Source organism: Peromyscus eremicus, chromosome 1 (genome assembly GCF_949786415.1).
Source record: "Peromyscus eremicus chromosome 1, PerEre_H2_v1, whole genome shotgun sequence".
Taxonomy (NCBI): domain Eukaryota; kingdom Metazoa; phylum Chordata; class Mammalia; order Rodentia; family Cricetidae; genus Peromyscus; species Peromyscus eremicus.
This window is the reverse complement of record NC_081416.1, coordinates 156611349-156754823: the sequence shown is the minus strand read 5'-3', so window position 1 is coordinate 156754823 and position 143475 is coordinate 156611349. Positions and strand designations below refer to the sequence as shown.

At 44.3% G+C, this 143475-nt stretch overlaps 4 protein-coding genes, 1 non-coding gene and 3 pseudogenes across 6 annotated transcripts; 5 read left to right on the top strand and 3 right to left on the bottom strand.

Moving 5' to 3' along the window:
- The first annotated feature begins 1664 nt into the window (after nt 1-1664).
- On the top strand, nt 1665-3086 carry LOC131921169 (histo-blood group ABO system transferase 1-like). Its single transcript, XM_059275864.1, has 2 exons — nt 1665-1843; nt 1934-3086. The coding sequence occupies exon 2, from the start codon at nt 1989-1991 to the stop codon at nt 3063-3065; it is 1077 nt and encodes a 358-aa protein (XP_059131847.1). The 5' UTR covers nt 1665-1843; nt 1934-1988; the 3' UTR covers nt 3066-3086.
- Nucleotides 3087-15453: 12367 nt separating this feature from the next.
- Nucleotides 15454-18655, bottom strand: LOC131921137 (histo-blood group ABO system transferase-like). Its single transcript, XM_059275812.1, has 2 exons — nt 17233-18655; nt 15454-15628 (listed from the first exon to the last, which is right to left on the bottom strand). The coding sequence occupies exons 1-2, from the start codon at nt 18350-18352 to the stop codon at nt 15588-15590; spliced, it is 1161 nt and encodes a 386-aa protein (XP_059131795.1). The 5' UTR covers nt 18353-18655; the 3' UTR covers nt 15454-15587.
- A 15580-nt stretch (nt 18656-34235) lies between these two features.
- LOC131923140 (WD repeat-containing protein 87-like) lies at nt 34236-76448 on the top strand. Its single transcript, XM_059278102.1, has 9 exons — nt 34236-34577; nt 36637-36759; nt 40328-40495; nt 41030-42434; nt 42651-42755; nt 43569-43893; nt 68197-68468; nt 68962-74148; nt 75880-76448. The coding sequence occupies exons 2-9, from the start codon at nt 36652-36654 to the stop codon at nt 76446-76448; spliced, it is 8139 nt and encodes a 2712-aa protein (XP_059134085.1). The 5' UTR covers nt 34236-34577; nt 36637-36651.
- LOC131902840 (U6 spliceosomal RNA) lies at nt 39843-39949 on the top strand. Its single transcript, XR_009377125.1, has one exon. It is a non-coding gene; the product is annotated as a U6 spliceosomal RNA (small nuclear RNA).
- Nucleotides 76449-89368: 12920 nt separating the features above from the next.
- On the top strand, nt 89369-104391 carry Znf599 (zinc finger protein 599). Of its 2 annotated transcripts, none has more exons than XM_059275307.1 (4): nt 89369-89603; nt 99152-99278; nt 100972-101067; nt 102301-104391. In XM_059275307.1, exons 1-4 carry the CDS (start codon nt 89586-89588, stop codon nt 103890-103892), a joined length of 1833 nt encoding a protein of 610 aa, XP_059131290.1. In that variant the 5' UTR covers nt 89369-89585; the 3' UTR covers nt 103893-104391. The 2 variants fall into 2 exon arrangements, with proteins under 2 accessions (XP_059131290.1, XP_059131283.1); XM_059275300.1 differs by lacking the exon at nt 89369-89603 and adding an exon at nt 98435-98566.
- An 11594-nt stretch (nt 104392-115985) lies between these two features.
- Nucleotides 115986-117488, bottom strand: LOC131902386 (alpha-enolase-like; annotated as a pseudogene).
- Nucleotides 117489-118707: 1219 nt separating this feature from the next.
- LOC131923077 (OTU domain-containing protein 5-like) lies at nt 118708-120428 on the top strand (annotated as a pseudogene).
- A 5484-nt stretch (nt 120429-125912) lies between these two features.
- Nucleotides 125913-130850, bottom strand: LOC131922978 (ubiquitin-conjugating enzyme E2 L3-like; annotated as a pseudogene).
- Nucleotides 130851-143475: the final 12625 nt, after the last annotated feature.

The window sequence follows — 143475 nt, the reverse complement described above, 5'->3', positions numbered from 1 at the left end:
AGGGCATCAGATTTCATTACAGATGATTATAAACTACCATGTGGTTGCTGGGAATTGAACTCAGGACCTTTGGAAGAATAGCCAGTGCTCTTAACCTCTGAGCCATCTCTCCAGCTCCCTCAGGCTGCTTTCTTACAGAACCCAGAACCAACAGGCAGGGATGGAACCATCCACCACGGGCTGGACCCTCCCCCATCAATCACTAATTAAGAAAATGCTTGCCTACAGGCTTGCCTGCAGCCAAATCTTATGGAGACAATTTCTCAATTGAGGTTCCCTCCACGCAGATGACTTTAGGCTGTGTCGAGCTGACATAGAACTACCCCACACAAGTGGGTGCTGTCTGAGAGTCAGCTGAAACAGAAGCCTAAGACACATTTAAAAGACTGCTTGTCAGGGGGCTGGAGCACAGGTCAGTCAGTAACGTGCTTGCCTTGCAATCAATAGTACCCGGGTTCTAGGCCCAGTACCTCTTTTAAAAAGCCTGGCTTGATGACATGCACTTGAAATACCAGTACGGGGGAGGCAGAGGCAGGAGAATTCTCAGAGCTTACTGACCGGCCAGTCAAGCCTAATTGTTGAGCTCTGGGCCAATGACAGACCTTGTTACAAAGGAGGTGGATGACATTCCTGACACTAACACCTGAAATTTTCCTCTCACTCCCGCACATGCACACATCTACAGGCACAAGCATGCCACACATGCACACACAAAGACATGTATTAAGCAAAATAATTTGCCTGGAAAATGTCCTGTTTTGTTGATGATGTTGTTGTTTTCTATCAACTTGACACAAGTTAGAGTCATCTGGGAAGAGAGGACCTCAACTGAGAAAATGCCTCCATCTCACATTGGCCTGTAGGCGAGTCTGTGGGGCATTTTCTTGTTTGAGAATCGATGTGGGAGGGCCCAGCCCACCGTGGGTGGTGCCATCCCTATGACAGGTGGTCCTGAGCGTGTAAGAAAAGCAGCTCAACAGGCCCCGGGGAACAAACCAGCTAGCAGCAGTTCTCAACGGCCTCTGCTTCAGTCCCTGAGCTCCTGCCCTGGCTTCCCCGACGATGCGCTGCATGTAACCTATAGCCCAATTAAACCTTTCTCCCCATGTTGGTTTTGGTCATGGTCATTATCTCAGCAATAGAAAGTCAACCAAGACATCAAATAACCTCCCAAAAGATGCATATGTGAGGAGGTAGATCAGGGGTTCCAGAGCTCACGGATGAACTGGTTTCTGCTTTCCAGCTGGGCCTGTCAACAAAGTCTAGTCAGCCATCTTCCTGGGGCTTTCTTTCATCCGTGCTGGGAGGGTCCCACAGCACTCATGCCTAGGCTTCTATGTGGCATCAAAATAATATAACAGAATTTGGCAGTCTAACCCTAAACACAGTGTATGGTTTCCTGCCTCCTGAGTAGACCCTTGGGAGTGTCGAATATCTCCTTGGGGACTAAAGGAAAGTGACCTTTGACCTGGAGATTTCCTGCTTCTTGGACTGGGGTTTCTAGGTCAGGATTCTCAAATGATGACTGGTGTCAGCGAAGGTTTCAGGCTGGGAAAGGTGAAGGGCAGGCAGGCTAGGGCACAGGCTTTCTGACCCCCAGGTGGTCCTGCCTGACTTGCTTTCATCACAATACGTCCCCTTCATCTGCTCAGCATCCACATCACCCTGGTTCAGGAGCCAGGCCTGGCTTCTGCATTCTGGCTCTGAAGATCCACTTGCCTGTTGACTGGGTTCCCCTGAGCAATTTTTTTAGCAGAACCTCAAACAAAAGCTGAATTTAACAACTTGTGTAACATCTCTGGAACTGTCCTCCACTGGGATACCCTGGACACCCTGCTTTCCGGTACCTCTTGTACAGTGATGGGGACTCAGGAGGAGTGGGGGGAGGCATGGGTGTTCCATGATCCATGCATTTCACCCCATCTCTTGGCAGGGGCAGGTAGCTGAGAGCCTTGACAGATCCAGCCTACATCTATCGGACGTGGACCATGGCCTGGCCATTGTGGACATTGTCTAGGCAATACTTCTCATTTCACCAAGCGACTTTTCTTCTAATTGCTCTTCTCTTGGCCATCTTTGGTTATGGCTACTGGTACCAGAGGAGCCAGATTCACAAGGGTGAACTAATCAAGGCAGACGTGGCTGATAGAAAACAGTATAGACTGCAAGATAAGTCATTGTCAAAATTGATATATACCCAGCCAAGTCTGCTTATACCCACTAGGAGAGATGTCCTTGTGTTGACCAGTTGGCTCGCCCCGGTTGTGTGGGAAGGGACTTTCAACATCGACATCTTAAATGAGCAGTTCCAACTCCGGAATGCTACCATTGGATTGACCGTGTTTGCTTTAAAAAACTACAAGGAGTACTTGGAGCAGTTCCTGCGGTCTGCGGAGACATTCTTCATGGTAGGACACAAGGTGAACTACTACATCTTCACCGACCAACCTCACACTGTCCCTCAGATCCCTCTCCACGATGGAAGAAAAGTGGTTACTCTCCAGATCCCGAGTTTTGAACGCCCGCAGGACATTTCCATGCAGCGCATGGAGTTCATCAGCACCTATTCCAAGCAGCGTTTTCACAAGGAGGTGGCTTATCTGGTGTGTTCTGATGTGGATGTCACCTTCCAGCACAAGGTGGGTGTGGAGATTCTCTCTCCCTTGTTCGCCACCCTTCACCTGCACTTCTTCATGGCTGGTCGGGAGACATTCCACTATGAACGCAGGCCTAAGTCACAAGCTTATATTCCAAAGGACGAGGGGGACTTTTATTACACAGGGTCCTTATTTGGGGGATCAGTGGCAGAGATATATAGGCTCACTGCAGCCTGTCACCAGATGATCATAACAGATAAAACCAATAACATTGAGGCACTGTGTCTCGGCGAGAGTCACCTGAACAAGTACCTGCTTTACCACAAACCCACCAAGATCCTTTCTTCAGAGTACATGTTCAATAAGAAGATCGCTACTGAGAGGTGGGTGAATGAACACTTCGATTTGTTCCACTTCTTCAAGCGCATTAAAATTTTGGACTTGCCCCCATTACATGCAGACACATAATAAAGATATTGTCAGAAACTATTCAGAGAGAGATGATGACTGCTGTGCCCTAGTCACCCTCTTAGTATGCTCCCTCTCTCTCTTTTTAAAGATTTATTTTATGTGTATGAGAGCCTGAATGTAGGTACACGCACCACATGTGTGTAGTGTCCACAGAGACCAGAAGAGGGCGTCTGACCCCATGGAACCGGAGTTAAGGATGTCTGCAAGCAACCATGTGAGTGCTGGGGACCAAACTTTGCTTTTCTGCAGGGACAGTGAATGGTCTTGACCACCAAGCCATCTCTCCAGCCCCTGCGCCCTCAGCATGCCCTCTTCACTTAAAATCAGTTTGAGCCAGGCAGTGGTGGCGCACACCTTTAATCCCAGCACCTGGGAGGCAGAGACAGGTGGATCACTGTGAGTTCGAGGCCACCCTGGTCTACAGGGAGAGTTCCAAGACAGCGAGGACTGTTTTACACACACACACACACACACACACACACACACACACACACACACACACGCACACACACACACACACACGCACATGCACACTTAGGGAGGCCAGCGTCCAAGCTCAGGTACAAGTTTTTGTCCTGCTGTTGTAGGATGTTAGTTAAAGGTGTGTTATGATCTTTTATGCTGTGGAACATTTGTTTAATGATGCAAAGATGTGTTGCATTCTTTTATGTTGCATTCGTTTAACTGTGAAGCTGTGTTACTGTGACTGTCTAAAATACTGGATTGGTCTAATAAAGAGCTGAATGGCCAATAGAGAGGCAGGAGAAAGGATAGGCGGGGCTGGCAGGCAGAGAGGATAAATAGAAGGAGAAATCTCAGAGAGAAAAATGAAGGAACGAGAGAGGGGAGGACATCAGGGGCCAGCCACCCAGCTACACAACCAGCAACGGATTCAGAAAGAAAGAAATACAGAGATAAGAAAAAGGTAAAAGCTCGCCGGGTGGTGGTGGCGCACGCCTTTAATCCCTCGGGAGGCAGAGCCAGGCGGATCTCTGTGAGTTCGAGGCCGGCCTGGGCTACCAAGTGAGTTCCAGGAAAGGCACAAAGCTACACAGAGAAACCCTGTCTCGAAAAACCAAAAAAAAAAAAAAAAAAAAAAAAAAAAAAGGGTAAAAGCTCAAAGGCAAAAGGCAGACACGCTAATTCAGGTTAAGAAAAGTTGGCAAGAAACAAGCCAAGCTAAGGCCAGGCATTCATAAGTAATAATAAGACTCTGTGTGTGGTTTATTTGGGAGCTAGGTGGTGGACCCCCAAAAGAACAAGGAGTGAGAAAAAAGCCAACAACACCCTGCTGTCACTGAGCTACTCCAAACACCCTGAAGGCAGATGACATGTGTAGTCTCAGCTTGACATAACATAGCAGACATTGGAGATGAAATTGTTCAGGGATTAGGGAAAAAGTCTCCTGGACACAGATTCTTGGCTCCTTTGCTCTGTGTTGTACCTTGTGCCTCCCCTCTTGAACAAACGAGCACACTTTTATTTTTAGATTCTTTCTAAAGTGGAAAGATCATTACCATCGTGTGGAGGAGCATGATGTCAAAGGAAGCTTTCTAGTCCTTGGCTGCCTCTCTATCCCCATGCAGCTATCTACCAAAAGTGACACCGGTCTCCCTGTTACCTTCTGCCAGCCTATGCCTATCCCTTACAGCTCACTGTCAATGTTGTGATTTAGCCATTTCCTGTCAGTAAGGAAATCATACTTGTAGCAAATAGGAAGTTCGTATTGACATGAAAGTCTGTGTCTTATAGTTAAAAATGGTTTTTAATGGGATAGTAAATGTGCCTCAGTCAGTAAAACGCTACACTGATATGAGGACCTGAGTCACAGCACTCACATAAAAACAAGTGTATAGGCAGCCATATTGTTGAGGTTTCATGGGTACAACTTCCTGTCATAGATAGAAGAATACATTCTCGAAGCAGACGTCCTGGTCTTCTGGCTCTTAGAGTTTTCTGCCTCCTTTTCTGTGATGTTCTCTGGGTGTTAAGTGTTGTTTTATACATGTATCAAACCACCACCACACCACCACCACCACCACCACCACCACCACCACCACCACCTCCACCATCATCACCACCACCACCACCTCCACCATCATCATCACCACCACCACCTCCATCACCTCCATCACCACCATCACCATCACCACCACCACCACCACCACCACCACCACCACCACCACCACCACCACCACCATCACCACCGCCACCTCCATCACCCCCTTCACCCCTGCACCATGGTTAATTATCCAATCTCTATCTGCTGTAAAAAGAAACTGCTTTAATGAAAGGAGACAGCTGCTCTTAGCAGTGGGTATGAAGTTGGGTATTTAGAGTGCAGTTGGGAATGTCACTGGCCTAGGACAGTGGCAGTAGTAGGGTCCCCTCTAGGTTCCATGACCTCACTGTCCAGGCATGAATTCCCATGTTACGGGTGGGCTTTGAGTCCAATTGGACAGCCGTCAGCTGCCACCAAGATACAAGTGCCACTATTGCATCTTCGGGGGTGTCTTTCCAGGACAGTCACCGTGTGGCTCATCGGTGTCCCAACTGGATGGGACTATTGATTGCTTTGTTCCCTTGTAGCTCGCACAGTATCTTCTGGTGCTATGAAAGCGAGTCCTCAGGGAGGAGGACTAGGTCTGATCTAGGTTGATTCCTCCAAGTCCTGAGTCTGCCGTGCATGGTGTCTTCAGCAACAGGAACTCACCTTCAAATTCTGGGAGGAAGCCAGTGGCAATGGCAATGTCTGGGGAGTTACCACCTGACAACTCAAAAGGGAGTTTCCCATGCCTGGTAGTGGGGTTTTGCTAGATAGTCTCTGCTCTTGGAGGGGAGCATCGTCAGCCCATGTCATGCAACTTTCTTTAAACCCTATACATATGTACACTCACACACCTATATATTATATGCAATTTTAGGCAAACACAGAGTAATGTTCCCTGTGGCTTTTTCAAACAGATTTGGTGATATTTATTTCTCTTCCCTCCCTCTCCCTCACCCCCACATCTAAAGCACCCCCTTGTTTTCACACTTCCCCTTCCACAGCACCCATGTCCTGCTATCCCCCTCCCCAGAGATCCTCCCTGCCCCACACCATAGTCCTGTTTTTGCTTAGGAAAAATCTTACAAGGCCCCACCCCTAGATGAAATTGTACAGGCAAATAATGACTCCTGAGAGGGGGTGACGCAGTCTTCCCCAGGGATGAACCCCCACATTGGTTGTCCAACACCAAGTGACCATCCCTAAAAGCAAATACGTATAAGCAACACTAAATGTACACAGCAGGTTGTCTTTATATATTGATTCATTTATATATATGTGTGTGTGTGTGTGTGTGTGTGTGTGTGTGTGTGTGTGTGTGTGTGTAGCAATAACAAAGTAGAGGAGGTCATGAATTACAGAGGGAGAGGGACATGGGAGGAGGAGTGCTGTAAACACAATATACATATATGGAATCTGCATGTTCTAACATGACAGCAGAGGGAACAGACGGCCAGCCCAGTCTAGCTGAATCTGTGAGGTCCAGGCTCAGTAAGAGACCCTGTCTATAAAACTAAAGAAGATTGCTAGGGAAAAACACACACGTGTGTGCACACACACACACACTCACACACACTCACACACATGCATGTATTCTAGTCAGGTATTATGTGCCTTTTTCTAGGGAGCTATAAAGAAACATCTGTGCACCCCAGGTAAGAGGGTGAGCCCCTGAAAACCAAAGAAATGATTCTGTCCAAATTCAGCTTGGCGAGCCAATGAGTGGAAATGGCTCACTCTTAGGCAGCTGTACCACCAGGAGGCCCCCCGGATGACTTATAAGCAGCACCCTAAGACGTCCCATCTGGCCAGTCGTTCACCTCCGAGAGAGCAGCAACTGCTAGGATGGGGAGGGGAGTGGCCCCAAGAGGGTCTCCTGAATCTCACCCTTCTCCTCCTCCCCCAACAAGGGAACACGCAACGGTCCCATCTCATGAGGGTATTGGGGGGTCTTCACAGCTGCTCCACGGCAAGATGGTAATGGCAAGTGCAACCTGGAGGAGACAGCTTCTCCAGGTCGGTGTGTCTGAGGTGTTGTGTTGGTTTAAAAGAAAACAGGCCCCGAAGGGAGCGGCAGTATGAGGAGGTGTGGCCTTGTTGGGATAGGTGTGGTCCTGTTGCAGGAAGTGTGTCACTGTGGAGGCAGGCTTTGAGGTCTCATATATACTAAAACCACGCCCAGTGAGATAAGATCACTTCCTGTTGCCTGTGAGTCAAGATGTAGAACTCTCAGCTCCTTCTCCAGCACCATGTCTGCCTGCATTCTGCCTTGCTTCCCATCATGACAATAATGGACTGAACCTCTGAACTGTGAGCCAGCCCAGTTAAATGCTTTCCTTTATATGAGTTGCCGTGGTCATGGTGTCTCTTTACAGCAATAGAAACCCTAACTTGGACAGGTAGGTGGTCCAGCTGTTGACAAGAACAGAGGTCTCTCCAGCGCAGTGTGGAGCTGGTACCTCCCATGGGTGTGCCCCAGCTGGATGGACTGGACATAATCTGACAGCCAAGAGAAATGGGTTATCTCTCCTTCACTCGTCTTCTCTCGGTGATGCTGAATCCTGTAGTAACAGATGTACCTTCAGCCGGGCGGGCTCGAGGCAGTGTGCGTAGGAGGAGGGTGACTGCGCGCCTCCCAGTCCTCGTTACTGACCTCCACTTGGAGCCAGTGAGTGACTGGCTGGCAGGAACTCAGGTCTAAGTTTCCCTTGGCATGGAGCTGTGTTTCTGGGTGTTCCCTTCACATCCTTCGCGAAAGTTGGGTGCATCCAATCTGGTCCTAGGACTTACTCCAAGTAGACACAATAGCCACCCATATGTCACTTACCCAAATGTATTTAGCCACTCCCCCTGACTGATGGCTCTTTCACTGATAGTTGCCATTTATACTATTCAAGCACCTCCTCTCCTCTGTACAGTCCCTTTTCTGTGCGCTCCTAGGACCTTCAGCTCTCTCTCTTTTAAGCAAGAATAGCCAGGATGTGGAGATTTGTTGGACAGGCCAAGACACATGGAGGTGACTGCTTAGGTAGCACAGGAGAACAGTCACTCTTTACTTCTCCTGAGTGCTGTACATCTCTCAGGTGCATGCACGCTGTGCCATCTTTCATTTGTGACACCAAAGGAAAGAGAAGGACGTCCCCATCCACACACACTGGCCAGATAAGCACAGAGCTCGCTCACACAGGTGATGCAAACTGTGAGACAGAGTGCATGGATCAGTATGGGACCCCCTGGGATCAGGATTGAGGGGCCATTCAGATGCAGCAGGGAGACCTTCACCAGAAGCAGGGACCTAGGGACACTAGGAACCCAGTGGACGAGGAAGAAAATGAATGGAGGAGAGAGTGAAAGAGCTGTCCCAGAGGGGTGGTTTATGTGTTGTCTGCTTCCGAGGGTGTGGTAAGGTGCCAGAGGACCCTTCCTAGTCCCCAGTCTAGTACATTCTTCTGAAGGACTCTTTCAACTTGTGTTTGGTTAGAAAAGGTGTGCCAGAGAAGGGAGAGATGGAGAGAAAGGGCATCCAAGAGCAAAGAGTGAGAGCTCAGCAGCTCAGCCTCAGGATTGTCTAATGCTTATGATCCTTCGCTCTTTGTAGGAGGGTGGCACTTGGGGACAGTTCAAGACGGCAGATTCCAGGAGAGCCTGCATAACTATCACTCCCATCCCCCATCATCAGGCCCACACACTCCTCAGCACCTAAACTCAGTGCCAGTGACTCTCTGGGCCTTCTGTCCTGGGGTCATCAGAGGTCAGAGCCAGGGTTGAGGCAAGGCTCATAGGAGGTCAGGGTAGGAGAGATGAGGATTGGGGCAACGGGCCAATTCTGGGTACCACCATTACTGCTACCCAGGCAGCTGGTATGGCTGCAGCCAATGAGGCAGTGTGCTCTGGGGTCAGGGGAATGGACCAAGCTGCATGAGTTGATGTTCCCTTTTTGCCAGCACAAAGAATGCCATTTAACCACATACTGTTGGTGGTGGTTTTTATTTTACTCTTTTGGCTCTTTGCTATTTGAGGACATGCCATCCAGCTCCCAAATAAACACATACACGGAGGCTTATTATTTCTTCCTTCCTTCCTTCCTTCCTTCCTTCCTTCCTTCCTTCCTTTCTTTCTTCTTTTTTTAAAAAGACTTATTTATTATGTATACAGTGTTCTGCCTGCAGGCCAGAAGAGGGTACCAGATCTCATTACAGATGGTTGGGAACCACCATGTGATTGCTGGGAATTGAACTCAAGACCTCTGTAAGAATAGCCAATGCTTTTAACCACTGAGCCATCTCTCCAGCCCCACTTATTCTTTCTTATAAAAGCCCAGCCTTAGCTTGGCTTGTTTCTTGCCAGCTTTTAACTTAAATTATCCTGCCTGCCTTTTGTCTCTGGGCTGTTATTTTTCTCTATTCTGTATGCCTTTCTTTATTTCTTACTCCGTGGCTTGCTGTGTAGCTGGGTGGCTGGCCCCTGGAGTCTTCCTTTCCTCCTTCTCTTGCTCCTTGATCTTTTCTTCCCAGATTTCTCCTTCTATTTCTTCTCTCTGCCTGCCAGCCCTGCATATCCTTCCCCCTGCCTAGCTATTGGCCATTCAGCTCTTTATTAGATCAATCAGGTGTTTTAGACAAAGTAACACAGCTTCACAGACTTAAACAAAAGCAACATAAAAGACTGCAACACATCTTTGTATCATTAAATGAATGTTCCACAGCATAAATGAATGTAACACACCTTAAACTAATACTCCACAATAACATACACTCCCCTTCCTACTTGGTGGCTCAGCACTGTCACACATAGGTCCCTCTAGAACTCCCTGAGCCTACAGTATCTTCTTCATGGCTGCCTTAGAAAGGCATGAGTTCCGAGCCTGCCTGGCCAGGTTGTGAAGGATTCTGGGTAAGGGAACTTGGTACACTGATCTACCTGGATACCATGCTCCCTAACACCACAGCTGGGCAAGTGCTTTATCATCGCTTCCTTTAGCAAGTTCAAATAATTATAAAGAGCATTTAAGACTTAGAAACTTGCTTGGGTCACCTGTGTGGCAGTGGCAGAAGCTAGGATTCCATAGTTTATACATTCACCACCTGACCGGCCGGGGTGGGGGTGGGAGGTGTCCTTTCTCCTCATGCACGTCCCCTTTTAAGATTTGTTACCTGGACATGGTGGTTCACGCCTTTGATCCCAGCACTCTGGGAGGGTAGAAGCTGGTGGATCTCTGTGAGTTTGATACCAGCCTGATCTAATAGTGAGTTCCAGGACAGCCAGGGATACATAGTGAGACTCGGCCTAAAAAAAAAAAAAAGTAATATTTTTGTTATAGTTCAAGTATTTGGCATTACAGCACACAGCTAGTGAGTATGCACACACTGCTGCCTTATCAGTTAATACAGGTCAGAGTGTACCAAACACCAGCATGAACACCATGCATTTCTCTGCAGAGTGAACCTTGTAGCGACCATGCAACTGTCTATGAGCTATCTTCTCCCAGGTACCAAACAGGACACCATATCTGTACTGCGTGCACCCCATTTTAGAAACATGTGCCCTCATGGGCCCCAGAATCCCTTGTAATAATAATAGACTCACTTTCAGGCTCCTAACTGAAGTGGACAATTTGACTGTCTGAAGAGTTTCCTCTTTACATTACTTACACTTGGAACTTTCTAACCCAGAAACTGCCTTGTGGCAGGAATAAACAGGTCTGTCCTAGTTAGGGTTTCTATTTTTGTGAAGAGATGCCATGACCATCTCTTCATGCCATGCATCTCATAAAAGAAGGCATTTAGTTGGGGCTTGCTTATATTCAGAGGTTTAGTCCATTATCGTCATGGTGGAAAGCATGGCAGTATGCAGGTAGACATGGTTCTGGAGAGGTAGCTAAGAGTTCTACATTTCAGCAGGCAGCAGGAAGAGAGAGGGAGAGTCACTGGGCCTGGCTTGAACTTCTGTTATTTTGTCTTTTTTTTTTTCTTTAGAGCTGAGGACTGAACCTAGGGTCTTGCGCTTGCTAGGCAAGCGCTCTACCACTGAGCTAAATCCCCAACCCCGGCTTGAACTTTTGAAACCTCAAAGCCAACCCCCAGTGACATATGTCCCCCAACAAGGCCACATCTATTTCAACAAGACCACACCTCCTAATAGTGCCACTCCCTATGAGCCTATGGGGTCCATTTTCATTCAAACTACCACATTCCACTCTCTAGCCCCATAGGCTTGTAGCCATATCATAAGGCAAAACACATTTAGTTCATCTTCAGAAGTCCCCACAGTCTATCACAGTCTCAACACTTAAAGTCCTAAGTTCAAAGTCTCTTCTGAGACTCATGGGACTCTTAACTATACCCGCCCTGTAAAATCAAAATGAAAGAGCAGATCACAGATCACATATTCCCAATATATAGTGGCACAGTTATACACTACCATTCCAAAAGGGAGGAAAGGGAGCATAGTGAGGAAATACTGGACTAAACAAGACGTAAAACCAGGTGGGCAAACTCCAAACTCTGCATCTCCATGTCTACTGTCAAAGTGCTCTTCAGATCTCCAACTTCTTTCAGCTTTGTTGACTGTAACACACTTCTCTTGGGCTGCTTCCACTCCTGTTAGCAGCTCTTATTGACAGGTATCCCACAGCTCTGACATCTCCAGCATCATGGACTCTCCAAAGCAATCTAGGCTTCACCTTCACAGCTTCATGCAATGACCTCTCTAGGTCTCTATGCAAGGAAACCTCTGACATATGCCTGGCCTCAGCAGCTTTTCTTAGTCAAGGAGGAAGATTCCACAGCCCCTTTCTTCTATCCTTGACTCCAGAGCCACATGGCTAAAGCTGCCAAGTTCTTCTTGCTGATTATATCTTCACCAGCTTTCTCTTTTCAGTGGTCTCCTTCACTGCCTAAGCCTGGCTGTTCTGGAACTCACTCTGTAGACCAGGCGGGCTTCAAACTCAGAGATCCTGCTTGCCTCTGCCTCTGGAGTTGTGGGATTAAAGGTGGGCACCACTGCCACCTGGCCCTAAGCTTTTCTTTAATATCTTTTCTCAAGTTGGAAGTTTAGCTAGGTGGGATCTTACCCTGTGGTCACCACTACCTTAATCCCATTTTGCATCAGGCTTTTCTTTAAACTTTTTACCAGAGCCCCTTTTCTCCTTGAACTGTACACTTTGTATTTTTCCCTGCTCAGCTTGATGCTTTTTTCATTATATAGCTTCATAAAACTAGCCACTAATAACACAGGACACAGTCAATACTAAGCTGTTTTGAAATCTCCTCTGCCAATACTGTTAATCCCTAAACTCTTCAATTTAGCCTCAGGCAGACTTTTCAGACAAGGGCAGAAAGCAGCCACATTCTTTGCCAAAATATCACAAGACTGGTGTCTAGGCAACTTAATAACATTCTTCTCCTCTGAACCTTCTTGAGCCAGGCCCCCCACAGTTCAAATCACCCTCAGCATCACTGTCTTCCATGCACCTACTAGTATGACACATTAGGCCACACTTAAAGCATTTCACTGCTTTCCTAATCCAAAATCCTAAAGTCCATATTCCTCCAAACAAAAGCATGGTCGGGCCTATCACAACAATGCTCCACTCCTAGTACCAACTTCTGTCTTAGTTAGGGTTTCTATTGCTGTGAAGAGACACCATGAGCATGGCAGCTCTCAATAAGACAGCATTTGATCAGCTTGCTTACATTCAGAGGTTTAGTCCATTGTCATCATGACAGAAAGTATAGCCACACAGAGGCAGATATGGTGCTGGAGAAGGAGCTGAGAGTTCTACATCTTGACAGGCAGCAGGAAGACAGACACCAAGCCTGGCTTGAGCATTTGAAACCTCAAAGCCCACCCCCAGTGACACGCCTCCTCCAACAAGACCACACCTCCTAATCCTTCCTAAACAGTTCCCCAACTAGGGACTAAGCATTCAAACATATGAATTATGGGAGCCATTCTCATTCAAACCACCATGGGTTTTTCTTTTCTCATGGGTTAGTTGGCATTTCCTAAAATGCTAATGGCTTTTTATGTATACTTTCATGAAGGGTATTCATCTACAAGTATGTTTATTATTGGCCTGAGGTAACTCTGGGCTCACTGAGACAGCTAAGAGGAAAGCTTCCTCCTCTCCACCCACTGAAAGAATTTAACACTGGTAAAATATTGTTCTAATGTGCTTGAAAGAATTGGCTGGATTTAGTTTCCACCATGGAAGGCTATTCTTTAACTGTTGAGACTGTAGTGATGTTCTTGCTGATTCCTGATATTATTTGGTATTTCCCCTTTTAATTTTTTTCTTCCTTTTGTTTGAGACGCTCTCACTATGTAGACTAGGCTAGCCTCGGATTTGAAGGGAGCTCTCTGCCTCCGCCTCTTTGTTGCACTTAAGTCATGTGTCACCAGGATTCATCCATTTAAATTTCTTCTACTTTTCCTCTTCCTCCTCCTTCTTCCTTCTTCTTTTGAGATAGGGTTTCACTATATAGCCCTGGCTAGTCTGGAACTTGCTGCGTAGATCAGGCTGGCTTTGAACTCACATGGATCCACCTGCCTTTGCCTCCCAAGTACTGGGATTAAAGGTGTGCACTTCCTTGCTCAGCTTCCCTTTTACTTTCTTGATGAAACTTACTACAGTTTTATCTGTATCATTAGCCTAGGATACTCAGGCTGCACAGGGACAATGGGATAACAGTCCCAGCTACCTTCTTCCAGTCCTTTCCTTGATCTCATCCATGGTGGACCCTTGTGATATGGTCACCTCCCAAATGCTCCAGCTCCTAATACTGATGCATTAGAGGTGACTTTGAATGGAAAGTCTCAAGGAGACATGAAACATTTAAACCCTGGCAAGAGAAAGCCTAACCCAGTTCCTCCCTTTCAACCACATCCTACTGGAAGGTAGTTATCTGCCTTGCATGTTTTGGAGCATGCCTTAGAGGGATCAAGCCTTTCCCCCTAGACCGTGTACTCTGCCAGAGTGAATCAGTTGCTGGAGTTCTACTCTTGTTGCTGAGTAAGCTTTAGCCCTACGCCCCCTCCTCCACCTTTGCAGAAGCAGCCATGACACAGAGCTATGCAGACGGGTCAGCCTCCTCCTCAGGAAGTACAGAAAATGGCAAATGCCACCAGTAGATAGATGGGTCTAGAGATAAGCCCTCCTAGGCCATCTCCAGAACCCCCTGAATTGCTGGGATGGCCTTCAGAGAAATAAAAGCCCTTTCCCTGCCTGTGGCCATCCACATTATTTTTATGTTTGGGGGTTGGTTAAAGCCTGAAGTTTTATACATACGCTTTGGGCTAGATGTGTTGCTAAGTGGATAAAGGGCTTGCTTAACACGTGGCCCTGGGTTTGAGCCTCAGCTCAACATAAAACTGCCATGGTGGCATCTACCTGAATAATCAGCACTAGGGAGGTGGAGATAGGAGGATCAGAAGTTCAAAGTCATCCTCAGCCACATTGCAAGTTTGAGGCCAGCCTGAGCTACAGAAGACCCTGTCTCCTAGAAATAATCTTTAAAAACCCACTTTATGGAATTGGGGGGATGGTTTAATGGTTAAATGGTTTAATGGCTGCTCTTGCAGAGGACCCAGCACCCACATGGCAGCTCACAATCATCTTAACTCCTGTTCCAGGGAATCTGATTCCCTATTCTGATCTCACAGGCACCCAGCATGCAAAAGGCACATAGACACACATGCAGGAAAAACATACACACACAGAAAATAAATAAATTAAAAAAATAAAGATTAAAATGCAGAAGCCTCCTTTACAAATGAGTAAACAGCGCCGGACAGATGAACTGTCTGGCCAGTTTCAGCATGGTCTCTAGTTTCACTCATTTCCCTGCAAATGAGAGAACTTTCTTCTTCACGGTTGTGCAGAAGTCTAGTGTGTGTGTGTGCCACATCTGATCAATTTATAAACCAGACTCAGAAAGACAAATACTGAATGTTTTCACTCCTGTGTAGAACCTTGCTATTATAAGCACACACCACACACACACACACACACACACACACACACACACACCACGAATGTAGAAAGACTCAAGGAGATGACTAGGCCCTGGAGAGTGGTGCCAGAAGCAGGCAAGAACAGGAAAATGTTGTCAAAATATGTGATGTTATTGAATGTAAATGCCATGCGACTACTGCGTATATCACTACGTATATCGTATTATGTTACTTTATGCATAGTGGCAGGGCTGAGGAGTATTCTGGCTCTGACTTGGGTCCTCACGCTCAGTGCAACCACACATGTTACTTTTCACCGTCCCCCATGATCCCCCAGAAGGCATCCATTCTCTACACAACATACAGACCCTGGATACCAAGGGCTGAGCTATGGCTGCTTTATTAGAGTCGCTGTGATAAAGACTGGGTTTTAGCTATAGTTTTAAAAACACAACAAAACAGGAAGAAGCATCAGTTGCAAAGATTCATCTCCATCAACAGTTTAGTTTCAAACAGACTCAACATAGAAGTTTATCGAGCTTGTTACCCTCATGGTACCCTGAAAGACAGTAAGATGAGCATTAGTTCAGATCTGAAATACCCCATCTTACCCCCACCTTACCCCATCCCAACAAAGCATGTGTGTTGCAGGCTTGGTCTCCAAAGCTGCAATCATCAAAGGGTGGGACTTTGGGGAAATGACTGGATCTTGAAGGTCTTGATGCTAGTGATCGATTCACAAGAGAATGGACTGTTAGAGGATGGTGTAGACATTAGGAAGCAGGGCCTAGTGGGAGAAAGTAGGTCATTGGGGAGGAAGTTCCCTTGAAGGTAATTCTGTCTCCATAGCCTTGCCCCCTCTCTTGGTCTTTGCTTCCTGCTGGCTAGTGTTTGAGAGGCTCTCCTTCACCATGTGCCACTGGCCTGAAGCGACAAGGCCAAATCATGCTGGAAATCATCTTCATTCACTCACGGATCATGGAGAGGCTGAGAACGGGGAGTACGAGCCATCGGCAGGCAGGCTCACTGCTGTCAGTGAACACGGGCCAGTGTTCGAGATGGACAGAAGCCAGGCATGAGGAAAGAGGGTCCTGATCTGGCAAGACATCTGAGTAAACATTCAAGGGAATTCTTCTACTGTCACAGAGGATTTGAAGAGGGCTGAGCAGTGATGGCGCACGCCTTTGATCCCAGCACTCAGGAGGCAGAGGCAGGCGGATCTCTGTGAGTTCCAGGTCAGCCTGGTCTACAGAGCGAGATCCAGGACAGCCAGAGCTGTTACACAGAGAAACCCTGTCTTGGAAAAACAAAACAAACAAACAAAAAAAGAATTTGAAGAGGAAGTTATTTGGCTTAAAGCTAACCTTTGGCGAAAGACCAAAGCAGGCCCTGTGTGATGCTGCCGTGGGAGTCAGGCGACAGGTAACTGAGAGCCTCCTTCCTCCTGGAAAAGGTGCTGTCTATGACACTTGCTCCCCAGGACAAGAGGCTACCAACCAGCCTCATTCAACCTGAAGGGGTGCTAACTAAGAGGAGACCACGTGGGACTAACCTAAGAAATCAGCCCACCTAAATGTGTGCTGGAGGTGGGGGTACCTTGTGTCTGAAAAAGTTGGGGTTGAGGGTGGTGTCACAGTCAGCTTCAGCTGTCAATTTGAGACACCCCAGAGTCATCTAAGGAAGAGGGGAACCTCACCTGAGGAATTATCTCCATCAGATTGTCCTGTGGGGCATTTCCTTGACTGATAATTGATGGGGAGGACCCAGCCCACTGTGGGTGGTGTCTCCTGGATAAGTAGTCCTAGGCTATATGAGAAAGAAAGTTGAACAAGACAATGGGAGCAGTCTAGCAAGCTGTGCTCCTCCATGGCCTCTGCTCGAGTTCCTGCCTCCAAGTTCCTGCCTGAGCGCCTGCCCTGGCTTCCCTCAGTGGTGGAGTATTATAACATGTAAGCTGAAATAAACCCTTTCACCCCAACTGGGTTTTGGTCAGTGTTTTATCACAGCAACAGAACACTAACTAGGTCAGGTGGGGCGAGGGTGCAACTATCCCTGAGCATTTCTTTCCAACCAATTGGAAATGTGAAGCCTGTGCCCATAGTAGTAAAAACTGGTTCTGATCTCAGGCAGCATGTTAGAAGACTGAAGGTTTCTGTCACTGACCCTGTCTGGGATCTCTCAGGAAGTCTTGGGTAGCATCACTCCAGGGATATTTGCTGACTCTTACAAGTATTTCCCCATTTGGCAACATTTCTTGAAAACTCTGTCTATTCAGAAGTTCCTTATCCCACATGTACTCAGGAGAGAGGACCTTGGTGGGCTTGTTGTAAAGGAGATACTTGTTCAAGTAGCTTTCATCATGCTGTAAGACCTGGATGTGATCGGCTTGGTCCATCGTCATCGCCTGGTAACAAAACTTGGTGAGCCTGGAAACCTCTAGGACCTTTCCCCCAAAGAAGGCCCCGGAGTAGTAAAAGTCTCCCTCGTCCTTAGAAATGTAGGCCTGTGAGCGAGGCTGCCTTTCGTAGGCCAACAATTCCCTTGGTAATCCAAAGAACTGTTGATGCAGTGTGCCGAACAAGGAAGACAGGATCTCCACGCCCACGCTGTGGCAGAAAATTATGTTCACATACGCACAGACCAGGTAATCCACCTCCTTTGCAAAGCGCCTCTGGGAAAAATAGCTGATCACCTGCATTCTGTAGATGTATGTGTTCAGGGGGTGGGCAGAGCCCTGGGCTTCCAGAATTACCATCTGCCTTCCCTTATGGAGCTTCAGGACTGGCACACTAGCTGGCTGATCAGTGAAAATGTAGTACTTCACCCTGTGTCCCTGCATGAAGTATGTCTCAGCGGTCTCCAGGAACATGTTAAGGAAGCCTACATACTCTCCAGTGGCAAACACAACTAACCCAATGGAGACATTCTGGAGCCGGAATTGCTGGTTCAGGATTTCAATTTGGAAAGTCCCGTCCCACACAATGGGAGCCAGCCAAGGAGTCTGCATGACTACGTTTTCACTACTGGGCACTAGTAGTCTTGACTGATAATACCACATCCTGGACACATTCACTATTTTCAGGTGGTCCACCTCTCTAACCGTTATGCTGTCCTTGGCTAGAATGTATTTTGGCTTCTGTTTTCCCAGGATCAGGAAAGCATAGGCAAAAAAGGCCAGGGTGAGGGCAAGCAGGAAAACAAAGGTCACAGAAAGAAGTGAGTGATATTTTGATCTCTCAGATTTTGGCAACAGATGAGTCACAGATGTTGGTGTCTCCTCCATGACTTGTTCTGGGTTGGATGGGCCAAAGCCAAGGTTCTGAGATATCCAAGTCCCCAACAACGCTGCCTACTCATCCAGTAGCCCTCCAAAGTCCCCAAGACTGACCCAAGTGCCAGGTGCCATGTGGTTCAAATGGAGGAAGTCTGGAAATCCCGACAGAACTCCAACGAAGTCAGTTTCTCTTTACAGTGTTTTCAAAGCAGCAGTACCACAGGATTCAGTTACTGGAGAAGAAAGGGCAGCAGGTAGGACTGAACTCAGGATACTTGAACACGCTCAGGAGACCAGCTCAAAGGACATCACTAAGCAGGCCAAGAGGAGAGATTATGATGAAACCAGGGCAGGGCAGACACCACCAGAAGTGACCTGGCACTCAAGACACCCATACTTCACCCTGCCCTTGACAATACCTACTTGTGAAACTATTAGCAGAAACCAGTTCCCTGGAAAACCCACAGCGTTGAGACCAGACCATCTCTAACATCACATCTAGGTGGGCTGATGGGGCCCTCACTTGGGAGGACCCATTGGGTAGACATGGTAGAGGGGGTGACATAGGCCTCAATGTTTGTTTTTCCTATTCTCCTAAAGTCAACTGGAAGCCACTGAGGATTTGTTTTGAGGTAGCAGGCTTTATACTATTGGAGCTGGGATGCTAACTTTCATCAGCATTATCTTGTTCAATCATCACCCCAAGTGAATGCAGCCCTGCTGGAAAACCTCTCATTGAAAGGTCTGGGCTTGGTACTGGTTTCAACCTTGAACAAAGTAAAAAACAAAACAAAACAAAACAAACCACCAACCAAGAGATTCCAAATTCTATGGGCAACTCCTTAATCCCAGTTTACCTTCTATCTCAATGATAAAGATCATGACAAAAAGCAACTTGGGGAGGAAAGGGTGTATTTCACCTTACAGATGGCTCACAGTCTATCATGGAAGAAAGTCAGGGCAGGAGCTGGTGCAGAGACCATGGAAGAACAATACGTTATGGCTTGCTCAGCCTGCTTTCTTTCTTTCTTTCCTTCCTCCCTTCCTTTCTTTCTTTTTTCTTTTTTTGGTTTTTTGAGACAGGGTTTCTCTGTGTAGTTTTGGAGCCTGTCCTGGATCTCGCTTTGTAGACCAAGCTGGCCTTGAACTCACAGAGATCTGCCTGGCTCTGACTCTCAGTGCTGGGATTAAAGGCATGCACCACCACTACCTGGCCCAACAGAAAGTATTTTAAAACAAGATGAATTTTAGTAAATATGAAGTTCAGATAGCTCAGTGAATGGAGCTGACAAATAATTCTATTTCTAGAATTATGGCCAAAGACTAATAGTATATCATTCTTCTACAAACCATCTAAGATGATGAACAAAACAGCTGAGTGTTGTGACTTACATCTGTATTCCAAGTACCTGAGAGGCTGAGACAAGACGAATATTGGGAGTTTGGGGCCAGCCTGGGCATCAGCCACACCATCATTCCCAGTCATACTGTTGTGGGGTATTCAGCAAAGAAGACTGTAGAGTCTTTTTCTGTCCCTTCAGCCAGCTCCCAAATCAGGACACAGAGACTTGGCCAGTAGCTTAGGCTTGTTTCTAACTAGCTCTTATAATTTAAATTAACCCATATCTTTTAATCTACATTCTTTTGTTTGTTTGTTTGTTTTTTGTTTTTCAAGACAGAGTTTCTCTGTGTAGCTTTGCACTTTTCCTGGAACTCGCTTTGTAGACCAGGCTGGCCTCGAACTCACAGAGATCTGCCTGCCTCTGCCTCCCAAGTGCTGGGATTAAAGGCGTGTGCCACCACCGCCCAGCTTAATCTACATTCTTTTATGTGGCTCTGTTACCTTTACTTTGTAATGCCCATGCTGCTTGCTCTGGGTCCCCTGGTGACTCCTCCCTTCTTCCCAGCATCCTCTGTGCCTGGAAATCCTACCTAGCTATTGACTGTTCAGCTTTTTATTAAACCAACCAGAATGGCATGTCTTCACAGTACACAAAAGATTATTCCACAAGAGAAGATTGCTCAGACATGGGTTTAAGCCACTAGAAAGTCTTTATTAGTTGGCCAGCGACTACACTGGGTACTTGAGATGAGCACCAGAGGAGCCCTGAGCCCTTCCTAGGGTGAGCTTTTGAGTACAAAAGCCATGTCCTGACTTGACATACTTCAGTCAACAAGACCAGTTAGTCAGAAGCAGAACTACAGAAGCCAGAAAGCAAGGTTAGTGTATTTAGAGACTTTCCTAGAACTATGGCCTTTGATGGATTAGGTCTCTGTTTTCATGTTGGCCGGTGGTGCTGTCTATGTGCTGAGTTTTACAGTTTGAATGGCACTTCCATCATGGAGTCAGCTGTGCTAAGGTCTTTGGACCTGTTACATTCCCCTTTGGTCTTAGTGGATGAGTTAAATCATGGACTCATCCTGCTCTGCAGAGATGTAGTTGGTCCTAAGGACACTTAATTTTACCGAACTGATACATAATTGGCCATATAGTTTAAGATGCAGGGCCTGCTGTTAATCCAATTAGAATGAGAATTAAAAGTCCAGTCACTGCTGATATCAGATCCCCGCCCCCCCCATCATGACAAGATTTAAAAAAATTACTCTTGATCAATTATCATAGAAACAACAGTTTTTTTTCTTCTTCAAAGTCATACATAGTTTCCTTTATCTCATGAGAAGTAAGTCTAAGCCTCTCTGATTTTATAGGATCATTTTTTTAATTTTATAATTTAATTTAATTTTACATATCAATAGGATCATTTCTGCAAGGGAATCTGTTGTTCTAATACCTCGAGGTCCTGGTCAACCCATCTACTCAGTTTGGGAAGCATGAGAAGAGGCACATTTAGTCAAACCATGAGTACACGCCCACCAAGTAGTCTCAGGGGCCCAGTGATATCGTTATCCACATGAATTAACCCACAAGGCAGAACAGCTGGTATCAGAATAGGGGGAAGTGTGTAGGTCAAAGGTTTTGGGTATTAGACAAGTTTCAGCCCCTTGTAAGTCCTCTAACATAGATTTGGGCTGTCCCCAGTGACAGTGAGTTTTGTCAGTCAATGGGCTGACAGTCTGGTTAGTTCCTATCCTATGTGGTACAGGGGCCAGGTGTGTCTAAGCATAACCAGCAATCCTGGCCAATTTCTGACTGGGAATAATTAACTCTATCCCCAGGGTCCCTTCCCTTTCAGGCATAGAGTCTGATTCTCCAGGTTTTTCCTGTTTCCCAAAGGCTAGAATATTAAAGGAATTTTTCAGGAAGGCTCAGTTTTATTTATTATTATTATTATTGTTTTTTTTGTTTTTGTTTTTTTTTTTTGGTTTTTTGAGACAGGGTTTCTCTGTAGCTTTGGAGCCTGTCCTAGACTAGCTCTGTAGACCAGGCTAGCCTCGAACTCACAGAGATCCTCCGCCTGGCTCTGCCTCCCGAGTGTTGAGATTAAAGGCATGTGCCGCTGCCGCTGCCGCCACCGCCACCACCACCACCACCTGGTGGTTGTTTTTGTTCTTTTGAGACTGGGTTTCTCTGTGTAACAGCCTTTGCTGTCCTGGAACTTGTTTTGTAGACCAGGCTGGCCTTGAACTCACAAAGATATACCTGCCTCTGACTCTCGAGTGCTGAGATTAAAGGCATGTGCCACCATGCCGAGCTAAGCCTCAGTTTTATAAACCCTCAGTTTTTACAATGGAAGCTCCCTTGTTCCTGACATCTAGGGGCCCAGCCACAAGGCATGCAGAGAATTGTAAACTCTGTATTCCCATCTCAAAAGATAAACTCCCACATCTTTTCTTTTTCCAATAAAACCAGACACTTAAAGTGGGCATTAGTAAGTAAAGGTCAAGATGGAATATAGGTTGCTGGTCTGAGCTGATACCTTCCCTGTATCTGTCTTCCCCAGTTCCCAGGTCCAGGCCTGAGGGCTGTGGGGGTTGGACCATAACCCAGTCTTCATATCGATCACAAGTTTCAGGAGAGGTTAGAGGGGCAGGGAGTGGAAGGGCCTGGGGGCCTCAATGAGACCTTAATTGCAATGAGTCTGTAGTCTGGAGACAGTCCATTTGGCAGCATCCATGACTTTCATTTATTTGACCTGCACGTGATAGGTCCATGGTGTAGTGCCAGACCTTCACAGCCATAGAAGTGGAGAGAATCACCACGAGTCCTTTTCAAGTTGGTTCCAGTGCCTTTGGCTACCTGCTTGACCCAGACAGTATCACTGGACTGGAACAAGGAGAAACTGGGTCTCTCAGTTTCGTGAATAGTCTGTATGTAGGACTGAAGGGTCTGTAGTGACTTGAGAAAGGATTGGTTTCTCTGTAGCTTTGGAGTCTGTCCTGGAACTCGCTCTGTAGACCAGGCTGGCCTCGAACTCACAGAGATCCACTTGTCTCTGCCTCCTGCCTGGCTCAAAGGAAATCTTTTCCGTACCTGTTGTGGGATATTTTGTTTATGTTCTGACAAATAAAGCTTGTCTGGAGATCAGAGGGTGGAGTTAGCCACTAGTTAACCATAGAGGCCAAGCGATGATGGCTCACACCTTTAGTCCCAGTGCTTGGGAAGCTCACACCTTTAGTCCCAGCGCTTGGGAGGCTCACACCTTTAGTCCCAGCACTTGGGAAGCTCACACCTTTAGTCCCAGCGCTCGGGAAGCTCACACCTTTAGTCCCAGCGCTTGGGAGGCTCACACCTTTAGTCCCAGCGCTTGGGAGGCTCACACCTTTAGTCCCAGCGCTTGGGAAGCTCACACCTTTAGTCCCAGCACTTGGGAGGCTCACACCTTTAGTCCCAGCACTTGGGAAGCTCACACCTTTAATTCCAGCACTTGGGAGGCTCACACCTTTAGTCCCAGCGCTTGGGAGGCTCACACCTTTAGTCCCAGCGCTTGGGAGGCTCACACCTTTAGTCCCAGCACTTGGGAAGCTCACACCTTTAATTCCAGCACTTGGGAGGCTCACACCTTTAGTCCCAGCACTTGGGAGGCTCACACCTTTAGTCCCAGCGCTTGGGAGGCTCACACCTTTAGTCCCAGCACTTGGGAGGCTCACACCTTTAGTCCCAGCGCTTGGGAAGCTCACACCTTTAATTCCAGCACAATCAGGAGGTGGAGACAGGAATATAAGGTGGGTGGAGACAGGATCTCGGCCCCCCTTTCCGTCTGAGGATTCATAGAGGTAAGAAGTCTCTAGTGGCTGCTGCTCTGCTTCTCTGATCTTTCAGGTTATTACCCAGATTTTTGACTCTTGGTTTTTATTGATAAGACTAATTAGGATCATACTGTATCTATCTTTAATCCTTTAAAAAGGACCTAACAAAGGTTGTTTAAAGTCTCCTTGGTCGGTGTTGGACAGAAGGGAGAATCCATTCTGTCCAGGCTGCATTGTCTGACAGTGATCCCTGTGTCCAGCCCGCAGGTGTTTTTTGTTTTGTTTTGCTTTGCTTTTTTAAGAGAATGGTGGGTTTTATGGATCATTGGTTAAAAGAATGACATAAATCATGAAAGAGAAAGGAGTGGAACTTTCTCTTTTCTTTCAGACACAGCCCAGGAGAACTTTCCCCCTTCCCTGGGGCTGCTTAGAGCAGGCAGGGAGTGGAGGGAATGCTCACCTGGAGGACTATTTCCCTCTCCCTGTGTGTGCTCAGCTCAGATGGGAGGGGCCCTGGATGAGAGGCCCGGCCCCTCCCTGCCTCCTCACTGGGACCAACCCTGACCCTGAGCAGGAGTCAAGCAACTAAAATGCAAAACAAGCAAACGCTCCTGCTCCTGGTTTTCCTTCCCCTCTCTGTGACCTGGCAGAGCCAAAAGGATTTGGGTCCCCCAACGGGAGTTGGGTACAATTCTTAAGCTGGGGGTTCTCACACCAGAGAAAGCCACTGATCAATACAAAGAAACAAAACTTACAGAAACACATAGAAAGACACAGACACACACACACACAGACAGTACAGACAACCAGGGGTGGCCACCACACAGTCTTATACCTGAACAGACAGAGGGATCCAGTGACATCTCACATGGAGCCCCGACGCTGGATCAGGTGCCGTGTCTGACCTCTCCTAAGTGCTCCAACACAAGGTGCCTTAACCAGATTTACCCCTGGAGGTGACCAGATGACTTTATACTTTGTTTCCTTTTGGGGTGAAGTTGTCAGGCCGCTCTGAAGCTTTAGGCAACATCTGATCAAAGGGGCCCTGGGGATCTGGAACATGTCAGGTTGTGCACCCCTACCAGTTCCCTGATCGCTGCACCTTGCTCCAAGGATCTTTGCTCCAAGGGGTTCTGAGACCCCACCACCACACCATGTCTTGAGTCTGGTCTCTGGGATCCTGGTGGGACCTCCAGAAATGTTGAGGGTTATCCACCAGAGAAGACTGCTTGGACATGGGTTTAAGCCAATAGAAAGTCTTTATTTGCTGGCTGGAGACTACACTGGGTGTTGGGGATCCCAGTGTAGCACTGAGCCTTCTTCAGTATGAGCTTTTAAGCACCAAAACCATATCCTGGGTTGACATACTTCAGTAAACAAAAACAGTTAGCCAGAAACAGAACTACAGAAGCTAAAAGGCAAGGTTAGTACATTTAGAGACTTACAGAACTGTGGACTTTGATGGATTAAGTTTTTGTTTTCATTTTTGCCAGGTGATGCTGGCTACATGCTGAGTTTTACAACCTGAATGGCACTTCCATCATGGAGTCAGTTATGCTAAGGTCTGGGGCCCTGTTACAATAGGAAAACACTAAACCATCTTCTGTATCCATGTATGTGTCTATTCTCAAAATTGCACATACAGGGTCTCATATATGTGACCCTCTAGAACCTTCTTCTTTCACATAGTGTAAGTTTTCCAAACTCACCCATACTGTAGCATTTATCAATGCTAGAGGTGGAATGAGGGCAGCAAAGACACTATGTCAACAACCAGGGGGAGAAATCCAAATGTTGCTGCCTACTGTGTCTTGGTAATGGGGTTGCCAAGGAAAGCCAAGCACGGTTAAAACATTTTTAACTGTTGATATAAAAACATGATTTATGTTCCAAAGGGAATTAGAGATCATTTATTTTGAGCCAAATAAACGCCATGGCCCGGGAACATGGATTTGGGTTTCCCTGAATTACATGTTTCATGTGGAAGCAGTTACATAAACCTTTATAGTCACAGAACAAAGACGGCTATAAAACAATGCAATTACCCAATACATTGTAGGGAGAAGCAGGTATGTGAGGAACTGCAAAGCAGAGGAAACTCTGCTATAGGTTTCAGTTGCAATGTGTGGTGGTTTTAATAGGTATGACCCCCATGGACTCACGTGCTTGAATGCTTGGCCTACAGGAAGTGGCACTATTAGAAGTGTGACCTTGTTGGAAGAAGTGTGTTACTCTAGGGGTGGGCTTGAGGTCTCATATGCTCAAGCCATGCCCAGTGCGGGACACAATTCACTTTCTGTTGCCTTCGGATGAAGATGTAAAACTCTCAGCTACCTCTCCAGCACCATGTCTGCCTGCACGCGGCCAAGCTTTTCACCATGACAATAATGGACTAAACCTCTGAACTGTAAGCCAGCCCCAATGAAATGTTTTCCTTTATAAGAGTTGCTGTGGTCATGGTGTCTCTTCACAGAAATAGAAACTCTAAGACACTATGTGCTGGCATTCTTAGCTTTGGACTTGTGGAAGATAGTGATCTGTTGAGTTAATACACTCTAAAGGGTTTATCTGGCAGTCAAAAGGGAAGTAAAAAATGGGTGAAAAATGACTGTGAAGTGGTCTAAAGATAGGGGCTAGGAGATGGCTCAGTAGTTAAGAGTGCCCTGCTCTCCCAAAGGATCTGGGTTCAGTTCTCACCACACAAATCAGATCGCTCACAACTAACTGTAACACCAGCTCCTGAGAATCTAACACATTCTTCTAGCTGGCTGCCAGCACCCACATAGCAGATGTACACACAAATATTTAAAATCTTTCTGTTAAAGTAGATTAAGTTAAATGTGGTGGGTGGCACATGCCTTCAATCCCAGTACTCAGGAGGCAGAAGCAGACAGATCTCTATGAGTTACAGACCAACCAGGGATACTTAGTGAGACCCTGTCTTAAAAATAAATAAATAAATAAATAATAAATAAATAAATAAATAAATAAATAAATAAATAAATAAATAAATGGACTGAAAGTAGCCCAAGGCAATTTTGGCTTTTGACCCACAACATTTCATCTCTCTTCAATTACAGAAGCTCTAGCCAATCAATCTACAGAATCTTCAATATGGGTGTGGCTTTCCCAGGATGCTTCAGTTTGGTTTCCCTGGTTGGTCGAGAATCACATTTTGTGCATGCAGAGGCTCATTTCCCACAGCACTAGGAAGATCTACTTTTAGGGCTTGATACTGGTGAGAGTCAGGGGGATATGCCTATACTACCAGAACTTGTGAGGTGCAGAGTCAGGTCATCCTCAGCTTCAGTCAGTTCCAGACCAGCCTGGGCTATATGGAATTTTATACATGCATTACATATCATATATATTACTTATATGTAATTATTTTATACATATATATGAACGAATAAATGAATGAGTAGATAAGAAAGTAAGTCTTCAGGAGAGAGAAATTGTTGTTAAAGCCATAATTATGAAGTCCTTCAATCAGATTACTATAGTAGGCCCAGATTGCCTTGAATTTATAGCCATCCTCTTGCCTCTGCCTCCCAAATGTTGGGATTGCAGGTGTGCTCTGTCATACCCAGTGAAATATGAGTTATTAAGGTATATAGACTCTTACGTTAGAAATTCCATGTGCTGAGCATGGTGGTGAACACCTTTAATGCCAGCACTTGGGAGGCAGAGGCAGGTGGATCTCTGATTCCAGGCCAGCCTGGTCTAGAGAGTGAGTTCCAGGACAGCCATGGCTGTTACACAGAGAGACCCTGCCTCAAAAACTAAACCAAAAAAAAAAGTTCCTTCATTTTTTTGTTTGTATGTCTCAATTTTTAACTTAAATCCTTTTCTAAGGAATGTATTTGCTACTTTAAGCAAATCTAGCCTGTTCAAAAAGTCTTACTCCTGATGCCTTCTTCTGGCCTGCACGCATATGTGCAGGCAGAATACTATATACATAATTAATAAAAATTTAAAAAAATTAAAAAATTAAATTAAAATTAAAAAAAGGTCTTACTCTAATACATATACCTGAGCTGACAAGATAGTTCAGTCAATAGTGCTTGCCATGGCCTGGGCTTGATTCTCAGAACTAACAGCTAGGTACAGTGGTACATGCTGGGATCCTAGTGCTGGGGAGGTGGAGACAGGCTGATCTCTGGGGCTTCTTAGCCAGAGCATAGCAACAAGATATGTCTCTATGGGGGCTAGAGAGATGGCTCAGTGGTTAAGAGCACTTGCTGCTCTTCCAGAGGACCCAGGTTCAATTCTCAGCACCTACATGGCAGCTAACAACTGTCTGTAATTCCAGTGATCTGACACCCTCACACAGACATATATTCAATGTGCATGAAATAAAAAAAATATATAAAAAAGAAAGTTGTCATCTGATCTCCACAATAAATAAATACATGTCATAAAAAAAGAGATGTCTCTAGAGGTATAGGCATTGGGTTTATTTGTGTAGGTGCTATGTGCATGTCTATGTGCATGTCGATGTGCATGTCTAAGTGCGTGTCTATGTGCATGTCTAAGTGCATGTCTATGTGCATGTCTAAGTGCATGTCTAAGTGCATGTCTATGTGCATGTCTATGTGCATGTCTATGTGCATGTCTATGTGCATGTAGGCTCCTATACAGTGGCTTACAACTATCTGTAACTACAGTTCTAGGGTGTTTGACTCTCTTCACCAGGTATGCACTTGCTACAAATTCCTACATTCAGGAAAGACACTCACACATAAAATAAATACGTCTAAAAATTTACAGACACATATTTCACAAGTTTATTGGCTAAATTCTGAAGCATTTGTTGCTGCTGTTATAAGTAAACCTCTAATCAGTATCCTCAAGGTGGAATGGAGAGGGTGGCAGTCGTTCTCCCCTGTTTCTCTCCCCAATGTACCCACATGGAACAAATCTCCTTTTTTTCTGCTTTTAATATTGTCTTTTTAATTGGCATGTTGGAGATGAACGGCCAAGACTAGTTTGCTGAGGTTATCAGAACCCAGGCTTTTATTCTAAAATTCCTGGTTAACAATATTCACCATCATCCACCTGACAAGGTAATAAAGATGGCTGGGTCCAAAGGGCCCATGCTGGTACCAGGTACCAATACAGGTGAGTTCTTGGATAAACATTCTTGTGGCCTCATGTTTTGCATCAAGTGATTAATACAAAATCACAACTCTCACCCCAAAGGGAGTAAGACATGGCTTGTTTGAGCCCAACATGAATGACTGTGGCCTGGCTGGCTTGCCTTGAATGACATGTTCCACCTTGGGAGTGGTGACATGAACTTTCAGAGTCGCAGAACAAAGATCATCAAATTGATGGATTTAACCAATCACATTGGCCAGGGCTCCAGGTAGACAGGTTATAGATAGAGAAAACTGCTCTAGATCTCAGCACTGCCTGATGGCATTCTTAGCTTTTGGCTTGGTAGTTTGAATAAGACCCTCCCATTAGTCTTAGGCATTTGAATAATTGGTCCCCAATTGGCAGCTGTTTGGGAAGGATCAGGAGGTATGACCCTGTTGGAGGTATGTCACTGGGGGCAGGCTTAATGTTTCCAAAGTCTCCCATCATCCCTAGGATGTTCTCTCTGCTTCCTGTTTGTGGATCCAGATGTGAACTCTCAGGTGCTCCAGCACCATGTCTACCTGCCTGCTGCCATAGTCCTCACTATGATGAAGATGGACTCGTACCCCTCTGGAAAGGTAAGCCTCAAATAAACTCTTCCTTCTGTAAATTGCCTTGGTTGTGGTGTTTTATCACAGCAGTGGAAAAATAACTAATGCACCTGCTGAGTTAATCTGAAAGGTTTACATGACAGTCAAATAGGATGTTAGTTTTGATACAGAGATGGATGAAATGGCTATTAGGAGGACTAAAGAGAGCTCAAAACAATTTTGACTCAGAAGCTGCAGTATTCCAATTGTCCACAATTACAGAAGTTCTTGTAAACCAGAAAACCAGTCACCACAATCTTCAACACAGGTGTGGCTTTTCCATGGAACTTCAAGTCATATTCATCATACAGAGAACAGAGCAAGGTCTGTTCCAGCAGTCCCCATTCCCTATGGCTTACAGACACCACTCACAGCCAAAGTAGGACCACTGCCTTAGGCACAACTCTCTGATGTCCCAGGCAAAGAACTCTTCCCATCCTCCTGTGGAGTCTGAAATATCCAATCTGGTGAGTTTGGGAGTCACTGATTCACACTGACACAGAACAGAGGAGGACCCACTCTAGTGACCTTCTACAACAGTGGTTCTCAATCTGTAGGTCACGACCCTTTGGGCTTGAACAACCATTTCACAGGGGTCACCCAAGACCATCAGAAAAAATAGGTATTTACGTTTCTTAACAGCTGCAAATTACAGTTATAAAGTAGCAACAAAAATAATTTTATGCTTGTGGATTACCACAACATGAAGAGCTGTATTGAAGGGTCACAGCATTAGGAAGGTTGAGAATAGCTGGTCTACAACTTAGTGCTTAAGCAAATGATTCAGGCCTACTTCCTATTCTGTATTTTTTGTTTGAGACACAATCTCACTTTCCCCTCCCTTTTTTGGGGGGATTATTTTTGTCACATGACATTCTTTTAAAAAATATATTTAGCCGGGTGGTGGTGGCGCACGCCTTTAATCCCAGCACTTGGGAGGCAGAGCCAAGTGGATCTCTGTGAGTTCGAGGCCAGCCTGGGCTACCAAGTGAGTTCCAGGAAAGGCGCAAAGCTACACAGAGAAACCCTGTCTCGAAAAAAACCAAATATATATATATATATATATATATATATATATATATATATATTTAGCCAGGCAGTGGTGGCACACACTTTTAATCCCAGCATACCGGGAGGCAGAGGCAGGCAGATCTCTGAGTTCAAGGCTATAGAGTGAGTTCCAGGACAGCCAGGGCTACACAGAGAAACAAAAACAAAATTATTACTATATATTTGATTAAGTGCAAGTATGTGCACATGAATACAGGTACCCACAGAGGATCTAGCCTGGAGCTAGAGTTACAAGTGGTTGTGAAGCACCTAATGTGGTTGCTGGGAATTGAACTTGGGTCCTCTGGAGAAACAGGGCATGCTCTTAACCAACAAGCCATCTCCCCAGCTCCAGGATTTCACTCTTAACTCTGACTGGCCTAGATCTCACTATGTAGACCAGACTGGGGTTGATCTTGTGGTGATCCTCTTACCTCTGCCTTCCAAGTGTTGGGATTGCAGGCTAGGCATGACCACACCTAGTCCAATGCCCATTCTTTTTTTGGTGAGTATACTTGTTCATGTGTGCTCATGTGCACATGTACATGTGTGGAAGACAGGGATCAATGTTGGGTGTTGTCTTAGTCAGTGTTCTATTGCTGTGAAGAGACACCATGACCAAGGCAACTCTTAGAAAAGAAAGCATCTAATTGGAGGGTTGCTTATAGTTCCAGAGGCTTAGTCATGATGGGAAGCATGGCGGCATGCATGCAGGCATGGCCCTAGAGCTGAGAGCTTTGTATTCGGATCCACAGGCAGCAAAGAGAGACACATTGGGCCTAGCACGGGCTTTAGAAACCTCAAAGACCCCCCCCCCAGTGACACACTTCCTCCAACAAGACCACACCTCCTAATCCTTACAATTCTTTTAAAGAGTTCCACTCCCTGATAACTAAGCATTAAAATAGATTAGCCTAGGGGGCCATTCTCACTGAAACCACTACAGGTGTCTTCAGCTACTCTCTGACATATATTTTTTAAAATTTTATTTATACTTTATGTATGAGTGCTCTGCATGTATCCCTGCAGGCCAGAAGAGGGCACCAGATCTCATTACAGATGGTTGTGAGCCACCATGTGGTTGCTGGGAATTCACCTCAGGACCTCTCGAAGAGCAGCCAGTGTTCCTAACTCCTGAGCCATCTCTCCAGCCCTCTCTGCCATAATTTTTTTGTAATTTATTTTAGGTTGTGAGCCTAGCCGTTACTGGCTGAGCCATCTCTCCAGCCCTCTCTGCCATAATTTTTTTGTAATTTATTTTAGGTTGTGAGCCTAGCCGTTACTGGCTGAGCCATCTCTCCAGCCCATTAATTTTTATTTGGAATGTGCATGTGTGTGGGTGTGTCCTTGGTGTGGGTTTTTGATGGCAGATTTCTGAACTGAAATTAGAAAAAGAACAATTCTGGAAGGAAAGTGTACGGGGTTAGTTTTTTGACAACCTGACACAAGCTATTCATCCGGGAAGAAAAGAACCTCAACTGAGAAAATGCCTCCATTGGACTGACCTGTAGGCAAATCTATCGAGCATGTTCTTGATTATGATTGATGTGGAGGGGGGCCCACACCACTGTGGGAGGTGCCACATCTGGGCAGTTGGTCCCGGGTTGTTTATGAAAGCAGGTTGAGCAAGCCAGTAAGCAGCATTCCTCATGGCCTCTGCTTCAGGTCTTGCATTCAGGTTCCTGCCCTGAGTTCATGCCTTGCCTTCCCTTCATGATGGACTGTAAACTCTAAAATGAGATAAACCCGTTTCTCAACATCAACCATCAAAAAAGAAAATGCCCCCATAGACTTGCCTATAGGCTAATTCGATGGAAGCATTTTCTCGACTGAGGTTCCTTCTTCCTGGATGGCTCTAGCTTGAGTCAAGTTGTCAGAAAACAAGCTAGCCTAGGAGGGAATGAAAACCACAGGCCTGCATCCAGCGGACACATTTGGACTGGAGTTAAATGTGACTATCAAGGGTATGTAGGATTTATAAGACTGGATGAGATGACCAGGGGAATGTGGGTGGAAAGAAGAACAGGGATTGAAGGCTGACAGTTCAGACAGTGAGAGGCCAGACAGAACCGAAGGAAGCAGGACACCAGACTGAGGAGGAACACGTCATGGGTTTCAAAGGAAACCAAGACGCCAGACATGGCGGCGCACGCCTTTAGTCCCAGCACCTGGGAGTCAGAGACAGGAGATCTCTGTGAGTTTGAGGTCATCTTGGTCTACATAGCCAGTTCCAGGACAGCTGGGACTTCATAGAGACACTGTCTCAAAAAACAAAAAGAAAACTAAGATGATGTCATGAAGAGTAAGTCAAGAAAGTATATAAAGGAATAGGGGAAATGGTCTTTTGTGTCAATGGCTCCTAGCAGGTTGAGAAAACAACTCAATCATTAAATTTAGCATGGTGAGGCCAGCCATGCGTGGTGCTGAATGCCGCTAATCCCAGAAGTCAGGAGGCAGAGGCAGGTGGGTCTCTATGAGTTTGAGGCCAGCCTGGTCTACAGAGTGAGTGCTAGGACAGCCAGGACACATAGGGAGACCCTGTCTCAAAAATACCAGTAATAATAAAAAATGATAAATTATTATTATTTTTAAGCATGGAGATTACAAGTAACCTTTTTTTCCCCCTTAGTTTGAAAAACTTATTCTGATGATTAGTATTCTTGTACAGTAAAAGGTTTTAAAGTCTGAGGCTGAGATAAACTGAGACCCAGACAAAAGAAATTCGAGGCAGACTATAACTATTTTTAGTTCTGTAGAAACAATAGTCAACAATATGAAGGAGGAATTAAAAATGGTGTGTAGCTGCCATAGTAGGGGAACTGCTCAATCTAATACATACTCAAGGTAAGACAGGAATTTCATTTTTAAGATAGAGTCTCATTATGTAGTACTGGATGGCCTAGAACTACCAAGTAGACCAGGCTAGCCTCAAAAACAAGGATCCACCTGCTTCTGCCTCCTGAGTGCTGGGATTTAAAAAAGGCATGTGCCCCTTGCCCAGGAGGATGGGGACATTGATACTACCACCTCTGACACCAAGGGACACTGGCTGATGGTTAAACCAGTAATGGGGGGAACTCCAGAACTTGGGAGAGGTAGTACCTGAAAGAAATTTCCTCAACATAGTGGAATCTAGTCTTCTTGCAGTCACGCCACTAGAGGGAGTGCATGCAGCCATCCTCGAGGTTGTCACACCTACATAGTTCCATGGTTTCAGGGTGCGGTTCCCAAGCCAGAGACTGAAGGTCAGCCCTGTGGCAGGTTGAAAGCCCCACGCAGGAGGAAGGAAGGAGTGGAGCCTCCATGAGCTCGCAGTCAGCTGGGGGACCTCCGAATCCTCCAAAGGGAATAGCTCGGCCTCCTGCTGGCGCGGGCATGCGCATCTGCTGTCTCTCCCCTGAGCGTGCCTTTCGTGGCCTAACCTACCCTCATGCTACACGCATGCGTGGTAGATGGGTGTCACAAACTTTCTATCATGTGGTAACGACCCTATCTTGTGGTCTGTCTGTCCAAGCTGGCGAGAATGAAGTTTTTGCAGAACATGAGACGTAGGATGGACCGCATGTGATTGATCTGGGCTAACCTCACACCCGTCACCACTCCAACCCCATCCCAGAGAACACTAGTTTACTCCCGCCCTGCATCCCTAGGCCAGAGGATGGAGGGCCATGGGACGAACCTGAGGTTCCCTCTCATTTATCTTCCAGAGACCCCACACCTATCCATTTGGGCTTTTGAAGTACGGGAGAAACGTGGGTACCGTCCTTATCTTGATGCTAGGTTTGACTGTAGCTCCTCTGAGCTTGGTTCCAGGGTTAACACAACAAAGGGCAGCATGGAAACCCCTGATAATCACAGAGAGCCCCTCCCTTACACGCGGGCGGCTGATGCAGGGCCTCTGTCATAAAGGCCTGCGTTTCCCATCCATGCATGTACAGTGACTTTGCATGCCTGGCGTCTTTCTCTCTGGCCCTGCCTCTAGTTGTGTGGCTGGGTTTTCCTTTCCTGGGGAAGGAAGGAGATATGGCTGAAATAGGGTTAGCAAGTAAAAATGTTGGGCAACCAATTAAAATTTAATTTCAGGGAGCGGGGAAAACCCTGCAGTTCTGGGTGGGTTTTTCGTTTGTTTTTTGTTTGTTCTGTTAGTTGTGGTTGTTTTTGTTTGTTTGGGTCTTGGTTTTGTTTTGTTTTTGAGACGGAGTCTCACATATTCTGGGTTGGCCTAGAACTTGCGAAATAGCAGAGGACGAAGAACTTCTTCACCTCCCGAGTACTGAGATTACTGAGGTACACCACCGTGTCCGGTACGCCATCAAACCCCGGGCTTCGATTGTGCTAGGCAAGCACTCTACCAACTAAGCTCCATCCTCAGACCTAAGCTCCCGATTTCTTTTTAGAACAAGCTGTGTCCTAGTACCTAAAATTCGAAGTTAATTATTTTGTCAGCCCTACCTTAAGGCAGTTAGGTAATGCTGCACAGGCAAGCCTTTAGAACAGCGTTGAGGCATGTAAACACAAAGTTTAATCATGCACAGCTCTTGCCCCTACCTCCAACACAGGTCTCTCATCAGACTGTAGGACTCCCAAGACCAGCCCTCAGAAATCCACTGTCATGAAAGGCTACTCTAAATTCCCCTCCATTCTGCTGCAATATAATGCTGGCTTCTTAAACTCATCCTTTCCCTGTCCCCATGCCTCCCAGCACTGGCACATTCGCTGGGGAAGTTTCAGGTTCTTAGGGAAGTTGGTGCTGTCAGTGAACCCCACAGATGTGAGGGTTGGGGGAGGGGCTTGGGGAGTCCAATGCATTATGATGTTGGAGCTGGTGACTTACCTTCTGTGGAAACCTGTGAGTGGAGTTTGTCTCTTGAATTAAGGGTATGTAGTGCTCTGGATGGTGAAGGTGTGGAGGGAATGGGGAATGAAAGGGAAGCCTTTGGTATTGTACACTATTAGAAACTGCTAGGAGGAAGTGTGATGAATGGCATTGGTCCTGCTGAGATCATGACGATGTCTGCCATCTGTAAGATAGGACTATTGGAGCCGGGCGGTGGTGGCGCACGCCTTTAATCCCAGCACTCGGGAGGCAGAGCCAGGCTGATCTCTGTGAGTTCGAGGCCGGCCTGGGCTACCAAGTGAGTCCCAGGAAAGGCACAAAGCTACACAGAGAAACCCTGTCTCAAAAAACCAAAAAAAAAAAAAAAAAAAAAAAAAAGATAGGACTATTGGGTCTGAGAAATCCAAAGGAAAAAGAGAAACAGTGAAGTGGCAGAACCGGAGGATATAAATGTAAATTTGTGGAACTCCGTTTCTGTTTCGTCTCTCATTCTCATTTGATTTCAGTATGGCCCTTTCACAGTGCCAGAACACTGGTTTTACAATGCATTTAAAAATTTTAATTGTGAAGCCTTTAGATTTTCTTCCTTTTCTTTTTTTCCTTTTTCTTCTCTCTCTCTCTCTCTCTCTCTCTCTCTCTCTCTCTCTCTCTCTCTCTCTGTCTCTGTTTTGTTTTTGTTTTTGTTTTTGTTTTTGTTTTTTTTTGAGACAAAGTTTCTCTGTTAACTGCCCTGTCTGTCCTGGAACTCACTTTGTGGACCAGGCTGGCCTCGATCTCAGAGAGATTCCCCTGCCTCTGCCTCCTGAGTGCTAGGATTAAAGGCATAAGCCACCACCACCCTGCAAGCCTTTTGATTTTCATTATCTGACTTTAATTTTTGAATTGCTTTAGTTGGCAAAACCCAACTTTTTTTTTATTTTTTGCCAGACGTGGTGGCTCATGCATGAGGTAGGTTTCCATGAATTTAAGGCCAGCCTGGTCTACATAGTGAGTTCTAGACCAGCCAGGGCTATATAATGAGACCCTGTCTTAGGCAAGGGTGGGAGTGGGGGAGAAAGGAAAATTCAAATCCTTGATTTGATTTTTATTGTTGTTTCAAGACAGGATCTCACTATGTAGCTCTGGCTGTCCTGGAAGTCACTTTGTAGTCCAGGCTGGCCTCGAACTCACAGAAATCTGCCTGCCTCTGTCTCCCGAGTAATGGGATTAAATGGGATTAAAGGCATGTGCCACAGCTCCCAGCCTCACTTGTAACTGTTGAAGAGAACCCAGGTTGGATTACCAGCACCCACATGGCAGATCACAGCCATTTGTAACTCTAGTTCCAGGGAATCTGGTTCCCTTTCTGACCTCTCCCAGGTACCAGGCATACATGTGGGGCACATACATACTTGGAGGCAAAATGCTCATACACATAAACAGAGGAGTTTTCCCATTGATAAATACTTGTTCCTCCCTCTGTAACTTATGTTTTTCTCGGTTCCCTTAATTTCCAGCCTGACTTCAGATGTTCTCATCTTTCCCAGGTTCTATACTCCAAGATGACTAAGAAGAACTGGAAAGTTTCTAAGACTTTGCTCTCACCTAGACTTATTCCTGAGTGGAAGAATTTGAAATCTATCATAAATGACATCTTGAATGACAGAGAGGTGATTTGTGGGAAAGCTATGCATGTGGTGGGCTGTTGGAATGATCTCTTCCTGCCATGGGAGGATGGGGCATGGGTAAGACATGAACATCCATGGAGAGCTCCCCTCATATAGCCAAACAACTTTCTCTTCTACATTAGAACATTAGCATTAAGGGGCTGGAAAAATGGCTCAGGAGTTAAGATTGCATACTGTTCTCCCAGAGGACTGGGGTTCAGTTCCCAGAACCCACACCTGTGGCTCACAACTACCTGTAACTCTAGCTTGAAGAGGTCCAATGCCTGTAGCACACCCGTGCACCTACTCACACACAGAAGCAGAATGGTCCACTGGAGTTCACTCTTGACATAGTTCAATGAATGAATGACTGCTTCATACATGAAGGTACCCACATACATGTGGCACACACACATGCACATAATTTTTGTTTGGTTTTCAAGACAGGGTTTCTCTGTGTAGCCCTGACTGTCCTCCAACTAGCTATGTAGATCAGGCTGTCCTTGAACTCACAGAGTGCTGGGATTAAAGGCGTGTGGCACTATTGGTGTAATTATTATGGCCACTCCACGTAGTTAAAAGGAGATTTATTTAATGGCATAACTTACAAATTAAGGGATAGGTAGGTCGTGGGGTCTGGAAAAGGTGTATCACAGTCCAGCGGTGTTCTCTGGAGCTCTGCTTGGCCCACCTCCACCGTCCAGGGTCCCGGACCGGAGAGAGCGCTGGCCCATCCAGATCTCGGGTCTCCAGGCGCCTCCCTTGGCCCTGCCTTGTAGGTGTGACAGTTGCCGAAGTCTCAATGGGGGTTGGAACTTCCAGATCAAAGCTGGAATGGCTACCCACTACATCGCACCACTGCCCATTGATACACATAATTTTAAAGAATTAATAAAAATCTTTAAAAAAAAGATGAGCTCATTGAACTGGGTGTAGTAGGGGTATACTTGTAATCCCATTGCTTGGGAGGCTGTCTTGTTTATTATTATAGGACCAACCTTAATAATATACTTCCCAGGGGCTCAGAAGAGCACTACAAACGACAAGAATTATTTTCGGGAAATGAATCTAAGTACACCAAGCTCTTTGTCCGTGTACTTTATTCCTCTGGGATAAGATCCTATCTACACAGCTACGGTTCTGTACTCAAGCCTAGTTCCTTTCTTGTCTGATTTGTCTCTACCTTTATCTGCTGTCCCCTCTAAGTTCTATCTTAATTCTCTCATCTTAGTTCTGCCTCATCTAGGTCCTTCTTATCTCCTTCTTACCCATCTAGTACTTTCCCATCTGACTCTTCCTCATCTTCCATCTTGTCCTCAAGTTCTCCAGTCCTATCTTCCTCTCCGTCTCCTTATACCTCTAAGTTCTTCCCAAGTCTCTGAGGTGTTCAGTTATAAACCCAAGCAATAGCGATCCTCTGGCAGAGCAAGATCACCAGGCTTGAATTCTTACAGGGTCATAAAGGTAGGTAAGAATTTTTTTCAGGCAGTGACATCAGGCTCTCTTTTACAATCCAAAATGGGAGTGGTAAAGGGGGAGGTCAACTGAGAGCTAATGTTCGGTTAGTCAAGAAGGGAATTTATGTGCTCAATATACATTCCTAGAAGTGATTAGGTAAGAAATTAGGAGTCTATTGGTAAGGCTGTAAGAAAGGAGGGTCTCACCCTAAATTGCACAAGAAATAAAGCTATTCTCCTGACCTAAAAGGCAGATGTTGTTTCATTTGGCCTTGGATGCTTTAAGTCTGTTCTTAGAGAGTACAGAGGTTTCTCTGATAAGATACTTTCGGCCCTCCAGGGATGGTCCTGGCCAGATGACAGTAATTACAGGGAGGCTTGAACTGGGGTTCTGGCTGTGCATAGCTGTCAGTGCAAAAGATTATCTAAATATTCCAGTAGTAGAGGGGAAATGGTGCCTAATAAATGATGGAAAAGCTACAATAGTGCACAAGAAACTCATAGCAGGAAACGGCTAATAATCAAAAGCCAAATATCACCAAGGCTCCTTGAGCCTCAGCTTGACCTCTGGAAGGCCCTGGGCTTCTTCCAGGTATTAGCTTTGTCACAATCAGCTGAAATCCTACTTTATACATTTTTATGGCTTGTAGCAAGGTTGGGGCAGGATGGTTACAAGTTCCAGCCTGGGCTCCATAGTGAGACATTGCTTCAAAACAGCCAGACAGGGGCTAGACAGATGGCTTAGCTATGAAGAGCGTTTGCTACTCTTCTAGAGAACCCAAGTTTGGATCCCACTACCCAGATCAGGTAGCTCACACTCTTGTGTAACTTCAATTCCAGACGATTATGCCCTCTTCTGGCCTCCTTGGGCATTGCACACAGGTGTTGCACATACATATAGGTTTGCACATAAAAAATATACACACATATGAAATTTTAAAATATTTTTAAAATTAAGAAAGGGTATGGCTGAGCAATAGAGCACTTGTCTAGAATTCACTAGTGAGGGGATAGAGATGTGGCTCAGTGATAAAAACCTCTGCCTAGCATTCAGGAGGCTCTAGATCTGGTCTTTTTTGTTTGTTTGTTTTTGTTTTTGTTTTGTTTTGTTTCCGAGACAGGGTTTCTCTGTGTAGCTTTGCACTTTTCCTGGAACTCATTTGGTAGTCCAGGCTGGCCTCGAACTCACAGAGATCCACCTGGCTCTGCCTCCTGAGTGCTGGGATTAAAGGCGTGCGCCACCACCGTCCAGCTTAGATCCAGTGTTTAGTATTGAAAATCAAAAAAAAACTATGAACAGATTCAACTAGCCATTCTCAACTAGGCTTTCTCATCTGAACCATGCAAACAGGAGATGGTTTGAGTAGCTACCTCTTGGTTTTCAAGGCTACATAACTAGAGAAATCCTTTTATTCCATGAGGGCATGGTAGGGCTTAATTTTCTTCTGGAACCTTAGTTAAGAAAGTCCAGAAGGGCTGGAGAGATGGCTCAGAGGTTCACTGGCTGCTCTTCCAAAGGTCCTGAGTTCAATTCCCAGCAACCACATGGTGGCTCACAACCGTCTATAATGAGATCTGATTCCTCTTCTGGTGTGTAGGCAGAACACTAAATAAAGGAAAGTCCAGAAGGTGCTTTCTTTGGCAGCACATATACTGTAACTAGAACTACACAGAGAAGATCAGCATGGCCCCTGCTCAAGGATGACACGAAAATTTGTGAAATATTCCATAATTTTTTCTTTTAATTATTTTTATTTTATATGACTTGGTTTTTTTTTTTTTTTTTTTTTTTTTTTTTTTTGCCTTTATGTATGTCTGATCCCCTGGGACTCGAACCTGGCTCCTCAGGAAAAGTAGCCAGTACTCTTAAATGCTGAGCCATCTCTCCAGCCTCTATAATGTTTTTCTTTAAAGAAAAAGCCCAGAAGAATTCTGTTGTAGCCTGAGGCTAATTAGGGGAGAAGTGGTCCCCAAATAATGCCTTCCATTGGTAGGACAAAAACATATCAATTAGGCTCAAACAAGCTACACCAATGTTCACTAATCCCTCAGTGTCTATTTAATGAGTAAGTGTCTGCTCATACTTCTTAGCACCTGTCATTTTTCTCTTTTAGATTCAGGAAGACATCCGGCGTAATGTGATTGTCCTGAGTGACCGGCACCAGACTCTGTACCAGGAGTCTTATCATTTACAGAAAAAGCTTTTTGTGTGCTTCTACTCTCTGGATGCCAACTATTTCGTCGCCTTAAACTGGTTGGAACAGTATGACAAACAAATACAAGTAAAGCTACTTCAATTTTGCTTCTTCCTTCATAATGCAATTTATATGTCCCATACCTAAAATGTCCTTGTTTCACAGTGAGAGGGATGCCTCTGAATAAATTCATATTATATGTTCACTCATTCATTCATTGAGACAGGGTTTTCCTATGTATTTCAGGCTGGCTTCAAACTCACTATGTGGTCCAAGTTGTCCACCTCAGCATCCTGGGGGCTGGGATTACAGGCTATGCCCCCACAGCTGGAAAATCAGTTCATTTTAATACCTGGCTCCATGTTGGAGTTTGACCTAGATTAGCGACCCTTTTACTACCAGGCCCAAAGAATGCATGTTCATCATAAAGTAGACTGAAGGCCAACAAAATGGTCTTGGACTCGGGACTTCTATCATAAGTCCAGTATCTAGTACTAGGAAACCCAAAAAAGCCAAATCCTTCCTCTATCTGTAAGAGGAGACAGACATTTTTCCTTATAGCGCACTCTCGGGAGATGCTTTTCCTGCTTGACCAGGCTTCTGTTTCCCACCTTCTTCTAGGCAGTACTGTGGATACAGGAAAAAAATAAAGAAAAGAAAAGGATAGTCAAGAAGATGAAATTTCCCATGATGGCTGAAGTGCCACCCATCAAATCAATGGTCCACGCGAGCTCCCATCGCCTGTTAATAGCTTACTGCGACGACATGCGCCTGCGGCTCTTCGGAGACCACCGTCAGGCATTCGTCACTCTGAGCACAGTGCCTTGTCGTTTCTCCATCAGCTGTCTCTGCTATGACTCAGAAACTGGGGTGCTCTTTTCTGGTACTTCGGGAGCTGTGGTTACCTGGTCGATCTTAGCAAATGGCGAGGGCCTCCAGATGGCTCAAAAAGTGGCTGTGAGCGGTCGTGAGCTTGTACAGGACTTGTCCCTGAACTCATCCCTGGGCTTCCTGATGGCTCTGTGTGAGAGTGTGGTGAGGGTCTTTACCCAGGAGGGTCAAGGCCAGCTCAGAGAAGTGAAGACATTCACTTCGCTAACCAGCGGCTCCTCCCTCACCTGCTCCTGTAGCTGTGTTTCACAGAACACCTTCTACGCTGGAAACAAGAATGGAGAGATCCACGCTTGGGGTATAGATAACAGTAACTTCCTCCACAGCTTCAAGGCCCATTCCTCATCGGTGATGTGCGTCAACAGTCGGCCAGAGACCTACACCTTGTTCACCGCAGGGAGAGAGGGTTTGTTGAAGGAGTGGAACCTTGCTTCCGGGAACTTGCTGCGGCAGCTGAATGTTGGCACAGGTCTGCAACAACTGCAGTTTATGGATAACAACACTTTCTTCTGCCAGAGTGCCTCTACTTTCTCACTGAATCGCCTGCCCCACTTTTACAGGCTCTTCAATATCTGCGGCTCTGCTCCGCAGAAGATACAGCGGGTCCTCTGTGGCCGTAACTGGACTCGCATCCTGTGTGCCACCGAGGACGGTTTACTGCGTTTCTTGTCTCCAGTAACAGGGGACCTCCTGGTTGTTACGTGGCCTCTGCTTATCATGGATAAGGCTGTGGCGTGGGTCTATCACTCAGAGAGAGAGGAGCTCTTTGTGGCAATAGACAGTCCAGAGGTGCTGGTGTTTGATGTCACACGTTCCCCTTGTACAGCCAAATATATCGTGTGCACTTCAGAAAACTACAGAGATAAAGTAAAATGCCTGGCTTACGGGAGGTCCCATTTGGGCAATAGTAACAAAGGACTGATATTCTGTGGGCATGAGAGCGGCACTGTGAGAATCTTGTCTCAGTACTGCTCGATTCGGACAGAGAACACTATCCACTCCGGGGCAGTGCTGGCCTTGTCTACCCCGGATGGTTTTGAAGAAAATCCTTTACTGTGCTCCTATGGCAAGGACAAGTACATACACCTCACAAAGGTGGTGCGTTCAGAGAAGAACATGACCCTAGAGCCTGTCAGTAAAATTCTCTGTGTTTATCCCTTGAAACATGTGGTACTCTTGCCAGGTTCTGTGGGTGCTATCACTGAGCACTCCTGCTGGGTTCTCTGGCACTATAAAGATTTTCTAACATCACAATCAAGACAAAATTTTATGTCGAGAGAGACAAACTGCCTGCACGAATGTGCTGTCACTTCCTTTGATGTCTGCTTCTCCCTGAATCTCTTTGTCACAGGAGCCACTGATGGATCAGTCCGGATCTGGGACTTCCGTGGGAAACTGGTAACTCAGTTTGACTCCGAACTGCATTTTGGTTCACCTTGCTTTGCCAATAATCGAGGTGACCTTCTTTTGACTTTCAACCAGAGCATCTACGTAGTGTCCTGCCTAAAGTTACTCCCTCTTACTCGGCTGATGCACCTAAATACACTAAACATCGAAGATGAAATACAAGAAATCCCAAAGCCCTTCCTTCCTAGTTTCATGTTTTCATTTGAAGTGATATTTGTACCCAAATTTATGTACCTTGAACAAAGAGTTCAGGAACTTAAGGGGCTAGACACTCTTGTCAACAAACGGGCCATTGCTTTTGATGACACTGTGCCCCATGTTGTCGAGGAAGGCAAACAAATACCCATCACAACTCACAAGAGACCTGGGTTGTACTTTGTGGAGGATAAGTATGCCGATACTTCTGACTCCAAGCAGATGTATCCTAATGCCATCCCTGCTCAGTTACACCTGCCTGGCTGGGATGGGCTGAACATTTACCACATGTTCCAAAGCTTCTTTGGCCAAGGGCGGGAATGGCCCTTTGCTCCTGATTGCTACATCCCTAACTCAGTGATCCGTGCCCGCCTTTGGCCTAATGGTACCCCAGTTTTCTTGCGCTATGATCTAAGCCTATCCTACAAAGATAAGGATAAGGATGCACTTGGACCATTAAGATCCCGGTCACTGTCATCTGTGAATCTAGGAGATATGGAACTGTTAAGTGAAAAACGGGGGGATATGTACCAGGAGGAGAAAAGAGAATCCTATGGTATCCTTGAAAGCATGTCCAATAAAAACTGGACAGGAAGAAGATTTAGTGATGGGCTTGTAGAAAATTTGGTAGAGACCATTCTCAACCTCACAGTTTACTGTTCTACAGAAAAATATAAGAAATATTTTGGTGCTCTGACACAGATTTTCGCCAGTTACCAAATCCCTTCAAAGATGCGTATTGAGACAGCCTGCCGCCTGCTCAAAGATATAACCCATTACAACTCCGGTATCCGTGAGCTAGCCTGGGAGATGCTAGAGAGGCTGGGCTTCATAAGCCACGTTTTTACCCTTCCACTGACTACGGGGTTGATGGACAGTGATAAGACTGTGCGGACTAGGGTCTTATACCTTATGTCCAGATACACTGGCATCCAGACCAAGTCCATGCTGTTACACCAGCTAAGACGGCGAGATACCCTCCAAGAAATACAGTAAGTTGAATGGTGAGCTTCCCTTTTGCTGATTCCTCTTAGTTTCTAGAACCTGACTGCTTTTTGCCCCATTTCGCAATTCCTTTTATTGTCTTTTACTCCCCCTGCTCCACGACTGTTTCCCCTTGGTCTGCCCAGTTGCTTCTGACAACTGTCCTCCCATCATTTCCTCACTTCTTTAAGAGTCTTCAAAATTGCACCCAGCACAGCGATGCACACCTGGAGTCCCAGCCTTCAGGAGGATGAGGCAGGAGGATCCTGAGTTCTAGACCATTTTTTTAAAAAGGATTTTCAGGATTTAAGTTCACATATCTTCCAATCGAAGAAGTATCTTGTGTCACCATGACTATTCCACCTTCTTGTTCTTTCTTTTTCGCCTTTATTATTTTTATTTGCTTATTTTTAAACTTTATGCAAGATTTTATTGCACTAATGTTGTCACATAATGGGAGAGTTCTCTACTTTGTATATAGTTATTCTTCCTCCCCACAGAAAGGCTGCTCATGAACTCACCTGCCGACACAGGTACTGACTGCAGCGGGACAGGAGAAATGCCTCAGGGACTTAAGTTGAAAGCAGGACAGTGGTAAATGGCCCTTGTGCCCTGTATCAGCAATGTGTACAAATGTCTCTATTCCAAAATACTAAATCATCTGTAGGAACGGACAATACAGCAGTAAACCATTCTGTATTGTAAACTGAGACAGTAACTGATGGTTCTAGCAATCAGCCAGGCTTTTCTTGCATCATTTTCTTCAAATGACTTCTCTGAAGTTAATGGCGAGTAAGGCTGCCTTGTATGTCCCATCACTGGTCATTGATGAGGGTGAAGCTCTGTTACAATAGTTAGAACATGCCACCCATTGCCTCCCTAGTTGGGTCCTCTAAAATCCTTATGGCCAATTCCAGTCAACCAATTGCTGACTTTGCTCTCTAATTCAAGGTAAACTTTATTAGCAGTCTGGGAGTGTCAGTGCGGAAAAAATATCCTGCAGCATTCCCCTTTCTGTCTAAATAAAAAGAAAAGGTTTTAACTTTAACAAAGTAAAACTACATACAGTAAAAACAAATGTCAGATATTGTCTAATTAAAAAGGAAAGGTCTTAATTTTAACAAAGTAAAGCTATATACAATAAGAACAATTATCAAGTAAGAATTACATTCACATTGTCCAGTACATTTGTATTTGGCAAATTCAGAGAAAATACTCTATTATCTATCCCATCTTGATGAGTCCAAAGTTTTCTACCTAATTCACTTTCTGTCATAACTTGTATTACCAACCTAGAAATATCTTTTAGACCTTAAAATATTTTCTTAGATAGCAACTTAAGCTTTTATGACTCTCAACCTTATACACTTTACATCTCTTTTCTGAGTTTCTTTTCTGAATTTGGTAACAAGGAAAATTGTAACTATAACTATCTAGTTTTCAACCACATCAGAGACCTTCACATTACTTGAGTAAACAGGAAGTACAGAGCAAACAACTTCCAAAACTATAGAAACACAGAGACATCTGGCTGCCTATACAGTCATCCAAGTTTCCTCTGCAATGTTGGGGGCATCCATCTTCAGCTTACAGGCCTAGAATATCTGACAGACTTTTCTGTGAAGCAGGAATTTTGAAGGACTGTCCAACCTTGTCTTGACAAAGTTTGGCAGTTGCCTTCTTTTGTGTCCTGCTTTTCCAATTTAGCATACTATCAGCAGTTGGGACAAGAGAAGTTTCTTGCCCAGTGGCTAACTTTGCCATTAAAAAAAAAAAACTGCATATGAAGCTTCTTCAGTGCCCGCCATCCTTTTTTGAAGTAAATTGGTGCTACCAGAAGCAGACGTGTCTCATTATCATGAAAACCCTTACATTATTAAAACAACTTAAATGCCATATTCTGTAGGTCTCTGAAGTGTTTGAAGACCATCTCTCTATCTAAAATATATCTCTGTTTGACCTTGAAAACATACCTAACATGACTTTAAGTTCGATTGTTATAGATGACTAACTACTAGCCTGTCTTTCTTTATTATCCCAAATAGCTTTCAAGGACTAGAACTTTACATTTTAAAATGAGCTGCACAGGTACAATACCTTAAATAAAAGTAGAAACATATATGCAGTATGTCCTAACAAAAATAATCTTAAATTTGTATCAATATACAAAAATACCTTAAACAAGAGTAGAAATAAATATACAGAATATTGTAACAAAAATAACCTTAACTTTGTATCAATATACAAAAATCCATGCCAATGTAAAATATTTGAGATTAATAGTTGCTTTTTAGTTTAATAGTAGATTCAATAATCTAAGCTTTTATCCTGTTGTTCCTATATACCTCATTTTTTTTATCTTTTCAGAAAGAGATCCCTTAATCTAACCTCCTTTGCTTAGTTTCATTCTTGACCATAACCAATAACAACTTGCAACCAAGCCCCCAAAATGATAAACATCCATAACCCACTGACCAACCAAAACCACCCATCCCACCTCTTGGGAATATGGATGTTGTGTTCTTAAAATTACTTCCTGTTGTCTGGGGGAGACCCTGAGAAAATTAAGATAACAGTCAAGTCCTGGGAGAGCTAGCTATTGTTCAGTCTCAATGTGATGTGAAAATTTAGGGCTTATTTGAAGTCCCAACTGGAGTAGTCTGAGGCTGGACCATCTTAGCTAACTGCTTTGAAGTTGTCATGAGCCATTTGTAATCCAAAGCTGATTTTTGGGTGGTGTTTGCCAGATTAATGATGTTATTGCAGTCCAGGTGGATTTGTCATTGCAGGCCCCATATTATTCTTGGAGACCTCAAAGGTCACTGCCAGGAATGATCATAGGTCATTTCAGAAAACTTAAACATTTTAGTGTCATATGCAGTAGATCTCTGAAAGTTTAAAGGATCACAATTTGTTAAGTACATTTGGGGTACACACACTTAGTTCCTAGTTACCTGCTTCAGACTCAAGCCTGAAATTATGTATAGGAAGCTAGATGAAGCCTGTTTCTAGAATTAGTCAGTATTCTATATAACCATTAATATTATGACAGAAAGTATATATGTATATATATAATAACCTCATATATTTTGAGATAATATTTATACCTTAAGAAAAGTGTTAAAGAATCAAAATAAAACCAAAGGATTATAAGATTAGTGGCAATAGAATAGTCCATTAATTTTGGTTTCCTTCTGTCCCATACCAGGTGCCTCATCTGACATGAGATAGAGATTTTGGATTTTTCTTTAACAAGCATGCTTGAGTTTAGAGAAAGAGAAAGCCACACTCTAGCTCCAACACTAGTTTTAATTTTTAATTGAACTCGGACTACAACAAAACCATTTGCCTTATATGTCTGCAGAGAACAGCAGAAACAAACATTTTAGAAGATCTATGAAATGTTATCCTGTTGGAAGTGTGATATACCATTAGGCCAATTTATTCTTTTTCTTGGGACATTTTCTCTTGATGATTCATCCTTCTTCTTCAAATATCTCATTTGTCCAGCGGTCTTTAGTTTCCTTAGTTGAATTCTTTTATTCTTCTGGAAAGACAAAAACAAAACCTTGCCCCAACCCTAACTTTGGGGAGTTACCTTTTCTAGTAGGTTATAGCTGATCAAATAAAAGGCATTTATTAGTCTCATAAGTTAGTTTGGACTGAATGATCAAGTTGTTTGATGAACTACTGCCTCTCCTATTCAAGAGGTCTCTCCTGTTCAAATTAAATCTTTATCAATTGTGATGATATCCATAGCTTTTCTTTTCCTATGGAAAGAAAAGCAAAACCTCCTCCCCAATATAACACATATCCTGGTTTCCATTCTAAGGAATTTTTTTTTTTGAGACAGAGTTTCTCTGTGGTTTTGATGCCTTTCCTGGATCTTGTTCTGTAGACCTGGCTCTGCCTCCTGAGTGCTGGGATTAAAGGCGTGCAGCACCACTGCCTGGTAACACATCTTTAAAGTATATAGGCTGATTTAATTCAGCAGTTTTTTTCTACTGCCCAATGTCTCTTTGAAGTTGTTGTTCCTTTCGCATTAGCATTTAAAAAATTTAAAGTTAATTAAGCATTGTGCAATCCACCTCTGGGAGTCTTTGTTACCCCTCTCTGTTCATTACTCATATATTTTAAAGTGCAATTAAATCTTTCTATAACTGCTTGTCTAGTAGGATTATGTGGTATATCTGTAATATGCTTTATGTTGTAATATGCAAAAACTGTTTCATTTTACTAAAAACATATACTGGAGCACTGTCAGTCTTAATTTGTATGGATACCCCCATAATGGCCACAACTTCTAAAAAATGTGTAATCAGCCTTTTCAGAATTCAAAGCAGTTGCCCCTTGAAATTCTGAATATGTATCTATGGTATGGTGCACATTAATTTTCCAAACTCCACAAAATGAAACACATAGATTTGCCAAATTTCATTTATTTGAGCACCCTTTGGGTTACATCCTGCGGGTAGTAGAGTTTGCTTATACAAAGAACAAGTAGGACATTTCCTTATAGTTTCCTTGGCTTGTTGCCAGGTGATGGAAAAATCTTTCTTCAAAACTTTGCTATTAACATGATGTTCCTTATGAAATTCTGAGATTTCTAGCATATTTGCTACCAATATCTGATGAATTTCATCATTACCTTGCACTAGAGGGCCTGGTAGACCCATATGGGATCTGATATGTGTTATATACAAGAGAAAATTTTTATTTTTGATTATTTCTTGCAACTGAATAAATAACAAAGTTAACTCCAAATCATCTGGAATAAGTTCAGTGGTTTCAATATGTAAAACAACCTTTCTGCATATTCAAAGTCAGTAACTATGTTAAGAGGTTCTGGAAAATGTAATAATACCGTGAGAATATCATAATTCTGACTTTTGAACAGAATCATTAGGGCTTTGAGCCACTTTGCTTAAATTTCCTGATTTATAAACTGCCTTTTCTGATTTGTTTGCATCTGTATAGAATGTAGGGGCTCCAGAAATTGGTGTTCCCCTTAGCATGTAAGGAAGGATCCAGTTAATTCTCTTGATAAACTGAAGTCTCTTTCTTTTGGGATATCTGTTGCTAATCTCTCTCCCAAAATTACTAATTACTGCAAGCTATTTCCCAATGTCCATTTTTCTGCCCACAATGAGGCAATTTTAGCATTAGTAAAAGGTATCACAATTTCTGATGGGTCTATTTCTGTTCATTGATGAAGTCTCAGTTTTCCTTTCAGAATCAATTCAGAAACCTTTTCTACATGGGTCTTTAATTTTTTACTCTGTTTTTATGGTAAAAATATCCATTCTAAGATATTATCTTCTCTCTGCATAAGAATTTGTGTAGCAGAATGTATAGAAGGTAGTAAGACCAGGATACAATCAGGCTCTGGAGCCAAGTGATCCTCATGTGCAGCCTGTAATTTCTCTTCTACCAAAGCCGATTCTCTCTCAGCCTCAGCTGATAGTTTTCTTGGACTATTGTGGGGCGTTTACCCACCCGCCCCCACAGTTCCCCAGAGTTTTCTTGAGTGCGAGCAGCAGGAAATATTAGATAGAAGGATTTATTGCAGAGAATCTTGTGGAGATAAACAGATAGAAAATAAAGGATAGCCTCGAGAGGGCCTGGAACAGCCTGGAACCCCGACTGTCTCTGCTCCAGGGTTTTTATAGAGACGCCAAGGGGTGGAGCAAAAGACCTCCTCCCCCAACACAGCCAAGTGCAGACCATCTCAGACACCTGCACTCAGGCCCGTGGTCTAATCATCCTCTATGCGGACCTGCTGGGTAAAGCCACGAGGAACCCGAGAACGGGCTCCCACAGGTCCCCCTTTCTTAATATATAAAAAATAACTTTTTAATGGCTTACAGCAATCTCCATAGCTGTTACACCTCCAAGTATGGAGTAGAGGATGATAAAGATGGCATTTCTCTTTTGAATTAGGTCCAAGGTGACTACAGCAGTCTTAGCTGCCTCAAGCCCTTTCTAAACCAAAAACTCTTAAGGTGACTACAAACTTAAAGAATCCCTTAGCTTCATCATTACCATTAACAGGTTTACATAAATATTGCTATACATAGTCACAGTTCTCTCAATCTTACAACACAAAGCAAACTCTTAACAGAACCATTTGAATTAGCATATATGGTGCTATATATAGTTAACAATTTTCTCTGTCTTACAACTTTAACTCAATCATTTGAATTTTCTTGCTAACAGAACACAGGGAAAACGTTGATGTATTCACATCAAACTTAAATATTTCCTTAACTCCACAAAACCAGGGTGCATTAATATCAATAGGTTAAACAGAATTTCTGCAAACATACATTAAACCTTAATTCACTCATAACTCCTCCTTTTCTTTATAATTTTTTAAACAAAATCTAACCTAGTTAGAAAAAACCCAAACTTATACAATTCCTACAAACCCATATTGAAAAGCAATATTTTCAATCTAACCATTAACACTTTGAAAACTTTTAGCAAAACATCCAAAAGCAGTTTCTTAATAAAACTCTTTACACCTTAAAAGTAGTCTCTTAGTATACCCCATTTGCGTTTCTTACTAACGAAATAATCCACCCAAACAATTTTTTTAATTAAGTAGACTAAGGAATATTAACTCTCCCCTTTTCTTTATAATTTTTTAAACAAAATCTCAAGCCTAGTTAGAAACCCCAAACTTATCCATTTAAACAGTTCCATTTGTAACACAAAACCAGTTCTGTATGTAATTCCATTTTTACATAAACAGTTCCACAAAACAATTGCATTTTTAACATAGAACAATACTTGAATCACCAGCATATATGCATACACAAAACTGTATCTTGAGTCAAGGTAGAAACAATAAATTTCTTCATTTAAACAGTTCCATTTTTAACCCAATTCCAGAAAACGGTTTCTAGGTCATTACTATAAGTAAACTCAAAATTGTCCCATTGCAATGAAATCTCTATTGTTCATTTCATTTCTTAAGTCCCAAAATTCAAATGATAAATTCTGGTACTAGGCCTTCCAAATATGAAGAAATCCATAACCAAAATTTTTGTAGTTTTATCTCATTTTAAGTTCAAAAAGTTCAAACAAGAAATAAATTCTGGTATCAGGCTTTCACTTCCAAATATGAAGAGACATTTTACAACCAAAACTTTTTGCAGTTAACAATTTTAGTTCAAACAAGCGTCTCTGCAACTTTTATTTTCAAGCCAGAGACCCTTTTAGTTATAGTAATATGTTAAACTGCACCATTTTTGCTGTTAGCTCAGGTTTTTCTGTGTTGCGTTGATTTTCCACGGATCTCAGCTGCGGATGCCTTGTTGTGCTGGTTCTGGCGTCCGCCATTCTTAGCTTCTTAGCGGCTTCTGGAACTTTTGAAAACTGCTCAGACTGCCTGCTTTGCAGTCTGCTAGGACACTAACTTCTCTATCTCAGGTTCTTTCACCATATACATTAAGAATAGACTCATACTTAACATTTACACTTTACAAACTCACATATAACATTTTTTGCTAAGCATTTAGACTCACATTCAACATTTACATGTTTTTACAAACTCACAACATTAACATCTACTTATTTATACTTCTTAAGGAAACTATAGAACTACTTTAGCAAATATATTTCTTATTACTTCTTATATATTTCTTATATTCATTCCATCTTATTCTTATTTAAACTTATATTTACAACTAGCATCTTTACTTCTTACAAGCTTATTACTATATGTCTTAAGACTACCTTAGATACTTCTTGCAAGCTTATATTCTTGTTGTTGTTATTTTATGTGCATTGGTGTTTTGTCTGTGTGAGGATGTCAGATCCCCTGGAACTGTAGTTACAGACAGTTGTGAGCTGCTATGTGGGTGCTGGGAATTGAACCTGGGTCCTCTGAAAGAGCAGCCAGTGCTCTTAACCACTGAGCTACCTCTCCAGCCCTGCAAGCTTATATTCTTAAAGGAACTCTATAGATCTATTTTACAAACTTATTTAGGGCTACTATTAGCATATATTTAACTTCACAAACACCTAAAGATTTCTTTTTTTTGTTTGTTTGGTTTTTTTTGTTTGTTTGTTTTTTTCGAGACAGGGTTTCTCTGTGTAGCTTTGCACCTTTCCTGGAACTCACTTGGTAGCCCAGGCTGGCCTCGAACTCACAGAGATCTGCCTGCCTCTGCCTCCCGAGTGCTGGGATTAAAGGCGTGCGCCACCACCGCCCGGCTACCTAAAGATTTCTTAACACAGGTCTAACAAGACAGAATTTCTACAAATTCACATATCTTATTTTCATCTTTTTCTACTTCTTACTCTTAATTATTATCACTATCTCTATTAGAAAGATTCTCTTAACTAGACAAGAAGTACATACATCATTTCTAAAGCTTAGAGTTTATAGTCAGCTTGCTATAAAGCACTGGAATTTAGTGAGTGTTGTTATAGAATTGTGATAGTTGTTGCTAGGGGACTGTAACCTTCCCAGGATGATGCCACACTCCAAAGTTGCCAGTTCTCTCAGCCGTTCCGGACCAGCAGAGATGCACTGTCAGCGGTAGACAGTTTTTAACTAGAGGCTGTCCCTTCACCCAAATTCATAGTAGTCCCCTAAGTGCTTCAATTCAGACAAACATTTCTATTACAGCAGTACTTTTGGTTTGTTCTACTGAAAAACTTCACTTCACCCTGAGGGTGAAATTACCGTATTTAGCTACTGTAAAGCTCTTCGCCAAATACCGCACAGCTATTAGGTGATATAAAGTATTTTTCCAAAGGAGCTAGTAAAACCACAAGCGGCACAGCTCCGAACTCTATTTCCTCACTGTTTGCATTAACCAGTGACAAAACCGCAGAAACACTAATTGAGCCACTTTCATTCTGGTTCCTTTATAGGAACGTCATTGGAGCTGACCTTCCTTAGTTCCACGCTCCTTACCAGATGCTCCAGTAACCACCAAGCTTCATTCTCCTCTTGTGAAAAAAACACAAACATGTCCTCAACCCCATATTAACAGGATCGGGACCCTTCCATAATCCCAAGCAGGGATCTTTCCATTTCGCATTACCCTCAGCTAAAGGACCAGGAAGATTGGAGTGAGCTCTAATATGGCCCACAAAGCATGGCAGCTTTCTTTTGTGAATAGCATCTTGAATTTATTGAAACATTTTGACTTGGTTGTTGTTAGTTCCAATATTTTCACCAAAACTGTTACTATTCAAAGGAGTGAAGAACATAGATGTTCTTTCATGAAACATATCCTTCATTAGCTTACTCTGAGAAAAAGCATTTTCAGGATTTAGTATTTTCATTTCATTAGCTTTAACTCCTGATATTATTAGCAGCTGTGATATTTAGCATTGATTTCTTATAAGGAACCTTCAGGTGAAGCAACTATTTTTTTAAGACAAATTTTTCTGAAGTTTGTTCCCATCTATAAAGCAGTCATTTTTTTTTGAATGCCTGTTTCCTTGTCTCCTTAGTAGATTTGCAAAGGAATTACTCATTGCAGGCAGTTTGTTCAAAAGGTAAATAATTTTTAATTTCACGTAAGTTTCTTCATATCTAAAACAACGTTCAGTGTATAAACTGCTTTCCCTTGTTTTAAGGATTTTAAAGTGGCTTGTTTGCTCTTGTAGGTAGCTTTCTGTCATCCAGCTACTGTAAAAATTTTGCACAGCTGTTAGGGTAAATAAGGCATTTAACCAATGGAGCCCCAAACTGCGAAGCATCTATTTCCATACTTAAACTCTTAGATGATTTTCCTCCTTATTCTTTTAAAAGCTGTATTTTAAGTTTACCATGAACGTATTTTCGAGCTGACAAAAGTGTTTCAGGGCAATGTTGCCATCTTTAACGAAAAAACTACCTTTCCCAGAATGCATTTCCCTTATCAGTCCATAATAATATCAGTCCCTTATATCAGTCCTTTATATCATTTCCCTTATATCAGTCATTTCCCATAGTTCTTTTCGGGTCTGAGAGTCAACTGGTTCTCTTTTACCAGACTTGCTTACAAATTCTTGCCCGGGAGGTTTGAATAAAGTTTTTTGCTTTTGCAATGGGAGATTTGAACAAGCACTTTACATTTTCAGCTTTGGCACATTGGAGATTTCTGTTCTTTCCTCAGCTGGCTTCAACAGGTGTCTCTCCTTCATTTGACACTGGCCCCAAATCAGAACTGCACCTGCCTCGTTAGCCAGCATTGATGCTGGCATTTCTGATAGCAACTTTCCTCGGGGCTTGTGTTTGTCTTAGCCAGTCAGTGAAAAACAAGATGATTTACAACAGCTTTTCCATAGCTCCTTCAGAGAGATTTTCTCCCACTGATCTATCTCATTTTGCTTGTTCCTTCCTTCCCCAGATGCAGAGCTTCAGGTATCTGTCTGAGGCTCTTTTCCTCTGCTAGCTGCTTTTGGAGGTAGGGGCTTTTATTCTCTCCCCAAATCTGCCTCAAATTCTAGCAGCTTTTTCAGGTCATATATTTTCTGGGGAGGATTATGTCCCTTCTCTGTTTCTTCAGAGTCTTTCTCCCAGACAGTTCCCAGTTTGGTCTCAGTTTATCCCCTCTACCCCAGAAACAGTTTCCGACACTACAGTGGCGGCTTTCCCTGCTTCTGAAGGTAGGGGTTTTTGTCCGTTTGTTTTCAGGGTCTGTGTGGTTTGCGTACAGACTGAAAATCTAACAAAGGAGGGATTTTGCCATTTCTAAACTCCCATTAGAACAGGTGTTTTGCCTCTTCAGGTCTTCACCTGGCCCAGTCCCCCAGTGGGTTGTGTTTGCTTGTCTGGGTGCTCAAGGACAGAGCTTATGCCAGAGGCAATCACCCCTCAGGGCTACACTCCATCTCACAGGAGTCTATTGAAACAAAGCTTTTCTCAAAGAGGTGTTTTCTCTGACAGAAAAGAAAGCTTTACTCCTGGATAGTTCTGTTCTGCCCTGGCTGGGCTCTTTCCCAGACAGCATTCTGACTCAGCAGCACAACTGCTTCAGACACAGTTCAGCTTTACTGTTTTCTCAGAAAGGTCCTTACTCTGATAGGAAAGCTTTTTCTCAGATTTCTTTTTGCAGTTGTGGACCTATCAACCCGGGACTTGAAGGAAAGTGGACAACTGTGCTGTTCCCACCGGCTTTAGCTTTGTTTGTTCATTAGCAATCTTCCCCTGGGTCCTGCACCTTCCTGCCTCAGCTCTGTGCTCCAGGAAGTTTGCAACTGCAGGAACCGTAGTATCCCCAAAGTGCACTCCAACTCAGACCTGGCCAGTCGCCTCTGTGTTTTTGGTCAGAAGCGAGGATACAATGCTAACGGAGTTTGCATTGCTTCAGGGGATCTTTGCTTAGGACGATTAGGAGCACCTTTTCGTAGCTCACTCAGAAACAAAACCCTTGATGCCTCAGCTCAGCTGTAACTGAAAAGCTTGGCTTTTTGCTTTTCTCAGGTAGTTTCCTGACCTTTTGGGCTCTCTATAGCTCTGCACCCACTACTCTCCCAAGTGTTTCCCTCAGGGTACTCTGACCCACTGTCTTTTACTAGCTTGAAGAGACAGCTTAGTAGAGGTTTTTTAGGAACTTGTCCCTGCCTCCTGCATTGCAGAGAGGACTTTTAAACCTTGAAAGAACAGAGAGGTTTTGCTGTCTTAAGAGGTTTGTTGTTTTCCCTTAGAGCTAATCACAGGTGGTCCCCATACTAATATCTTCAGGTGATTCTAATTTGTCCTTCTGAGAAAGAGGCTTTAGTTTTTAAGTTTAAGAGAGCTTTTGAGAAAGATTAAGGCTTTTTAGAGATTTTTTTTCCCCAAAAATTTTCCAAGAAAAGTTTTGTAGTTTAAGAAAGACATTTTCCCCCCAAGAGAGGAAGACCAACTTTCCCCAAAACTCCTGAACTTTAAACTTTGGCTTTTTACAACCTCATTTTTGCCTCAGGGAGAAATCGCTTTCTCCTGCCGCTTGGACTTTGCATTTCAGCTGTCCCCAGGACAAAAGCTTCCATAGGAAACTTTCTTCCCTATAAGCTCAAAGAAGAGCTTTTTTACTACCTGTAAAGCTCAAAGAAAGATTTTTTCCCAGTTTGCGTTCATAGCCCCCAAAGTTAGAAAATTGAGTTTTTTTGTCCAGTTGCCTTACTTATCTTAAATTTTTTTCTACACAATCTTACACTTCTAAGTTTTTCCTAAACTATATTACTACCCTATACCTTATACTTACTTTTCACAGATAGAAATTGAGAAAGGGATAGAAGATAGAAAATTTTGACAGAAGAGAATTGCACTGCAGCATCGGACATCCTTCCAGTCCGCTTTCCTTTTCTCTCAAGGATAAAACCCCTGCCTCTCAATAATATATATATATATATTATATATATATAAAATATATATTTTCCATAACACCAGCATGCCTTTCCACTGGCAGGGCTGACTCAGCACTTTCGCCAAAAACTCTGTAATAAAACTATTATTTTTCTTTATCTTTAGTCCCTATTACTTTGTCTTTTAGTCCCTGTTCATTTGTCTTTAGCCCCCCTTTTTTGTCCCCCCTTTTTTTCTTTAGTCCCTTTTTTTCTTTTTTCTTTAGTCCCTGTTCAGGCACCATTCTGTGGGGCATTTACCACCACCCCCACAGTTCCCCAGAGTTTTCTTGAGTGCGAGCAGCAGGAAATATTAGATAGAAGGATTTATTGCAGAGAATCTTGTGAAGATAAACAGATAGAAAATAAAGGATAGCCTCGAGAGGGCCTGGAAACTTTTCCAACAGGCCCCGACTGTCTCTGCTCCAGGGTTTTTATAGAGACGCCAAGGGGTGGAGCAAAAGACCTCCTCCCCCAGCACAGCCAAGTGCAGACCATCTCAGACACCTGCACTCAGGCCCGTGGTCCTAATCATCCTCTATGCGGACCTGCTGGGTAAAGCCACGAGGAACCCCAGAATGGGCTCCCCCAGACTATTTAGGTCCATATCATCTTGTAAAGTTTGAAATAAATTGCTTAGTTCTTGAGTTGTTAATCCAGTTGTGTGCTGTAGCCAGTTAATATCTCCCAGCAATTTTTAAAAATCATTAAGTGTTTGTAATTGATCTCTCCTGATTTGTACTTTCTGTGGTTGAATTTTTTGTAAACCCATCATATCCTAAGTTATTAATAGAATCTCCTCTTTGTATTTATTCAGGAGCAATTTGTAATTCCCAACAAGGCAAAATTTTCTTTACTTCTTCAAACATTTTTTTAAGGGATCTGTGTCTGAATCAGCTAGGAAGATATCATCTATATAATGGTAAATTATAGAGTGAGGAGACTTTTTACAAATTAATTCCAGTGGCTGTTGTACAAAATATTGGCACAAAGTGGGGCTGTTTAACATCCATTGTGGAAGAACATTCCATTGATACCTCTTAACAGGCTGGGAATTATTATAAGTAGGCACTGTGAAAGCAATTTTTTTCCCTGTCCTGTTCTTGTAAAGGTATAGTAAAAAGGCAGTCTTTTAAATCAATCACTATAATAGTTCTTTAGGGAATAGAGAAGGCAAGGGAATTCCAGGCTGTAAAGAGCCCATTGGCTGAATCACCTCAATAATAGCTCTTAGATCTGTTACTATTCTCCATTTTCCAGGTTTCTTTTTAATGACAAATACAGAAGAATTCCAAGGACTGGTCGATTCTTCAATATGTTCAGCATTTAGCTGCTCCTGTATCAGCTGTTTTAATGCCTGTAATTTTTCTAATGTTAAAGTCCATTGTTCCACCCAGACAGGTTTGTCAGTTAACCATTTTTTGGTTTTTTTTTTCAAAACAGTATTGCTCTGTGTAACCCTAGCTGTCCTAGAACTTGCTCTATAGATCAAACTGGCCTTGAAATCACAAAGATCTGCCTGCCTCTGCCTTGAGTACTGGGATTAAAGGCATGCACCTAGTGTCAGTTAACCATGTTAAAGGTAGGGCCGTTGGTATCTTTGAAAGCTCAACAACTGTTGTGCACTGCTTGTGTGCAACCTGAAAGGTTGGTGACTGCTTTTGATAATAACTTTTAATGTTTCTCACTGAAGTATCCTTTATTTTATGGTTTGTTTCTGAGATTGGAGGAATGTTAATCTGTGTTTTCTATTGTAACAAACCATGTCCCACATACGGCTTTAACTTATCTACCTTTTCTTCTGGCCCTATACACTCAATCCACCTTGGACTTTGTTTTACCTGAGATAAATTTCCAATCCCTACAAGCTGAATATTTACCTCCTGAAGAGGCCAATCTGGATGCCAAGATTTTGGTGAAATGATTGTTACATCCATGCCTCTGTCAACCAAACCTTCAATTACAATGGCAGCCAGCTGCCATTTATTCATATTTTTGGCTTTGGTCTTTGATCACTTATAGAAGTTTAGCAAAATGCTTGTTTTATGGTCTCTCCTGAAAATTATTTGTTTGTTTGTTTGTTTATTTATTTATTTATTATGTATACAGTGTTCTGCCTGCATATATGGCTGCAGGCCAGAAGAGGGCACCAGATCTCATTACAGATGGTTGTGAGCCACCATGTGGTTGCTGGGTATTGAACTCAGGACCTTTGGAAGAGCAGTCAGTACTCTTAACTGCTGAGCCATCTCTCCAGCCCTCTCCTGAAAATTTTGTTCTATCTATTGGAGCTGTGCTGTTATCTAGAACAATATTGGTTCGGTTTTTTGTTTGTTTGTTTTTGTTTTTGGAGACAGGGTTTCTCTGTGTAGTTTTGGTTGCTGTCCTGGATCTTGCTTTGTAGACCAGGCTGGTCTCCAACTCACAGAGATCTGCCTGGCTCTGCCTCCCGAGTGCTGAGATTAAAGGCATTCTCCACCACTGCCCAGCTCGGTATTGGTTTTTAACAACAGGCATTCGGTTCTTTAATTGCTCTGTGGAAGAGTTTCCCCCGTGGTGACAGGAAATGATTGAATCAAATTTGACATGACCTTTTGATTTTTTCTTAAAAAATTTAGAAATCACTTCTCCTATCAAGGAGCATCATAAGTGTGAGATCCAATGTTAGCTGTATTTTGGATGCATTCATCTATGAGTGCTGATCTTGACTTTAAAAGTCTAATCACCTTTTTGCATTCTGAATTAGCATTTTCAAAAGCCAAAGATTCAATGAATATTTGTCTAACTTCTGGATCTGATATTATTTACAGCTGAGGTCAATCTTTGCAAGAAAAAAAAATCAGTGAAAGCTTTTTTGGGGTCTCGTATAATTTTAGTTAATGACTTGATCCTCTTACCTGATTCTTTAACCTTGTCCCAAGCATTTGAAACTGTGTTACAACATAGGGCCAAGGTGTAATCATCAAATCTAAACTGTCTTTGCAAATCAGCATTTTGGTCTTCACTGAGAAACTGGTCCTGGGAAATACCAATACCTTTAGCTCTATTTCATTTTTCTATGACCCTAGGTTCCTCTTTCCACCATATTCTCCATTGTAACTGAGGACCAGTTCCAATATTGTCTTGGGGGATAATTCTATTCCAAGTTGCCCATGAATTTAACATTTGCTTCACAAAGGGTGAATGTATACTATATGAAACAAATGCTTCCTTATATCTCCTCAAATATAACATTTCTACAGGATTCCAGCTAACTTCTGCATAGCCTTGGGGGTGTTTATCATCTGGTGATTGTTCTTCTATGGTAACTGGATAAATTAAGGTTGGTTTTCTAACAACCTTGGGCCGTTCCTCTTCAGTTTCATCATGCACTGGTGTGGTAGGTTCTGCTCTAAATTTCTCTGTGTCTGTGAATATTTTTATTAGTTTCATTAGTAGGTCTTTCTAGGGCTTGTATCAATTTTTCATATTTGGTACAGATATCAAATCATTTTTTAAAAGATAAAATAGGAATTACCAAATAATAATTCTAATTAACATGTCAGTCCCAGATAAGTTTGTTACCCCTTAACTTTTCCACTTTTGAACCATCCATTGTGGAACCATACAGAGACCTAACTCCCTGCATCATAATATTCCCTATTCTTAATTTGGGAAAGATTATATATATTATAATATATATTTTTTAATAAAAACCTAATTCCTGCCTTAAGAATTCTCAAGTGTCCTGTCAGAATGGCTATGATCAAAAACACTAACGACAGCTTATGTTGGAGAGGATGCAGAGCAAGGGGAATACTCCTCCACTGTTGGTGGGAATGCAAACTTGTACAACCAGTGTGGAAATCAGTATGGCGGTTTCTCAGAAAATTGTGAATCAATCTTCCTCAAGACCAAGCCATACCACTCTTGGGTATATACCCAAGGAATGCTCAATCATACCACAAAGATACATGCTCAGCTATGTTCATAGCAGCACTGTTTGTAATAGCCAGAACCTGGAAACAACCTAGATGCCTGTCAACTGAAGAATAGATTAAGAAAATGTGGTACATATGCACAATTGAGTACTACTCAGCAGAGAAAAACAATGACATCATGAAATTTTCAGGCAAATGGATGGAACTAGAAAATATCATCCTGAGTGAGGTAACCCAAACTCAGAAGGACAAACATGGTATGTACTCACTCATAAGTGGATTCTAGATATAAAGCAAAGGACAATCAGACTACAACCCACAGAACCAGGGAGGCTACATAGCAGGGGGGACCCTAGGATGACTGTGGCTTACAATAAGTTTTGGTTTTGCCCAACCACTGGGCAAGCTTTAGTGAAACCTTTCACTATTAGGATAAGAATTTGTGCCATATCAAGTGATGAAAGAAAAAAAAAAGAATTCTCAAGTATCTCACCAGATATGCTCACTTTTCAATTTTTCCACAATAGCAATAATGGAGCTGTGTGTCAGATACAGCAGTGGTTCTCAGCTATGTGTGGGGGGAGGGGCAGCGGGGTGTTCAGGATGGAGTGTCCAGGCAGCTGGGCTAACTCTGCTCATCCCAGGTGCTTGTGCCACTGAGAGGCACAGAGCTGGTGTAGGGCCAGTCCTTGAGGTGAGTGGCTGTGGTGGGGTATCCAAACAGCTGGGCTAGCCACTGTGATGCGCAGGCCAGGGCACCTGCAGCTGTTCATGTGCAGCTGGGGGCTGAGGGCATGGGCCCCCTAGATGACAGAGCTGGTTGACTCAGGGGGCTGTAGAGCTGGCATTGGGTGGCTGTGACTATGACCTGGGGAATGTTGGCCCGGCGAGTGCAGGGAGACTGCTGCTGGAAAGCCCACGTCGGGAAAAGCTAGTGATCTTCAGCAGCACAGTGAAGTGGTGACTTTAAAAGCCACTGCGTGATCTTGCTAGGTGTTGGACGCCAGATGAAGCATTTACCTATATTGTTCTACTATTAATAAAAACTCAGGAGTCAGATACTGGGATAAAAATCTGATAGATCCAAAGAGCAGTGGAGGGATGATCAGCTGACCCCCAAGTTTTCCAAAGTTTCACAGATGGAAAAGGCTGCAAATCTCTCTAAGCCCCTCCCTATATCTTCCTGTGCCCCTCTATCTAGGTCCTCCAAAACCTCTATGGCTTATTCTGGTCATCCAATCACTGACACTACCCTCTGATTATTAATAATAAAAACTTTATTAGCAGTCTCAGAGTATCAGTGCAAACAAATATCTCACAACACAGGGTTTCTCTATGTAGCTCTAGCTGTCTTGGAACTCACTGTGTAGACCAGGCTGGCCTCAAACTTATAGAGATCTGCCTCTGGGATCCAAAGTGCTGGGATTAAAGCTGTGGGCCACCACGCCTGACTATTTTTTTCTTTGAAAATTTTCTAGGCTGGGAATAGTGCGCACCTTTACTTCCAGCACTCAGGAGGCAGAGGCAGGTGGGTCTCTGTGAGTTTGAGGCCAGCCTGGTCTACATAGTTCTACACGAGTTCCAGGACAGCCAGGGTAACATAAGCAGCTTCTAGTTGAGCACTAGCTACACTTCTCCACGTTCAGTCCATATGTAAGAGTTTCTTCAGCAATAGGACCTTACTTACCATCAGGTTGTAGAGAACAACCAATAGCCTTGGCAATATCTTGTGATGTTTGGGGAGGTGCATCAGATCCCTTTGGCCAATGTCCTGTTAAGACAGCTGGACTGAGAGTCCTAGTCAGGAAATAACCCATTTCTGGCACTGGAGGTTTTCCTTGATGCCATAAGATTTCTGGTTGGGGGCATCATCTTCCCCATTCTATGGTGACTCCATTTAAATTCCTTTCACATATGTATATATTTCATGACATTTCTACAGTAGTAGGTTTCTCATCATTTTTTTTAATGGCAAATTGAAGCCCTGGAGAGAGCAGAAGGAAGGACTATTTAGGAAGAGTAGACATAGCTGAAGAACAAACAGTATCAAAATCACTTTATTCTCAGGATTAATATCCCAGAAGCATGATTGCTGGTCTGCTCCATCATCACCAGGACGAAGATCAATACTTCTGAGTCTAGAATATGCAGGGGAAATGTATGTTTTGTTTGGTCTAGAGAATGATTTATGATAGTCATACTTTTGGTTTTGAATGATTGGATTTAAGTAAATGGTAAGTAAATGTAAAAGAGTAAGTCACAAGTAGTGGACAGAGTCAGCAGATATATATTAAAGCACCATCAAATTGGGTGCTACAGACATCCAACAGAAACCACTGAAGCATCCCAACTGAGAAAAACAAATAGAAGGTAACATGGAATCAGGAGCTTACAAACATCCTGCAGAAGTCCACTGGGGAAATCCTGTTAAGACAGCTGGACTGAGAGTCCTAGTCAGTGCAGAGTCCTCTCTGTATGGTTTCCAAGTAAATAACACACAGCCGCAGATAAATGGCATCACTCACTTGGAGGCGGAAAGAGCTTGGGAAAGCCTTGAAACAGTCACGCTGTTCTGATCAGGACTTTTTCACAGCCCAGAGCCTCCTCTCCAGGGTTGAGATTCAGTTCTTCTTCCCACCACAGACATTTTATATGATGGCGTAAATACTAGCCTTGGCTGGAAACAGTTCACCTTTGGGCTTTTCTCAAAGGCACAATGCTTAATATAGCTTGTTTTTCTCTGTCACAGAGCTGGTGTGGGGACAGCAACATGAGTTCTGGAGGACCCTCAACATAAACATGATTGGGTCTGATGATAGGGGCCATTCTGACTTCCAGAACTGGCTTTCAAGTGAATATAAAAAAGCACATGACAATTCACCAATAAAATATACACTACAAGGTCCAATGGAGTCTCCTGCACAGTGCCTAAAAAGGCAAATGATGTTATTAATAACTTCACCCATGCAAAACCAAAACATGGCTAATTTCTTTCTGATCCGGGTTTCATCTGGTTTCAGGGTTGTTTTATTTGCTTGGTAGTTTTCTGAAACAGCATCTCTCACCACATAGATTAGGCTGGCCTGGAAACCTGTATGTAGCCCAAGCTAACCTTCAACTTCAGATTCTATTGCCTCAGCCACCCAAGTGTCTACTTCTGATTTGGGTTTTTAGGAAAGGGTCTCTCCTCAGAAATCTGGAATTCCAAGCTGAAGCCCAGAAGGGAAAATGGTGAGCATATCTCATGTAAAGACTGTATGGACAGAACCCTGTTACTCTGTTCTTTTTCAGTTTTAATTTTGTTATTTTAGATTCTTTATTCTATTTTTTGTATATGAGTGTTCTGCTTGCATTTATGTATGTACACAGTGTGTGTGTGTGTGTGTGTGTGTGTACCTGGTGCCCATGGAAATCAAAAGAGGGTTGTAAATGTTACAGCTCCTGAGGGAAAAGTATCCCTGGCTATCAGAAGTCAGGCTATACCTGTAAGTGTTACAGCTCTGAAGGAGAAGGAATCCTGGCCGTTGGAAGCCAGGCAATACCTACAGCTCTGTTCTGATGGGGGATGATATTCCCCGCCCTCGCAGGAATGTAACAATCCTGCTCCTCTCCAAGAGAGTTGCTACAGCTCAGCTCTGCTCCACTGTGCTAATGGGATTTCCTTCTCAGAGAAGTAGCAATTCTGCTCCTGTTTCAGCGAAAGTTGTTACTTCTCTGCTCCGCTCCACTCAGGCAAAAGAAGGTCTTCACCCAAAACTCATTCAAGAGATTTATTGGGAGGGAGGAATCCAGCAGAGTGGCTGCCTCTGCCAGGGTGGCAAAGGGCAGCTCTCAACTGAACAGGTGCAGGACTTACACAGGGCTCCTTAGGGTTGGGGTTTTTCCAAGGTGAAGATTTTCAGGGTGAGAGTTGGTTGGATGTTAATGCCTGTGCTTGAACAAGCTCAGAGATTGACTGGATTTTGTGCTCAGGGATAAACTGATTTTCTTGCTGAGGGATTGGTTGGTTTCATGCCCAGTTGGTCAGGGGCAGACTGTGTTTCTTTGGCTCTGGTTTCAGGGGCAGGTGTGTTTCTTTCACTGGCTCTGGTTTCAGGGGCAGGTGTGTTTCTTTCACTGGCTCTGGTTTCAGGGGCAGGGTGTGTTTCTTTCACTGGCTCTGGTTTCAGGGGCAGGTGTATTTCTTTCACTGGCTCTGGTTTCAGGGGCAGGGTGTGTTTCTTTAACTGGCTCTGGTTTCAGGGACAGGGTGTGTTTCTTTCACTGGCTCTGGTTTCTTTGGCTGGCTCTGGTTTCAGGGACAGGGTGTGTTTCTTTGGCTGGCTCTTTTACCCTACAAGGGTTAACTGAGCTGAAGTTACAGGTGGTTGTGAACCATCACAGGGGAGCTGGGAACCAAACGTAGGTCCCTTGCAAAAGCAGTAAGTGTCCTTAACTGCTGAATCATCTCTTCAGCACCCCCTTGTCACTCTCTTCTTAACAGGAAACCGTTTACAGGATGAGCTTCAATCTTCTATAGGTCATAGAACCAGATAGGACAAGCTAGATCAGGGCTTTGTTATTCAATGCTAATCAGCACTGGAACTCTGAATACAAGAAGGGGGTCTACAAAAACCTGGAAATGCCAAGCAAAAATCTGAATATGCATGTTTTCATGAACTTCTTTTCTCAGCTTCTGAGCTAGAAAAAAAAGGACTGAATTTGTTGCAGGCAAGGACATGAATGCCATCAGCTACATTTCAGAGGTAGGCAAGTCTGAGCATGTGCAAAAACGACAATGAGAAGTTAGGACACAGTCCACCACAGAAGAAACCCTGCACGGTGCAAGGTCTTGTATTGTGCAAGAACACAAGAGCTCTATGCTCATCTCTGTAACTGTAGTTCAAATCTTTAAAACAAGGCTCTGGGAATTCCCAGTTTCAAGGGCATCCAATGACTTAAATGTCTTAGGGAGCCTTGGACATGTACTTACATTACTCATTTGCTGATATTAACCCCCAAGATAGAAGATATGACCACATAGGATGATTCCTTCATGGCATGTGCTCATTTCAGAGGCAGTGGTGGCATGCAGTGAAACTTCACTCTGGAACTGCACTATTGTGTGTGGTGCCTCACAGATCATAACCTACTATTTTCCCTTCCCCTCTACTTTCTGAAGACAAAAATAAAAAGATAGTAGGTAGATAGGTAGGTAGATAAATGGATAGATAGATAGATAGTTGGATGGATGGATAGATAGATAGATAGATAGATAGATAATAAAAATTTGGGCTGGTGTCTTAGTTAGAGTTTCTATTGCTGTAAAGAGACACCATGACCATGGCAACTCTTATAATTGAAAATATTTAATTGGGGTGGGTTATAGTTCAGAGATTCAGTCTGTTATCATCATGGTGGGACATGGCAGCATGCAGGCAAACATGGTGCTGGAGAGGTAGCTGAGAGTTCTACGTCTTGTGCAGGCAACAGGAAGTGAACTGAGACACTGGGTGGTATCTTGAGCACAGGAGACCTCAAAGCCCACCTCCACAGTGACACACTTCCTCCAACAAGGCCACACCTCCTGATAATGCCATTCCCTTTGGGGCCATTGTATTTCAAACCACCACAGCTGGTGAGATGACTCAGAGGTAAAGGTGGCTCCTGACAAGCCTGAGGAACTGTACACAAGGACCCACATGGCGGAAATTGAGAACCGACTCCCCAAAGTTGTCTCTTGACCTCCACACATGCACCATGACACAGGCACACATACAGGAAAAAATGTAATAAATAATCATTTTTTCCTGAAGATAAATAATTCCAAAAAACAAAATACACACCTAATATTGTGCTTTCAGAGAAAAATCTGGATTTGGATGGACAAACAGATGCATTTACCCTGACAGCTAGATTAGCCCCTCTTCTTGAGGAAGCCCACTCATTCCTGGTGACATGATGGGTCACAGAGATCTGGAAAGAGCAGAAAAACCAGGGGAGCTCTTGAAAACACCTACTTGGGAAGGCAAATTTATGAATGAAATCTTGTAGGCAAATGACATCAAGCCCTCTGGATACTCCTCAATCACTGTCAGACCGGCAGCTTTACTCTTTCAAAGATTTATTTTTGTGTATGAGTGCTTTTCATGCATGTATGTGTGTGTATCACATGAATGCTTGGTGCCTATGAAGGCCAGAAAAGGGTGTCTAACCCCCTGGAACTACATTTTCAAGATAGTTGTAAGCCACCATGTGGGTGCTGGAAACTGAACCCAGGTCATCTATAAAAGCAGCCAATGCTTTTAATTGCTTTTGTTTATTCACATTTCAAGATGAATTACTCAAGCTGGGCATGGGGGTAGTGCTTTGTAATCCTGCCTTTGGGAGGCTCAATCAGCTGGATAAAGAATTTGACATCAAGACACCACCTCAAAAAGAGCCAAAGATTGAGGGGGTGGTGGTGGAGAAAGAGAATGGTAGGTACCACCAATAAAGGCTTAAGACTCAGAAACCCAGAGATCGTGGAAGGGCTTGCTCTATGGCATGTTGAAGTTTGAGGTGTGAGTTTGAGAGAACACCAGTAAGCATTTTCTCCAGAGGAAGTCTTATGTAGTTTTCTGCATTACTCCATCCACCCTTTGGACTATTTATGGACTACACCCCAAGTATTAGGTTATACTTTAGTTGTCTGAGGTGAGCCTTATCACACTCCTGCTGTCAGGAATTATGAAGGAACAATTCTAGGCATTCAACTCTGAACTCCTAAACCATGCTCGGAATCCCAGCACTTGGCAGGCACAGGCAGGAGGATCTGGAGTTCATGAGACCCTGTCTCAAAAAAAACCCCTCCCCCTCAAAAAAACCTCTGAAACCAACCAAAGAAATGCAACCACAACAATAAATTACTGGAACTCTCTTAAGCCAGGTATGGTACTGCACACTTTTAATCCCAGCAATTAAGAGCCTGAGCAGAAGGATCACATTTGAGGCCAACCTGGCTTACTTTTAGTCCAGCCTGTACCACACAGTAAGACCTTCTAAAAACTAAACCAAAACAAAACAAACCACCACCAACAAAACAATCAACCCTGCATTCTTCTCTTTTCTTTTACTGCTTTGCCTGGGTGGCGTCAAGGGTTTCAAAAGATCTCTTTTCCAGATTTCTTCTGGGGCCAAAAGGATATTTTTCTTTCCATTTACTCTTCTCTTTCTTCTCTCTCTGTGTTCTACTTCAGTCTAGTCTGCTTTAAATGACTTTACCCCTGCCTCTTCCGTTGTGCTTTATAAATGTTTCCTTCTCCTTTATTTCCTCTTCTGTTTCCTTTAATTTCCTGTTCTCTTTTCTCTTGTTTCTCTTCTAAACTGTTTTCAGGTCAGCTGGTGGTGGCACATGCCTTTAAGCCCAGCACTTGGGAGGCAGAAGCAGATGGATCTCTGTGAGTTCGAGGCCAGCCTGGTCTACAGAGAGAGTTCCTGGACAGCCAGGGCTGTTACACTGAGAAACCCTGTCTCAAAAAACCAAAACAAAATGTTTTTAAAGATTTATTTTACTTTTCTTTTATGTGTGTTTTGCCTGCATGTATGTATATGTACCATGTGTGTGCAGTGCCTGCAGAGACCAGCAGGAGGCATTGATCCCCTAGAACTGGAGTCACAGGCATTGTAAGCCACCATGTGGGTTCAGGGAACCAAACTCAGATCTTCTGGAAGAACAGCCAGTGCACTTAACACTAAAATATTGAATCATCTCTCCCATCACTCTTTTCTTCCTTCCTCTCTCCCTCCCTCCCTTCTTCCCACTCTTCTTCCCTTTCTTCTTCCCTTCCTCCCTCCCTCCTTCCTCCCTCCTTCCCTCCCTTCCATCTTCCTTCCTTTTCTTTGAGTAGGATCTCGCTATGTAGACCAGGCTGTCCTTGAACTCACAGAGACCCGCCTACCTCTGCCTCCTGAGTGCTGGATTAAAGGTGTGCACTGCCTCTACCACTGCAGCCGCTGCTGCCACCAGCCCTGTCCCTCTTTAAATTGTCTTGTCCCTTGCTCAGTGTTGTCTTCCTTTCTTCATTACTTTTGTAGGCAAGAAATGATTGATGATATCTCTCTAAGCCATCTGCTGAGGATTCAAGCTAGCGACATGGATTGCCTGATCTCTCATGTGAAGGAGAGGTTAAATGAAGACCTGACCATGTCGCACAGAGGCAGTTCACTCCGTTTTTCCTTTGATTCGGTGACCCTGGAGGAACTTGAGACAGCTGCGGAACAAGCATTTATACCTTTGTCAGAATCTGAAAAGATTGATGGACTGAAGAAAAGAAAGAAACGTGTTCAAGACAAGACCAGAAAGATTGGTATGTATGAGGTGATGATGCGTGGGACCTTCGTGGGGCCGGTCTTACTAAGGCAGGGCCAATAAGGCAAAGGTACATAAAAAGTGGGAACAGTGAAGTGGGAGGGGCTGGTCACAGGAAGCAGTATTCCTGAGAAAGGTCTACCCGGCGGCAATTACCAAAGTTGTCTTTAGGATATTGAACCTGGATAAAAGTGTGAGCATTGCCGGGAAGTGGTGGTGCACGTCTTTAATCCCAGCACTCTGGAGGCAGAGGCAGGCTGATCTCTGTGAGTTCAAGGCCAGCCTAGTCTATAGGGTAAGTTCCAGGACAGCCAAGATTATACAGAGAAACCCTGTTTGGGGTGGGGAGTAGGGGGAGTGTGAGCATTGGTAAATTCTAAAGCCTTGTCCCCTTTGCCTTTATTACTCTAATCGAAGTTCACTGATGAACTATCACAGAATGTCTCACAACCTCTACATTTTCTTACTATTTTTCTCCCAATATCTCACAGTTAGAAAAGCCCTGAAAGTGTCCAAGAGAAAAAAGGCAGATTTGCAAAAGGTGCCTTCCGTGATATCAATTGAACAAAGAAGGGCTAGGAAACTCCTTCAAGGTGACATCCAGGATGCTTCCTTAATGCCAGAGCTCAGCTCTGAGCAAACCACGGAAAAACAGGAAGTAGGGATGAAGGCAGGCAAAGAGGTCCTGGACCTCCTGGGAGCCACAGATAGAGAAGCGACCATTAAGCAAAGAGAAGCTTACCTTAAAACGCTTTTGAAACAAGCAGTGAGAAAAGAAAAAGTAGCACAGCAGGAGCTGAAAGAAGGTCTTCCAGAGATGGCTGCTGAAACACCCAAGAAAGAAGTCCAAAAGGGACTCCTACCACCTGCTGAGCCAGAAAAAGACACAATGAAGACATACGAAAAGTTGAGTCATGGTTTGGCGGGGCCCCCTGGGCGTATGAGCCGATCAGACAGGAAGTCTTGGCGAGAGGATATCTGCAACCTTCTCACTTCAAGAATAGCGAGTTCTTATCCAGACACAGAAAGGGACCTGGGTAAAGAACTGCAGGATTTGGCTGAGGTGGTGCTCACCGACCAACCCAGCTTGGCTCTTTTCCAAGACATATGTCCTGAGAGAAGGGTCTCACGAACCATGCCATCAGAACCTGAAGCAGTTGTGCAGGAACCATCTGTCCCTAGAAGAAAGGTGGCTAAAAAAGCTATCAAGGAGGAAGTGCCAGTGCCAGTTCAAAAGGACACAAGCTTTCTGAAGAAACACAAGATGTCTTCTCCAAAAGGCAAGAAAAGTGGATTGGATTTCTCAGACAGTCATTGGCCCTTGGAGAAAAAGAAAAGTAAGGCAATGGTCACGAAACCAGGCAAACAGAAAGGAGAAAGAGTTGAAGACAAAAAGGAGTTGATAAAGCTTGAAGAGAAAAAGAGATTGATAAAGCCTGAGGAAACAAAGAAGAAAAAAATAAAATTAATTCCAGATGAGAAGGAACCAGCCTACCCAGAGGAGACACTAACACGTGATGAAGAGACACCTGCTGCCCTTCAAAAACTGTTAACTATGGAAGACCGGAAGTTACTTCAAGAAGAAATAGCCCACCCAGAGGAGACACTAACACGTGATGAAGAGACACCTGCTGCCCCTCATAAGCTGTTAACTATGGAAGACCAGAAGTTACTTCAAGAAGAAATAGCCCACCCAGAGGAGACACTAACACATGATGAAGAGACACCTGCTGCCCCTCAAAAGCTGTTAACTATGGAAGACCAGAAGTTACTTCAAGAAGAAATAGGACTAACTAGAAAACCAGGCAAACAGAAAGGAAAAAGAGCTGAAGACAAAAAGGAGTTGATGAAGCTTGAAGAGAAAAAGAGATTGAAAAAGCCCAAGGAAACAAAGAAGGAAAAAATAAAATTAATCCCAGATGAAAAGGAACCAGCCTACCCAGAGGAGACACTAACACGTGATGAAGAGACACCTGCTGCCCCTCAAAAGCTGTTAACTATGGAAGACCGGAAGTTACTTCAAGAAGAAATAGCCTACCCAGAGGAGACACTAACACGTGACAAAGAGACACCTGCTGCCCCACAAAAGCTGTTAACTATGGAAGACCAGAAGTTACTTCAAGAAGAAATAGGTCTAACTAGAAAAGAGAAGAAACAACTTAGAAAAGAAAAGAAGACAAAACTGACCATGGATGAAAAGAAACCAACCCATCCAGAAAAGACAATGATTCCGGACAAAGAAATGCATGAATCCCCACAAAAAGTGTTAAGTACAGAAGACGTGAAGTTAGCTCTTGAAGAAAAGGAACTGCCTAGACAGGAGAAGAAGCTACATAAAGAAGAAAAGAAAGCAGTCTCAGAAGAAGGAACGATGGCCCTGGAAAAGAAAAAGTGGGATGGGCAAAAGATTATGGAAGCCCATGAGGAGAGCATGAGGGCCAGGCAACCGAGAAAGCGAAGAGAGAGGAAACACAGAAAGAGGAAGCAGGGAGAGGAAGAGGAGAAAGAGGAAGAGGCTGGGGAAGAAAAGCAACTGATCCCAGATGTAGAAGAACAAGTTGAGGAAAGGAAGCTACAGCCTCAGGAAGAGAAGAAACAGAGAACTGAGGAGGGTGAGGAGGAAACATATTCTTCTCCAGAAGAGGAGGAAACATTTGAGGAAGAAAGTGAGGAAACATCTGAGGAAGAAAGTGAGGAAACATCTGAGGAAGGAAGTGAGGGAGCATTGGAAAGGGAGAGCCTGACAGAGCAAGAGGATATATTGGCTCAAAAACAGGATTGGCCTATAGAAGAAGAAAAAGAAGCTGATAGACTAGTCAGGGAAGAGGATGAACAACAGTGGGAAAAGTGGCCAGAGCAGGCGTTGGGACAAGAACAGGAAAAGGAAGAGGAAGCCAAGGAGAAAAAACATTTAGCTCAGGAAATAGAGAGACTGGACCTAGGAGAGAAGGAAGAGTTTGAAAAAATGAAGGAAGTTAGGCCCACCTGGAAAGGGAGAAGAAAAGCTTACCCGGAAAAGAGAAGAACCCAGAAAGATACAAGGATAACTGAAGGAGAGAAGAGAGCATTCTGGGAAAAAGAGAAGATGGGGCCAGCAAAGGAAGAGGAGAAGGGGGAAGAGGAGGGGGAGGAAGAAGAAGAGGGAGAGGAGGAAGAGGAAGAAGAGGAGGAGGGAAGGAAGGAGGAGAAAGAAGCAGCCAAGAAAGAAGAGAAATGGAGAGCTGAAAGAGAAAGATTATCCATTCTAAGAAGTCAACTGACTCTGAAAGAGGAAGAAGAGCCTGAGCCTGTGAAAATAACACAGCGGTCAAGGAAGGGATTAATGGTGGTTCCAGAAGACGAGACAATGCAGGAGAAATGGCTTGCAGAAAAAAAGAAACAGGCAAAGAAAAGGGAGAAAGCAACTGAAGGAAGAAAAGAGAGAACCAAGAAAAAAGAGAAACCAGTTCTACAGAGTGAGAAAGAGGAGAATCAGTTCCAGGAGGAGGGGAAAGAGACTGAACAGAAAAAACAATTGGTTCCAGAAGAAGAGAAAGCGATGCTAATAAGAAAGGGTCCTCAGGCTGGTGAACTCGAGAGCTGGTTCCAACTGGTTCCAGAAGAAGAGGAAGAGATGCTACAAAAGGAGAGTCCTCAGGCTAGTGAACTCGAGAGCCAGTTCCAGGAAAAAGAGGAAGTGATATTGACCCCAGAAGACTGGGAAAAGAGACAGGAAAAACAGGCTAAAGCCAAAGAAAGAATGGGGCTAGGAAAGGAAAAGACAGAAGTAACCTTAAAAGAAGAACAAATTAAGAAAAAACAAGAAAGATTGTTCCAGGGAGAGAGGAAATTAATCGATATCTTTAGGATCAAGCGGGGGCACCTTGTTAAGGATAAGAAAAAAGGCAGAGAGGAAAGAAAGCAGGCAGTTAAGGAGCAGGCTGTGGAAAGTGGGGTTCTTCCTAAAGAGATGGAAGCTGGTGCCAAGAAAAAACTAGGGGCTAAAGAGATGCAACTGTTGAGGGACCTGGCTGGAATACTTAGAGAAGCGAGTTCAATGCCTTTGGGGGAGACAGACATACCAGCAGAAGAGCATAAGCTCCCTGCTATTACAGTTGTTGGCCGAGGATGGGAAGTTCTTAAGAAACAGGGGGTAAAAGTTGAAGAGAGGAAGCAAGCCGGGAAAGAGAGAAAGCGAGAAGGTGACAGGCTGACTGAGAAAGCCCACTTGGAGGAGGACTGCAAGATCTTAAGGAAGAACCAGGAGACGATTTCCCTGGATAGAGCCCAGGTAGAGACACTGCTGATGAAGCTCCAGGAGGGACAGTTCTTAAAGCAAAAGCAGCTAGCAGAGCTTGGCAAGCACATTGAAGAGAGAGAGCCAGGAAAGATACAGCTGAAGTGGCTGCTGGACAATGTCAGACATCGCCTCTTTGAGGAATGGGCTGAGGAGAAAATGGAGAAAGGCTTAACTTATCCAGAAAGAGCAGGGGTGTCTAAGGAGGAAAAGGAAAAGGAGAGGATAGAAGGTGAAGAGGAAGAGGAGGCTGTGCCTAAGAAAAAGAAAAGGAGATACCTGAAGAGAAAGGTCAGTTTGAGTGAAGAGGACTTACAGAACTTGACTGAGGAACAAAGGAAAAGGAGGCTGATCCAAAAAAGGAAAATGGGAAAGAGGTTGGCTGAGAAGAAAAAGAAGCTGAGTGCAGAGGAGGGCCTAGATGAGGAAGAGGAGGGACATCTCATTCAAGAAGAGTTGGGGCATGTTGGGGAGGAAGACAAGGTCAGGGAAGATGAGAAGGGGGTTCTTAGTGTGGAAGAAGAGAGCCCAAGTGAGGAAAGCCTGAGAGAAAAAAGTTCGAGTGAGGAAAGCCTGAGAGAAAAAAGCTTGAGTGAAGCAAGCTTGAGAGAAAAAAGCTTGAGTGAGGAAAGCCTGAGAGAAAAAAGTTTGAGTGAGGAAAGCCTGAGAGAAAAAAGCTTGAGTGAGGAAAGCCTGAGAGAAAAAAGCCCAAGTGAGGAAAGCCTGAGAGAAAAAAGGCTGAGAGAAAAAAGACAGAGAGAAAAAAGCCGGAGAGAAAAAAGCCTGAGAGAAAAAAGCCCAAGTGAGGAAAGCCTGAGAGAAAAAAGCCTGAGAGAAAAAAGCCTGAGAGAAAAAAGCCTCAGAGTAAAAAGCCTCAGAGAAAAAAGCCTCAGAGTAAAAAGCCCAAGTGAGGAAAGCCTGAGAGAAAAAAGCCTCAGAGTAAAAAGCCTCAGAGTAAAAGGCCTCAGAGAAAAGAGCCTCAGAGAAAAAAGCCCAAGTGAGGAAAGCCTGAGAGAAAAAAGCATGAGAGAAAAAAGCCCAAGAGAAAAAAGCCTGAGAGAAAAAGGCCTCAGAGTAAAAAGCCTCAGAGAAAAAAGCCTGAGAGAAAAAAGCCCAAGTGAGGAAAGCCTGAGAGTAAAAAGCCTCAGAATAAAAAGCCTCAGAGTAAAAAGCCTGAGAGAAAAAAGCCCAAGAGAAAAAAGCATGAGAAAAAAAAGCCCAAGTGAGGAAAGCCTGAGAGAAAAAGGCCTGAGAGAAAAAAGCCCAAGTGAGGAAAGCCTGAGAGAAAAAAGCCCAAGTGAGGAAAGCCTGAGAGAAAAAAGGCTGAGAGAAAAAAGACAGAGAGAAAAAAGCCGGAGAGAAAAAAGGCTGAGAGAAAAAAGCCTGAGAGAAAAAAGCCCAAGTGAGGAAAGCCTGAGAGAAAAAAGGCTGAGAGAAAAAAGGCTGAGAGAAAAAAGTCCGAGTGAGGAAAGCCTGAGAGAAAAAAGGCTGAGAGAAAAAAGTCCGAGTGAGGAAAGCCTGAGAGAAAAAAGGCTGAGAGAAAAAAGCCTGAGAGAAAAAAGGCTGAGAGAAAAAAGCCTGAGTGAGGAAAGCCTGAGAGAAAAAAGGCTGAGAGAAAAAAGGCTGAGAGAAAAAAGCCCAAGTGAGGAAAGGCTGAGAGAAAAAAGGCTGAGAGAAAAAAGGCTGAGAGAAAAAAGCCCAAGTGAGGAAAGGCTGAGAGAAAAAAGCCCTAGTGAGGAGGAATTGAGTCTCAGTGAAGAGGAGAGCCTCAGTGAAGAGGAATTGAGTCTCAGTGAGGAAGAGAGCCTGAGTGAGGAGGAGGAAGAGAGCCTGAGTGAGGAGGAAAAGGAGGAGAAAGAGGAGGAAAGGAAGGAGAAAAAGAAGAGACTTAAAGACACCTCGCTTTTAAAAAAGGAAAGAGTGTTGAAATCGGAAGCAGCCTTTCCCAAACCGTGGTGGAAAGTTGAATCTCTTGCTGAGGAGAGGGAGGGTATAGTTGGACGGAAAATACTTTTTAAGAAAGAAGGCTTGCTTGATGGAAAGAGAGATTCTAGATTAACAGACAAAAGCCACTTAGTAATTCCACACCAGGTGCCCCCAGGGGAGAAAGAGGAAATATTCCTGAGGGAGCTGAAAGGAAGATGGGATACTCAATTTCCTGAAGTACTCCCCACAACAAGCTCATGGGGAAGACAAGAGACTGCGATCTTGGGAAAAGACAGGAAGGATTTTTTACAAGTCACAGGAGCTAGCTTAGAGACTCAAATCCCAGAGTGGCTCCAGAGACCACAGTTGGAATTACCCATTGCCCTACAACCACAGACGCCTAAAGGTGACAAGTCGAGTTGGCTTGTTCCATTGGAGGACACTAAGGACCGGGTTGTACCTCCTGCCCCAGCCTCTTCTCCTGAAAAGTTTCCTGGAAGATATAAAAGCACAGCCTATGCAGGAGCAAGCATCTCCCATGAGGGCTGGGTAACTGATGCCTTTGGGAGGCTTGAAGCAGGAGAACAGCTCTCCAGGGAAAGTTTCCATCGACTGCACCAACTCCTCAGAGACTTCTGCTCACCCAGTTACTGGGAGGGGATACAGCTTTCCAATCTGAAGACCGTTGTTCAGCACCTAGATGTAGGCCAAACCGATCTATCACAATCCCGTAAAGACGTTTTTAGTCCCCTGCCCTTAAAAGTGATCCCTCCGATTAAAAGAAAAGAAGAGAGGTGGCAGACATCATCCTCTATCCCTGAACCAATGGTCATTTCAACCACCCAAAGTCAAACCCCAGAAGCCTTCAGCTGGGATCCTTCTGCTGTCAAGGACACAGAGCACCTTTATCCAACCAGAAGGGATGGTCTTGGAGCTGCCTATCCCTTTAAGGATAGAAACACCCTGGCCTTGATGTTCAAGGACTTCCCAGACTCAAGGGCAAGGAAGATAGTACCTGTCCCTGGACCAGTGTCACCACTGAGCCCCAGTAGGACTGCGGACTCAAAGGCTGTACATTGGCAGCTTTTAGATAAGTCACACAGAAGCGCCCGTATGCAGCAGTTATCAGACACCCTCAAAGACATTGAGATGCGACACTTTTATCCCGCCCAAAGAGACATTCTCACAGGGGCCCATGCATCTGTAGACAGACAAACTTTGGCCCTGATGTATCAAAAGGAACTCAAGGCTCTTAAGAGAAAAGGCAGGTATCCCATATTGGCCAAATTGGAGAAGACAAAGCCTGTCTCAGAAAAAAGAGAAGCGCTGCCTTCATGGGAGACGTTTGTGGCGCTCTACCATGTTTTACAGATGCTACAGCAGCGGTATGCCAAAGACATGACTACTTGGATGGAAAAGTTTTACCAGCTCATGGACCTGTACCAGATTAAGTCCCCCCGAATCCAGAGGCTGCTGCAGGACCTGCTACTGAGAAAACCGCCCCAGTCCCAAGAGTTCGTCTCCAAAGAGACTCTCAAGGCCGTGGAGCTAGTGCCCGGGGAGCGGCTGTTCTACCGTCTGTTTTGCCGTGGTGCCCCTGCAGGTTCCCTTAAATTCTGGGAAGTGATACCCCTCTCTGGGAAGAACAATGTGGATACCGTCCAATCTGTGGGTATTGCCCAGTATGGGTTCCTAGAACTCGCCTGGAAAAGCTTACCTCAAGTCAATCCTTACTTGGTCAAAAAACTGCCCCCTGTTTCCCATCATACTCACTGACAGGACCTGCTATCAGGACTCTGAAATCATTCTGGAAATGAGCCTGGGATACAGATTTTAAGCCTCTTGACTTGTTCCCCACATCGAGGAGTGGGCTGTACTAGGACCCACCACCTCCACTCAGCTACCATGTACGAAATAAAATGCCGTTCCTCATTCTTAACAAATACTCTGCTTTCTTTTTCTTCAAGCCTAGAATCTCCAGGAAAGTGGCCAGCGGAAGTGGTTACCTTTTATGTTAAGGGGAACAATTGTTTCTCAATTAATGGAACGCATACATTCCTCTGTGGGCAGGAGTCAGTATCTGCTTCCTTTAAGTCTGTCCTAGCCTGTTTCTCCCCCTCCCTCTGATTAATATTGATTGTCCTCGGGGGTTCTGGGAAATTTATTTATGCAGCATTAATAGAAAAATCAGAGACAGCCCATTAATTGTGTCTCTTCACAAACTTGCACCTTGACTAACTTCCTAAACATCTCTAAGCCTTGCTGTACTTGTCTACATAATGGGGGTATAGAATGAAATAGTAGTTTAATGGTTTATTTATGTGCATGCATGTGTGTGTGTGTCTGTGCATGTACCCTGTGTGTGGAGGTACCCATGGAGACCAGGAGAGGGTGTTGAATCCCCTGGAGCTGGAGTTGTAGGTGGTTCTGAGCTGCTGGACGTGAGCACTGGGACCAAACTTGAGTGCTCTGTAAGAGCCACCTCTCCAACCCAAAACAATGGATTCCAGCTTTTAGAATTGGCAGCTTTTAGATAAGTCACACAGAAGAACTTGACAGCCGGAAGAATCTGTAGTCTAGACCTTGCTCTGGCAGCTACTGGGTCTTTGATCTTTGTTTTGCCTTCCTCAGAGTAAAAATGGTGATATTGAGGCCTACCTCGGAGGCATGCACAGCACAGTTCCTATAAGACAGATTTTTGTCGTATTCTTTTGTTGATATAGGGCACTGCCAGACTTACTATGTAGTCAAAATTGGCTTTGAACTTGTGGCAGTCCCCCCACCTCTACCTCTCAAATTTTTCAATTACAGATGTGTACTACATCTGGCTATCTTTTGGTTTTCTATGTTTAATTTCTAAAAGGAGAATCATCTGGCCTCCAGTTTCAGGAGCTATTCTCATAGAGATGTTAAGTATATGAATGAATTCATGTAACAATGAGCTGGGAAATTTTGAGTGGATGTAATTCCCTTATTTAAGTCTTATCTAGGAATATATCAGACTGTAAGTCTGCTTTAAAGGTTTATTTTTATTTTCTGGGCATGCATGTTTTCCTGCGAGTGTGTATGTATAACAGTGTGTGCCTGGTACCGGTAGAAGTCATAGAGGATGTCAGATTCTCTGGAATTAGAGTCATGGATGGTTGTCAGCTGCCATGTGGGTGCTGGGAACCAAACCTGGGTCCTCTGAAAGAGCAGCCAGTGCCATGACTGTATATTTTTTCCATGACCGTATTTTTAACATATACTCTAACCTGTCACATGAGGTCAGGTATGGAATTTTATACTTATACCATTATGTTGGTGATCAAAAAGTTTCAGATTTTGGGGGCTGGAGAGATGGCTCAGTAATTAAGAGCACTTGCTGTTCTTGCAAAGGTCCTGCATTTGATTCCCAGCACTCACAAGGCAGCTCACAACTATCTGTAATTCCAGTTCCAGGGGATTCAGTGCCCTCTTCTGATCTAATCGGGCATCAGGCACACATGTGGTGCACAGATATAAATGCAGGCAAAACATCTATACATAAAAAATAAATATATTTTTTTAAGTTTCAGATTTTGATCTAGCTATGTCAGTTTTGGGTACACAGGCATCTAAGTATACAACAGATACCTGCACCCACAAATTTACTGTAGCACTGTTCATGATAACTAAGATATAGAATCCACCTAAGCATGGATAAAGAAAGCATAGTATCTAAATAAAATGAAATTTTAATCAACCATAAATAAAAAAATAATTTTCAAGAACATGGATAGAACCAGAGCTCACAATGTTAAATGAAATAAGCCAGATTCAGAAAGACAAATACTACATATTTTCTCATATGCAACTTCTAGAACTAAAAAAGCAAAAAATCTGAAAGTAGAGGGAGACTATTTTGGAAGAGAAAGGGTACTAACAGGAGGTGAAGGCAAGCAAGGGCATGGTAGTAGGGTGAGTACAATACAAGTATACGAGGTACATATATTATATATGCTTTAATTTAGACAGTATCAGCTAAATTAATCCTCTTGAACTCAGAGTTACTGGAACTAGTGACAGAAAAGCAAGACATATGGCTTAGGGTCAACTTAAGTGTTACCTCACATGTGGGAGGTCTGGTGACCACATATTCAATATTTGAAGCTGGGCATAGTGGTCCATGCCTTTAATCCCAGCACTCAGGAGGCAGAGGCAGACATATTTCTGTGAGTTTGAGGCTAGCCTGGTCTACATAGAGAGTTCTGGGATAACCAGGGCTATATAGAGAGACTCTGTTTCAAACATAAACAAATATACAAGCCTATGAGCAGCATTTCCTATTCAAACCATGACAATGACCCACAAGGAAATTATTTAAAATTCAGGAGGTAGAACAGTCAATGATAAGTATCCCATACTCTTCAAAACTATGAACAGTGGAGCTGGAAATGTCTCAGTCAGCAAAGTGCTTGCTGTACAAACACAAATACCTGAATGTGTTCTCTGTGGACACCCATAGAGACTCCCTAGCAAGGCCTCAAGGTCAGACAATCTGAGCTTGCTTTACCCAGAAGGGCTGCATAATAGGATGATTTGACCAAGGGCATGACTACCAGGAGTTTTGAAGGGTCTACACTTGGCTATATGTTGTGCTTTGATCTTGAAAGTGGAAGTCTTTTGCCTCTCCCCTTCGTAGTGTATAAAAAGCCCATTAGAATAAAACTCTGGGTGACTGGGTATTGACCCAGGGCCCTCCCGAAGCTGTCCTATGTCTCTGTCTTTCTTGTCTTCTAGATCTATATTTCTTTTTTTAACCTTTCAATATTTATTTCTAACTACTAAAACATTTTTTATAAATTTAAAAACTTTTTGATAATTTTATACAAGAGTACTTTATTTACATCATTTTCACTCCTCCCTCTCTCATCTACTAGAATATTTTTTACCCTCCATTAAAGGGACATAATTTACCTTGGTTTCATATATATATATATATATATATATATATATATATATATATATATGCATATATATGTATATGTGTATGTATGTATATATGTATGTGTATATATACATATACATATATATACCTTTACAAAACCTTTCCTTTGTTTTCTTTTTAAAATTTATTTTAGGTCTATATTTCTATCTAATACTTCCTCATTCCTCTCTCCTCCCCTCAAGAACCCTTCGACAGGTCAGAGCTGGACTCCTATATATGGTGCCCCAAAGTGGGGCTTGGGCACAGAGGATAAAGAGAAGGAACACCACAGGTTAAGTGGGCATGCTCTGATAATTAACAGGGATGCAGTGATTTTGTTTTTAGGGAGTAAAATTGTAAATATAGAACATGGTAATAGTAGACTGCTATTTTAAAAATAGCCAGAGGGGCTAAAGTTAGGCTGTAGCAAGTGTCTCTGTCTGTTATCTATCTATCTATCTATCTATCTATCTATCTATCTATCTATCTATCTATCTATCTATCAGTCTGTCTGTCTTTCTGTCTATCTATCTATCTATCTATCTATCTATCTATCTATCTATCTATCATCTAAAGATGAGTAAGTCATAAAAGTTTTTGTGAAATGTAGGCTTAGGTATAATAGAAAGTAACATAGAGTAGACCAGATTTTCCCAAGCACAGGACCTAGGTCCTCATCAACTCGACAAGTCCTCTGACTGAAATCTTGAGTCCTCACCTGAAATGGTCTCAGCTGAACTGCCTTAGTTCCTGTTTCCTTTATATACCTTTCTCTGCCCTGCCGTCACTTCCTGGGATTAAAGGCAAGTGTGCTTCCCAGTACTGGGATTAAAGGTGTGTGCCACCACTGCCTGGCTCTGTTTCCAGTGTGGCCTTGAGCTCACAGAGATCCACACAGATCTGTACCTCCCGAGTGATAGGATTAAGGGTGTGTGCCACTACTGTCTGGCCTCTAAATATCTGGTGGCTGACTCTGTCCTCTGATCCTCTGGCAAGCTTTATTGGGGTACACAATATATCACCACAGATCAAGATGTGAGCTCTCAGCTGCTGTTCTCCCACTGTGCCTTTGTTCCATCATCATGGACTCTAACTCTCTGCAACCATAAGCCAAATTAAATATTTTCTTTTGTAAATTGCCTTGGTCATGGTGTTTTGCCATAGCAATATAAAAGTGACTTAAGATACTGTCACACCTAGAGCCACCTTTAAAATATCTCAATTGAGCAATTATCTTTATCACGGTGATCTGTAGCCATGTCTATGATGGTGTGGTTTGAAAGAAAATGGCTCCCATGGGGAGTCGCACTATCAGAAGGATAGTGCTTTGTTGGAACAGGTATGGCGCCTGGCTGGAGGAAATGTGTCACTGTGGGTAGGGATGGGCTTTGAGGTCTTCTTTGTTCAAGCTATGCTCAGTTTGACACACAGTTGCTTCTGCTGCCTACAGATCAAGATGTAGAAATCTCATAGAGATCCACCTGGCTCTGCCTCCTGAGTGCTAGGATTAAAGGTGTGTGCCACTGCTGCCCAGCAAATAATTTGTTTTCATTTTATGTACATCGGTGTTTTGCTTACAGGTGTGTGTCTGTATGAGGGCATTAGATCCCCTGGAACAGGAGTTACAGTTGTAAGCTGCCATGTGGATGCTGGGTATTGAACCAGGGTCCTCTGGAAGAGCAGCCAGTGCTCTTAACTGCTGAGCCATCTCTCCAGTGTGTTATCCCCTTTTTTATCTCTACTATATTGTATTGGGTCTTCTCTTCCAGTTGGTTCGTTTGGATATAGGTTTGTCAATCTTGTGCATTGTTTTAACCTGTTTATTTACTTAGTGTGTCTATGGGTGGTGTGTGTGCAGGGGACATCTTTCAAAGGAGTCACTTCTCTACTTTTACCATACAGGTTCCAGGATGACACTCAAGTCCTCAGGCTTGGTGGCTATGTAAACTGATGACATGACTGCTCCTTGGTGTGGTTAAGGGGAATGTTTTTATTGTAGCTAGGAGGGAGAGAACAGCCAGGCATCTCGAAGAAACCAGAGCAGAGAGAGAGAGTAGTAGACTAGACATGACTGGAACTGGACCATGAGACTCAGAGGGAGGGGCTGTTGAGAAAGGAGAAGAGAGAGAGGACCAAGAATGTGAATGGCTGAAATGTTGGGATTATACAGGAATGAGAAGCTGGGGGAGGGAAGCCCATGAGCTGGAGTTATGGTAGGGGGCAAGGTGAGAAGAGCTGAGGAGCTAGGATGTCAGCTTAAACCCTATGACAGGTACTTGAGAAGCTGAGACAGCCTAGAGGTCAGCATGTGCTTTGGTGTACTAATAGGCATGACAGCCATTTTCTCTGGCTTTCTTTTGGGCCTGACATTGGCAAGTGCCTTTGCTTTCTGTCTTAGTCAGGGTTTCTATTGCCATGATGAAACACCATGGACAAAGCAACTTGGGGAAGAAAGGGCTTATTTGTCCTACATTTCACTGTTCATCACTGAAGGAAGTCAGGGCAAGAACTCAAGCAAGGCAGGAACTTTGATGCAGGAGCTGATGCAGAGGCCATGGAAGGGTGCTGCTTACTGGCTTGCTTCTCATAGGTTGCTCAGCCTGCTTTCTTATAGAAATCAGGACCATCAGTCCAGGGGTGGCCCCACCCACAATGGGCTGGATCCTCCCTCATTGATCACTAATTAAGAAATGCCTAATAGGCTTGCCTATGTCCTAAAATATCATGGAGGCATTTTCTGAATTGAGGTTCCCTTCTCTTGAATGATTGTAGCTTGAGTCAAGTTGACAAAAACCTAGCTAGGACACATTCTGAGCTTCTCCTGACCCCACTGTTTATTTTTTCAAAGAACCAGCATGAAGATGTCATGGATTCTCTGCATTTTTTTTCCAGCTCTATTTCATTCATTTCTATCTGGATCTTAATCATTTCTTTATGTCTGCAGCTTTTGAGTGTCATTCATTCTTGTTTTTCCAAGGCCTTAATATGCATCAGTAAGTTACTTAATTGAAACCTGATTTTTTAAAAAAAATTTATATTACTTTATGTATGTGAATGTGTATGCATGCTTGTGCACCACTCATGTACCTGGGGTCTGCAGAGGCCAGAAAAGGGCATCAGATCCCCAGGAACTGGAGTTACAGTGGTTGTGAGCCACCATGTGGGTGCTGGGAACCAAATGCAGGTTCTCTGCAAGAGGAGCCGGTGCTCTTAGCTGCTGAGTCATGCCAAGACCTGATTGTTTAGGGTAGACACAGAAGCAGGCTTCTCTGTTAGGACTGCTTTCATGTAACCCACAGGGTTTGCTATGATGTGTCTTTGTTTTCATTTAATTTTATAATTAAAAAAATATGAACTTACTATAGGGAGAGTATGTGTGCCTTGTGTGTGTGTGTGTGTGTGTGTGTGTGTGTGTGTGTGTGTGTGTGTGTGTGATCAGACAACAACTATGTAGAGTTTGTGCTCTCTCAGTCCACCTTTACATTAACTGAGGTCTCCTTTATGCACTGAGCTATCTCACATCCCCCAAGTCTAGGATTCTCACATTTCCTTTCTTGATTTCTTCAGTGAATAATTTATCATTCAGTAGTTTAATTTCCACAAGATTTCTAATTTTCTATGGCTTCTCTACTGGTGGTTTCTAGCTTTGTTCCACTGAGATCAGATAAAATACAGAAGTTATTTCAATTTTCCTGGGTTTGTTGAACATGTGGTCTATTTAGAGAAAGTTCCAGCCCAGTGGTGGTGGTGGCACACCCCATTAATCCCAGCACTTGGGAGGTAGAGACAGGCAGATCTCTGTGAGTTCAAAGCCAGCCTAGTCTACAGAGTGAGTTCTAGGATAGTCAGGGCCTCACAGAGAAACCCTATCTCACAAACAAACAAAGAAAAAGAAAGTTCCACTGTCTGTGTGCCAGCAGTGTTTGGAGGACTCCATAGGTGTCCAGCAGTGTTTGGATGGAGGACTCTATAGGTGTCCACCAGTGTTTGGATGGAGGACTCTATAGGTGTCCAGCAGTGTTTGGATGGAGGACTCTATAGGTGTCCAGCAGTGTTTGGATGGAGGACTCTATAGGTGTCCAGCAGTGTTTGGAGGACTCTATAGGTGTCCGGCAGTGTTTGGATGGAGGACTCTATAGGTGTCCAGCAGTGTTTGGATGGAGGACTCTATAGATGTCCAGCAGTGTTTGGATGGAGGACTCTATAGATGTCCAGCAGTGTTTGGATGGAGGACTCTATAGGTGTCCAGCAGTGTTTGGATGGAGGACTCTATAGGTGTCCAGCAGTGTTTGGATGGAGGACTCTATAGGTGTCCAGCAGTGTTTGGATGGAGGACTCTATAGGTGTCCAGCAGTGTTTGGATGGAGGACTCTATAGGTGTCAGCAGTGTTTGGATGGAGGACTCTATAGATGTCCAGCAGTGTTTGGATGGAGGACTCTATAGGTGTCCAGCAGTGTTTGGATGGAGGACTCTATAGGTGTCCAGCAGTGTTTGGATGGAGGACTCTATAGGTGTCAGCAGTGTTTGGATGAAGGACTCTATAGATGTCCACCAGTGTTTGGATGGAGGACTCTATAGATGTCCACCAGTGTTTGGATGGAGGACTCTATAGGTGTCCACCAGTGTTTGGATGGAGGACTCTATAGGTGTCAGCAGTGTTTGGATGGAGGACTCTATAGGTGTCCAGCAGTGTTTGGATGGAGGACTCTATAGGTGTTCAGCAGTGTTTGGATGGAATACTCTATAGGTGTCCAGCAGTGTTTGGATGGAGTACTCTATAGGTGTCTGTTAAGTCTGTCCAATCTGTGATGTCACTTAACTGCAACATCTCCCTCTTTGGTTTGTGGGGATGACCTATTGAAAAGAGTAGGGTGTGGAAATCACCCATGACTACTGTGTTAGGGTAAGCTGCAATTCTGTAAGTACTAGTATTTATTAGGGTACTTAATATGAAATTCAGCACAGCTGTATGCAGTGCATAACATGTGTGTGAAATCCCAAGGTCTTCTGGATGGCTTGTTCCCTCAATCAAAATGGAGCCACTTTTTTAAAATCTCCTAACCATGTTTTGTTTGAAATCTTTGTCAGATACTAGATAGAGACACCTGCTTGCTTCATGGTTCTGTTTGTTTAAAAATACTTTTCATCCTTCACCCTAAGACAGTGTTTATCTTTTGTAGTTGGTTGTTTTTTTTACTTTTTGATTCTTTTGGCTCTTTGCTCTTTGGGGCCCACCACCCAGCACCCAAATAAATTCACATGGAGGCTTATTCTTTCTTATGAATGCCCAACCCTAGCTTGGCTTGTTTCTAGCCAGCTTTCCTTAACTTAAATTACCCCGTCTACCTTCGCCTCTGGGGTTTTACCTTTCTCTATTTCTGTGTATCTTTTCTTTCCTTCTTATTCCATGCCTGGCTGTGTGGCTGTGTAGCTGGCCCCTTCTTTTCTCATTTCTTGATCTTCTTGCTTCTACATCTTCTTTTCCCAGATTTCTCCTTCTATTTATTCTCTCTGCCTGCCAGCCCTGCCTATTTCTCTCTCCTGCCTCGCTATTGGCTGTTCAGCTCTTTATTAGACCAAGTGGGTGTTTTAGACAGGCAAAGCAACACAGCTTAAAATAATATTCCACAACAATCTTTGAAGGCAGGGTGTGTTTCTTTTTTAAATTATTTTATTATTTTAGAGTATGGATGTTTTGCTTCCATGTATGTGTTTATACCATGTGTGCACAATGTCCTCAGTGGCCAGAAGAGGGCATCAGAGCCACTAAAACTGGAGTTACAGCTGATTCTGAACCATAATGCCAATGCTCAGGATTGAACCTGGGTCCTCTAGAAGAGCAGCCAGTGCTATTAACTGCTGAGCCATCTCTCCAGCCCCCAGGTGTGTTTCTTAGAGACTGCAAGTAGATGGACTCTGGATGCTTTTGCACTAAATGCATGTGTTTAGGTACACATACACAGTACCTGTGTGGAGATCAGAGGACATGTTGCAGAAGTTGGTTCTCTTCCACCATGTGGGTTCTGGGGATCAACCTCAACTTGTCAAACTTGGCAGCACATACTTTTATTTACCGAGGCATCTCACCAACACTGCATCTTGTTTTAACCCAACTGACCTGGAACAGCAGGTCATTCTTCAGTGACACAGTCCTGAGAAGGAAGTTCCAAGGAACCAAAACTAAAGAAGACAGAACACATGGGTTCAAGTGGTCTTGCATAAGCTCTGTCTTATGTCAAGCAAATTGATAAGAAGTACAGCATCATACACAATTTTCAGAGGAGAAAAGGGATGAAGTCATAGAAACGATCATATAATGGGATGAAGCCAGCAGAAAACTAATCAAACAATACTGCTCAAGGTGAACACAGACTATCTCAAGAACAGACCAAGCACACAGAGGTCTTGAGATTGAACACCACAGCCCTGAATGGTGGGAAGAGTTGTGTTCTCAGGATCTGAAGCCACAGCTCCCTCAAGGTCCTGACCCCAGACCATTAATTACCATCCCTGACCAGCTGTGTTCCTTCCCTATACATCAGGGCCTCTGGAAAAGCCCAGCACTCAACCCCCAAGCTTCTAGCGATGACTTTTAATTGGGGAATGAGATCATCAATATTTAGAATTGTTATTGAAAGATGTGTATTAATTCCTGTCATTTTATTCATTTGGAAGTGTTCGGTGTTTTCCAAACCCAGTTTGTTTAGTTACTATTTTTATTTATTTAGTCATCTACTTTTTCCCTTCTGGGTTTGTTTACCAATCTCTTTAAACCAAAAACTTCCTTCCAGTATCCTCAATAGAGCTGGCTTAGTGATAGAAACTTCTTAAATCTGTTTTTAGCATGAAATACCATTATTTCCCCCACCAATTTAGACAGTTTTCTGGGTATAGTAGACTAAATTGTCAGTTGTATGTAGTCTTTCAGAATTTGAAATAAATCTCTCTATGCCCATCTTGCTTTCAAGGTTTCATGGAGAAATCAAGTGTTACTCTCATGGACTTCCTTTTGTTGTGAGGTATCCCCCAGAGAAGACTACTTGGACATGGGTTCAAGCTCATAGAGAGTCCTCATTAGCTGTCCAGCCACTACACAGAGTGTTCAGGACCCCAGTATAGCACTGAGTCTTTCTCAGGGTGAGCTTTTAAGCACAAACATCACATTCTGGGCTGACAGACTTCAGCTAACAAGAGCAGTCAGCCAGGAGCGGAACGGCAAGAGTGAAAAAGCAAGATTAGTACATCCAGGGACGTCCCCAGAACTTTGGACTTCGAGGGACTACATCTTTGTTCTCAGTTTGGCAGGTGTTGCTGCCTGCATGCTCGTTTGCAAGGCCTGTGTGGTACTTCCCTCACGGCATCAGTTGTGCTAAGGTCTGGGGGCCTGTAATACCTTTATATGTTTCTTTCTTACAGCTCTCAATGCATCTTCTTTGTTCTATATGTTTAGTACTTGTCTTAGTTAGGGTCACTACCGCTGTGATGAAACACCATGACCAAAAGCAACTCAGGGAGGAAGGGGTTTGTTTCACTCACAGTTCCATATAACAGTTCATCATCAAAAGTAGTGAGGGTGGAGACTCAAACAGGACAGGAACCTGGAGGCAGGAGCCGATGCAGAGGCCATCGAGGGGTGCTGCTTACTGGCTTGCTCCTCATGACTTGCTCAGCCTGCTTTCTTATAGAACCCAGGATCAGCAGCCCAGGGATGGCACCACCCACAATGGGCTGGGCCCTTCCTCATCAGTCACTAATTAAGAAAATGCCCAACAGTTGGATTTTATGAAGGCATTTTCTCAATGGAGGACCCCTCCTTTCCAGTGACTACCTTGTGTCAACTTGACATAAAACTAGACAGCATGGTACTTTAACTATAACATGACATGGATTTATTTTCTGTTCCAGTCTTTTGGGTGTTCTGTATGCCTGTTGTGCTTATGCAGGCCTCTCTTTCTCTAGATTTGGGGAATTGTCTGCCATGATTTTATTGAAAATATTTTCTATGCTTTTAGCATGTAGTATTTCTCTTCTATGCTCAGAATTCGTAGATTTTGTCTTTTCAAGATGTCCCAGAGACCTTGAATGCTCCATCTCTATGTTTTAAAATGTGCTTGATGTGCACCAATTCCTCTACCTTGTCTTCAGGCCTGACAACCAGTCTTCCTGTGGTCCTTTCTATTAGTAAGGCTTTTCATTGGCTTTTTATTTGACTTAATGATTTTTTTCCCATTTCACTTTAGGTTTTCTTCAATACTTCTGCTACCCTGGTCAGGGTCAGATTCAGTGTTTACAAGTTCTTAGCTTTTTATCCAAAGACATGGCAGCATGCAGGCAGACATGGTGCAGGAGAAGGAGCTAAGAGTTCTACATCTTGGTCTGCAGGCAGAAGACGCAAGTGTCCCACACTGGGCATAGCTTGAACATATATGACCTCAAAGTCCACCTCCACAGTGACACACTTCCTCCAACAAGGCCACATCTCTGAATAGTGCCATTCCCTATAGTCTAAGCATTCAAACACATGAGTCTATGGGGGCCACTACTATCTAAACCACCACATGCACCTCAAGATCCTAGGGGGAAAACAGCCATATACAAAGTCAGTAGGTAGAAAGACTTAATGAAACAGCAAAAATAATGAAATTAGTAATACAAAGAGTCAATACAACAAAGAGTTGACTCTTTGTAAAGGTAAAAATCAATAGCCTTGGTCAAACTAACCAAAGAAAAGAGAATGGTCAAATTAATAAAAATTAGAGACCAAAAGGAGATGTTACAACTAATACCAATAACATTCAGAGGCTCATTAGGGAATGCTTTGTAAATTCATGCTTAACTAAATAAGCCCAGGTTTTGCCCATTCACCACTTCCCTGGAACCCTACAGGGGCTTTTGGAGAAGTGACAGTCTTGGCCAATACCTCACAAGGCATGTTCAGCTCCTAGGACATGGGAAGGTGGCTCTTGTAGGGGATCTTGGGCCTGGTGGATCTCACAGGACTGAGTGTGGCTCAACCAACCCATGGCTAGTGACTGAAACAAAGAGGGACAGCGTCAATGCCAGATGATGGGTGCTGCTCCACCATCATTACTTCAGACCCTTCTGAAATGCTGGCCACTTGGAAAATTAGCCCTGGAGCATTTCTGCTGGGACCTTAAAGTATTCTTAATACTATTTGTACTATCTGTGTGGGGAGACTGATCACACAACTGTGGTCCAAAAGACCCAGAATGGATAAGATATCAGAATCAAGCATATTCCTGCAAGCTAGTGTGGACCCAAATAGCCATGTCTAATCCTTAGAAGAGGGGATGATCAAAGGTGTTACATGTTAACTACGTTCCCCTAAAACACATGTTTCCTATGATGTTCAAGTCAACACTCAGTAGAAGGTGGTCATTTTTTTTTTTGTGGATGGTCTTTACAGAGAATATTCAAGTTTAAATGAAGTCATTGGTATTGACCCAAAGGGGTGAGGGGTGTCTTAGGACATGGAGACAAACACAGAGGGAAACAACCCAAGGACAGCCGGAGAGAAGACTACCAAGTGTTAGGAATGACCCTTCCACACAAACGTTTCACAAAGCACCCCGTTTTACAGAGAACAGGAAGTGCGCTCCCAGTGCCGCTGGGATGCGGATTAAAAAGAAAACACTCCATTTCCCAGAAGGCAAAGCCGCGGTCTGGGAAATGACGCACTGCGGAGTAGGCGTTCTTGGGGACCACGGGGGCGGGACTTCCGACGTTCGGTCTCCGCGTGTCATTCTTGGTTCCCGGGCCCGCCCCTTCCCAGCGGTTCACGGCTCTGGGAAGGAGCGGGCTCCTGTGAATCCAGAGGGGCGACCGAGAAGGACCCCGAGGACAGAGGATCCACTTTCACCTTCCGCGTGAGGCGCGCGCTCCTTCGCAGCCTAGCACCGCTGCCCGCCGCACGCTTTTCTCGGCCTCACCACCCGTGATCCCCATGGCGACGCCCGCACTGGTGAGTGGAGGGACCCTGCTCTGGGTACTGGATCCTAGAACTCCAGCCCTTCCCGCGTCGGTGCCCTGGGATCTGGAAGCAGCGGGGTCCTCAGGAGGCTCCCGTGTCGGGCTCTATAACCTTGGGGCCAGCGCTTCGCTGCCCTTGGCGTCCCTTCCCTGATTCTGTAACGGAATGTCCGTAATAATACCCTCCTGAGAGAACTGGACCCGGTACGGGTGTGGCTTGGGTCTTGTGCTCAGCAGCACCCAGACAGCATCACTCTGTGGGCGGCTTCGGTGGCATCCCTGCAGCCAACAGGGTGTCTCTGAATTGCTGTTTTGCTGGCAGGCAAAGGGACTGGGTTTATCTTCACAGCGAATTTGGCTTGCCCCCGAACAGCACTGAATCCGCCTTCCTGTTAACATATTTTTACTTGTACTGCAAAGCAAATCCGTTAAAATACTCGATAATGACGGTGCTTTGGGGATGCACATACACAGTAGACCCACAGTTACGTGACATGCTGGAAAGTAACTGCAAGCTAGTGTGAACTGCCAGCATGGGCCTGATCACTTTTAGGACTACTTTTTCCGTTTTCGTGTGTGTGTGTGTGTGTGTGTGTGTGTGTGTGTGTGTGTGTGTACACGTGCGCGCGCGCGCGCGCGCGCACGTATGAAAGTGCAGGTACACTTTTGTGGGCATGCATACTCGTTTAATATCAGGAGTCATCTTCCAATACCCTTCTAAGGTCTCTCAATCAAACCTAGAGCTTGTGGATATGGCCAGGCTTGCGAGCTAGCTTGCTCTGGGCTCACCTGTCTCCTTTTGAAGCTAGACTTATAAACGAATCCCTAGGCCCACCCAGCATTTCCGTGGATTTTGTGGCTCTGTACTTCTTTCCTCTCAGTTATCCGCCATGCATTTTAACTGCTGACACATCTCGGGAGTCCACGGCTAGACAGCCTCACTTTTCCTCACCTGGCCTGCAGTATCAGTCCATTCCAGCCTTGCTCTGTCAGCATTTGTGGGGTACAGGCACAGAAGGCACAGCTCTCCGCTGTCCCCCACAGCAATCTGAGGAATTCCCTTGGACCTTTAGGGACCTCAAACTCATGCCACGCCAGGACCCGCAGCTTCAATGCTGAAAAGAGTTTTAGGGTTAGTCCGGTTTGAAACTGAGTTGGGGTTTAATGAAAGCATTTTAATAGGGTCTTAAGAGGGGAGGAGAGGGTCTTCACAAAGGTCAGACACACCAGAAAGCATGGTTGTGGGCTTCTCTGAGAGAAAGGTGCAGTTGTTTTTTACAAAAGACATTCAGGATTTTGGTGGGATTTAAATTACTATCATCAAAGGGTTGATAAGAAACCTAAATAAGATGGTGGCTGCTTCCTGAGGGTTACCCGACAGTCCAACGGGTGAAAATCTGGCTCACACAGTCAGAAAAAGTGGGCCAGCTTTACTGTAAACAGTTAGCTGATATGTTTGAGATTCTTGGGCAGTCTGGAGGGGGGAGAGGGAGGCCCTATCCGAGGTCACACATGTTCTGGCCTCAGCCTGGCATGTTCCCTTAACGTAAAAATACCTCTACATGGAAGGAGTGCCAACTGCCAGCAGCCTTCACAGCAAATGTTAATAATGCCACATTCTTTTTAAAAATGTACTTATTTCATTTTATGTGTGTGAATGTTTTGACTATGTGTATTTATGTGCACCATATGTATGCCTGGTACCCGTGCAGGCCAGAAGTGGGCATCAGATCCCCTGAAACTGGAGTTACAGACAGCTGCCAGGTGGATGTGTTATGCCCACATCTTGAGTCCCCCAACAAGACCACCAAGGAGCCGATTTCCGATGCAAAGACAAAAAGTTTCTTTATTCAAGCCAAGCCCAGGCAGGGACCTCGGCTGACACTTCATTATAGCAAGTAAAGGAAGAAGGCCCTGAGCACTTATTACAAGGGATTTATATAGGAAAAAGTTTACAAGCAGTGGGTTACATATCTTAGTGTCCTAGGATTGGACAAGGGAGCTAGGGGTGAGGTAGTTCAACTTTGAAGTTACTGGCTGAACTATAAGCGTGAAATTACTAATGGCTGACAGGATGTAGGGCATCTATAGAGACATAAATTTTTTACTCCCTATATCCTGTTTTACTGGGTTCAGGATATACATTTAGATTTATTATTCCAGCCCTATTTCCACATGAGTTCAGTCACTGGTCAATAGATACCTTGAGATGGGGACCAATGCTCAAAGGGGCTACTGATTTTTTTTTTTCCCCTTCAGATGATGGGAATTGAACCTGGGTCCTCAGCAAGAGTAACACATGGTCTTAGCCACTGAGCCATCTCTCCAGCCCTATGCTGCATTCTTGATCCTAGCTGGTGAGGAGCTTCAGTCAGACTCCAGAGTGATGAGCAAGTGTCTTTCCCTCCCCAAGTCCCTACAGTGTCCCTGTAATTCTGTCCCGACTCAATTCCAGGGTCATTTCAGAGAGTCCTTCCCTGATTGCTTCATCTAAAGTTTCTCTCAATTGTCCTCATTTCACCCCCTTTTGTTTTCAGAGACCCTAGAATTTTCTGACTTCATTTAATACATATATTAATAGCCGAACTCTGTTGTTCCAGTGCTGGGGATCAAACCCAAGTCTCATACATGTAAGGCAAGTGCTCTGTCACCGTGCTCTGTCTCCAACTGACTGCTAACATATTATTGCAGGTCTGTCCCCAACTCTGGAACGTGCGTTCCCACAAAGGGTGGACTTTGTGTTACGTATTTAGTAAGTGGTTAGTGAGTGAGACCCTGCCTTCCCAGGCGTCTGTCAGCCTCAGACTGGATCTCAACCTTCCCCCACGGTTGCAATCTTCAAGCCATGCTGGCCCAAAAGCCCCAAGCTTGTTTACCCTCTTTTGTCACTTTGACCCTGTTGTGTGACACTGCTCCTGGGGAGCTGTGAACAAATGTCTCTTCACCCCACATAGGGAACTGGCAACAGACCTAATTAAAGATAGTACCAATGTAAGTAAACTTGTTGTAACTCTGTGGGTTTGGTCCCAGATTCTGGCACCCAAATGTGAGTTCTGCAACTCTGGGGAGGCAGGCAACCGCTGGAGCTGCAATGAGACAGCAGCCCTGGAGGGTGAGGTAGCCGCTTAGAACAGTTGACAGCTGGAGGGCGAGGTGATACCTAGAGCTCTGCCCTGGAGGTATCCTGGATACCTCAAGTCAGGGAAGTTATTCTGATTGCTTGGGAGAATCAGGCCTAGAGCTGCTAGGACAGTTCAGCAGGGAAGGGTATCCTGACTGTTTGGGAGAGTCAGGCTATACCTGGTGTGGTGGGGGATGGTTTTCCCCCAGGATATAGCAATCCTGCTCCTCTCCTGGAGAGTCGCTACAGCTGAGCTTTGCTCAGGCCCCACTTAAGGGAGCTTCCTAGCAGAGCTCTGCTTCTCCAGCCTAAGATGTTGCTTCTTTTGCTTCACTCTGCAAAAGGGGAAACTCCTGCAGAAATGTGGCAATCTCCTCTTCTGGAGCAAAGTATTACTTTTTCAGCTCTCCCTTGCTCTTTCCACTGAGGGATGTCTCAGCAAGGTTTTTCTGTTCAGCTCCTCCTTACTCTGTCCACTGAGGGATGTCTCAGCAAGGATCTTCTGTTCAGCTCCTCCTTGCTCTGCCTACTATGGGACGTCTCAGCAAGGATCTTCTCTGTGCCAGTGAATGAAGATCTTCACACCCAAAACTCTTTTGAGAAAGAGATTTATTTGGGAAGGAGGAGTCCAGGAGAGTAGCTGCTTCTACCAGAGTGGAGAGAACAGCTCACAACTGACCGGGCAGGGTGGTTTATATAGAATGTCTTGGGGGTGGAGTCAACCAGGGATTGGTTAGTTTTTTTTCTGCCTAGGGATTGGTCTATTTAGTGGGCTAGGGGCAGAGATGACCCTGATTTCAGAGCTAAACTGTGTTTCTTTCACTGACTTTTCTTGGCTTTTTGATACTAATTCTAAGGCCAGGGCATATTTCTTTCACTGACTCGGATTCTAGGGACCAAGAGTATTTCTTTGGTACTGGTTTCAGAGTCAGAGCATGTTTCCTTGGTTCTGGGTTTGGGGATAAAGTGTTCATTTCTCTGGCTCAGGTCCCAAACTCAGGCTGTGTTTCTTTCCCTGGTTCTGGACACCAGGGCCAGGGTGCTACTTTCCTGGTCTGTGATTGGTTGGTTTCACAAGTCAGTTGACCAGGGGCAGAGATGACTCTGATCTGAGCCAAACTGTGTTTCTTTCTGCCTTGATCTGAGCCATCTTTCCCTAGTTCTGGGCTCCAGGGTCAGGGTGGGTTTCTTTAAGCCAGCCCCTTTTCCCTACAACCAAAGTCCAATCTGGTGAACCAATGAGTTTTATTGAAGTTATTTACAGGAATATTGGCAGTGGTTATTTACTGGGGTACAATAACTGCAGACAGCTGTATCACCACAACCCACTCTAGCATGGGTGACAGCTCACAAAAGCTGGAAATGTAGAGCACACTGCACTACCTGCAGGCATCTCAACAGTTTGGAGTGTAGCTCTTTCAGACATTGTTATGGTCTGAGCCTCTTCCAAGATAGCTCAACAGTTGGTGTCTCTTGGCAGGCCTTACAACCTACATATGCTTGAGGAGACAAGGGTGTCTTAGTTAGCGATTCAGTTGCTGTGAAGAGACACCATGATCATGGCAACTCTTATAAAGGAAAATATTTGATTAGGTGTCTTGCAGTTTCAGAGGTTTAGTCCGTTATCATCATGGCAGGACATGGTGGCATGCAGGCAGACATGGTGTGGAGGAGCTGAGAGTAGAGAAGGAGCCTACATCTTGAGCCAACAGGTAACAGGAAATGGTCTGAAACACTGGGTGTGGCTTGAGCATATATGAGACCTCAAAGCCTGCTTCCACAGTGACACGCTTCCTCCAACAAAGTCACACTTCCTAATAGTGCCACTCCCTAGGGGCTTATGGGGGCCAATTACATTCAAACTACCACAAGGGGTATAGTGAATCTGGTCAGTTTTTGGGACGTCCTGAAACCCTTGAGTTGTTTACTTCCTGAGCATAGGGAGCTTCCCTGCAGGGTGGAGTGTTATATCTTGCAGGAAATTGCTGCAGCAGTCCTCAGATCTACTTCCAAGCTGTCCCTTGAATATGTTCTGCTTTGCTCTTTCCCAGTGTGCTGCATGCCACAGGATTATGCAATGAGAGTTCAACTGTCATTTAAGAGGCCAACCCACCAGAAACATGAATTCTGTCAGAGGAACCCATCATGCAAGACGTTTTGGAATTACTGCCTTTTGGATAGATAGCTGTTCTTGCTGTAGAAGCCACAGGTCTTCCCATCTGTTACATTTATTGGGCATGATTTCCCCTATGCATTGGTGTATCTGGATGACCTCCCTCAGCTATGTCTGAAGGCAGTCACACAGTCAAAACCTTTGTTTCTCACAACCAGGTCTTTGTTCCATTTTCCAATATAAACTTAGAGGTCTGCCTTCCTGCAGTTATCTTTATTGGCAGATGTTTAGTCAGTGTTAGTGTCCAGGCAAAAGAATCTCAGTTGAGACTTTCACCAACACCTAAGGACAAAGAATGACAAGTCTGGATTTGTTGATTCACAGCCCTCGGATAGATAGGAGTAAGCTAGCCCTGCCGGCAGGTCAGAGAGGTGCTGACCCAAACTAACCTTGCACTGACTTCAAACGAACTCTTAACTCCTTGTACTTACCTGCACCTCGGTTTATTAATATGAGATTTTAGCTTAGAGATTTACTGCTTGTGATAACAGGAAAAGTAATCAACCATTTGCTCTGTCTTGGAGGAAGATAATCTTCCCACAGACCCGCTGAGATAATGCTGCTATAACCAGAGTGGCAGAGAGGTGCCAGGTTCCCTTTCTTTAGCAAAATAGGCTTAGATCCTCCCTTTGGTCTAACTGCTTAAGGCAGAAGGTGTAATCTTTAGATCTGAAAGCTTCTTTAAAGCCAACTGACAATTGGTGAAAGTACTATAGTGGACCAGACACTACAAGTATTCCTCTGTTGCTTACAGAGGTTGCCTAGTTACCAGACACTCCCTCCACCCACTGGGAAAGTGGTGCTCATGCTGCTTGGATAGAAGCAGTGCAGGGAGAAAAAGGCAGTTTTTACCTTATTTGTGACTATAGACTGATTATAGACTTTTAGCTTATTATCTAGCCACACTTAGGAATGTAGTTAAGCACATGGATTCCCTCTTAGATTCCTTTGTTGATTTACTCTCCTGTTGGCCTCATGGGGAAACTTCCACTAACCACTAACCACTCCTACCTTGTGCCATAAAAGAAGCTGACAGGTGTAGCTAGAGTTTTCCTTCCTGGCCCACAGTCAGGACAAATCTCTGACACCCGTCAGTCCCACAGCTGCTCAGACCCAACCAAGTAAACACACTTATATTGCTTACAAACTGTATGGCTGTGGCAGGCTTCTTGCTAACTGTTCTTATATCTTAAATTAATCCATTTCTATAAATCTATACCTTGCCACGTGGCTCATGGCTTACCGGCATCTTCACATGCTGCTTGTCATGGCGGCGGCTGGCAGTGTCTCTCCCACTCAGTCTTCCACTTCCCAGAATTCTCCTCTCTCCTTGTTCCACCTGTACTTCCTGCCTGGCCACTGGCCAATCAGTGTTTTATTTATACAGAACGATATCCACAGCAGACAGGTATTGCCCTGTGTGAAAATCTTATCTCCCTTCTTTATGACCCTGAGAAACTCAAGCCTTGTACTTTGCATTGCCAAAAAATTGCTGATTGTAAGTGTGTATAAGCTGGTACCCTTGTAGTAGATGAAGAACAACATGGAAGAATAAAGAAGTTTGGTGTGAGCAGATTCATTCCTTCACCCTCAGATCCTTTAGATCTTGCTTGTTGTAGCGCCTTGATTGAACCCTGAAAGAGGACTTGAAGGCTGGCCCTTAAAGGACCTCATTACCAGTGTGCTTCACAAGTAGACAGGAAACTGTCTCAGCCAGTAACCCACAGTAGGGTAGGGAAGCCTATGAGTGACACCCAAAGTACACTTTGCAAGGTTTTCACTCTAAGCATGGACATGATGGAGACTCCAGGGATCCTTCCAGGCTGAGGTACCTCATAGAAAGAGGCTTTTTTCAAGGAAACAAAAGAGGACCTTGGGGGTCATGGGCTTTCATAAGTTGCACACATGTTTCTAAGGAAGGTGAGATTGTGGCTGGCAAATCCTTACCTATGCCGCATTCTTGCCCAAGACAGACATCGTGCTCCAGGTTGCTACACATGTTCATAGAGCCATGGTGGCCATTGTCCTTGGTCACTTGGTTACCAGATATATAAGTAATCTTAGGGAACTGTGTAAATAATGGCTCATTAAAAACAAACAAAACAGTGTGAGGCAGGCATGGTGTCTTGGGGCTTCTAGTGCCATGGTAAAACACCATGACCAAAAGCAACTTGGGAAGGAAGGGGTTTATTTTATCTTGTAGCTTGTAGTCCATCAATCCAGGGAAGTCAGGGCAGGAACTTAAGGCAGGAAACTGGAGGTAGGAACTGATGCAGAAGCTATGGAGGAGGGCTACTTATTGGCTTGCTCAGTTTGGTTTCCTATACACCTCAGGACCACCCGCCCAGAGGTAGCACCACCCACAGTAGGAGGGTTGGGCCCTCCTGCATGTCATCAATCAAGAAAATGCCCCACAGGCTTGCGTAGACGCTGATCCTATGGAGGGGTTTTCTCAATTGAGGTTCCCTCTTCCAAAATGACTCTAGCTGGTACACATAGTAACTCATGCCTTTAATCCCAGCACTCAGAAGGCAGAAGCAGGGTGTGTGTGTGTGTGTGTGTGTGTGTGTGTGTGTGTGTGTGTGTCTGACTGTCGGTCTGTTGGTGTGTATGGGCATCTTCCTGCAGCCTCAGCTTTCTGTGATCTGACATTCTCATGTTTGGTTTCTTGGTATCTCCACCAGGGATTATTATGGAAGAAATACAGTCCCTCTCATCTCTGCCATTCAGTCAGTTACATCCCCACAGAAGGGAAGGTGACCAGCTCAGCAGGGTTGAGTGAGATGTCTTCACAGTCTAGCCAGCAGGGCCCACCAGGATGGGAGGCTCTCTAAGAGGTTGATCCAGCCATGCCTGTCTGTGTACGTGTGTCTGTGATACCTTAGGCTGATGTCTGGCATCAACTGCTGTACACCTGATTAATTGATTAATTGAGGCAGTGTCTCCCAGTTGAATACAGAGTGTAGTGGGTAGCCATTCCAGCTTTGATCTGGAAGTTCCAACCCCCATTGAGACTTTGGCAACTGTCACGCCTACAAGGCGGGGCCAAGGGAGGCACCTGGAGACCTGAGATCTGGATGGGCCAGCGCTCTCTCTCTGTTCCGGGACCCTGGACGGTGGAGGTGGACCAAGCAGAGCTCCAGAGAACACCCCTGGACTGCGATACACCTTCCCCAGACCCCGCGACCTTCCTATCCCTTAATTTGTAAGTTACGCCATTAAATACATCTCCTTTTAACTACGTGGAGTGGCCTTAATAATTTCACCAATAACAGAGCACACTTTCTGGCTCATCAAGCTAGCCATCTTGCTCTGGAGATCCTCTGCCACCCAGCATATACATGGGCACTGGAATCAGAAATCCTGCCCTTACGCCACAAGCCCTTCACCCACAGCCGTCTTCCCAGCCTGTTGGATCATGGTCCAAGAATGGAGTCATGTGAAGAGAATTCTGAGTGCTTGTGAGACAACTCCAAGGAAACAAGAGTCTTGTGACCTCAGTTTCTTCAAAACACAGAATTGTTCTTGGAATGTGTCTTCATGCCCCTCCCAGGTGTAGCAGACAGGAGTGAGGTGACTTCAGCTGTTGTTCATGTGCTTCTACGGAAAGACATGTTTTTGCCACATGCAGCCTGTCCTCGTGACTGCACACTTTACTCAGGTGACTCTTCTTAACCCTCAGAGTATAAATTGTCTGATGCTCCGAATAAAGCTGGCTGTCACACGAGTTTTAGGCCCTGCTTTCCCAGGTTCACACCGCCCACTGGAGCAGCAAACCCCAGCCTTGCCTTTGTTTACCCTTTGTTTGTTTGTTTGTTTGAGACAAGGTTTCTCTGTGTGTGGCCTGGCTGTCCTGGTTACTCAGCTACGATGGGCTCTGGTCAGGCTGTGCAAACCAGTGAAGCTCAGCAGCTGAGGTGGTGATCACTGTTTGAATTACAGTGTCCTCAGCCCCGGCTCCCTAAGCCCAGCTCTTCTAACATCACTGCTCACCATAGCATGTTCACCATCACACATTGTTTTGTTTCCTTCTCCAGCGGCTTCCCACACAGGAGGCTTCTCTCTCCCATATCTTCGGAATCTGTCAAAGGCACCTCCATCTTGAGCCTCTGTACCAGGCCAGGCCCTTAGGAGAAGATCTGCAGTTCAGGCTTTGTCTCTGCGTTCTTGCTCATAATGAGGGAACAGGCTCCAGTCTTACATGTGATCGACACAGCCACCCAACCACCTCTGTTTATTATCCTAGGCCTTGGTTTCATTTGAAGATGTGGCCGTGACCTTCACTGTGGAGGAATGGGGACATCTGGACCTGGCTCAGAGGACACTGTACCAGGAGGTGATGATGGAGACCTGTGGGCTTCTGGTCTCACTGGGTAAGGATCCATTTCTCTTCTGCGTGCCGAGCTTAAAGCTGCCTTCATTGTACCCTCTGTAGGCATTGCTGATTGAGGCCACCACCCACTTCCTGCAGCCTCAGCTTACAGGGATATGACTGCTTCATGCTCGGTGTTCACATCGGGGATCATTATGTGAGAAACATAGTCCTCATCACTGTCAGGCAGGCAGTCAGATGTCCTTGTTCCACATCCCCGCAGATGGGAAGGTGACCGGCTCAGCGGGGTTGAGTGAGATGGCGTCACAGCTCAGTCAGCAGGGCCCACCGGGTTGGGGCTCTCCCAAGAGGTTGATCCAGCTGTGATCCAGGCAAACGAGAGGCCAAGGCACAAGGAGAAAAAGCCCAAGGGCAGCATGGCTGTGTAGCAAGTTCAAGACATACAGGATATCCTCTGCCCACCCCCCAGAAAAGACAAGGATTCTTCAGACAGGCAATAAGATGTTTATCCCCGGCACTTCTGGTGTCTTGAAGCAGCACAGCCTCAGCTAAGTGACTTCTTTAGTTCCTGCCGCCTCCATTATTGACACATATATCCCAAGGCCTGGGCAAAGTGGCAGCTTATTGTTGAGTCCTCCACTCATGCAGAAAAGAAATCACCTCCCAGGCCCAGCCTTGAGCGGGGATTATGAGCTTGCCAACTTCATGCCATTACTCGGATGGTTTCATTTTTAGTGTAGTATTTTAGTAACACCTGCACAGCAAGTGAACCAATGTCTAGGCTGTGCCCAGAACAGATCTTGGACCATCCCAGTGCTACAGAGTCTACATAACACTCAAACCCAGTGTCTTCCACCTAACCATTTTCCCTTCCTGCAGAGTGGCAATAGAGTGGAAGCCCACCAGGTCTCCCTTTCCCCAGACGTTCAGATGGTTTGGGGGCTCTGTAGCCTTGTGTCCACAGTGGAGTAAACTCTGTTGGTTTGTGCTTAGTTGGAGGAAGTGTACCAGGAACAGCACTCTGGATGTGGGAACCAGCAAAACAGAGTCCCTGAGGACAGGGAGCTCAATGAAGGGAGGTTCAGTGCTCCGCCCCCATGGTCCCACCACTAAGCTCCATGCAAGGCATGTGGCGGCTGTCAGTGAACCTTTGCCCAGTGAATGCTGACTGTGTTCTGTCTGCCATGTGGGATTTTCCAGTGACTTTCCTATGGCTACTCAGCTTCTCTTTATAAGCCTTCACATTTGGAAACATGTCTTGTCATACTAGATGCATCCTGTAAGCCAAGTGTATGACTCCACCTGCTTAGATGCCCAGAGGTGCCACTGGCTCCTGCACAGCCAGCAGCCAACCCAGTTCTCCTGCCGTATTCCCTGATGCTCTGGGTCCTCAGGCTGGCCCTGGGAGGGGTACCGGATGAGGCAGGTCCAGCTGGAGCAGTAAGCCTGCCTTGAACACCACAATTACAGGGGAGCTTTGGAACCCAAGAGCTGGGTGCTTATGGCCAAAAACGTGTTTTGATTTTATTAGGGTTTGAAAGCAGGCCCTGCTAGGTAAGTGTGCTCTCCAAGCAGGTGGAAAGCTTCTGACTCAGATCGACAGAGAATGTCTTCCAAGGTAGGGGTTGTGTCTCCCTCCCTGGTTTCTGGCAGTGAGCTATGCACTCCTGTAAACATGAGTTTTTACTTCTGTCCTTACCTATAAATGCTGCTTTGTGTTTTTCTCATGCCAGGGCATCGTGTTCCCAAGCCAGAGCTGATCTACCTCCAGGAGCATTGGCAGGAAGTGTGGGCAGTGAAGAGGGGCCTCTCCCAACGCACATGCCCAGGTAGGTGGCTGACAGTGGCTGTGGGGCACCAAGGGGCAGCTGTGCTGATGCCACAGCCTGGTGGGTGTCAGCTGGTCAGATCATGGAGCACTCCTCTGTGGTCCCCTGACTTCACACCCACCTCACACTCTGCCCTTACTCAGACAACTTAGCCGTGTCAATAGTGATGCGGAGGTGGTTGTGCAGGTGTTTGTCTCTGTGCTGTGCTGACTTAGACACCTTTGGGTAAAGCCAGGAGAGGTGTAGCTGGATCATACGTCAGTCCTGTTCTCAGGGTTTTTGAGAGAACTCCAGTCTGATCTCCATAGTGTTGGCGCTGATTCACATCTCAGCCGCAGTATATTGACCATCTCCTCATGAGCATTTGCTCTTGTTTGTAGCCTGGATGATAGCTACTCTGGTGAGGGGAGATGGAATTATAGAGATGAGTTCTGGGAGAATTAACATTGTATTTTTAACCTCTTTTCCTATAGATCCTAATGTCCAGACTTACCTGTATGTTATGGCACTGATTCATACGGATGCTATTGGCTCTGTGTCTGTCCTGTTCCCATAATCCACATAGCAGACCCGGCGTGTCTGTGCTTCTCACCCTCCTTCACTCTTGCACCTGCCAGAGTCCTGACAGTGTGTGTTCTGTCTCTACCTGTCTACTTCCTCATTTCCGTACTTCTCACCTTCACGTTTTCTTGGTGTTCAGAATTCTGTCAAACCTTTGTACTTTGTCCTCACTTACTACAGTGTCTGTCTGTCTGTCTCCCCCAATCTCATCCCTCAGGTCTTCTACTTGGTAACTCTTATTCTCCCTTAGAAATAGGATCATATACCAGTATTCCTGCATATCCTCTGCTGTCCCTTTTGGCCTCCCATCCAGGCCGAATTAGGCACAACTTCTCTCTGTTGTCATATAGCATTATGACACTTCCTTACACCACATTGACTGTACACATTGTACCCATTGCTTTGCATACCTCCCCCGTTCTGGAGTTTGGAGTGACCTCTGGGCTCATGGTTCTCTCTCCTCTATCCCAGCTTTTCCTCCTAGGTTTCCACTGAAAGATATTAAGAGCCTAAGCATGAGTGAATGAAAATGAACGTACAAACACGGTTTTAAGACATAAGTGAATGTAATAATAACCTTCAGAGGCAATATTTTCATCTTCTGCTACATTAGTGTTTGTTTGGTTCTGTTTACTAATAAATAGACACCTGTTCTTGTTGGATTTCCTTTAGATGAAGAAGCAAAATCTGATGATGCCTCAAAACCCACTGCTCAGCTGACTTTCTGTTTCCAAGAACAACTATCACAGAGATCCTCAGAGGACTCCAAGTTAGGGCAGACCAAGGATAAAGAAACATGGTCAGAAATGCCAGGTGGGAACACAAGGACAACAGACTCTTCCAAGGAGACATGCCCTGGAAAGCTGAGTCATAAACATGATGCTCTGGAGACAGATGATGGTCTCTGTTTACGAGTCTTACAGGCACAAGCTATTCCACGAGATTCTGCCCATGAACATAATTCCCAAAGACCCGAAAAAGAGCCTGCAGTTGATGTAGTGAGTCTTTATCAATGTAAAGATTGTGGGAAAGTGTTTAGGAATAATTGGACCTTAGTGTGGCATCAGCAGATTCATGCTGGAATAAAGCCTCATGAGTGCAGTGAGTGTGGGAAAATCTGTCATCACATGGCTGACTTTATTGAGCATATGAGGATTGATACTGGGAAGAAACTACATAAGTGCATCGACTGTGGGAAGGCCTTCAGACGCAGTTCTCACCTCACTGAGCACCAGCGGCTACACACTGGAGATAAACCCTATGCGTGCAAAGAATGTGGGAAAACCTTCTCCCACCGCTCCACTTTCATCCAGCACAAGATGACCCACTCTACAGAAAAGCCTTTCCTGTGCAAAGAATGTGGGAAAGCTTTTTACTACAGCTCTTCATTTGCTCAGCACATGAGGATTCACACTGGAAAGAAGCTGTATGAGTGCAGCCAGTGTGGGAAGTCCTTTACTCACTCCTCTACTTTTGTAAAACACAGGAGAACCCACACTGGAGAGAAGCCGTACGAGTGCAGTGAGTGTGGCAAAGCGTTCACTCACCACTCCACATTTCTCCACCACAGTATGACTCACACGGGGGAAAAGCCCTTTGTGTGCAAAGAATGTGGGAAAGCTTTTTGTGTCAATTCATCCTTCACTCAGCACATGAGAATCCACACTGGAGAGAAGCCATATGAGTGCAGTGAGTGTGGAAAGGCCTTCACCCAGCGCTCCACTTTTATCAGGCATAAGAGGACACACACTGGGGAAAAACCCTTTGAGTGCAAAGAATGTGGAAGGGCCTTTTGTGACACCTCTTCTCTGATTCAACACATGCGGCTTCACACTGGTGAGAAGCCCTATGAATGCAGTGAATGTGGAAAGGCCTTCACCCACCACTCAGTTTTTATCCGACACACTAGAACCCACAGTGGAGTGAAACCCTTGGAATGCAAAGAATGTGCAAAAGCCTTTTACTATAGTTCTTCCTTCATCCGACACATGAGAATTCACACTGGAGAGAAGCCTTATGTTTGCAGAGAATGTGGGAAAGCCTTCACTCAACCTGCAAATTTTCTTCGGCACAGTAGGATCCATACTGGAGAGAAACCCTTCGAATGCACAGTATGTGAGAAGGCTTTTTATGACACTTTTGCCTTAATTAGGCACATGAGAACTCACACAGGGGAAAAACCCTTTGAGTGCGGTGAATGTGGAAAAGCCTTCAGCCATAATTCTTCCTTCATTCAGCACCGAAAGATCCATAGCAGGGTTTAAAAGACACAGAACAGTCTTTTGCGCTTGTGTTCACTTCCATCCACACCTGAATAGCACATGCTAGCAAAATACTTTTCAATGTTACCATCAGGGAAAATCTTATGGCCAGAGAAATAATTTAGTTTCTGGAAATTCATGCTGAAGAGACACGATTGTCATCCCTATAACAGCTTTTTGTGGCACATCATCATTTGTCATCTAAAGAATTATGTATTAAAAATCAGCCCAGCCTAAGCTTTGCACAGTATCTGAGAATTGTCTGGAGTAAAACCCAGTTTTGCTAGGCATTTAGGTAAATGTCAGCAGCAATCATCCTTTTATTTATACAGCAAATCTAACTTGGGTATTTTAAAGCAGCAAGGAAAAAGGAGGAGACAGATGAGCAAAGGTGAAAAAATGTATGCATGCATGGCCTCTCTGATTTCCCTAGGAAGCAGTGAAATTGTCATGGCAGCATGAGAGATCTAAAAGACCTCACCCCCACGTGTCTTCACACTCCCAGAGAGCTGCACCATTAGGAGCACTATACCAGCATTTCTTTTTCTGTCTTAATAAATTTTTTTCCATACAGTATATTTTGATCATATTCTCTTCCGTCGCCCAAACATTTTTTCTTCAATGGTTTTGATTATAGGAGCTAGTTTTGTTTTGTTTTGTTTCCTTTTGTTGGTGTGTGCCACTGTGCACATGTGGAAGTCAGATGATACTTGCCAGGAAATTGAACTTAGGCTGTCCTACTTGGGTGGCCAGTGCCTTCACCACTGAGCCATCTCACTGGCCACCGTGCCAACATTTATTATAAATAAACCCTGATTTTTGTCCTTGAGAAGTGCAAGTAGTGTGACAAATAGAAAGGCCTGAGTCATAAATACTCATATACATACATCTTTATATTTGTAGTTGTCAGAGCCTGCCGACAGTCAGCTGGGTAGCTGGGTAGAGGTGTGAGGATTGTAGAGACAATGAAGAAGACAGAAAAGAGTCCAGAGGTCTGCCGGTCAATGCTGGACAGCCCCGAGTTTATTTCACAGCCAGCTTATGTACAGTTTTGAAGGACAGAGGTAGAACAATGCACAGCACAGGCATTCAGCCACTATCTGTCCTGCCTTGTGTCAAGGAGCAGGGAGTTTCATTTTCTATCTCAGTGTTCCTCCGGCTGGCATCAGCAGCCTGCATCTAGCTAGATAGTGTGTTCCTTCTTGTGAGCTAATCAGGACTTTCTCACAGCCCTTCAAGGAGACTCTGCACACTAATCAGGACTTTCTCACAGCCCTTCAAGGAGACTGTGGGCTAATCAGGACTTTCTCACAGCCCTGGAGTAAGCAAGCTTGAACTCTATTGACTCAGAGTAGACTTCAGATTCAAACTGGGAAACTGAGTCAGTTGTGGGCTCCCACATGTAGTGAATTCTTATTTGTGATAGTTCTAGTCTTAGAATTTACAGTTTACCAATTTCAGTACTGAACCACTGTTGCCAGGGAAAACTGAGGCTGTATTCTTTTTTTTTGTTGTTTTGATTTTTCGAGAGAGGGTTCCTCTGTGTACCCCTGACTGTCTTGAAATTTGCTCTATAAACCAGGCTGGGATTAAAGACCTTCACCACCACCACCCAGCTCAGACTCTATTCTTATACACCTCTGGTAACTAAACCTTTTCATCAGCCAATCAATAGCTAAGCTTTTTCTATTTAAACACACCATACTAGTATATACGTATGTTAATATATTTATAATTACTGTCCTTTCTAATAATGATAATTATGCTTTTTTAATGTAATGGACTCAAGTACATTGTGAGCTAATATGTTAAATACATGCATGCACAGTACATGTGTTTAGCAGTTATAAACAGGAAATAGTATTGACTACAGGGCTGTACTGTACAATACAGCCATACAAATATACTCCTAAACTTGAAGCCAAAGTAAATAACTCATTAAAATTCTAATTTGTTGGAGCTACAGGGTATGTGATTGGAAAGCATTACCCATGATTCAACCTCTTACCCTTGGCTTGAGAGAGAGGGCCATGAAGTGGCATAAGAGGAAGACAGTTGTAAACGGAGGCAGAGTTTTCTGTCCCAACCACCCAGTCCCAAATACTTTAATTATAAATGCTTGGCCAATAGCTCAGGCTTATTACTAACTAGCTCTTACATTTAAATTAACCCATTTCTATTAATCTGTGTATTACCACATGCCATGGCTTTACTGGTCCTCTGGCATCTTGCTTCTTGGGTGGCGGGCTCACCTCTCTCTCAACTCCACCCCCTTCTTTCAAATTCTCTGTTTGATTGTGCTGCCTAACCTTATCCTGCCTTGCCATAGGCCAAAACACCCAATGAGAGCAACACATTGACAGCTTACAGAAGGACCATCCCACAGCATTTCCCCCTTTCTGTCTAATCAAAAAGGAAGGTTTCTAATTTAACATAGTAAAATTACAAAAAAACCCAGTTATCAAGCAAGAATTATAATTACAATATCTAGTCTATTTGTACTTGACAAAATCAAAGAAAACACTCAATTTTCTATCTTGCTGAGTCTAAAGTTTCATATCTAATTTACCTTTTATCATAATTAGGGAAAACTATAACTATCTAGTCTTCAACTCCATCAAATACCTGAGGAAATTATATTGCCTGAGTAAGCAGGAAGTGCAGGCAAGTGACTTCCAAAAAATGTGAGAAATGGATTAAAGTACATTCAATAATCTACCTTTTTCCCCTCATAATAATCTACCCTTTTCCTCCATCATTTCTATATCATATTCCCCTTTCTTTTAGAAAGAGATTAACTATGACCGATAACAATTTATAGCAAATCTCCCCCTTAAATGAAAACAAACATTTATAACCAATATTTTGGGAATGTGGGTGTACTTTTCTAAACTACTTCCTGCTGATTGGGGGTGCTGGTAATCTTTGAGGGACCCTGAAAAAACCAGGATAATTGTTAAGTCTTGGCTGTAGTATTTTGTGACGTTGGATCATCTCAGTCAGCAGCCTGGAAGTTTTTCTGGATGCTGGATCACCTGGGCCATTGGTTTCCATTGGAGATTTTTCAGGGGGTCTTCCTTGATCATACATGATTTTTATTTTTCTTTTTTCTTTCTTTCTTTCTTTTTTTTTTTTTTTTTTTTTTTTTTTGTTTTTTGAGACAGGGTTTCTCTGTGTAGTTTTGGTGCTTGTCCTGGAGCTCGCTCTGTAGACCAGGCTGCTCTCAAACTCACAGAGATCTGCCTGGTTCTGCCTCCTGAGTGCTGGGATTAAAGGCATGTGCCACTACTGCCCAGCCATCTGATTTTCCTTAACTCAGAATGAATCCACAGCCTCTCATTTCCTGTGGAAACAAAAACACAACCTCTCCCCCAAAGTGGCATACCTTTTGACTTAAATTTTAGAGTCAATATATTTTTAAAATATATATATTGGTTTAATTTAGTAGCTTTTACAATCAAATGTCTCTCAGCAGTTATCATTCACCCATTAACAGACAAAAAATCCAAAGAAAACACAATAATTTAGAATTCAGACTCTCTGTATTATTCATCTTTATGTGGCTTATCATATTTTTATTACTCTTCTCTTTTTAAGGATATTACTTTATTATTTTTAAATTATTTTTTAAATCTATGACTGTCTCTATTCTCTTTCCCGAGCCTATGTGTATTTTTAAACACACTGTAACTCATTTAGAGTTTTTTTTTCCATTTGAATCTGTCCTTACTGCCCAGTCCCAAATACCCAGCAGCTGCTTCCCAACTTACTACACAGAGCCTTATATTAATTATAAATGCTTGGCCGATAGCTCAGGCTTATTAATAACTAGCTCTTACATTTAAATTAATCCATTTCTATTAATATTTTTATTGCCACATGCCATGGCTTTACTGGTCCTCTGGCATCTTGCTTCTTGGGTGGGTGGGCTCAACTCCACCCCTCTTCCTCCAAGTCCTCCTTTTGATTGTTCTGCCTAACCTTATCCTGCCTTTCCATAGGCCAAAACAGCTTTATTATCAACCAATGAGAGCAACACACATTCACAGCATACAGAAGGACCATCCCACAGCAGACAGTTTTGAGAATGACATGTTCACATGTTTCAGGAACTCACCATTTGTTGACAGTGTCAGTGTCCCTCTGTATGGCTTGAAAACTAGACCAGCCACATCTGTCTGACTTTTCATGTAAAATGTTATGTGTGTCCAAACATATGGGAGACAGTGAGGTTGGGTTTGTAGTTTGAAGCTGCATTCAGTGGTAGGATTTCACTTTTACCTAATTGAAAAGTGTGCTGTCTTAGTGCTCTATTGCTGTGAATAGACACCATGACTATGGCAACTCTTATAAAGGAGAACATTTAATTGGGATCGCAGCTTACAGTTCAGAAGTTTAATGCATTATCATCATGATGGGAAACATAGCAGCATGTAGGCAGACATGGTGCTGGAGAAGGAGCTGAAAGTTCTACATCTTAAAGGTTCTGCATCTTGATCAACAGGCAACAGGAAGTGAACTGTCACACTGGACATGGCTTAAGCATATATAAGACCTCTAAGCCCACCTCCACAGTGACACTTCCTTCAACAAGGGCCCATAGTGCCACTTCCTATTGACCAAGCATTCAAAAACATGAGTCTAGGGGGGCTATTCAAACCTATTCCTATTCAAACCACCACATGTGCTAAGCCAGAATACCATGCTGATATAATACCTTAGCTGCTGTGAGAGGAAGGACATGTGGAGTCAGGCTCAGTTTGGTCACTGACTTCTGCACCTCACTTTTGATTTCACCCAGCACTTTATTAGTGGACTGTGGGGCCTTACCTACTAGAACACCTTCCTCTTTATTCCAATAGAGCCTTTCTACTTGCCATGCAGTGTATGCCATCTGATAACTGTTCTTTGAGTTTCTTATAATTTTTTAAGCAGCTTTCATAGAGTACATGCTGTGGGATGGTCTGCATGTCAAGTGTGTTGCTGATTGGTCAATAAATAAATCACTGATTGGCCAGTGGCCAGGCAGGAAGTATAGGCGGGACAAGTAGGAGAATAAAGCTGGGAAGTGGAAGGCTGAGTCAGAGAGACACTGCCAGCCGCCACGATGACAAACAGCATGTGAAGATGCCGGTAAGCCACGAGCCATGTGGCAAGGTATAGATTAATGGAAATGGATTAATTTAAGCTGTAAGAACAGTTAGCAAGAAGCCTGCCATGGCCATACAGTTTGTAAGCAATATAAGTCTCTGTGTTTACTTGGTTGGGTCTGACGGCTGTGGGACTGGCAGGTGAGAGAGATTTGCCCTGACCGTGGGCCAGGCAGGAAAACTCAAGCTACAAGTACACCCACATATTTTCCAACAATCATGTACATTAGCTTAACACTGTCCCAAGGGTCACAACACAATATTCATATAGTGACTGGCTTCCATTAGCCTGACATGGTGGCTTAGGTTGATGTTGAAAGCCTTTTGGGTCTGGCTATGAATTTCCCTCATGTTGAAGCACCTTGCAAGCTCTTAATTATTACCTGATGGAGAAGTTTGATGACAAATACTGAATTAGAGGGCGTGAAAATACCTTAGTTGAGGTGTGCATTTTTTTAAAGATTTATTTATTTATTATGTATACAGTGTTCTGTCTGCATATGTTCCTACACTCCAGAAGAGGGCACCAGCTTTCATTATAGGTGGTTGTGAGCCACCATGTTATTGCTGGGAATTGAACTCAGAACCTCTGGAAGAGCTGCCAGGGCTCTTGACCTCTGAGCCATCTCTCCAGCCCAAGGTGTGATTTTTTTAAGTTCTTTGTGACCATGGACTGAGGTATTATTCAACCAGAAAGGCATGGTTTTTGCCTTGGAGATGGCACAGCTTGGCTGGAGCAGCTGTGGGAACAGTGCCCCAGTCTTTCTGAGGTACATGTGCTTTCTTCAACTTATGAAAAACTGACTTAGTTTTTCCTTTTATATGCCCAAGAATTTAAGGTTCCATATATCAATAGAGTCACCTTTAAAATCACCATTGATAACTGACACAATTGTGTAGTTCTGTCAACAGGGCAGTGGAAGGCATTTTAGGAGTGAGTAAGCATCATGAGAAGCAATACACGAATCTGCTGCATTGGGAAACAAGTGTCACTTACCTCACACTTCTGTGTTCCTTCACTCTAAACATTAAAGAGATGTGAGACACTCAGGGGACACATAAAGCAAATGAAGAGCTTTTGGCCCTGGTTCCACCTACATATTTTACTTCATCTGAGTAACGAAGCCAATTGATAGGGTTTCTCATTCGTGGAAGAGAAGCCTATACAAGGACTCTGCTTTACTCCTTCCCATCCCATTTGTCTACTGGAATATAAGATAATTACTATAAGGTAATGAATGAACTCCAAAGACTAATCTCTGGAATATTCCATGTGTATAAGTCAGAGAAACACTGCACAGGTCAAGAAATACAGTGTTTCAGTCACTGACGGGCTCTGTGTAGTTCTATCAAGATCCTCTCTAACAGAGTCAGTGCTTGGACTATCACACACTTTAGTTTTGAAGGCATATGGACAGAACTTCTCATAATAGACATTTGTCATGCTTGTTTTTATTTTTTAAGTATATATCCATTGTAAAAACTAATGGGCTGTGTCATTTTTCATACAATCACAGAACATGTGCTTTAATCATGTCCACTTCTCATCACCCTCTCAACATGCCACTACTCAGGCAGCCTTTCTAAATAGTCTCCTTTTCACTTTCGTGACTCCTTTCCTGTTGTTATTCTGCACTCTGCATGTGAGAGGAAGCATGACACTCGTCATTCTGTGGTCATAGCTGGCAGTTACTCAGGGGGCTTGAGGTACACCCCATTCTCTACTGGCTCTCAGCGTTTCTGCTCCAAGTTGTGATATTGCCATTGCTTGCTTGCCTTTAACAAGTTTTTACCTTTTAAATTTAGGGTAAGTGTGTACATATATCCATATCAAATTTATTACTATTTATCGCCTGTGAACTGCAGCCTCTGTGAGAAAGTTGTATTGGTTTTGGTGTTATACTTAGCAAAGTGAGTCACACTAATAAGACATCAGTGCTTATGAAATATGAACATTCTTGGGCTTACCTCAAACCAACTGAAACACAAACTCTTGGGTTGGAGCTTAGCAATGTATAGCAAGCTCTCCCAATGATTCTGAAGTATCACTGAAGTTCTTTACACTGAGTGGTTATTAGAGTCCATCCCACAGCAATATACAGAATACAGAAATGATGCTCAAATTACCTTTCTTGAAATGTGTTCATAACACCCACTGGAAATATACTTTAACATATTTTCACCAAAAGAATGACATTCTTAGCAGAGACTAGGCCATGTTTTTCCTAGGTTTTCCAGTCTTGAAAGGCTATATTGTGGCTAAAATTAGTTCAAGAAAAATAGTGCAAGAAACAGTGATAGCCGGGCGGTGGTGGCGCACGCCTTTAATCCCAGCACTCGGGAGGCAGAGCCAGGAGGATCTCTGTGAGTTCGAGGCTGGCCTGGGCTACCAAGTGAGTTCCAGGAAAGGCGCAAAGCTACAGAGAAACCCTGTCTCGAAAACAAAACAAAACAAAACAAAACAAAACAAGAAACAGTGATAGTGTGGGAGAGATGGCTCAGTGGTTAAGAGCACTTGCTGATCTTCCGGAGGCCCTAAGTTCAGTTCTCAGTACCCATGTGGCAGCTCACAACCACCTGTAATTCCAGCTCCAACAGATCTGTCAGACGCCCTCTTCCAGCCTCCATGGGTACTGGGTACTGTATGTGGGTGCACAAACCCATCCACACACAGACAGATATACATAATTAAATAAATCTATTAAATAAGACTTACTTGGTGCAAATTTTATATGCAAAATGGTTTTTACTAAAGACTAAAATTTTTATCATTTTCTCCAGCTTTGAGTTTCAACATTTTACATTTGCTAAATCCACCAAAAGACTAAATATCCTCACATGCCCATTAGCTAAAAATGCTTCTATCTAGAACTGAAAATGCAAGCTAGTGCCTTATAGCTTACAAATAAATACAAATAAAAAAATGCTTGTTTTATAGAATTCAATGTAATTGCAAAGAAAGATGGCACATAATGCCTATGTTCTTCAGGTTGCTTGACTACTAATCTGATGTCTAGCAGGATAACCCTTATTGAATGCTGCTATAGTTCTTACACCAGATCTCTCTCTGGTCTAATTTATTTGATAGAGAGTGAAGGTTGCACAATGGATGGACTCTGAACAATTTCTGTTTTTCTATAACTCACAGCTTCTTTTCTCTATGAACCTGAAAGAGTCAGATTTCCTTCGGTCTTTCCTGTATTTGACACAAATATCTTTACTTTCTGGTGCAGTGTGGGTTTTCTTATGTCAGTTTGATGTGTGATATTTTGATCATATTCTGATAATGAAGCTTGTTTGGAGTCAGAGGCACTAGCTGACCAAAATTAACCATAGAGTTTTGGAAGACTGAGGACAGATAGAAGACAGGAAGTAGTAAGGTGAGGCTGGGAGAAGATCTCAGCCTTTTTGGGTTGAGAAACTGAAGAGAGGGGAAATAACTGGTATCTTCTCTGCTTCTCTGATTTTTCAGATTCTAACTCTGATATCTGACTCCCAATTTTTTATTGATAAAGAATAATTAGATTAATGCTTCATCTGGCACCCAACATGGGGCATGAAAGCACGAGATAGCCACTCACCCCTGGCTTTGCAGCTGCTGCAGCCATGCCAGCAGCCACTCCAGGAGCTGCAGTCACTGCTGGTAGCCATAGCCACAGCTGCAGCCACCCAAGATGGCTGGCTTTTCCTTCCTTGCTCCAAGCCCTCTGAGTGAGTCTGGGATTTTCCTGTTGCAGCCTCTCTACAACAGTCTCCAGCTGCCACACAAGCTCCATAGGCCCTAAACTCCATAGGTGCCTGGGCTCCAAATGCCACTGGAGTTAGCCACCCACCACCAGCTGGCTCTGCCTTCAGGCAGCTCTGTGCTCTCACTTCCTGCCTGTCACATGTTCCTATGTGCACTTTTCAGACAGCTGGCTCCTTGGCTCTTTTTCCCCCATGAGTTGCGGGCTTCCCCTGGACTCCCTCCTCAGGCTGCTGCCACACTTAGGTTAGCCACATTGATGTCTGCTCTAGCTTCTATTGTTGTTGCAACCACCACATACTCTCAGTTTACAACTACTTGTGAGTAGTTGCAGCTGTCCTCAGCCAGGCTGTGCACCACCACTGCCTGTGTTCTCCACCCAGGCATGCTACATAACAACAGCCAGCCTCACACTTCACTATTATCATCAGCAGATCTGGTGAGACAGCTGGGAATTCTTTTTTTTTTTTTTTCAGTTTTTTGAGACAATGTTTCTCTATGTAGCCCTTGCTGTCCTGGAACTCACTCTGTAGACCAGGCTGACTTCCAACTCCCAAAGATCAGCTTGCCTCTGCCTCCCGATCGCTTGAATTAAAGGCGTGCACCGCCACCACCTGGCCAGCTGGGAATTCATAAAGATGGGAATTAGTTAAAAAAGAGAGAGAGAGGAGGTTTTTTTCCCTGCATTAAAAATGGGAAATCTTACAATGCATGGAGTTAGGTCTCTGTATAGTTCCACAATGGATAGTTTGAAAATGGAACAATTAGATGAAGGGATAATCAACTTAACTGGCATTGACATAATGTCAATTATAACCATTACCATTTTGATACTTCTTGTTTATCCCTAGAAAAGTTGTTTGATATCAGTGCCAAATATGAAAAATTGACTGATAAGATAAAATCCTTAGAAAGACAGACTAATGAAACTAAGAAAAATATTCACACACAGACAGAGGAATTTCGAACAGAAGCTACTGCAACATTACATTATGAAACTGAAGAAAAGTGGCCCAAGGTAATTAGAAAACCAACCTTAAGTTATCCAGTTATCACTCAAGAATGACTACCAGATGCTATGCATCCCCAAGGCTATTTAGATATTAACTGAGATCCTATAGAAATGTTAGATTTGAAGAGATTTAAAGGAGCAATAGTTTCATATGGTATGCATTCACCTTTTGTGAAGCAGATGTTAAATTCATGGGCTACTCAGAACAGAATTATTCCACAAGATTGGAAAGATTTAGTTACAGCAGTTTTGGAAGCTGGACCTCAGTTACAGTGAAGAATCTGGTGGAGAGACAAAGCTGGGGTCATAGAACAACGAAGTAGGGCTAAAGGTTATTGCTGTGGGATGTTCTGTATGGCAAATGTGTTGCTGATTGGTTAGCAAATAAAACACTGATTGGCCATTGGCTAGGCAGGAAGTATAGGCGGGACAAGGAGGAGAATAAAGCTGGGAAGTGGAAGGCTGAGTCAGAGAGACACTGCCAGCCGCCACCATGACAAGCCGCATGTGAAGGTGCCGGTAAGCCACGAGCCATGTGGCAAGGTATAGATTAATGGAAATGGATTAAATTAAGCTGTAAGAACAGTTAGCAAGAAGCCTGCCATGGCCATACAGTTTGTAAGCAATATAAGTCTCTGTGTTTACTTGGTCGGGTCTGAGCGGCTGTGGGACTGGCAGGTGAGAGAGATTTGTCCTGACTGTGGGCCAGGCAGGAAAACTCCAGCTACAGGTTATGAGACCTCCTGGTGTGCCAGGTCCTCTCATTACTAAGTTTTCCAAAAGCTCTGAAATTCCTTCAGGAAGAACTCAGATAATAATCACTAGTTTTAGCAGGCATGGTGGTGCATGCCTTTAATCCTAGCACTTCAGGAGGTAGAGGGAGGCAGATCTCTATGAGTTCGAGGCCAGTCTGGTATACAGAACAAGTTTCAGGACAGCCAGGACTACACAGAGAAACGCTATCTTGAATCTCCCCCACCAAAAAAAAGAATCACTGACCTTAAACAAACAGTAACAGTAATGACTTTAAATAAAAGGCAGTTCAAAACCTAGGTGCTAGTACTCCTGAATTGAAGCCAGATGCAATGCACTGTGGAATCTCTCACTACACCTGTTCCCCTTGAAAAGCCAGGAAGTTTGGTGAATGTGTTCTTGCTTGCACAGAATCAGAGACTAGTGAACAGAAAGGCTGAGTCCCAAGGCACATACCTGGACCATAACAACCTCACTTGCCTATGTAGCCAGGGCCGCATGGGGAACACACATGGAGAACAGCCTAAATAACCTTGGAAATCTAGAAAGAAATACTTGCTTTTTTGGTGACCCTGACTACAAAGAAATTAAACTTGGGAGGTTGAGAATATTAATAGACCCTCATCTATAAGCAAGTAACTAGAGCATTTCTAGAAGTGCATGTAACAGAGACTCCCAGATTTACTGGCCCTGACTCTATGAAACACAGCCAATGTGAAAGCAGTTAAAGCAGACGCTAATTGTTTCATTACACTTGTGATTTCCTCTAGGGAAGGGGTACAGCACACAGGTAGACCTCCCCTTTATCACGTGGTCACCTGACACATGCCAGGTTCCAGGGGTAAGATGGCTTCAGCCACAGGTACTGGAAGTGATACTCAAGCCAGGTTACCAAGCTCCTGGAGCTTCACATATACCCAGCACCCACCGGAGTGTCTATCTCCAGGGCAGATGCCCAGATGCAAGCATCAACTTGTTGCTGACAGCTCCTTCACCAAGACCACCAGTCATTAGGTTGACCAAGCAGACAACACACTCCCTGCACTCGAAGACATTTCTCTTTGGACTTTGTGGTACCAAAGAATGAAAAGCCATTGGATTAAAGCTTTCCTCTGGTGTAGCAGGAATTTTCTTTGGGCTGCCAGCTCACAAATGATGACACAGAGACTTATTAATTATGAAAGCTTGGCTTTAGCTTAGGTTGTTGTGGTTTTTTTTTTTTAAATGGGTCACTGAGGCTTTTATTTTGCATGTAGAACTGCTGGGGCAGGGATCTTACCTGTGGCCACCCTAAAGATTACACTGGGCTTCAGACACTTAGCTTGGAAGTGAGGTGACAGAAACAATGATTCAGACCAATCACATGATTACAAGGCTGGGGTTTCCAGCAGGCTCAAGGTGGTCAGGTGTGGCTGTCTAAAGATGTCTAAGGAAGCAGTGGCATGGGAGGGACAAGCGCTGGGCCAGCTTTGAGCCTCCTCGTTGACATTAGGGACAGGGTCAAAGCAGCTGGTGGCTCCAGGGATCTCCATACACACTTTACTTGGCCAGGGGGTTCCTGAAGCACCTGCCAGCAAACTTGGCCTTGCAGCCCAGCTCTTCCTCGATTCTAAAGATCTGATTTTACTTGGCCAGGCGCTCAGATCGGCATGGGGCACCAGTCTTGATCTGCCCAGTGCAGAGTCCCACCACCAGGTCAGCGATGAAAGTATCCTCAGTCTCCCCAGAGCGATGGGACACCATGACACCCCAACCATTGGACTGGCCAGCTTACATGCCTGCAGAGACTTGGTCACAGAGCCAATCTGGTTCACTTTGAGCAGGAGGCAGTTGCAGACTTCTCACTCACAGCCTTGGCAATCCTCTTAGGGTTGGTTACTGTGAGATCATCCCCAGCCACCTGGATGCCTGCACTGCCTGTGAACTTCTTCCAGGCCTCCTAGTCATCCTGGTCGAAGGGGTCTTTGATGGATACCACTGGATAGTCCTGGATGAAGGACTTATACAGGTCAGCCAGCTGGTCGGGCATGATGTACCTGCTGGCATCATCAGGAGATTTGAAGTCCAGGTCATATTTACCAGACCGGAAGAACTCAGAGGCAGCCACGTCCATGCCGATGACAACCTGGTCCGTGTAGCCGGCCTTCCCAATTGCGTTCTTCAGCAGCTCCAGGGCTTCTTTGTTCTCCAGGATGCTGGGTACGAACCCGCCCTCATCACCCACATTGGTGGCATCCTTCCCGTACTTCTCCTTGATGACATTCTTCAGGTTGTGATAAACCTCTGCCCCAATGCCCATGGCTTCCTGGAAACTGGACGCCCCCACGGGGAGGATCATGAACTCCTGCATGGCCAGCTTGTTGCCAGCATGAGAACCGCCGTTGGTCACATTGAAAGCTGGAACTGGCAGGATGACTTCAGGGTTGCCAGCCAAGTCAGCGATGTGCCGGTAAAGGGGCACTCCCTTTTCTGTGGCACCAGCTTTGCAGACAGCCAGGGACTCTCCCAGGATGACGTTTGCACCAAATTTGGATTTATTTTCAGTGCCATCCATCTCAATCATCAGTTTGTCGATCTTCTCTTGTTCCACAGCACTCAGTTTCTTGCTAACCAGAGCAGGTACGATAGTTTTATTGATGTGCTCAACAGCCTTTGAGACACCCTTCCCCATGTAGCGAGTCTTATCATTGTCACAGAGTTCTAGGGCCTCATAGATGCCTGTAGAGGCACCACTGGGCACAGCAGCTCAAAAGAGACCTTTTGAGGTGCAGAGGTCAACCTCAACAGTGGGGTTCCCACGGGAGTCAAAGATCTCTCGGACATGGATCTTGAGAATAGACATGGTTTGTTTCTTGCAGCCGGGTTGCTGTGCAGGAAACGAACAGATGTTTCTGCAAACACCCTGGAGAGCGTTTAGGAGAGACGATCTCGCGACCCTGTTCCCGAGCTGCTCTCACCTTAGGCTTGTTTTTAACTAGCTCTTAGAACTTCAATTAATCCATTTCTATTCATCTACGTGCTGTCATGTATGCCCACCCTGCTTCCTCTGTGTCTCCTTTCGTCTCTATCACACCCCTAGATTCCTCCTCCTCCTCCTCCTTCTCTTCCTTCTCCTCCTCCTCCTCCTCTTCCTCCTCTCTGCCCAGAAACCCGGCCTATACCTCCTGCCTACCTATTGGTCATTCAGCTTTTTATCACACCAATCACAGCAATATATCTTCACACAGTGTACAAATATCCCACACTCTGATGTGTTGTGGAATAATCTTTTCGTACACTGTGAAGATGTGTCACTCTGATTGGTTTAATAAAAAGCTGAATGGGCCAGTAGCTAGGCAGGATTTCTGGGCAGAGAAGACACTGGGAAGAAGGTGGTTGGTGATGCCAGGGGCCACAGAACAAGCAGGATGGGCACCACAAAGATGAGGTAATAAAGCCATGAGGCAGAAAGTAAATTAATAGAAAGGAGTTAATTTAAGTTATAAGATCTAGTTAGAAACAAGCCTAAACTGTCAGCTGAGCTTTCATAATTAAAAATAAGTCTCGTGTCATCATTGGGGAGCCAGTGGTCCCGACAAAAAAAAAGTCTGACTACAGTGGTGTGGTTTCTCTGGTATTTGAGGAGGCTGCACTTGTAGGTGAAGTTTGCTGCACCCATACATGTCTTTCTTCTGTGTGAATTCTATGACACGGATGGAAGATGGATCTCCGCCCAAAACACACCCAAATAGCTTCTACCAGTGTGGACTCTGGTGTGAAATAAGGGCAGAATTTTGGCTGTAGGACTTCCCACAGTAGTGCGTTTATATGCTCCTCTCCAGCATGCTCTCTCTGATTCCAAACAAGTGTAATTTTGCGGCTGAAGCATTTCCCACACTCACCACATCTGTAAGCCTGGTGTGGCTTCTCTGGTGTTGACGAAGGTAACAGCTTTGTTTAAAGCACACTCACTGCATTCACATGTCCTCACCTGTGTGTGGATTCTGGTGCGGAGCAAGTCTGTGCTTCTGGCTAAAGGACTTGCTGCATTCACTGCACTCATCGGGGGTCTGTTTCCCATGGGTGTTCTCTGCTGTTGAGAAAGTCTGCATCTGGAATGTTCTTTTCCAGTGTAAAAGGCCTCCCTGCCTTGGTACTGATGGGAAAACTGTGCTTGACATGAGAGGCGGGCGTGATGCTGAAGAAGTCATAGCTGGGCAGGAGGTCCTTCCTGCCATCCTCGGATATGAAGAGATTCCCCGATACGCTCACTCTGCATTTCTTAGCATGAGAAGCCCTGTCCTCATCCAATGTGAGGTGCCGCCTTCCACTAGCTGCTTCTGATACTAGGAGACGCTTCCCCGAAGCAGAACTGTGGCTCTGGCGTCGAGGACGCTCTTCATCGCTGAGCACTAGCTGTGCCTCTTGGTGCAGTGGCAGGCCCTCGCCACAGCAGGCTTCTCCACTTCCTGTGGAAGCCCTGATGTCCCCAGCAGCGGTCCTGATGATGCTCTTGGTGCACCAATAGCGGGGGTATGCGAGGCAGGGGTGGTGGTGGGCGTGGGTGGTGCCGTGGGCGTGGGCGGTGCCGTGGGCGTGGGCAGCTGCTGCTCCATGCCAGGACACAGCAAGTGTCGGTCGGTGTCAAGCTCCCGGCGTTGGTGCGGTTGGCTGGGGACGGTCTCGAGTGTGAAGAGGTCGGAGAAGGCTACAACAGTGAAGACGAATATGAAGCTACTGCGGCACGAAGGGAGGCCATAGACCCTGCCACTGTCGAGCAAAAGGAACACTGGTTTGAAAAGGCCTTGCAGGACAAGAAAGGCTTCATCATCAAGCAGATGAAGGATAGCACCTGTCTATTCTGGGCTGTAGCTGGAGGACATGCATGAGGTTGTGTAAAAGCATTGCATGGACTATCCAATGAGGATTGCTGACTACTTCTCCAACCAGGTCACAAAAGACTTCACCACTTATATCAGTCGGCACCGGAAAAACAACTGAGATGAGGCTATGGCAGAGACGGTCAACTGTCCTGTGAAGATGTATCAGTATAGCACAGGAATTTCTGTAGTGGAATCTAGCAACACATTCGTTCCATGGGATCCATCAAAATGAAGATGAACCCATCTGTGTCAGCTACCACCAGAATATCAACTATAATTCAGTGGCGAATCCTAACAAGGCTACTATTGGTGTAGGGCTAGACCTGCCATCATTTAAACCAGGGTTTACCGAGCAATCCCAGATGAAGAATGCCATAAAGACATCAGAGTAATCATGGGTTGAACAGCAAATATTGGAAGACAAGAAATGAGCCACAGACTGAGAGGCCACAAAAGAGGCCATAGAGGAGCAGGAGGCTTGAGAATCCTACCTGCAGTGGCTGAGGGATCAGGAGAAACAAGCCCCAGAAAGCCCGTACCACACGCAGTTCAGCTGCAGCAGCAGCAGCCTCCAGTGGCCTGGAGGAATGGACTAGTCGGTCCCCACCACAATGAAGTCAGCCTTATCACCTGAGCACCCCGAACTGCATGTGGAGCTAAGCATTAAAGCCCCCTCCCCTGGCACTGTGTTAGCTCTTGCAAAGCCCCCTTCACCTCCTCAACTCTGTGCACCAGGTACAAGCCGTCAGTTCTGGGCAGGAGCTGACTGGGCCACCCCTCCTTTTATGTCCGGCTACCCTGTTCTGGAGTGCCTGGTCCTCATCCAGCGGATGTCCCCCTCTGCCCCTGCAGGTCTGAATAATTGGGATGGTGATGAGATCCTAGCATCAGTGGGTACTGACAGTGTCCCAACAGGAATACCTAGACAGTATGAAGAAAAACCAAGTGCACAGAGAGCTCCCCCCCCCCCCCAGACAAGAGTTGCTGGAGACCCAGGGACTGGGCACTGTCGTCTGATCCCTGACTCCTGCCCTTTGATGCCACCCAACATTCTTTGGCTTTCTTACCTCTTGGCTTCCTTCTTTTGTTTCCTCTTCACCACTTCCCTCTGGCTAGCCCACCCATCCATCTCATCCCTGCCGCCACCAACAGTCTTGGTCAGCTGATGTGCCCTATTGGCCCTGCACAGCACTGTCTCAGCATTCCACAGGGGACTCTGGAAAGGGTGCCGAGGGTAGGTGAGGGGCACGCAGAGATGGGCCATCTGGCAGCCAGGCAGCCCCGAAGAGAGAGACACACAGACAAAGGGAGTCTTCTGCTCGACTTTCCTTACAGATCAGAGAAACTTGTCGCCCCTCCCCCACAACAGTGACAGTGGACGTGGGAAATTTTCCTTCCTAGTACCTCAAGAATCTGAACCTTCCATGTTAAATTTTTCTTTATTAAAATGTAATTTTGCCAGGTGGTAGTGTATGTACATCTTTAATCCCAGCACTCAGGAGGCAGAGGCAGGTGGATCTCTGTGAGTTTGAGCCCAGCCTGATCTACAGAGTGAGTTCCAGGACACAGAGAAACTCTGTCTCAACAAACAAACAAACAAACAAAACACCTAAGATGCACTTTTATCTTGTAAAATCAGCAAATCAAAAACAATGCCCATGGCAACACTGTCTCTGTGTGGATGGCATCTCTGGTTTAGAGACAGGCAGGCCGACCATGAGGCCTGGAGGCAAAGAGATGGATTTCTGCTGTCTTCTGGCCTCCAGCTCCTTGGAGGGGCCGAAGACGGAGCCAGAGGAAGGTGGCGGCGTTGCAGGCGGCAGACTGGCTCTGGACAGTGAGACCCTGACCTTGCCGCATCCCTGCGGCGTTGCAGGCGGCAGACTGGTTCTGGACAGTGAGACCCTGACCTTGCCGCATCCCTGCGGCGTTGCAGGCGGCAGACTGGCTCTGGACAGTGAGACCCTGACCTTGCCGCAGGGTCCCTGCGGCGTTGCAGGCGGCAGACTGGCTCTGGACAGTGAGACCCTGACCTTGCCGCATCCCTGCGGCGTTGCAGGCGGCAGACTGGCTCTGGACAGTGAGACCCTGACCTTGCCGCATCCCTGCGGCGTTGCAGGCGGCAGACTGGCTCTGGACAGTGAGACCCTGACCTTGCTGCATCCCTGTGGCGTTGCAGGCGGCAGACTGGCTTTGGACAGTGAGACCCTGACCTTGCTGCATCCCTGCTGCTTCCACGGCCACTCATCTGTTTGCAGTCTTGGGGTGGGGGTCTCTTTGGAGATCATGGCTGCTCCCCAAGATTTGAGGTTAGAGAATGGGAGCAGACTTGGCAGATGGAGCACCATGCCCTACTGATGTTAACAAGATCCTACATCTGTAATGTCCTTGGCATGATAAAACTGAAGGGAAGCTCTCACAGTGGGGATTCCCTCCCAGACCCCAGATTAGGCACAAACTACACCCAAATACCTGTTTTCATAGAGATATCCTTCATTAAGTGGGGAAGAAAAGTTAAAGTGGCTGCTTTCTGACTCAGACAGAAAAACAGCAACAAATGACCTTGCAGGTGTCATTCTTCAGAATAGAAAAAGGGGAGGTCTGTGTTGGAATGGGCTAGGTAAGGGAGACAGAGGATGGAGGAGAAGGGGAACGGGACAAGGGAAATGGGGACAGGGGTATTTACCCAGGAGGGACAAAGGACTGCCTCTGGGTAGAGGGAGACAGATGTGGCACATGGGAAATGGTGCTTCATAAAGGTAAAGGGAGCCAAACGGGACTTTTGATCGCTGGACTTCAATACCTTGATAGTTGGACCGTGGTAGTCAGCCTCAGGAGGAGGAAGTGGGTAAATAAGGGAACAAACCGTAGTGGCTAGCTTTAGGATGTGATCTAACAGTTTTTACCAAGGCAGAGGGACTGGGGAGAAGGGCAAGGCCTGCCAGAGCCGCATGCTCGAGTGGGCGAGAGCCCCTTCAAAAACTAAATGTCAGTCTCCCTGAAAAAAAGAAAAGTAATAAAAGATCCATCAGACAGTGGACTCAATCATCAACACTGAAAAATATAATTAACTAATTAAAGAAAAGTACTTAAACCAGATCCATCCGGTTGTTCTCACTAGTTAAATTCTCGTGCATTAAAGTGTTCATAATGGAACCATTGGGAGTTGTTAAGCAATGAAAAACATAAATGTGTTCATGAAAAATCCAGGAATAAGTACATGAGGTTCTCAGGGGGGATATCAGGGCTAATGGCAATGTGACTAAAAGCCTGCTGTGCTGAGAATGGAAACATTAGGCCATGGAGAGGATCACTGGGGGGGGGGGTAGACAGTGATGAGGTAGAGCAGAAAGGCAAGCTGTGCCTTTGGCCTGTTTCTGTGTGGACAGCTGTCAGTGTGGGCTTGTTTACTGTGAAAGCGCCACTGAGCAGAGGCGGTGTCCACACCAGAAACCCCACCGCACCTTTCTAAGGACAGTGCAGGTTATGAGCACATTCACAGCACACACTGCAGAGGGAGTGGGAGGGCAGTGGACACTGAGAGGTGCTGACACCTTAAGCCAAAGTCCGAGTGGGCAAAACGTCAAGAATGGGGTTTGAAGGCACCAAACAAGCCGCTGGCCCCGTCTCTGTTTTGTCGTGAAAATACTAAGGGACACTGGAAGGGTTTCTGGATCCATCCTGACCCAGAATGTCAAGCCACTCCTCATTCCAAACTCCCCAAAGCCAGTTCTCCACAAGACTGTCTCGGTGTGCCTTGCATTCCATCTGTCCCCGGCTCCACTAGACAACTCCATGAATTTAGGAAGATCCAAGTCCTGAGGGGGACATAATAAGGCAGATGGGAGGACGGGGCAGCTTGAGACAACCCTGACCGACAGACCACAGACAAGGAAACCACCAATGAAAAAGAACCTCAGAGCTGGAGAGGTGACGCAGCCGGGGAAAGGAGCCAGCTGCCGAGCCTGAGTTGAGCACCAAGACCTGCATGGTGGAAGCGAGAAGAGGGTCTTGAAAGTTGTCCCCTGATGCCCACGCTTATGCCTTGATTACCCCAACCCCTTCTCTTTCTCAAATAAATAAAACTTTAAAAAATGTTTTTAAACCTCAGAGAAACACCTTACAGCAACGGCTCAGTGCTCCCCAGACATGAGCAGACATGAGCTGGCACCATCAGATGTGAGCAGCTCTAAGGAGAGAACAGGCCCTCATTACAACCCTGGCACCCATAGCAAGAACAGTCCTTGATAGCCGGGTGGTGGTGGTGGTGGTGGCGGCGGCGGCGGCGGCGGCGGCGGCGGCGGCGGCGGCGGTGGTGGCGCACGCCTTTAATCCCAGCACTCGGGAGGCAGAGGCAGGCGGATCTCTGTGGGTTTGAGGATCAGATGATCTACAGAGGGAGTTCCCGGACAGCCAGGGATACACAGAGAAACCCTGTCTCAAAACAAAACAAAACACCAAACCAAAAAAAAAAATCCCTCAAGAAAAAGAAAGGGAAAGTGCCTCACACCCTCTCCCACTAGCAAATTCCATGAACTTGCCTCCAAAAGTTGCCTCCTGTGTGCACCCACCCAGTGTTCTTTCCTTCTTAAGTTCCAAAGGTTGGCCAAGTTACTGGGAGCATTCAGTTCACATGCTCAATATAGCCAAAATCTGAAGCCTGATTCTCCTTCCTGATGCTAGCTAATGGCTCCTTCCTTCCAGCCGAAGTGAAAAGCAACCATTGAGCTATCCCGACTCAGCTGGAGCTGCTAGATCTCCACCCTGCTTCAAAGCATCCACGGCTCCTAATTCTCTCATAGTAAAGGCTCAGTTCCTCATCTGCATTCTAGGCCTGAATCCTGTATCTTGGCTCTCTAGTCCCCTAAAACATGAGACAGCTCTGTCTTGCCTCTAAGCATGTATGAATGCCCAGTGTTTTTACTGCCTTCTATAGGACATTGTATCAATGGGATGTGTGGTAGTTTTAATGTAATTGGCCCCCGTAAGCGCATAGGGAATGGTATTATTAGGAGGTGGCTTTGTTGAAGTAGGTGCATTCTTGTTGGAGGAAGAGTGACCAAGATGTAGCCAGCACCATGTCTGCCTGCATGCCACCATGCTCCCCACCTTAACGATAATAGACTGAACCTCTGAACTGTAAGCTGCCACCCTAATTAAATGTTTTCCTTTATAAGAGTTGCTATGGTCATGATGTCCCTTCACAGCAATAGAAGCCCTAACAAGGCAGGATGTATCCATACAACCCCTGGTCTGAACTCCATACCCCAGAAACCATAGACCTAGTGGTCCACAGCGGCAGGTGTGGAGTCCCAGCACACAATGTCATCACCCTATGAATAGAATATGGGGGTGAGAAGAGCTTGGGACACACCTGTGGAAAGACTGCTACTGTAAGTAGAGGGCATCTATGGTGGGGACCTGAGCATACATGACCCTGTCTTTGTCCTGGAGCAAAGTAACTCTCAAATGACTAACATCTTGGTGTGAAAAACAGACATTTGACAGAAAGAAACAGATCACCTCTCCATAAGCAAGGTTCCAGTTACTCACTGGGAAGCCTCACCATGGATTTAAGGTGTTTTGTTTTGTTTTGTTTTGTATATGAGTGTTTTGCCTCCACGTGTTCTGTGAACCATGTGTGTACAGTGTCCATGGGGGCCAGAAGAGGATGCTGTATCCCCTAGAACTGGAATTACAGATTATTGTGAGCCACCATGTCCTTGCTGGGAATTGAACCCTACTCCTCTAGAAGAGCAGACAGTGCTCTTAACCACTGAGCCAATATTTCTCAGTCCTGCCACTGTATTTTATTTTATTTTGAATTTTTTTGATCCTTCTTCACAGGTTACCTAGACTACTTTTGATTAAGAAAGCTGTAGAAAGTTAGTAACCACCACCAGCAAATGTCAGGGGGTGGCATGAGTCTATTTTCCATAGTTCTGCTTTGTGGGGTATCTGAATGCACTGTTCAAGCTCAAACTTGCTGGAATCACTCATGCCAGAGTTTAGTCCACAGGTCACTTCCCCCCCCCCCACATTTCTTTGTAAAATCTTCAGCATTCTTACAGAATATTTTTACAGTCCTTAGAGTATTCTTCAACTAGGTCAGCCCTGTAAATGGACACTTCCTGTCTTAACTGCCTGTTCCCAAATACCTGGCAGCCACTTCCCAAATTATCACTCAGAGGCTTAATATAAATTATAAATGTTCAGCTGATAGCTCAGGCTTGTTACTAGCTAACTCTTACACTTAAATTAACCCATAATTTGTATCTATGTTTAGCCACATTATTTGGTACCTTTTCTCAGTATGACATTCTCATCTCTGACTCTGCCCTTTCTCTTCCCAGAATTCACCTAGTCTGGCTCTCATGCTCAATCTTTTCCTGTTCAGCTATTGGCCAGTCAGCTTGTTTATCAAACCAATCACAGCTACAAATCTTCACAGTGTACAAAAGAGTTTTCCACAGCACCCCCAGAGTGGGTGCTCAGGCTGGGTCATTTACCAGTGGTGTGAGGGACAGGACTACTTAGTCTTGGTGGCTGGCTTCCAGTTTTGAGCACTAATTATTGCTGGACAGACCTGCCCCTTCTCATCAATATTAGGGTGGTAGACCTTGGTTTTAAATGTGATCTTGGGTGGTTTAAATGGATACTTTGCTGGAAAATTGATTCCGATTCTGAGGGTTCCACTTACCATAAAGAGGGTTGTCAGGAACAGTCAGACCTTGCCAAGACAATGAAGTAGTTTCATCAACCTGGATGTTACAGGAGTACTTCATCTCACATTTGCGGATTGATTCGAGCTCCTTCATCTGCTTCCTACTGCTATGAAATAATCCTTCTGTACACCGTGAAGATGCGTTGCTCTCATTGTTAATAAAAAGCTAATTGGCTGATGGCTAGGCAGGATATTTGGAGCAGAAGAGGGAGGGCTGAGTCAGAGAGATACCATGAGATGAAGAGCAAGCAGGATGGGAAGTACATACATCACATAGATTAACAGAAATAGGTTAATTTAAGTTATAAGAGGTAGCTAAAAACCAGCCTAAGATATTGGCTGAGCATTTATAATTAATATTAAGTCTCTGTGTGGATATTTGGGGAGTGGCTGGTGGGACAGAAAAGTCCTCCTACAACCTATTGGTTCCAATCTTGGATCTAATCCCACCACCAGATTTTTTTTGTCTGGTTTTTCAAGACTGGGTTTCTCTGTGTAGCTTTACACCTTTCCTGGAACTCACTCTGTAGCCCAGGCTGGCCTCGAACTCACAGATATCTGCCTGCTTCTGCCTCCCGAGTGCTGGGATTAAAGGCATGCGCTACCACCACCCAGCCCACCACCAGATTTTAAAAATTCACCTTTGTGTTTCTTTCTTCTCTTTGGTCACAAACAAGGCTGGGAGATAATCCATACGTTAACATTCCAGCTAGGACAGTCTGAGAAAACAAACTTCTGATATTGAAGAACAAAATTACCTTAGTAAAAGCAGAGCTCAGCAGAAAATGGGGACAGTGGCCCCAAAAAGCCTTTATAATAATAGTTTAAAAGCAATCTCTCAGGTGCTCACAAGAAATCATCAAAATAGGGGCTAGAGAGATGTGTTGTGAAATAATCTTTTTGTACACTGTGAAGATGTATCACTCTGATTGGTTTAGTAAAAAGCTTAATGGCCAGTAGATAGGCAAGATTTCCAGGCACAGAGGACACTGGGAAGAAGAAGGCAGAGATGCCAGGAAATACAGAGCAAGCAGGATGGGCAGTACAGAAATGAGGTAATGAAGTCACGAGGCAGAAAGTAAATTAACAGAAATGAGTTATTTAAGTTATAAGAGCTAGTTAGAAACACATCTAAGTTATTGCCCAAAATTAACAATAAATCTCTGTGTCATTATTGGGGAGCTGATAGTCTTGATGGTCCCTACAAAAAATCTGCCTACAGAGATGGCTCAGGGTTATGAGTGTTCTGTTCCCAACAGCCATATCAGCCAGCTTATAGCCACCTCTAACTCCAGTTCCAGGACCTTCTTGGTCTTAGCAGACAAGTTCACACACATGGTACACACTCACACAGACATGAAAACACAAAATTAAGCCTTTTTAAAATCAGTAATTAAAATATTCCAAGAAAACAAAAATATTAACTCAAGGCTACAGACTCCAAATGAATCTGCCAGGTCCAGTGTCCTATGACAAGATGTTATCATGACCTCAATGTTAAAAAGAGGCAGGTGGGCAGTGCTGGCACAAGCCCTTAATCTCAGCACTCAAGAGTCAGAGGTAGCCAGATCTCTGTGAGTTTGAGGCCAGCCTGATCTATGCAGTGAGATTCCAGGTCAGGCCGGGCGGTGGTGGCGCACGCCTTTAATCCCAGCACTCGGGAGGCAGAGCCAGGCGGATCTCTGTGAGTTCGAGGCCAGCCTGGGCTACCAAGTGAGTTCCAGGAAAGGCGCAAAGCTACACAGAGAAACCCTGTCTCGAAAAACCGAAAAAAAAAAAAAAAAGAGATTCCAGGTCAGCAGGGGCTACATAGAGAGACCCTGTCTCAATAAAGACACACAGACAAAAAAAAAAAAAAAAAAAGGTACAGATCCCAGTCCCTGCACCAGAGCTGTTTCTAGACATTCCTAGGCAATGGGGAATTTGGTAAATATAAGTTAATTCTGTCTAAGGATGTCTTTAGGACTCCTTTTTAGATGACTTTTTTTGTTAATGTTCAAAAACATGAGTTTTTGAAAAATAAAAATAAAAAGTAGCATTATAAAACAAAATCTACATTTTTTTCTGAGCTGGCTTCAATTGGGCTGGTCAGCTAAGATGTTCTCCAGTGAAGTATCAGAAGGCACTGAGTTTGAGTTTCCTACTCAAAGAAAGGAAACAAAACAACCAATCCAAAGAAACCAAACCCAAACCTAAAACTTAGATGTGTTCACACATGCTCTCCTGTGCATGCTCACAAGGGGGCCAGAGGTTCACACTGGGTCAGTTTCCTCTATCTTATTTGGGAGGATAGAATCTCTTACTGAACTGGAACTCAGCTATACTGCTGGTCACCTAGTCTCTAGGATCTGTATGTCTCCCTCATCCACACACCCAACACTAGGGTTACAGATGCACACCACATCCTGTGTGGTACTGCCAATCAAAACTCAGGTCCTCCTGTTTGATCAGCAAGCATTTTATCCACTACACCATTTCCCCAGATCCTAAAACTTGTAAGTCTCTGAAAAGGTTAGTTTTTTTTTTTAATTTTGTTTTGTTTTCTGATTTTTTTCCCACAATTGATCCGAATTTCACAAAACCCACCAGAGCATAGACAGATGTCTGTTGCCTGTAGGCAGAGTTTTCCTGTGTCCTGGCAGTAGCTTCCCAAATAACCACTCAGAGACTTATTATTAATTATAAATGCTTGACTGATAGCTTAGGCTTGTCTAACTAGCTCTTACAACTTAATTAACCCATTTCTATTCATTTATGTGCTGCCCCAAGGATCGTGGCTTCTACCTCTTCTATATGTCCTGATTCCTTTCCATCTGGCTGGTGACTTCTCTGACTCCACCTTTCTTCTTCCTAGTGTCCTTAGTCTGACTCTCCTGCCTAACCTTATCCTGTCCAGCTGTTGGTCAGTCAGTTTCTTTATTAAACCGATCACAACAACATATATTCACACACAGTGTAAAGGAATATTGCACAGATGCCTGCCTGTAAGACTTACTCAGTTGGGATCCATGGATCCCACCCCCAAAAGTTATTCTTCCTAAACCAAAGTAGTCAAATCCATAAAGGAAAGAGAAGGGAGGAAATTTGGGGGAAGATAAAGGTAGGTAGCAGCCGAGAGAGTCCCTCAAGACTCCCTGGCAGGAATTCACCAGAGACCTGCCAACAACCAGCTGCCTGCCACATGGTCTGACACTATAAACAGTGAAGCCTTAGAGATGCTGAAGCCATCTATTCCACCCACTGGACCTCAGAGGGGGCAAAGCAGACCTGGTGGCCCTTGTGCCTCTCTGGTGAGGCTCCTCAAATCTGTTGCTGGATACGATTCCAGAAGCTGGTCCTGGGAAACCACCCTTCAGGGAAGGAATAGGGCAGGTAACAAAAAGGCTTTCTTCGGTGGTCAAAGAATGCAGCTTTGTTCAAATACTAATGCCTTTAATCCCAGCACTGGGGAGGCAGAGGCAGGTAGATATCTGTGAGTTCAAGGCCAGCCTTGTCTACACCGTGAGTTCCAGGACAGCCAGAGCTACATAGAGAAACCTTGTCTCAAAAAAATGGACTTAATACGTATCTATGCAATATTCCATGAAACAAAAACAGAATATGCAGTTTTCCCAGAAGCTCATGAAACCTTCTCTAAAACAACCACCCTCTAGGCCACAACCATGTCTTACCAAATATGGAATCTATTATATCTTATCAGCTCAGAAACCAAAACCGGGAGAAACTGTACAAACACACAGAGGCTGAAAAATACACTTTTGAATGATCAGAGCAAGTGGGTCATTGAAGATATCATGGAGGAAGTTCAGAAGTTCCTAAAAGCAAATGGAAGTGACACAGCACACTGGGCTTTTGGGATACAGTTCTCCGAGGGAAGTTTATAACTGAGTACTTCCCATCACAGACTCGGCAAGATTGCAATACACACCCTAACAGTGCACCTCAAGGTCCGAGAGAAATAGCATTTGAAACCACAGAGCAGCAGGCAGCAAGAAATAAGACACATCAGGGTTGAATAATACATCCAATCAAGCCATCAGCTAAGACTGGTTTTTCATAATTCCAGCACTCGGGAAGCAGAAGTAGGCAGATCTCTGTAAGTTCTACAATAGCTAGGAAGAGAGAGAAAGAGAGAGAGAGAGAGAGAGAGAGAGAGAGAGAGAGAGAGAGAGAGAGAGAGAGACCCTGTCTCAAAAAAAAAAAAAGGAAATATTGCCATTCACAGATGAACCTGGAGGATATATGTATGCTAACAGAAACAAACCAGATACACAAAGTACCTATATCAGCCAAACATGGCCATGGGCCACGGAAAATGGAGAAATAGAGGCCAGTCTAAGTTTCACAGCAAGAAACTAAAAGGAAATACTAAAAGTAAAATTAAAGTACCTCACGTCTTTGGTATGTAACGCTGTCCATTTGGCTGACTGGTTGGGGTGGTGCTTGGGAGCAAATCCAGGACCTTGTGCGTGCTAGGCAAGCACTCTGCCACTGAGCTGTTCCACTTCCTGTGTGAAAGTCTTAGAAATCCAATATGTAGTGAATAGAAAAGTCAGGGGGTTGGGGGCCGGAGCGATCAATGGCTCACCCGTTAAGAGTACTTACTGCTCTTCCAGAGGACCTGGGTTTGGTTTCCAGAACCCCATGGCAGCTCACAACCATTACAGGGGATCTGGCTCACTCCTCTGGTCAGAGTGGGCACCAGGCACGAACATGGTGCACAATCTTACCTGCAGGCAAACATTCAGGCATACAATAAAAACTGAATTAAAAATAAGTACGTCTTTAAAAAGCACATTGTATACTTTAAATATACACAGCAATTAATAATCAAACCAGTTCCAGTAGAACGTGGTTGGCCTCACGTATAAAAACAATTACAGAGGTCTCAAGGGTGGCCTCCTGGAAGAGCCAGGCTAACCAACTCATCAGACATCCAGGCCCAGATTCAGCACTCCGAGTCGGTCCACCTCAGCATCTGCTCCATCCATGAGCTGCTGGAATTCAAGGAGGAGCCGGTCCTGCAGAACTAGATCTGGAAGCCTGGCATTGTCATCAAAGATGAAAGCCTGAAGCATGGCCATCATCAAAGAGCACCAGCCGCTGGCACCAGCCACGAGGTGCAGCTCTGAGAAACCCGAGAGACCCATGGAGGCTCCGATGGGAGACGGGGAGGGGGAGTCTGCAGAGCCCGCAGTATCCCCAGAACAAGTAGAGAAGGGCAATGGGGAGATGCTTTTAAAAAGTGGATACAGCAGGGCAGTGGTGGCGCACGCCTTTGATCCCAGCACTCAGGAGGCAGAGACAGGAGGATCTCTGTGAGTTTGAGGCCAGCTTGGTCTACAGAACGAGTTCCAGGACAGCCAGGGCCACACAGAGAAACCCTGTCTGGAAAAAACAAACAAACAAACAAAGTGGATTCACAAAATTGGAAGGAAAGAAGGTGGAACAGAACCATGTGCCCATGAGAGAATGGCAAAGCCACAGCATGGTGATGAAGAACATGGGAATGATATGGAAGTATGGCCACAGTAGACACAATGGTGTCCATGGTCCAAGCTGCAGCCAGAGGACATATGGATGTCTATGATCTGTGCTCCCACTGGAGGCCGTGTTGATATCTGAGGTCTGTGTTTCACTGAAGGCCATGGAGATGTCCTTGGTCGGTGCTGCCCCCAGAAGTCATGTTGCTGTTCATAGTTCACGCCACCACTGTTAGTGCCCATGGCCCATGTTGCCGCTGAGGGCCATGTTGATATATGTGGCCTGTGCTGCTGCTTGAGGCCATGTTGACGTCCGCAGTCCATGTGACCACTGAGGGTCATGTTGGTGTCCATGACCCTGCTGCAGCCTTGGGGCAGTGTTGATGTCAATGGCCAATGCGATCACAAAAGGCCGTGGAGATGTTCACTGTCTCTGCTGTCATATGAAGCCATGTTGATGTCCAAGGGCTGGGCTGCTGCTGGGGACCATATTGGTGCCCACAGGTACTATGGCCCACTATGATGGTATCTGTGGCCTGTGTGGTGTAGAGGGCTGTGTTGATATCTGTGGTCTGTACTGCCACAGGAAACCATGCTGAGATCTCTGGTACCTGCTGAGTCCATGGTCCCTGCTGTCACCAGAAACAATGTAGAAGTCCCTGATCCATGCTCCCACTGACTGTAAAGAGCAAGGAAGTTTCTTTTGCAGGGGTATTGATGACTGCAGACTCACAGTTGAGAAAGAGGGACATGGAAGGCTTCTGTGACAACCCCTGCCTCCATCCCAATCCCCCCAAAAAGTAACAGCCTTAACAGGAAACCATTGAAGAGAACACTTAAAAACCGTGATAATAATGCTGAAGTGTAACTCTCCATAAATGAGAGCTTCTGGCAGGGGTGGGGATGAAGAAGGACTCAGTTTTCTCTCTCTCTCTTTTTATAATTTATTTTTATTTTATGTGCAATGTTATTTTGCCTGCATTTATGTCTAATGAGGATGTTGGATACTGTAGATGTAACCAACCGTCTTATTAAATAAGAAACACAGAGCCGATTCAGAGAAGAAAGCTAAGAGGTCAGAACTAAGAGCCTTACCCTTCCTGCTTCAGCTATCCTGCTTCAGCCAAGAGAGCTCTCCGAAAAAGAGGCCTACTTCCTGTGTGTATGTCTTTAAATAGTCTAGCTGTTCTGCCTTCTCATTGGTTGTAAACCTAAACACATGACTGCCTTGTCACTGCCTGTATGTACCGCCCTCCAGGTCCTTAAAGGCGTGCGCCACCACCGCCACGCACTTGCTATGGCTCTAATAGCTCTGACCCCCAGGCAACTTTATTTATTAACATACAATTAAAATCACATTTCAGTACAAGTAAAATACCACCACATTTTCCCTTTTCTATTTTAATAAAAAGGAAAAAAAAGAAAAAGGTTATAACTAACAAAAGAAAAACTATATACAAAAGTACAATAACTATATACATTATATACAAATAATAAATGTCTAAACAATGTCTAGTTCATTTGTATTTGACAAATTCAGAGATAATAATTTCATTATCCTATTTTGCTAAGTCCAAAATGTATCTAATTCACTTTCTATCCTAATTAATCTTCAACTATAACTAACTAACCTTCAACTATAACTAACTAATCTTCAACTATAACTAACTAATCTTCAACTCCCTCAGAGACCCAAGAAGGAAATAATATTAGCTAACAAAAATAAAAACAGAAAGTGCATGCAAGCAACTTCCAAAAAATTTGTGAGTTGACAGAAACAGCCAACTGCCTGGACAGTCACCTGAGGTTTCTCCACAATGCTGGGGCATCATCTTCAGTCTATAGGCTTAGCATATCTGACAGACTCATTTGTGAAGTAGGATGTACACAAGGTCAACAGTTCAACCTCACATTGGGTGAGAGCAGTCCATGCACCAGAAACACCTGAATTCCACTAGTGTCATGTCATGATTCAGGATTTTAAATTCTGGAAATTGTTGATGGTTTTTTAATTCAGCTGTCCATTCTTCTTGGCTGTGTACATATGGCTTCATCTCAGCATCCCGTTCTTCTCCACATCCCTCTATCAAATGCCAGTTTACTATTGAGAGGTGTGAGCTTAGTTACTCTTCAAGAATAACTGTTTCAGCTGCTGTTCCATTGCACATCAGAAGCCATCGGCCCACTGCCTGTTCAGCTGCCTTCGAAGAAAAGGGCACTGTACCTTTTCCGAGTTGCGAAGGCCACGTCAGGGATGGTGCCATATTGTCCTGGCCTCAGAAGATGCCTTTTGATAAAGCCATAACCACGCTTGTTTAGGCAAGAATCAGTAGTCCTTTGTTTCATGTCCTGTCTGTCCATTTTGTCAGCAGTTGATTCGAGGATACTTTGTTGTCCAGTGGCTAACTTTTGCCACAATGAAAGCTAACTCATATGCAGTTTCTTCAATGCCCATATTTTCTCTGAAGTAGATTGGTACTGCCAGGAGCCGACATGTCTCATAGTCATAACAAAAAAGAAAAATTTTCTAAGTTATTAAAACATTTTAAATGCCATATTCTGTAGATCTCTGAAGGGTTTGAAGATGACCTATCTAAAATATATCTGCTCAATTTTTAAAACATATCTAATATGACTACAAGTTCTATTGTAATGTCTAACTACTATCATTTCTTTATATCCTAATAGTTGGTAATAATACATTCAAAAATCAGAAAATTGCATTGTTAAATGAACGATATAAGTACAATTAGAAATATACATATAGCATTTTCTAACAATATCAATTTCAATATATATAATTTGTATACAATATAAAACAATCCAATCCAATGTAAAGTATTTAAAACTAGTAATTGTCTTTTTCTTCTTTCTTTCTTTCTCTCTCTTTTTTTTAAAAAAATAAGAACCTTAAATCTAATCTGCTTAGTCTTTTTCCTAACCCTTGACAACAACTTGTAACCAACCCCCCTAAACAATGAAAATTATACCAGACCCAAAACCCATAAAAAGACCAAAAAACCACCCGCCCCACACCACCTCTTTGGGAATGTGGGCGTTGTATTCTTAAAATTGCTTCCTGCTGGGTATGGGCGAAGGTATCTTTATCCTGAAAGAAAAATTTTAGGTTAATTGTCAAGTTCTAGGAAAGGTAACTATATCCTTCATTATCCAGTCTGTGTATAATGCCAAAGTTCAGGGTTTATCTCAAGTCCTTATTCAAGTAGTCTTTGAGACTGGATCATCTCAGCTAGTCATCTCAAAATTGCTCTGAGCACCTTGTAGTTCAAAGCTGATCTGTAGATGATGTTTGTCAGCTTAGTGATGTTATTATTGTCCACATGGAATTGTTGTTGTTGTGGGGCCCCAACTTCTTCCTGGAGACTTCCTAGAATAATTCCTAGAACTGGAATTACAGACGGCTGTGAGATGCCACGTGGGTGCTGAGAACCCAACTCAGATCCTCTGAAAGAGCAGTCAGTACTCCCAACTGCTGAGCCATCTCTCTAGCCCCAGACTCAGTTTTCTTTAAGGGAATGGTAACCGAAAGTTTGACCAGTGAGTATATGGGCAACACATATTGGACTTAGGTGGGTTTTTTTTTTGAAGTTGTTCTTCTTTTGTGGGGGTCACAAGAGTGAGGGGTTGGACCTAGGAGGCCTAGGATGGAGCTCATTATGTGAAATTCCCAAATAATCAATAAAAATGTTATGTTGGAAAAAAAATACATATAATTGCATCTGAAGTTTCATGCGTACAGTGTGAATTTATCCACTCTTGTGTGCAAAACCCCACATCCAAACCAAGGTAAAAGGCTCATGAAATGTACAGTCCTACACTATTTGATCACACCTTTTTGTGGTAGGAAGTGCATTTCCATGGACATTTACCTCATGCACCTCAGCTTGCTTCATGAGAACAAAACAGAGATGCTATGAGGGGACAATTATCTCTCACACATAAGATTAGAACTCAGAACTAGCTTGTAGAATGTCACTCAGAGTAAGTCATCAAAGTTAAGACAGTGCTATCAGATCTAAGATTGATTTGGGATTTTGTGAAGATTAATTTTGGATATAATTGTGAAATCCAACCAAGGAATGGAATCATCAAACATATGAATTCATGTGATCTGGCCCTGGGGAGAAAGATCATTTTTCTTTTAACCTGAAACTCAGAAACTAAACTCAAAAGTTCTTTTTTATTTAAAGGTTTGTTTTACTATTAATTATATCTCTATGGAGTGGAGGGGTTGTGCACTTGAGTAAGTCTCCTAAGAGGCCAGAAGAAGAGAGCATCAGATCCCATGTAGCTGGAGTAACAGGGCTAGTGTAAGCTGCCCCAAGTGGGTGCTGGGAACCGAACTCTGGTCTTTTGCAAGACCAGTAAACACTCTTAATCATGGAGCCGTCTCTCCAGCCTCAACTTCTTCTCTTTTTCACACATATCACTATATACAACATGTAGTGCATGTCACTATATACAACATGTAGTGCATGTCACTATATACAACATGTAGTGCATGTCACTATGTACAACATGTAGTGCATGTTACTATGTACAACATGTAGTGCATGTTACTATATACAACATGTAGTGCATGTCACTATATACAACATGTAGTGCATGTCACTAGATACAACAAACATGTAGTGCATGTTACTATATACAACATGTAGTGCATGTCACTATATACAACATGTAGTGCATGTCACTATATACAACATGTAGTGCATGTCACTATATACAACATGTAGTGCATGTCACTATATACAACATGTAGTGCATGTCACTATGTACAACATGTAGTGCATGTTACTATTTATCCCGGGTATACGAATTCTGTTTTCTCTCAGTTCAAACATAACAGAGGCAATGGCATTTATCTCATCGGATCTTCATGTAACCCTGGCAACTAAAATGCCTGGGATGCAGCAGGAACTCACCAAGCTTTCTTGAAACATAGTATAAGTAGGATTCCACTAATTGTCTGTGTTTAGAATTCTGGCAACTTTGTTGAGATATTTTCTTTTTGTGTTTGTTGGTTTTGATGTTGTTTCATTTTTCGAGACAGGATTTTGCTGTATAACAGCCTTGGCTGTCCTGGAACTTGCTTTGTAGACCAGGCTGGCCTCAAACTCACCTGCTTCTGCCTCCACATGCCTGAGCCAGCATGCCTGGCTCCACCTCCAACACCCCCCAACTCCCACCACTCCCCCATGGGATGTTCTCTTGATTCTCCTCTTTTTTGTTTCTTTGTTTGTTTTGTTTTTGTTGTTTTGTCTTTTGAGACAGGGTTTCTCTGTGTAACGGCTCTGACTGTCCTGGAACTCGCTTTATAGACTAGGCTGGCCTCGAACTCACAGAGATCTGCCTGTCTCTGCCTCCTGAGTCCTGGAATTAAAGGTGTGGGACACCATGACACCATGCCCAGCTCAGTCTCTCAATTTTGTTTATCTCAAATGTTTAAATGTCAAAAGCTTTAGATAGTAATTCCTTATGTCAACATCCTCTCTCACTTCTCATATATCAGAGCTTTTTGATCAAAATGAGGAGATTCTACTTTCTTATACATCTCACCAAATATGCTGCCTCAGGACTGTGTTGAGCATAATTGAATAACTGTGCTTCATGTTACTTTGTATTTCACAGTTGATTTTTCTCAGATATTATATACTCCTAATGTGGATTGTTTGTAACCACACTGCCAGTGAATAAAGAGGCATATTCTAATGAAGAAAACGCATCCCAGATAGAGAGGTGGTTCAGTGGTTAAGAGCATCCCTTGCTCTTCCAGACGACATGGGTTCTGTTCCCAGTACATACACGGCAGCTCCTAACTGTAGGTAACTTCAGTTACAGGGGATCTGATGTCTTTTTCTGGCCATCAGACATGCATATGATGCATAAGCGCACACACAGGCAAAGCACTACACATAAAATAAAAACAAATAAAATTGTTTTAGAAGATGGGTGACTGTATAACATGACACTTAATAAGACACCTTACATAGATAAAACAATGTTGCCTGATCACTTGTACACAGTCACTGACCACACTGCCCTGAGATAAAGCCACGAGGCAGCATAGGAGGTGAGGAGCTGTGCTCCTCATTTCTGTCCTGGAGCAGGTGAAGCCTGTGACTGCTTACATGCTGTGTACCCTAGACAGCTCCTGTCTTACAGTCTCACAAGGCTGCAGTCAGCCTGGCATGCTGGTGGCGCATGCCTTTCATTCCAGCACTTGGGAGGCAGAGACAGGAGGATCTCTGTGACTTCAAGGTCAGCCTTGTCTACACAGCAACAAAAAGGCTGCAATGACTTTCCCATGATCACCTGGCCAGACAGTGGCAGTCACCCTGCTCTGAGTGCCCACACAGGTCATTTCTCTCACTGCGTCCCAGATCTGAAGACATCCCATGATTCCTGCACAGCACAGAGACGGGGGCAGAGAGCAGAGCTGCAGGTGTTTATTATAATCAGCTTAACAGACTGGACAAGGAGGGGACAGGTGTCTGGATTCCAACTTCAGGAGGGAAACAGGACAGGGCAGCAAGATGACACCAGATCAATCATCATATTACATAGAGGTTAGTTTGGAAGTAACTGCCTTAATTTTGTCGATGAAGTCCTTGGTATAATAGTCTATGCATTGTGGGCTGAAGAGGATGGCTTCCTGGAAAACAAGAAAACAGAAAGGGGCAGAGGTGGTTACAGGCAAGGTGCAGACCTCAGCAGGGTGCCCCAGTCACCCATGCTGAGGCCTCTCCTTATCCACAGGGAAGAAAATTCCTGCAGTGATTCAGATCTCCAGCTACAGACTCTGCCCCAAGGGAGCTGCAGCTCATCCACAGCTGTCAGGATCAAGGCTGAGAAGCCACGCTGGCCAGGCAGGGATGAAGGGGAGATGGTACATGAAGGCATGATGGGGGCTAGGTCAGGAGAGGGGATAAGATAGCTGAGTATTTTGTTGATGTCCAACACCTGAGGACATCTGTCCAGCACATTGGCTGTATGACCATGTTATACATACATCCCCTGTGTGGGCATGTTAGAAGAAACTCTTTTTTGGAGAGTTCTGTGGCTTTGCAGGACCTAACAGCCAAAATTAAAGTACTTTGGGATACACACAGGAAGAAATGCACTATGCAAAATACAGATCTCTGTAATGCAGTTTGCTTAAAACAAGAAATAAGTCAGGCAGTGATGGCATATGCCTTTAATCCCAGCACTCGGATATCTGTGAGCTTCAGGCCAGCCTGGTCTACAGAGCCAATTCCAGGAGAGAAACCCCGTCTCGAAAATCCCCCAGAAAAAAAACAAAAGATAAATAGGAGACAAAGAGAAGCTGTGGTGAGTGTGGTGGCACACACCACTAATCCCGTGAGCTCCAGGTTAAGTAAGAGATCTGTCTCAGAAAATAGGCTAGAAGGCTGTTGAGATAGCTCAGTGATTAAAGGTGCTTACCACTAAGTCTGATGCCCTGAGTTCAAATCCCAGAACCCACATGATAGATGAAGAGAACTGACTTCCTGCAAATTGTTCTCTGACATTCACACACACACACACACACACACACACACACACACACACAAGCAGATGAACACACACGTGGAAACTGGCACAAGGAAGGAACAAGCTCCTAATGGTCAGTTATCAAACAATTTGAACAACGATCTAAATAACATCATATTGGAGTATAATATGATTGGAAATAATATATGAGTCCATGCTGGCATGAGTGCTTGGTGAGCAGATAATCAAGTAGCAATGAAAGACAGCGCTCTTACTGTCTTTACTGACTGACTGAGAGTTTGTAGATGCTCCTCTCGGGAGGGGAGTTTACCTCTTCAGTCCTCAGTGTGAGTTACATGTTTCCAAAGGAAGAAGCAAGGTGAGCTGAGGATGGTCCAGTCAGTAAAATGTTTGCTGCATAAACTTCAATCCCCAGACCCAGGAGGAAAGCCAGTGACAATGACCCACCCGGTAATCCCAGCCCTAGGGAGTAAGTCCACCCCTGGGCCTCACTGGCCAGCCTGTCTAGCCAAATTAGCAAGCTCCGGGTTCAGTAAGAGACCCTGTCTCAAAAACTGTAAGGCAGTCACTCTTGCTTCCCAAGCACTGGGATTAAAGGTGTGCAGCACCAATGCCTGGAGGATGCATGTTCTGAATTGAGGTTACTTCCTCTCCGATTACTTTCGCTTGTGTCAAGTTGACATAAAACTAGCCAGCACACCATGTAACCACAGCACAAACATGTGCACGGGTCCACATACAAATGCACACACACACACACACACACACACACACACACACAAGCACACAAGCACACAAATAGGAAAATGTGAGGAGATGGGAAGACAGTAGAGACATCTGGTAACAGAATATTAATGGTTCAATGAGCAGTTCCAATCGCGGGGGGATGTGTAGAAGTCATGTGTCCTCTGACATGCGGGGGCAAGGCACTTAATGTCTTGATCTACAAGAAGCCTAATGCAGCTCCGCAGACTAGCACAGCGCTGCGGTGTCACGCAGCAGAGACACTTCAGAGCCCCTGGATGTCCTGTCTCCATTCCTACGCTGTTACATGATATGTTGTGGGCTGGATGGCCAACAAGAGACAGAGGTCCCTTTGGTTACTTTCTTGCTCTCTGACCAGAGTTCAGGCTGCAGGCGGGAACTTGCAGAAACCAGTCTGGGAAGCAGCAGTCAGACAGGCAGGGGCTCTGCAGCCCAGGGGGCCGCTGAGCGGCCTAAGAGGGCTGTGAGCACCACAGAGCCCAGACCCTGAGGCTGCGTGGGGACTAGGCATGGCTGGATGCTTCAGCAGGCCGTGAGTACTGTGGGGCCCTGACATGGCCAGCAGGTTCGGGCTGGGGCCCTGTGCAGAGAGCTGTGGGGCAGCCAGCAGTCCCCAAACCGACCCCCCCTCCCAGGAGCTCAAAGTGTGCTTGAACCAGGGGCTGGTGGAGAACTAACTGCCCCTCCAGGGTCACAGCTGAGGAGTGGCCTACAAGTCTGTGGGCCCAGGCAGGGACAGGGAGTCCCTTCCAGTCTGCCACTCTCATGCACTTGAAAATCTGAGTTAACTACGATCTTTTGTCCCCATGGTGCACGCCTTCCCCTTCCTCTTCCTCTCCCATGCTGTTGGGTGAGGCTCCCAAGACCTGCCCTGGGACTAAAACCTGATCAAGGTTTGACTCCCAGAGCTGAGTAGAATGTCACTGCCTATGGTTGCTAAGTTACCTCAACTATAAGACTAACCAACAGTTTCTTGTCTGTGGTACAGTGCTGATGCAAATTTAGGAGCTATTCTTGTTATGATATATGCATGTATTTCTGTTCTTGTTTAAAATATTGTAGCTTTACAATATATTCTAGACTACTGAGGGAAATCACAAAGAAGACTTTAGTAAGAGTTTCTATGTTTAAAAAAACAGAATTTATCTGGAATAAGTGTCTGAGGGATCAAAGGAAAGGACTTGGGGTACATAAAAGGTTATAAAAAGTCAGAGAGGATGTGATGTAAACTATGTTTGTTATGGTTTCTTATATCTGCAAATACTGAATTTAAAAGTTAACTCTGGTTGATTTTTGTTTTAAAAATAGCCAATGATTCTGCAAACTGCTTATGTGTGTATATATATATATATATATATATATATATATATATATATATGGACAGATATGTGATTTAGATTTAACTATATATATAAATATAAACAAGCTTTAACTGTACGCATATGTATGTAACTTGGATCCAACTGTGTGTATGTGTACAAGTAATTCTTGTTTAAATAATTATTGTTTTAAAAACATGCTTTAAACAGCAACCACGTGGTTTCCCTCCATCTTGGCTAGTGACCTCATGGGCAGCCATGTGGCTGGCAGCCATCTTTTACTAAGGTTATAAAGATCTACTCAGGTTAACACCCAAGTATTTATGTCTTTACCAATGTTCAACAACAAGCTGCTAGAGAATTTAAATAGATGACAATATATGTTTAATAAATAAAATATTTAATAAATATTAAAGCTGAACCTTGATGCTTTTATACACAGGAATATACCTTGCTCTGGCAGCTAGACTTTATAATTTAATATTTACCCATGTAATAAAATAATAATGGTTTTAAAGACATAAAAGGATCATAAGAAACAGCTGAGGTTTACAAATGTATGGCAGGGCTAGAGTTCCAAAAAGAGTCTAGTTACAATGGTGGACCTTAGCAGTTTTGAAAAGGCCAGTGCCAGGTGGTGATCACCAGAAGCACCAGCTACAATAAAATAGAGCAGGCAGGTTAGATTGTTTGCTCTTTGGAGCTTGGTTTTACTTTATACAGATTGTGGTGATGCCATGTTTCTCCCCCTTAAAATAAAAGAAGATACTCTATTGTTGATATTGCAGAAAGACATTTGAAAGATCTTAATCTTTTTAAGAACAGTTTCTAAAATATAAAAGTTTATAAGACTATGGAACATTTTCAGCTTATAAAATGCTCTGTATTATTAATATTTAAACTTAAAATAAAAGGCTAAAAACTAGGGTCACAGCCATAAGCTCCAAATGCTAACCAGAAACTGGGATGTCCATTTCTTGTGATACAGCAAGACAATGACCTAAGCAGTCTGACAAAGGGCCTAAAATAGCTTCTGACTCCATGAGTCTTTACCCTTTGGGAGTTAAAAAAATCTTTTTACAGGCATGGCCTAGGACTACCTGTATGTTGGATGTTTGCATTGAGATTCAACAATGACAAAACTGCAGTTATAAAATAACATTGAGAAAGTTGAGAACCAGTAACTTAGAGAATGTTTCTCCTTACCCAAGGTACATTCAGGCTTAAGAATGTTGTCTAGCCTCCTTGTATTTGCTAAGTTTGTTAAGCTTAAGTTATTTGGATAAACTGATACATATATATGTTTTATATTGATATTTTGTTTTGGTTTCTTTACATAACCTGTATTTTATGCCAGAAGAGCTTCAACTTAAAATCATTGTTTTTAAGGCTACTTATTGTAGACTGTTAGAGAACATAAATAGTAATAAATAATCAAGTTTTTTTAATTACAGTCAGGGTAAGTAAGTACTGATGTAATATTACAGGGATAAGTTTGCTCAGTCCCTTACATATGTTTTCAGGGTTGAGCTTAAAATAAGTAACTAAAAACAAAGTTTGTCTATTCAGATATACCTGGACAGCCCTCATACTTCAGAGATCTGCAGAATATGGCATTTAAATGTTGATCTAAAAGCGTATTATATCAGACAGACTTCCAGATCCTAGCAATGACCCAAGGTCTCCAAAGAAGATTACGTACGAGGCACCACAACGTCTCTGCCTGGATTATGGCAACACTGACCACAGGACAAGATGCCCCAATGCAATGCCTGCCACCAGGACCCAGCCCAGACTGTGGACAAGCAGCAGGACACAGGAATTGGTTGCACCCTTTTGCCTGGACAAATCAAGGTCAGTCTTCCGTGTCCCTATTCCACAGGAAAAATACTCTGCCTTATGGGCCTGATGGTGGAAGAAGATTGATGCTGTTATGACTGGTGCCTCCAATGCTGTGGAGACCTGGATATGGACTGGTCCCTGTCATTTATAGAATTGGAAGCTGTTTGGTCTGCACTCAGATATAGTTTATCCTTCTCAGATCTCTGATAGTACTGATGGCTAGGCTAGCTCTAACTTTGTCAGCTTGGCAGCATCAGACAACCAGATCCTTCTGCAAGGCCATAGCCAGCTTGTTAGTTCATTTTTTTTTTTTTTTTTTTTTTTTTTTTTTTTTTTTTTTTTTTTTTTTTTTTGGTTTTTCGAGACAGGGTTTCTCTGTGTAGCTTTGCGCCTTT

Excerpts from the sequence above, each read along its gene's own strand:
- LOC131921169 (XM_059275864.1), top strand. The coding sequence starts at position 1,989 with ATGGCCTGGCCATTGTGGACATTGTCTAGGCAATACTTCTCATTTCAC.
- LOC131921137 (XM_059275812.1), bottom strand. The coding sequence starts at position 18,352 with ATGGAGGAGACACCAACATCTGTGACTCATCTGTTGCCAAAATCTGAG. Across the intron at positions 15,629-17,232 it reads CCTGAGAGATCCCAGACAGG|GGTACCATGAGGGTAACAAG; the intron begins GTCAGTGACAGA and ends ACTGTCTTTCAG.
- LOC131923140 (XM_059278102.1), top strand. The coding sequence starts at position 36,652 with ATGACTAAGAAGAACTGGAAAGTTTCTAAGACTTTGCTCTCACCTAGA. Across the intron at positions 36,760-40,327 it reads ACATCTTGAATGACAGAGAG|ATTCAGGAAGACATCCGGCG; the intron begins GTGATTTGTGGG and ends TTTCTCTTTTAG. Across the intron at positions 42,756-43,568 it reads TTGCTTTGCCAATAATCGAG|AAAAATATAAGAAATATTTT; the intron begins GTGACCTTCTTT and ends ACTGTTCTACAG.
- Znf599 (XM_059275300.1), top strand. The coding sequence starts at position 98,498 with ATGTGCTTCTACGGAAAGACATGTTTTTGCCACATGCAGCCTGTCCTC. Across the intron at positions 98,567-99,151 it reads TGACTGCACACTTTACTCAG|GCCTTGGTTTCATTTGAAGA; the intron begins GTGACTCTTCTT and ends TTATTATCCTAG. Across the intron at positions 101,068-102,300 it reads CTCCCAACGCACATGCCCAG|ATGAAGAAGCAAAATCTGAT; the intron begins GTAGGTGGCTGA and ends GATTTCCTTTAG.